Below are 144,179 nucleotides of genomic sequence, written 5' to 3'. Positions count from 1 at the left end.
AAATTCTGACTCTACCATCTGAATATCGCAGCAGAAATTGAGACTCATCAGACCAGGCAACGTTTTTCCAATCTTCTATTGTCCAATTTTGGTGAGCCTGTGTGAATTGTAGCCTCTGTTTCCTGTTCTTAGCTGACATGAGCGGCACCCGGTGTGGTCTTCTGCTGCTGTAGCCCATCTGCTCCAGGGTTTGACGTGTTGTGTGTTCAGAGATGGTATTCTGCATACCTTGGTTGTAACGAGTGGTTATTTGAGTTACTGTTGCCTTTCTATCATCTCTAACCAGTCTGCCCATTCTCCTCTGTCCTCTGACATCAACAAGGCATTTTCGTCACACAACTACCACTCACTGGATATTTTCTCTTTTTCAGACCCTTCTTTGTAAACTCTAGAGATGGTTGTGTGTGTAAATCCCAGTAGATCAGCAGTTTCTGAAATACTCAGACCAGCCCGTCTGGCACCAACAACCATTCCACGTTCAAAGTCACTTAAATCCCCTTTCTTCCCCATTCTGATGCTCGGTTTGAACTTCAGCAAGTCGTCTTCACCACATCTAGATGCCTAAATGCATTGAGTTGCTGCCATGTGATTGGCTGATTAGCAATTTGTGTTACCAAGCAATTGAACAGGTGTCCCTAATAAAGTGTCCGGTGAGTGTGTGTATATATATATATATATATATATATATATATATATAAATAAATAAGAATTAGCTTTATTGCCAGGTATGTTTGCACGTACGAGGAATATACAAAAATACAAAATGGACAACATGCAAAATAGCACAAACACAATATACAAAATAGACAATTCAGTATGTACAGGTATGTTAGGAGCAAATTTGAAATGTAATAAGTATGTGTTAAATAAAAAATAAAAAGTATGATAGTGTTGTGTGTTTCATGTTTATTGTAAAGAGTTGAAATGTTCATGTCAAGTACAGAGAGATTGTTCTTTCGATTTTCACAGGATTTAGACTGAATTTAGTGATTTTCACCTTTGCCGCAATAAACAAGTGAAAAAATCTTTATTGACCGAGACCAGAATATCATAGACTTCAATTTGGGCCAGTAAGGAACACCCTGACAACAACCAATCTACAAAAAGAACACCTTAGAAACTGGATTGCAACACCCTGGTAACCACACTCTTGTGTGAGAAAATTTCTGTGACATAGGTCTGTCTATAAACCCAAACCTGCTGCTCTCACCTCTACCAACCTGCATTTGAAGCGAAAACCTGCCCAAGCATAAAAATATGAATCCATCTCAGACTACATGTGAATCTGAAGAGTCCTCAGGACTGACTGAAGTCACTGACACACACACAAGGAGGAGGCAAAACTCATTTTATTATTGCAGTTTTATATGTATTAATATTCATTATATATGATATATAATAATTTATTATTATTATTCCTGCTGTGCATATATGCATTGAATATTTGAATGACCTGCTACATTTGCCAAAATGTGTACAGTATTTCACCTTTCAAAAACAAGTCCAGGTCATGTTTCAACCCATAATTTAAAAGACAGGAATAAGAAATAATATTTTGCATAAAGGAAATATAAAAATATTTATGTAATAAATATAAAAAATATATATTTTTTTTGTACCAGTAAGCCTGTTTTACCTGCAATGTGACATTATTTGTGTGACTAACAATAAGGTAAAATTATTACTATAAAAAAAGCTAAATAAATAAATGAATAAATAAATAAAATAAAGACAATAATAAATAATAATAATAATAATAATAATTGCAATGTAAAAAATGTTGCTATATTGTTTACATCTTGGTAATCAACCTTTTTTCAAAATGCATTTAATTTATGCTTTTGATTTAAATAAAAAAAAATACAGAATAATGAGAAAATCTTTATATAAATCGTATACCTGATAATCATATAATGGAAAACTGCAATGCAATGGTCCTAAAATGGCTTATTATATATATATATATATATATATATATATATATATATATAAAATTTTATTTTTTTTCCTCTCATTTTTGGGGTGAAATGTGAATTGTAGCCTAAATTGTTAAAAGCAGACTTTTCCACATACTATTTTTCAGAAACAGTAGTCAGTGTCCAGTATATTGTCTGCCTCCGACACACTGGTTTTAGAGAAACTGTAAAGCAAGCAGCAGAGAAAGTGAATGAAGAGGAAGACTGTAACAACGAGCAGTCAGGAATTTATCAGCCATAGATAACGAGCAATTCATTTCTCTCTTAATGGCATAAATTCATAGTCTTTCTCTCCGTCATGAATACACAAACATGCAGCTTCTGCTGAGTTTAATGTGCGCAGATGGCGTGGCAGAGCCTCAAGTAACTAACACACAAAGTGATGTACTTGTCTCGTCCAATGAGAGTGCTCGTTTAGAACTGTCATCCGCTGACAGATGATTTATAGCCTGGTTCTGTGGCTCCACACGGACTCCAGCGCGCTGCTGCGCATGTGCAACAATAACACAACGACAACAATAACCAAACACACATCTGCTGAAACTCATTTTGTCCGTCAGTACAGTTATGATGGTAATCTCAGTGCTGGGGTTTGTTTAGTTCGGTTACACTCTAAAAAATGCTGGGTTAAATACAACCCAGCTGTTGGCTTACTGCCCAGAAGGTTGGGTTAAACATTTAACACAACTGTTGGTTAAAAACAACCCAGCATGTGTTCTGGCCAATATTTACCCAGCACTGGGTTGTATTTAACCCAGCATGTTTTAGAGTGTAGAGTTCTCTAGCCTACTATTAACTGCATTTTTCCAAAATTACTTCTCCGCAGGTACCTGAAAACAAACACTTAAGGTGCATTATTTGCATTAAATTGGTAACCCAGTTCTGAAATATGTTCACAGGATAGTTCATTTGCAATGTTAGCCAAACGGTCTCAGTTAACTTTTGTGTATAAAAACAATATCATTATCGTGTATATTGAATACTAGTTATACTAGTATAATAATATTTAAATAATAATAATATAATATAGTAATATGTTTGTTAGAAGGGCAAATTAAATAAACAGTTGTGAGCAATGCATATTGATGTTTCATCGCTGAATTAACCGGCATGGTTGAACAAATCGGTTTAATGAATGATTCAATGACTCACTCATGAGTTGTTCCTGAATGAACCACTGTTTTGAACGAATCGGTTGAATGAATGACTCAATGACTGACTCATAAAGTCAAAGTCTCATGTTGTCACCTACTAGTGTAACTTGAAAAATCCCCACGATTCATTTCACAGATTGACAGTTTGTCTGGAACAAACACAGACAAGCAGAGTGATCAAATCTGTGAAATATTCCAGTTCTGTTGGATTGTTAATATCAGCGCACAGACGGTGAAATTTGAGGACAGGAACTGTTGTGTAAAATCAGATTTTTTGTTTTAAAACATATTGGCTCCTCGTTGTTTCAGTGTAATTAGTGGCTGCTTTAACTACCCTTCAAAAGAGCTTACTGAATGTAGTTTAACTGCTATAAAGATGTCATGAAATCTACAGTCTGTGGCTTTTCCCATATGTTAAAATATAGATTTTTGAAGAAAAAATTGCCCAAAATATATTTGCTAAAATATGTTTAAAATAAATAAATAATAATAATATTATATATATATATATATATATATATATATATATATATATATATATATATATATATATATATATATATATATATATATATATATATATATATATATATAAATATAAAAGACCTACAAAATGGCGCCGCTGATGGCAGCTATTGTGCGTTGCTCCTCCGTGTTTGTATTGTTTTTCCTGTTTTTTGTTTTTCAAATAAGATCAGCTTTACCAGGGATGATCTGCTCAACATTCGGCAGAACACACCACAAAATCTTCTACCGGTTTTTGATTTTTCGGACGTTTTGCTGGACATTGTAGTTGGCGGAGCCATAGCTCTGGTCAAACGCTACAGGAGGCGCAGACGGGGAAAGCGAGCCGGCGCGCTCGTGAAACTTCGTCAGCGCGGATTTAGAACGGCGTTACCTAGCATCCATCTGGCGAATCTCCGCTCTCTACCCAACAAAACGGACGAACTCCTTCTGCTCTCCCGGACAAACAAGGACTTTTCTAACTCTGCTGCTCTATGTTTCACGGAAACCTGGTTGAATGGCGACATACCGGACAGCGCGATCCATCTGCCTAATTACCAGCTGATAAGAGCAGATCGGGACACAGAATCAACGGGGAAATCGCGCGGCGGCGGGACATGCTTTTACATCAATGAGAGGTGGTGTACAGATGTAACTTTGTTAAAGAAGATGTGCTGTTCAGATCTAGAAACGCTCTTCATTAACTGCAAGCCGTTCTATTCGCCGCGGGAGTTCTGTTCGTTCATTCTCGTGAGTGTTTACATTCCACCGCAAGCGCACGTGAGCACAGCTCTACAGAAACTCGCTGATCTGATCACAGAGAGTGAACAACAACACCTGGACTCTGTTTTAATCATTCTCGGGGACTTTAATAAAGCAAATCTCTCCCGTGAACTGCCAAAATACAGACAGCATGTTACATGTCCCACCAGAGACAGTAATATATTGGATCACTGTTACACAACAATAAAGGACGCATATCACTCGGTTCCATGAGCAGCTTTAGGACTCTCTGATCACTGTTTGGTTCATCTTATTCCATCCTACAGGCAGAAACTTAAGTCTGCAAAGCCTGTATTAAGATCTGTTAAAAGATGGACTAACGAAACAGAGCGGGATTTACAAGCCTGTTTCGACCTGACTGATTGGACTGTTTTTGAAGCTGCGGCAAATGACCTGGACGAGCTCACAGAGACTGTAACATCTTATATCAGTTTCTGTGAGGACATGTGCATTCCTACCAGGACTCATCTATTCTACAACAATGACAAACCATGGTTCACTGCCAAACTCAGACAGCTCCGTCAGGCCAAAGAAGATGCTCACAGAAAGGGGGATAAAGTCTTGTACAAACAGGCCAAATACACACTGGAAAAGGAGATCAGAGTGGCAAAGAGGAATTATTCTGACAAGCTCAGGAACAAATTCTCTTCCAGCGATCCGGCTTCAGTGTGGCTAGGATTAAAGGACATCACCAGCTACAAAACACCACCCCCCAGCACTCTGGAGAATCAACACCTGGCAGACGACTTAAACGAGTTATTTTGTCGTTTTGAACGATCACCCCACACCCGCCCAGAGCACCCCTCCACACAACCATTCACACCTCCAGCAACCCCTCTCTCCCCCACACCTACAATTCAAATCAGCGAAGACGATGTGTGCCAGGTCTTCAGGAAAAACAAAAGAAGGAAAGCACCTGGTCCAGATGGTGTGTCACCAGCCTGCCTAAAAATCTGTGCTGAGCAGCTGGCCCCCATCTTCACACAGATCTTCAATAGATCACTGGAGCTGTGTGAAGTCCCCTCATGCTTCAAACGCTCCACCATCATCCCCGTCCCAAAGAAACACAAAATTACTGGACTTAATGACTACAGACCTGTGGCACTAACGTCTGTAGCCATGAAATCATTCGAAAGACTGGTTCTGGCTCATCTGAAGGACATCACTGGACCCTTACTGGACCCCCTGCAGTTTGCCTACAGAGCAAACAGGTCTGTGGATGATGCAGTCAACATGGGACTGCACTTCATCCTGCAGCATCTGGACAGACCAGGGACTTATGTGAGGATCCTGTTTGTGGACTTCAGCTCTGCTTTTAACACCATTATCCCGGAAACCCTTCAAAATAAACTAACTCAGCTCTCCGTCCCCACCTCCGTCTGCCAGTGGATCAACAGCTTCCTGACAGACAGACAGCAGTTAGTAAAGCTTGGCAAATTCACATCCAGCACTCGAACCATCAGCACTGGAGCTCCTCAGGGCTGCGTACTCTCCCCACTGCTCTTCTCCCTCTACACCAACGACTGCACATCTAAAGACCCCTCTGTCAAGCTCCTGAAGTTCGCAGATGACACCACACTGATCGGCCTCATCCAGGACGGTGACGAGTCTGCTTACAGACAGGAGGTTAAGGAGCTGGCTGTCTGGTGCAGTCTCAACAACCTGGAGCTTAACACACTCAAAACGGTGGAGATGATCGTGGACTTCAGGAGAAACCCCCCTGCTCTCCCCCCACTCACCATCATGAACAGCACCGTGACTGCAGTGGAGTCATTCAGATTCCTGGGCACCACCATCTCTCAGGACCTGAAGTGGGATATTCACATTGACTCCATTGTCAGGAAGGCCCAGCAGAGGTTGTACTTTCTTCGCCAGCTGAGGAAGTTCAACCTGCCACAGGACTTACTGAAACAGTTCTACTCTGCCATCATTGAATCCATCCTCTGCACCTCAATAACTGTCTGGTTCAGCTCAGCTACCAAATCTGACCTCAGAAGACTACGGAGGGTAGTCCGGACTGCTGAGCGAATCATTGGTACAACCCTCCCCACTCTCCAAGAACTGTACTCATCCAGAGTGAGCAAAAAGGCTGGTAAAATCACTCTGGACCCCTCACATCCAGCACACAACCTCTTTGAACTTTTACCATCTGGTCGACGCTACAGAGCTCTGAGCACCAGAACGACCAGACACAGGAACAGTTTCTTCCCTCAGTCAATACATCTCATGAACACTCAATAAATAAACGTAAAACACACAACTAATACATTATCCATTCACCACACTCACTTATTTTATTTTCTCATTTCTAATTTGCACATACTTGACCTGTACATACATAGTCGCCTACATTATATATTATATATTGTGTATTTCTTTTTTTTTTTTTTTGCTGCTTGTACATTGGTCATTGGCTATTTCCTGTTATTTTGTTTCATTACCTGTGTCCTGTCCTGTTACTGTCCTTCTGTTGCACTGTGGAGCTTCTGTCACTACAACAAATTCCTTGTATGTGTAAACATACTTGGCCAATAAAGCTCATTCTGAGATATATATATATATATATATAATATTATTATAATTTATTTTTTTTAAACATTTTAGCAAATATATTTTGGGCATTTATTTTTTATATCCAATATATATATATATATATATATATATATATATATATATATATATATATATATATATATATATATATATATATATATATATATATATATATATATATATATATATATATACATACATATACATATATAATGGTGCGCTACATACCTCCATCTTTAGGAAACCAACTGATCGACAGTGGTGGAAAGAGTAGAGTAAAAGTACTTGTCCAAAAAACTACTTGAGTAAAGGTCATTCCACACAGAGTCCGAAATTTTCGCATGCATTTTTCCGTTTTTCCGTATTCCCCATCCTTTCCTATCAAAATGCATGCTACGGATGTGAAAAGACCGAAAATCTAACCTGATCCGAATTTATTTTGATGGACGAAAGTTTCGGAGGCAGCGTGCAAATGTGATTGACACAACGTGAGGTCATATTTATTTTTTAATGTGCGGAAATTTCGGACTTCAGTGTGCAGTGATCTTAAGAGTAAAAGAGTAGCCTAGTGGAAAGTACTCATGAGTATGGAGTAGTGAGTACTGAGCTGTGGAATCTACCCCATCATAATAAACGCTGTACACTGCAATTTATACAAAACGTTCATTACATTCTGTAATTCACATTATCTTGTTTGTCATAAAGAATGAAGAATATCTATCATCCAGCAGTTTTAATTTTGACTGCCAACTCTTTAAAAAACATCAAAATAGCACGGAAACAGTATTCAGTTGAAGAAAAGATGAAAGTATTCTCAGTACAATCATCCCCATTTAAATCAAAGTTTGAAAAATAGATTTAAAATCATGTGTAAGGTTATGATTCCAGAGTTTTAACTAGGGCTACAGAGAAAGTTGGATCAATACACCATGATGTGAATACTCACATCACAGTGCCAGGACAACTGTCTCTCTCTGAACGTGAGCAAAACTAAAGAGCTGATCATGGACTTTAGGAAGAGACAGCAGCAGCCCTACACTCCTCTTATGATCAGTGGGACCCCTGTGGAGAGGGTGAGTAGCTTCAAGTACCTCGGCGTAAACATCTCTGAGAACCTGACTTGGACTACACGCATCCAATCACAGGTTAAGAAAGCCAGGCAAAGACTGTACCATCTGCGACAGCTGAGGAAATTCAGGGTCTCACCAGCAATCCTGAAAACTTTCTATTCAGGGACCATAGAAAGTGTATTGACTCAGTGCATCTCAGTGTGGTATGGAAACAGCTCCAATCAGGACTGCAAAGCACTACAGAGAGTTGTGCGCTTAGCTGAGCGCATCTCAGGGTCTGCTCTCCCCTCTCTGCAGGACATCTACCTCAAACGCTGCAAAAATAGAGCTGTCAAAATCATCAAGGACTCAAATCACCCTGGTAACCAGCTATTCACTTTGCTTCCATCTGGTAAGCGCTTCCGTAGCCTGATGGCAAAAACTGAGAGACTTAGGAGGAGCTTCTTCCCCCAGGCCATCAGGCTCCTAAACTCTAACTCTGTGTCATAACATCACTTGACTCCATGTTAATATCAATATATCAATAAGCTATTCATAATTTTTTCTACCTCATATTGCTGCTATTTAAATAACCTGGACAACTTTTTTGCACATTCCTCTTATATTACTATTTATGTCAATAACATACTGACCTGCACATTTATATTTATATTTTTTATCTTTTATTTTATTCTTTTATTTTTTTGTACTTTTCTTTTTCTTAATATTTGTATACTTTATAATTGCACTGTCCTTGGAGCGGACCTGACCTACATTTCACTGCTGGTTATACTCTGTATAATTGTGTATGTGACGAATAAAAATCTTGAATCTTGAATAGATAGGAAACAACTATTGTGTAAGACGAAAAAAGTGCAACAAAGCTGATGATTATAATCGGGTTGCTTCATGACGCACAGTCATGAAGCAACACAAATTAACCTAAACTTTTGTATGTGTTTTTTGTTTTGTTTTTTTCTCTCTCTCTCTATTTTTTTATTACTTTTTTCATGCTTTTGTATTTTTTATTTTTTGTTTTATAAAAAAAAAATTATTTATTTTTGTACTAAAGAAGCTAGTCTTAGCCACACCCACATATTAACCAGCTGTTTTTGATGATTCATTAATTAACACCAGTTTAAGAATACCTGTTTGAGCAATTTATGTGTGTCCTGAAGAAGGCTGTTTTTGCCGAAACGCGTGGATCTACTTTTAACCATTTTATAATGATTTAAGCCCAGTATGTTAAAGGCTTTTTATTTTACCACACGAGTGCCTTGAAAGTATTTCGTAAAACTTTTGAAAAATACTTTTAAAAATATATTTTGTAAGAAAATACATACACAAGTCATATTGGAAAAATAACTTATTTTCCTTCTTGTCTTAACCACATGTGAACATTTGAAAAAATCAGCAAGGAAATTAACAATGTAAATACATATACTATTATTAAACATTATTAAATCCTTTTAAATCTAGTTTTGAAGTTCTGATCTAGGCTATTCCATCCATATTTGCATTTAGCCTAAATTTAGACTACTGTTAGACTGGAAATGTATTTTCTTGTCCCTGAAATATATTTTGGCATGTGAAGTTTGAAACCAAATATAATTTCAATTTAAAAAATTCATTGAGCGTCACTGTTTACAACTTATATTTTCTATATATTTTGGCCAGAAAAAAAAAAAAAATAGCTGTATGTGTTTCAGGAGATCTATATGTCTCAGCACATTTCTCTTTTTTAAAAGACAACATGTCTTTTACACAGAAAACAGAAAAGAAAATGCACTGGGTGAACTAAATTACGAGTAGCTTGGTCAGCTACCATTTCACAGAATTTAGCCCACCACAAGAGTTCATTATTGTGGGGAAAACAAGTGTTTAGAAGAGAAAGGTGTTCCTAGAATGAGGAGGCTGTAGTGTTTCAGCCCGTGAAGAATTACTTTCACCCTCATTTCCTCTCAAGAGCCAACCTGTTTCTCCACATCCTCCTGAGATTGGCAGCCGTCCCCGTCAGATTTCCATGCCGTGAGAGTGTGAGACTGACACCGAGCATGAGAGCGATCTTCACTAATCAATGCTTCTGAGCGGAAGAACGTGAGCGAAAGAGAGGCCTGTCAAGTCCCATCACGTACCAAACGCCGGCGTGTGAGAGCAGCCGCGGGAAGGAAGGCTTTGGAGTGTGAGTGCGATCGATTCTGCTTGAGCGACAGCCAAAATATGGTTTAGAGTAGGTTTTGATTGAGGGTATTTAAAGCTTATCTGGACACGGGGCAGGAGCTCCATCATAATCTCTGGAAGCAACAGTCACTGACCACAGCGCAGAACGCCGGCACCTTTCATGTGTTTAAAACCCTGACCCTGATCTGAATCCTGATGCCACCATGTGCATCACATGAATGTCTATGTTCACTTTTTCATCTATAATTTCTTAACAACCTTAATGGATTATATATTCTGCATGATCAGGGGAACATAATGTTAATAGTCAGATAGGACAGATAGGATGGATGGACAGACAGGTAGTCAGATAGACAGAATGATATTCACAGACCAGACAGATCAAAAAAGAAGGACTGACAAACAGACAGGTTAACATTAAACTAATAAACAGTAAGGCACTAATAGGAATCATTTTGAGGGTAAGTCCTACATCGGCAGATTGTTTTCTGTTTGTTGTAAGCATGAACCTCTCTAAATGTATTTTCTAACAGCCATAATAACAGCTAGCTTACTGCCTCAGTCCTTTCTAACAAGAACTTTGATCCCATTGAAGAAACAGCTGCACTGGAGAGATCAGTGATTTTTGCAGTTTTAAAAAAAACCGTCTACAATAGTCATTCATACTTTGTGTCATTTATTTTTAATCTTCTCCATTTATACTGTTCTGACTTCCGAATCCTGTAAACCCACCACATGCAGTGATTTATAGGACTACAGACTTCTCTGAATGAGAAAACCAATAAAGAACTATTACATGCAAAATACAAAAATCTGTTTTCAGTCCAGTCTATGGAAAGCTCACTATAATTTAAATGAGGTCATCTAGCACGATGATGAAGAAGCCACATATTACTCACGAGGTACTCGTGTTTTTTTACACATCAAAATACAACAACTTTTTTACACAAAATATCAAATATAATTTAACCAAATATCAATGTCTTATGATGTTGTGTGCCTGCTGGGTAGGGTCTTTCTTCCTATCTAATTTCATTGGGCAATCTGGGTTGCCAGAGTTCCACTCTGTGCAAACTGTGTAATTGCTTTCAAAAAACCAAGAAAGTATTAATCAAGCAATCATATCTCTACTCTGTTAAAGATCAGATGTGATCTGATCAGAGCTGCTAACCTCAACAGCTCAGCACACTTCTTAACATCAGATATTCACACACACACACACACACACACACACACACAGACAGATAGCGCCTCCCTCATGTTTTGGTGTGTGATGTCATGTAGAGCAGACGTCTCACTGGTGATAATGATTAAATTCACAGCAGCAAAAGAACTGCTGGCCTGCCAAAAAGAAAAAAAAAAGGACATGTTTGTACTCCTAACATTGCATTCATTTTGCATGCAATGATTACACACCTGTCATTGTTTAATTAATTCAATATCATGTGAATACAGAGACAACTAGAAAGCATGGTTGCTAAGTAGTTTGTTAGGTTGCTTCTTATTGGCCCAATTCAAAAGACGCCACCACTCTATGAATCTCATAACATTCTGTATGTTTGCTTCTATGCGGCTGCTGAGGTTTTACATGACTGCTAGAGAATTGCTATGCAGTTGCTAGGGTGTTTTGAGTGGTTGCTAGTGTGATGAGGTGCTTTTAGGTGATTGCTATACAGCTGATAGGTTTTGTTTTTTTGAGTGCTTGTTAGGGCATTGCTATGCAATCATTAACGTTTTGAGGGGGTTGCTAGGTCGTTGCTATGCATCTGCTAGGGTGTTCTGGCTGTTTGCTAGGGTATTATTATGTCATTGCATGAGTGTTTTTTTGTGTGTTTTTTTTTTGGTCGGTTGTAGTTGCTAGTTTTTTGTTTTGTTTTGAGTGCTTGTTAGGGCATTGGTATTTTAGATGGTTGCTAGGATATTGCTATGCATTTTCTAGGGTGTTTTGGGTGACTGCCAGGGTGTTGTTACGTCATTGCTGGAGTGTTTTTTTTTTTTTTTTGGTCGGTTGCTACGTAGTTGCTAGTTGTGTTATTGAGTGCTTGTTAGGCCATTGCTATGCAATCACAATGGTAATATGGGTGGTTGCTAGGGCATTGGTATGCATTTGCTAGGGTCTTTTGGGTGACTACTAGGGTGTTGTTACATCATTGCTGGAGTGTTTTGGCCACATAGTTGCTAGTTGTTTTTTTGAGTGCTTGTACGGGCATTGCTAAACAGCCACTATGATGTTGTGGGTGGTTGCTAAGGCGTTGTTATGTATTTGCTAGGGTGTTTTGGGTGGTTGTTAGGGCATTGGTATGTCATTACTGGAGTGTTTTGGGCCATTGCAGTTGCAAGGTTTTTGTTTGTTTGTTTGTTTTGAGTGCTTGCTAAGCTGTCACTATGATATGTTGGGTGGTTGCTAAGGTGTTGCTAAAACATTGCTGGAGTGCTTTAGATGGAATACTAGGGTGGTTTGAGTGCTTGTTAGGGCATTGCTATGTTGTTCATCTAAGCTGCTTACCAAAAAATTGTGGTATTTTTTTGTACCTCATTTTCAATTTGCATTCAATGACTACATGCCTGTACTTTTGTTCAATTAATTCAATATCATGTGCACACACACAAACCACCAACAGTCTCACTGGCTATCTATTAGCTTAATTAACTAGGTCCAAACTGATTGTTTGGCACAATGCAACTTCCAAGTCGGCACTTCTTATCAGCAATCTGGACCAGGCTTATGGCTTATGGTAGCCAAAGTCTGGCTACATGACATTTTGGGGCCTTATTTTCACTTAAATATTTGCTATATTTTTATCTCAGCAAAGCAACCTAAAAGGATAAAACTCTACAGGAGTGCATTCACACTCAGGTGGAGGTGGCGTTCGGATGGCCCTCTGGAGGGAAGTCGCGGTGAACCTGTTGTGAAAGCCGCACAGGTGTTGATTTATGGAGTGAGCCAGCCAGTGTTAATTACAGCTAGAGGGGAAAAAAGAGCAAATATCCAGCCAGCCTACATTTCCTTCTGTCGCTCGCTCTATCTCTGGCTTCCCTTCCATCTCAATTACTTCCCTTTACAGTGTTTTTGAACGTTCTCGGCCTTCATACCTCTCCATTCCCGGAAAGTCACCTATACGTTTGCTTCACAGCAAAAAAAGTCTTCATTTCTTTCTTCTTCTTTTTTTGATTCATCTCTCTCGTTCTCTCTCCTCAGACCCTGGAATCGTACCCATGGGCCATTAATTTCATTTCCACAATGCTCCGAAGGAGAAGAGGGTCACCAATCTCAAATTTAAATGTAATTTTCCTTTGGGTCCTTGAAGGTGAGATTCCAATCTTGCTCTTTTTCTCTTCAGAGATGAAATGTTGACCAGCCAATGTCACTGCTTCATAGAGAGACGTGGGGCTAGCTGATTCACATCTGAAGGGTACGGAGAGTCCGAGCCCAGAGACTGAAAACTGACTGGCATTTCACTAACCTCTGAATAGACTTATTCCCACGTTAAATGTCCAGAGACTGACACCAACAAAAGAGCTCTGACTGGTCAAGAAGCTTCTTGTGCAAATCTACAGGGAACTGAGCAGCTAAAGCCAGAAAACCTTTGGATTACTTTCTGTTTGTGATGTGTGTGTAAAAAAATATAATTGAAATTAATATTGGTGTTTATAAACAGTGCTGAGGGTAACGCATTAGATGGTAAAGTAACACATTATGTTTCAATTTACAAGAAAGTATCTAAGGTACTTTTTGAAATACGTAACACAAGTTGTTTGCTTTCCCATTTATTCACTGACAAAGTAAAATTTTAAAAGTAAAATCAAACAAGCCCAACCCAGATTTAAAAAAAAAAGCAAAAGTAACATAACGCATTACTTTCCATAAAAGTAACTAAAGGCAATATTGTAATGCATACTTCCCCAACACCGTTTATAAATGTAGCCATTCATACATTTTAGTCAGTCAGGAACTTAGACAACGTGAGACATCAACTACAGCCCAATCCTTTAGAAGTCTCCAGAATATTCTGCATTAGTCCTCTGTTGTGCAGTTGCTAGGGTGTTCTGGGTGGTTGCTAAGGCATTGCTATGCAGTTGCTAGGGTGTTTTGAATTATTGCTAGGATACTAATCTGCAGTTGCTAGAATATTTTGGGTGTTCGTTAGGGTGTTGCTATGCAGTTGTTAGAGTGTTCTGGTTGGTTGCTAAGGTGTTGCTTAACAGTAGTTAGTGCATTTTGGGTTTGCTGTGGCATTGCTGTACACTTGTTAAGGTGTTTTGGGTGGTTTCTAGGGCAATGCTTTGCAGTATCTTGAGTATTATGGGTGGTTGCCAGGGCATTGCTTTACAGTTGCTAGGGTATTTTGAGTGGTTGCTAGGGCATTCCTGTGCAGTTGCTAGGTTGTTTTGAGTGGTTGGTGGGATGTTACTATGCATTTTCTAGGGTGGTCTGGGTGGTTGCTAGGATGTTGCTATGCGGTTTGTAGAGCATGCAGGTGCTAAGATGTTTTGAGTGGTCGCTAGGGCATACTAAATCATTGTTATGTAGTTGCTAGGGTATTTAAGTGGTTGTTAGGATGTTGCTATGCATTTTCTGAGTGGTTTGGGTGGTTGCCATGCCATTTGTAGGGCATTTCATGATGCAGTTGCCATGATCTTTTGAGTGGTTGCTAGGGCATGCTAGATCGTTGCTATGCAGTTACTAGGGCACTGCTATGCAATTTATTGGGTGCTCTGGGCAGTTGTTAAGGTGTTGCTATGCAGTTACTAGGGTGCTTTGGGTGGTTGCTAGGGTGTTGCTATGCAGTTGCCAGTTTGTTTTGGTTGTTGATGGGGTGTAGCTATGCAGTCTCTAAGGCATTTTGCTATGCAGATGCTAAGATGTTTTGAGTAATCGCTAGAGCATACTAGATCATTGATTTGCAGTTGCTAGGGTGTTTTGGGGGGTTGCTGATGTGTTACTATGCAGTCTCTGGGTGTTTTGGATTTTTGTTAGGGCATTGCTAAGCAATTTCTTGGTTTTTCTGGCCAGTTGATAGGGTGTTGCTATGTAGTTTCTGGAGTGTTTTAGGTGGTTGCTGTGGTGTTTTGATTGGTAGCTAAGGCATTGCCATACAGCAGCAAGACACGTGATTGGAGGAATCCTTCATGTCTGGAACATGTTGATGTACACACTGAACTTTAATATTCAAGCCAGAAATACACTTTACGCAAGCATGCAAACATAGGCACGAATGCTTCACCAATTTCACAGTCAACAGATCATTAAAGTTTCCATTCGGTGATATCCTCATGTTTTTTCATACATTTTACCGAATGGAAAAATAACAGTAAAATTGCCAGACCATGAAACGATGTCCCATTTTCCAGGTTTCCCACAGATGATGGTCACAGCATGGAGCCTGTGCCACTTTCCTGGCAGCGCAGAGGAAACCGGCTGCCATGCTGGTACATTAGTCAGTGCTTATCTCTGATCTGAGGACAGTTTTAAAGTTTCTGGTATAAAGGCTTAGGGGAAACTTTGGGATGGGAGAGCAGGTCCTAAATCAGGAGGAGCTGGTACATTACGCTCACAGTTGACAAACTCCATGCACTGAGTACAGTGTTCGGCTCATTAGCTTCAGTGCTGGGAAGATGTGGTGACCGGCCGAGTGACAAACTGAGTGAGTCTGATGGGGTGTGAGACGTCTTCTAGGGTGACTGGACTCAGATGACAAGAAATTCATGAGGTCTAGTGGCCAAGAATCATTCTGAGCAGAAGACAGACAAGATTCTTCAGAAATACTGGTCAACACTAGAAATATCTTCAGGCACTGGACAGTGAAGGTAACTATGGTATGCACACTACACTGTAAAACATTGAGTCAATTAATCTAAAAACAAAAAAATCTGATTAAATCAACTTAAATACATTACTGTTAAAAGGTTTGGGGTTGGTTGGATTTATTAATGCTTTTGAAAGAAGTCTCTTCTGCTCACCAAGACTGCATTTATTTGATCAAAAATATTTCGAAATACTTCAGAAGTTCGAAAGAGCAGCATTTATTTGGAATACAAATCTTTTCTAACATAAATGTCTTTACTGGTGCTTTTGATCAATTTAAATCAATGTGATGCATCCTTGCTGAATGAAAGTATTACTTTATTTCCAAAGGTAAAAGTGTATATTAGGTTACACCACTAATGTTTAAAAAACACAGCTCCTCAACATCCTCCATATTCACTTTTTAGTCTACGTGTGGCTTATAGAAGTGTCAGGAAGAAAAACTCTTTGTTGAGAGGGAAATGAGAAACTCAACAATATGGATGAATATTTTATAGTTGAATCTGATTAAAACTGTAATAATTCCCTCAATAATTAGTGCTACAATAGAAATGTAACTAAAGCGTGATCGTGGTCGTGATGTGCTCCTCTGTGGGTCAAAGAAAGCTCATCAAAACAAATGGAAATATGGCACTAAAGCACAGAAAGGTTCAGGAATATGAGATTCAGTCCTCAAGAACATTCAGTTCGGCTTCAAACAAACCCGTGACGTAAAACGCTCTGCAGAAGTGTGGGCAGGATCCTAAATTAACTCGGTCAGCGCCAAATGTGTGTAAAAACTGCTGTGATGAGTAAATAAAACCAGCAGGAGGAAAGCATTTTTAGAAATGTAATAAATGCTCACAAATGTCTGACGTAAGTGAATCAAATCAAAAAGATGCAAATGGTGTGCTAAAAAAATGAAAAGGCCATGCAAATAAATAAGGAACACAATATTTGTTATGATGCTACCGGTAGTTTGTCGTGATTATGCATAAGGATAAGCAACTAAATAAAAACATATTGATTTTGAAATGAAAATCATGCAAAATACAGTTTCTAGGTGAGTAATAAATATGTATGGCTATATTTCCGCCACTGGCAGTTAATTCTGGAACCCGGGTTTGTAAAAACCAAAAGTTTAATATGGTAAATTGAGTTAGTCAAAGCCTAAACCTAATCCACTCAAGCAGCTGTGCAATGACAGATATTACTATTCATAATGGAGCTTGATGAAGCTTCGGCAGTTTTGCCTGCGAGCGGAACAAAAACACTTTCAAATGCATTAACTCGGGAGGTAAATGTCACTTTGCTTTTGACTTCACGGAGTATTTTCTGTTGATATGAAGCAACAACGCTCAATTAAATACATTATGCTTCCATACAGCAATGAAATATGAAAAAGTGGTCGCGTGCTTTCACTGGCACTGCACACACAGAATAAATCTTTCTGCTGGCTTTGCATTAGTTTATACATTTCCAGCACAATTTGTACCTCTGAGGTCAAATGCACTAATAAATAATGTGTGAAATGTTGCGGTTAATTAGTATTCTACAGACATTTTTTTATTCAAAGCGGCTTATGCTTGGCTAATGAGAGGAAGAGCCTCTCTCGAATGTCTCGGGGTGAAGCGCCGGTCACAAGGCCGTGATGGGGACAGAATGAGATGGTGAGGACAGTTAGCACACAATTAATATGTCCGACTGATTTACCATTGCCCTTAGAAAAATTACCATGGTAACCGTTGTTTCCAACTAAATGTTGCAGTTATTTTATGTAAAATCATCAAGTATTAATTTGGAGAAAGCAGCTTCTGGAATATATCTGTGATTTTGTCGTGCTATTACAAAGGTACAGTAGTTTTATTGAAATATAAATGTTAATCATTTATTAAATATTATAGTAAGGGTGAACCTGGAAATGTTAAAACTAAAGCTAGCAAAATTTGCTTTTGTTAAGTGAAATAAAGCTGAAATATAATATAAATATTACATTAGATTAAAACCCTTAAATTAAATAATAATAACCAAAATAATAATAAAATATAGAAATTAGAAATGTTTTTTGGCAAGTATGTGGAAAACCAGTTTATGCTAAAATTACTCAAAAACAAACAAACAAACAAAAACTATAACCAGAATATAAAAGACTAGAACTATTAAAGATTTTGTTTCTTAATTTAAATTAAGCTCAAATAAAATATTAATATTTGAATACAAAACTAAAAATGAAATATAAGCTAAAAATGTTGCCTTGGAAACTAACTGAAATAAAATCACATTTGAAAACATGAAATCATATTATCATAAGATAAAATCATAAAGATGATTTTAGCAAATTAAAATCATATCTGAGATAAAACAGCTGAGGTACTAAAATTACTAAACCTAAAATTTAATGAACACTAACCCTAATGATCATTTAAAATCAATATAATATTATACATATTATATAAAAAGTGAAAAGTTATAAAACTGGCAAAATCACATAAGAAACTTAGTAAAACTTAAACTGAAATTAAAATGGGAAAAAATATATATATAATTTAAAAGAGTAATAAATACTATTATAGGATGTAAATAATAGGTGATGTGCTATTTGCACCATTTTCACCTGCTGAACCATAAAACAGGCCAGAATAAAATCAGAACACCCTGACAAATCCCTATCAATGTGTTAAAACTACTCAAAACACCTTACTAGCTCCAAAACTTTGGCAAAATGACAGTTGCATTTGCAAGTACCACTTATAAGAAAGAGAAAGAAAGAGCATATGCCAGCTCACTGCACAGATGGAGAAGTTTATAGCCAGAATTCACAAGCTTTCAAACACATTTCCAAAATGTTAATAATGGCGTTTGCTCAGTGGAGTCAATGACGGATGTCAGTAATAATGGAAATGAGCTGGAGTGTGTGTGTGTGTGTGTTTTGTTCTGTCATATAGCATAAGAAACAAACTGAGATCAATGTGCCGGCAGCTCGACCCTGATCGTGTTTAGAATGTAAATCAGTAGAAGCTGCTCAAATCACTTACGTCTCCTGCTCTCAGAGCTCTTGTAATGATGTCTTTAGTCATTCATGGACTAATTTACCAATGCCTAAAAATTCGACTACAATAATTAATCTATACCAACCACCAAGAACGTCTTAGTAACACTTTCAAAACCACCCAAAACACTGTTGCATGATGGGATTGAGTTTTGCAGATGCAAACACCACTCGTATTTTCTTCAGCATCTCAACTTCAATATAAATGTAATAATATTTGTAATATTTCATGACATGTCTGCATTCAGAAACCATTTCACTTCTGATTAAAAGGATATTAAATGAAAAAAAAAATATCAATGATTTGATTGGATGGTTAAAATTGTCTGTATGAAGGAGGTAGGATAAGAGGAACTGATGATTTTGTTCATTAGCGGTGTTTTTCCTTATTTTTCACTTATTTGACTACATATGCTCCACTAGTCTACTCTTTTTCCAGCTCTTTTCAGATGGCCAGCCTCTCAACGCTGTTTCTCGTAGTGAAGCGCTTGTGAATCGACCCAAAGTAACAGAAGTGCATTTCCAACACAGGCAGACGCTTCCTTCATTTCCCCGAGGCGGGAAACATCCCTGCTCACGCCGATGCCAACGAGCCTATCCTCAATTCATCCATCTGTGTTTTGAGGACCTGCTGTCTCACAGCGGGGCGCTTTCAAAGACCTACGACCTTTATCATCACGACTCGGGATACAATCTGAACCGAGGCCTTGCAGGTTCAGTTTGGAGAGAGTCTGAGTTGACTGAGTCAGCCGACCGAATTCCCACTAGATGGGCAAACCTCTCTCTCGTTTTCCCTGAAGCCCTCGCCTCGTAGACTGATATGACCCGACCGGCACTGCATAGAGATAATAGAAATGATTGAATGAATTGTAGGCCAGCGTTTGTGTGCATCTTGTGGGGAATGTTGGGAGAGTGTAAGGAAGGTCAAATGTCTTATCTCATGCATGACTGAAAATAGATTGAGGAAACAGATTTACCCTTTACATGCCTTGGACTTTCCATGTTGATAAATTGGCCCCTTCAAAAAATTACCACGGTTTTTAGATACCATGTGCCATAGCTATGCTTCCATCCAAAGCTGCGAATTTAACTCGTGCACAAAATTGGAATATAGAATAAAACATTAACAAATGATGCACTGTTTCCATCCAGCGAAACGAAATAAAGTCGTCACTTCCTGATAAACTGCAGACAAATAACACTTAGAAAAAGGTAATTTGCTGCAGTAGGAGAAGCCACTGTGGGTCTTTTTCATCTGTAATAAATTACTTGCACCTTAGAGCGTGCAGACGAAATGAAACGTGGTCATGTTATCTTGCTTTTAAGGGGGATGGCTGCTGTTTGGTAAATGCGTATCATATATACGTCAAAGTCCAATTTTGCATATAAGTACCACGAATATTCATTTTTATCCGAAAATCACAAGAGGAACAATATAGTTAGCCTCACTTTCAGAATGTTTTTTCTAATGAATAATTCAAAACAATGACAGCCAATCAGAATCCATTCAAGTGCAAAACATTTCAATTGGCAGATAATAAAACTGCAGCAAGCACTTAGGCTAAGCACAACTTTATTGCCCCTTGGTGTGGACGCAAAAATAGTTATCGTTCTTTATGTGAACGGGCCTTTAGCCCCCAACTGGCCAAAATATAAAATAGTTATGACCTACCACGAGACTGTGTTGATCTGAACTATCCAAAGTTTGGAATCAAAAATCAGAAATCTCAAAGTGTTCTCCAACATTTCTCATATCATATTCTTCCAAGACCAAAATTGCCATGAGCTGACTTATTTTTGGATAATTTAATCTTAAATATTATATACATTTTGTGTGATTCTGAACATTTTCTTTAATTAGAAACCTTTAAGCTCATATTGAGTGACAAACTGATTGCAAAACCCCATTAAAAAGGCTGAAATCTGCTGAAATAACAGCCTGAGGTGGTTAGCTGGTACACCGGCCAGGCCAAGCTGTGACGTCTGGTCTGTTTTGTTGGTTTTAGACGCTTTTGGGACATTTGTGGTCTTTGCCACCTTCTGTTATTTCAACAGGGAGCAAACACTTTCAATGAGCCTCATTCGGGTCTCAAATGCAAATGTGCGAGTTTTACTATGAATACATTTAGAAATAAATTTGGTGGCATCATTTAAGAATTCTTTATAATATGTGGAGTAAATATGGATCACTTTCAGTCATCACAAGCAACCCAACTCATTTCTGGCCATTAATGTGAAACCAAATGCTAAGACTTCCCTCTGCTGGTGAAAACAGCACAAGGTCACACACAAGCCTGTTGAGATGCGCTGCCACAATCTGTCATGAAATGATGGATGCTCTGAGGCTGAATCAGCTGTATTACAAATCTCTACACACTCACACACACACACACACACACAGTCGTAGCGCTCCTGACGAGTCGTCTTATTCTCGCTGTGTGACAGAAGGGTAAGCAGTGTAGATTTAGGCCGGTGAAGGCAGTTTGTGTGGGCCGTCGCCTCAAAAGAGAGAAAATACAGACAGGCTCCAGTTCAGTTTATTCCAGTAAAGGAGTTTAAGTGTTTTCTACATTCAATCCTCACGAGTCAAAGTATGCACACTGTAAACAACAGCTGTTTAAAACACTGTCAAGAGTAAACAATTAGAGATCAGTGTAAAATACACTTACATTTAACAACGATTCTGTGTGTGTGTGTGTGTGTGTGTGTGTGTGTCAAAGGCAAACATGTGCTCTTTCTCTCTCAGTACATCACAACTCGTGTCAAAGTCTGTTGTTCACATTATTCAAGCACGTCTGTCTCTCTGTGTTTGTCTGCTTGTGCGGGTGTGTGACACTTCAGTGCATCGCTACACTCCAAAACAAATGCACAAGAAAGGACTTACGATGTAATACATCACTGAGAACTCATACTTTCATCCTCCATCAACATCTGTTCCTGCACGTCAAACATTCCATACCAGTGTTTATGCCTCCTTTTATCATCTAAAACATTTGTAGATGTGAGGAAACATTTACTGACTAAACTAACTGTATTTAAAAAATTGCCAAACAATACTAAACTCTGTTCATTTAGATATTCTTTGTGTTCAAAACCATATGCAAAGACCAGAATATAAAATACTTGATGGTGGACTCTTCATTTGAACTAGTAAGAAAAACCCTAAAAAACAACATGAATGAATGAATGATGCATTTATATAGCGTTTTATTGTGTATTGCTGTACACCCAAAGCGCTTTACAATTATGTGGGGGGGTCTCTCCTCAAACATGACAGGTATCTGAACAGGAATACACAAACCACATATTCTAAACATTTCCTTATTGCTTAATATCTCTTTATCTCTGCCTGAATCTATTAGAAAGCAAATCCCATTAAATATTTTCTCAAGTCTCAGAATAGACTTGATTTCCTTCAAAACTATACAAAGAACTGTGAAGACAATTTGCACTTCTGGAAAACACATGATAACAATACTGTAATAGTTGTTAATAATAATGCAAGACAATCCATAAATATCCACACAAGAACACTTGGGGGGGGGGGGGGGGGGGGGCTGTCCTAGAAATTAAAAAATTAAATTAAACTGAATTATGTAAAAATCATTTTTCATAGTTGTAAATAAAATAGATTACTATTTTTATGTATTTTTACAAGAAAATACAATTTCAGTTTTTCTACTTTAAATGAAATTTCACTTTTCATTTCACAAAAAAGTTTCCTTGCAATTAAAGGGATAGTTCAGTCAAAAATGAAAAAAAACAAAAAAAAAACAATATATATATTTTTTTTATAGATGGAAGTCACCAGCATGTGTTTGGTTAGTATCTTCTTTTGTGTTCACCAGTATAGTGAGAATCTCATACAGATTTGGAACAAAAGAAAACCCACTTTATTGTGAAATTTACTAGCAATTTCTGAGTGGAAGTTGTTTCTACACAATTTTTTATTTTTTTTTACTCAGTTTAGGAGAGCAAATTTTGACTTGCTGAAGTCTCCTAATCCTGAGATATTTTTCCTGAGAAAAAGACTCACATGTGACTCCTCTACAGTTTCAGATCTTAATAATGTCTCAAACTGTACTCAGATTTGCCAACAAAGTCTGAGATCTCAACTTGAACTCTCCCAAGGAACTGTAAGAGAAACATTAAATTTAAATATATGAGAACTCTATTTCAGTTTTTTTTCCTCTGGTAAATGATATCAGAACATCTCTGAGCAATAAAGTGATTCAGGTCATGAATGTACCGACACTAATATCAGCTGAACTGGGACGTGTGTCAGAGTATCAGGATCAAAGAGCAGATGTTTTATCAGTGTCTAAGAGACAAAGGCAGATGAAAAGATAAAGAGAGAGGATTAAAGGTGTATGTCAACCTCTGAACCAGGTTATTATCTGAGTCTCCGGGTTATTAAAGTCGACTCCAGAGTGCATAAGATCCTTATTGTGTGAGGTGAGTCAAACAGACAGCATAAGTCATTCTCACAGCGCTGAAGAAACTATTGATCTATTTTTCTCAGAACAGAAGTGATATAGCATATAACATTTTTCCATATTTTTCACAGGATGTTCAGGGTCTTGCTGCTCCTGTTGGCCGTGGCTGGTGAGATTTATCTAAGTTTCTCATCTTACTTATAATCACATTTTTTTAATATTCTGGCTGAATATTAAACATGATTCTAGCATGCAACTATTTAAAATATTAAATAGTTTCCATCACTTCCCATGATCATCAGTATTGGCCAAAATAATAATAAATGTGCTACTCTTTTAAAATCATAATTTAATATGAGCTTGAATTCACTTTCAAACAGGTTTCAGAATATATTTCTGTATCTAATTTATTGACATTCTAATAATATGTTTGAATTATCTGTCTGCTTTCTAAAAGCAATTCCCGCATATAATTAAAATTGATATATGATACATGTTAAAAGGAAAAACAATAAACAGCATGGTCATCAGTTTTTCTAAAATAATAGTTTTATAATAAATTAATATGGAATCACTTTCAAACATTCTAAGAAGGTTTCAAAATATTTCTGTTTTTTAATCACATTATAATGGCTTCTTTTGGCAAAATCATTTTCTTAAATATCAAATGCACATTATATATTTTGAACCTTAACACCTTGCAACAAACACCTTTAGCTTAAATAGGGTCTTCTAAGGGTGTTGAAACTTAAGGGGTGTGGTGCAAACCAATCTAAAGGTCTCCACCGAGTTGCATTAGAAAAAGTAAATTTTCATCCCTTTTTATAATAATTTTATGCATCTCCATAGCCTTTCAAAAGCAGAATAATAATAACACTAACTGATGCAATTGGCATACAATAAGAGTATGGAGCTATAAATTAGTTGATTGCATAGCTCATTAGGACTTGGAAGAATATGATTAAAAATGTTTGAGTTCGTATTGAGATTGATTGCAAACTTTGGTATTTTGGTTAATCTGAGCACAGTTTGCAACATTTTTGAGAATCTCGAAGAAAAACACTAGATTAGTCTCTTTTTCTCAGGAAAAGCATTTCAGAATCTTGTTTAGTTTATTGATCAATGGTTCACCTGAGAAAAAGACCCCAATAATTTCACATCTATCTCCTGTTTTGGATCTCAGCAATTTGTGATATGGTCTTTTTTCAAGAGAAACATCCTGGAATCATGAAACCTCAGCAATTTAATCGTACATTGGAACTCTTCTAATGGAGAAACAACTGAAATATAAAAGAGTTTTTTAAATTTGAAAGAAATTTCCATATTACCTGCCAATTGCACATCAATGACTGCATTTGTTGTGGTGTTTCCTCAACAGTGGATGAGTTCAGACAGGGCACTGAGAACCAGCTGCACAAGGAGCTCAGAATGCGTCCCATGATGAGATCGCAGTACAGCACTAAGAGCGAAAAACACGAGCAGAGAGCGATCCCTGCCGAGGTGTACAGAAAAGGCACTGACACTTCCAGAAATGTCCCGATGGACCTGAACACCTGCTCAAAGAACACAGGAACGAGATGGACAGGAGAGTAGCGGGCTGTAAGTCTCACTTTCTAGTGGAGATTGTCCATTGGTCTACCAGCTAGAGTAGCAATAAACCAATCAACATAAACCAGTCTAATTGGTCTTTTTAGCAGGGAATTTGGCTTTCTCAGCAATCCTTTGCTAGTCTGGGCTCATGTTTTCTTTCCTTCATTAGCAGCTAAATGGGCAAGACTCTTCTGAACATATGGAGAACCACAAAGCAGTTCCTGTTGAGATCCACAGCCAGGGAACAGAACCTTCCAGATGCATCCTGATGGACATGAACACTGGGATGCCCAAGGAGGAACTCAGTGAAATGAACAGAAGGGTTTCTGGCTGTGCAAGTCATTTTTTAAGTATCAATGCACCTAGTAGATTTTGGGCATGTTTAACTAGTTTTTTGTTTTCTCCACAGATTACAATCCTCCAGTTTATGAGATGAGGAAGGGAACTGGGAATTCTCGCCACTCTGGTGGATCCCAGAACTGGACAACTGCTGCAGAGGAGCACAGCGCCATGTGAGTGCTTCAAAACATGATGGCTTAAGACTTAATATACAGAGGTCAGCTGGTAAGAGCTGATCTCAAGAGGCATGCTACAGCATGACACAAGAGTGGTCTATGTTAGCTCGCCCACCTCCCATGCCGGAAACACCGGTCCGAATCCCGCTTGGTGCAAAGAAGGCAAATAGAATCAAAGGGGTTGCAATTTTGCACTTCGGAATATTATAGTGACTTTTCCTCAAAAATTAAAATCCTGTCATCATTTCTTACTACACTTTTAAAAACAAAGGTTCCAAAAAGAGGTGAAGAGCCATTTTTAGTGAACAGTTCTCAAATATAACCTTTTTTTTTTCTTAGTATGAAGAACTAAATCAAAATTTTAAATCTTAAGAAGCTTTTGTGCAATGGAAAGATTCCATGGATGTTCTTCAGGAACACTTTATTTTTAGGAGTGCATTTTAAGTTATAAAAGACAGCTATTAGGATTGTTAAAAGGGTTGAGTATTACGAACCAACAAGTAAATTGTTTATTAATCAGTGGTGGAAAGAGTACTGAAAATATATACTCAAGTAAAAGTACCATTACCTTCCAAAAAATGTAGTTTGAGTAGAGTAAAAGTACTTGTCCAAAAAACTACTTGAGTAAGAGTGAAAGAGTAGCCTATTTAAAAGTACTCATGAGTATTGAGTACTGAGTACTGAGCTGTGGATTCTACCCCATCATAATAAACGCTGTACACTGCAATTTATACACGTGTGACCCTGCAGAACAAAAGCAGTCTTAAGTCGCTGGGGTATATTTGTAGCAATAGCCAAAAATACATTGTATGGGTCAAAATTTGATTCTTCTTTTATGCCAAAAATCATTAGGATATTAAGTAAAGATCATGTTCCATGAAGATATTTAGTAAATTTCCTACCGTAAATATATCAAAACTTCATTTTTGATTAGTAATATGCATTGCTTTGAACTTCATTTGAACAACTTTAAAGGAGATTTTCTCAATATTTAGATTTTTTTGCTCCCTCAGATTCCAGATTTTCAAATAGTTGTATCTCAGACAAATATTGTCCGATCATAACAAACCATACATCAATGGAAAGATTATTTATTCAGCTTTGTATAGATCTCAGTTTTGAAAAATTGACACTTATGGTTTTGTGGTCCAGGGTCACCTTTAAAAAACGTTGTACATTCAGTAATTCACATTATCTTGTTTGTCATAAAGAATGAAGAATATCTATAATCCAGCAGTTTTGATTGATTTTGACTGCCAACTCTTTAAAACACATCAAAACAGCACGGAAACAGTATTCAGTTGAAGAAAAGATTAAAGTTATTCTCAGTACAATTATCCCCATAAAAATCATAAAGTTTGAAAAATAGATTTAAAATCATGTGTAAGGCCACTGAGAGCATGCTGTTGTTGCACATAAAATATTAATGTTTAGAACAGTGCAAATACAAACACCATTAGAAACTCATAGTTCAGCATCACACACCATGATATGGGTTAAAATGAGAGCCCATTTCTCTCCAAAACGGTGCCAGTTTTAGCGTTTTGCAATAAAGAAACAAGAAAAACTAAACTTGATCATTTATGTTACAATTTTAACAAATGCACATTGTTTTAGAAGGATGGCATCATGTACATTACATGTACATATACATTACTCGAATTGTTATGTCGATAAAACAATTTGTAAGGAAAAATGCATTAAATAAAGTATTTCTGGGGAAACTTTTTCAAAAGAAAAAGGTGGTCTCGGTGAATCAGCAGCATGCACAACTGAATGCAACAAAAAGTGTTGAACTTGAAATTTGTTTATGCGCGAGTGCACATGCTAAATGAAGGCGGATTGAATAAAATGGATAAAAAAAAAGAAATTAAAAAAAGTTTATTAATGAGCTGCAGTTTTATTACATCACGCGCTGACACAGATGCAGTATTAACGCCACGGGTCATCAATAAGGTGCAGACTGGTCCTCAATTTGAGTACAATATTGCAAACTGTTTTACAGTGTTTCCAACACACTTTTTCACAGCGCGCATCACACACTCAAACTCATCAAAAGTCAACAAGTTCAACAAGCAAAAACGTATCCAAGTGACTGCAGCTGAACGCGCGTGAGAGACGAAGCAGCGCAAATCGCTAAAAAAAAATCCAAAATTTACCTTAACATATTAGAGGAAGATGTGACTGCATTGATGCTTGAGGAATGCAATTCCAGCAGCCGTGATATACAGCAGCTGGCGATTAAAGTTTTCTATGCACAATTTGATTTGACAAAAGTCACGAGACACTATCTCTCTATCCAATCATATTAATGGATAAAAATAAAATTAAAATAAGCATGTAATGACCACAAACGGAGGAAAATAGCGGAGTAAAAGTACCGATACATCACTTAAAATGTACTCAAGTAAAAGTAAAAGTCCACAATTTTTAAACTACTCAAAAAAGTACAATTACTGATAAAAACTACTGTAACGTGAGTATTTGTAATTCGTTACTTCACACCACTGTTATTAATTTACATGCATTCAAATTTGTAGATTTAGTTGATCTATATACTTTACAGTTAATGTACAAAGTTTTTAATAATTTACTTCCAAATTGTATTCAGAGGCTGTTCAAAATAAGAGAAAGTCAGTATAATTTAAGAGGATTGTATATGTTCAAAACAGTAAGGGCAAGAACTAATGCAAAAAGTAGGTTTATCTGTTAAATCTATGGGATAAATGTGATAAGGAACTAAAAGTATGTAATTCACTTTAAGAAAATGTATAATAAACAATTATTTGACTCAGTATAAATAAATTGTGGTTGTATTGTTTAAAAGTTATTTTTTTTAAATTATGTTTTGGGAAATGTTTTTGTTATATTGTTTATTTTGTGTTATTTAACTCCATTCAATTAATTATGAATAAAGGCATAATAAGCAAGACTTCTTTTTCGGTAATTATGTAGGCTATTTTTAATTATTTTGTGAAAAATTGTCTGTGAGGACCGGAATAAAATTATTATTCATTGATTGATTTATATAAACTAAATAGTTTATATAAAACACAGAAAATAATAAAAATGACAAAAACACATTAAAATGACAAAAACTTTAACTAAAATTAAAAATAATAATAGTTTTTCATCATTATTCTTGAGTTTCAGTGATTATTTGAGAGTTGATCGCGTGATGTCGCTCCCTCGATTACAAAAAACACAAAGCGGATAAAAGTTATATTTGTTATTAGTCATTATAATTTTTATATTTTGAATTTGCCGCCTTCGCGCGCATAGTTTCTCGCTGCTGTCATGGTGACCGGAAGAAGACGCTGCTGCTGTCTGAGGCATTCTGGGATACTGCACTTCTACTGTGATGGCGACCAATATCGAGCAGATTTTCAGGGATTTTGTAATGAATAAGATTAAAGAAATCGAAGATGAAACTCAAGAAATCAGGTAAAATGTCTGCTCTTTTACTTGTGCCTTACGACATCGCGTTATAGACACCTGCCCGCCGTTTAAACAAAAGAAGATCGCGTTGTATCAGTATCTGTTTTAGCCGGCTAGCCAAACATTAGCTCTAATGATCTGTGTGTGTGTGTGTGTCTGTGTGTGTGTGTGTCTGTGTGTGTGTGTCTGTGTGTGTGTGTGTCTGTGTGTGTGTGTGTGTGTGTGTGTGTGTGTGTGTGTGTCTGTGTGTGTTAGCTGTCAGTGTTAGTTGCTTCATGTACTACAGTACAGTAACAGTAGAAGATGATAAGACTTTAGTGCCTTACAGTTGTAACGTTATTTTGGTAATTGCATGTTACTCGAGTGTACGTCAAAGAATACTATGGTATTACCATGGTGCAGTTTTGTTAGTTAACGCAGTTGGTATAGAATGTACTAGAAGTAAACATTTCCAAACATACTATTAAAGGTTACCATAGTAAACTCAGGTTTCACCAGAATCATTTCATATGGGTTAGTGACAATTCAGAAAGATAACACGTGGATCAAAATGGTTTATTCTTTATGTATGAAAGCACAATTGTTGACACGTCAATCTGATTTAAAGGAATAGTTCACCCAAAATTAAAGAAAGCAATCATTTACTCAACCTGTATAAGTTTCTTTCTTCTGCTGAACACACAATTATATTTTAAAGAATGTTGATAACCAAGCAGTTGACGGTAGCCATTGACTTCCATAGTAGGGAAAAACACCATGGAATTCAGTGGATACTGTGAATAATTTGTATAGGTTTATATAAATAAATAATGACTTGACTTGGTTAGTATTATGGTTACCACTGTCGATTTTGGCTAAGAGTCTGGACACAAAATATATAATGAACATAAAGAACAATTAAGAATTAAATATATATATTTTTTTTAAGGCCAAAGATCACAAAATGATTTTAAGTAATCGTGTCTGCTGTGAATTCTGTTGAATTGTACATTGTAGATGACAAACACATGATATGAATAATAAAATCATGTTTTATTTGAGAAATGCAATGTGTTTTCATTCAGTGTGACAGATGAGCCACAGTCTGAACCTGTGACGGAGACGATAGAATATGGACCTAAGGAAGAAAAAATAAACACACCAACAGGTTAGTTGTCAGTACATCTACGTCTGGGTGTTTTCTGACATGTATTCTGTCGTTAATAACTTTGTCTTCATGGCAGATAAAGTCACGCATACTGACCTCCAAGATAACCATGATAAAGAGGACACCAGCACTAAACACAGGAAGAGTAAAAAGCACAAAAAACACAAAAGCAAAAAGAAGAAAAAGAAGCGCAAAGAAGGAAAAGACCGCAGCTCAGACACAGAGTCCGACAAAGAGACTCAAGAAAGGTGTGATACAGTATATATTTGTGCTTACAAACGACAAATAATGTTAGTATAATCACCTTGAATTGAAGTTACTTTGTGTTTTGGAAGTTAGGTTTAAAATTAGCGTCAAAAGTTTATTTGATAAAAGTGTTTATTCTTAACTTTTGATTATTTATACCATCGGATCAGGCACCAGTCGAATGGTTGGGAAAAAAAAAATAGGGTCTTTCAAATGAATAAAAAATTAAAGTGATTAATCTCAATGGGTCAGAATTTAATTTTATTTGGACTCTGTGGTTGTTTACAATGTCTTTCTTTCTAATTTGCTGTTTTTTCCCCCTGTGTTTATGTGTAAAGTGGAAAGAAAAAGAAGAGAAAGAAAAAGAAAAAAAGCAAAGATGCAGACAAAGTGAAAAGATCTGGCTCTCAATCCGAAAACTCGTCAGCATCAGGTTCTGAATCTGAGTCCGAATCGAAACCTTCAAGTGAAAATCCAAAGTCCTCTTCAGCAGCTCAGACTTCAAAGTCCGAGCTCAAAGACTCATGTGGTGTTGGTAAGCCTCAGGAGTTGCCTGATATTATTCCCAAGATGGAGAAAAGCACAGAAAATGAAAGGCCCAAGGAGAAGAAAAGAAGTTCTAGCAGGACATCTAAAGGTAAGGAGAGCTCCAGAGGAAGACAAACCAGATCAAGATCACCCAGACGGAAGTCAGAACGCAGATCGAGATCTCCAAAACGACAACGGCGATCAAAGTCAACCTCCCGCTCTAGAAATAGCTCCAAAAAGAAGTCTCATCAACGGAGAGAGAGAAGTAGATCGAGATCTAAGATACGCAACAGTCGGTCCAGGTCTCATTCTGTGAGAAGAGGCAAATGTTCAAGATCCAGGTCACGCTCCAGGCGAACTAGATCAAGGTCTGTTGTAATCTTAAGGAGGAACAGAAGGTCTACATCAAAATCTAAGTCTCGCTCACCACTGCGCGGACGCCGGTCTAGGAGTAAGTCTCAAAGCAGAACGAAACCTTCGAAGTCAAGGTCTGTTTCGAAGTCAAGGTCTGATTTGAAACCAGAAACTGAATCTGTTAAGAATGATACAGATCCAGAGGACAAAAGTAAAAGTTCTGAAATGCAAACAAATGTGCCTCAAGACACAACTGAGAATGGAAAAAGTCCAACAGTGGCTGTGAACTCTGACACCAAGCCATCAGAAACGGCATCCAACATCTCGAATCCTGGTTTCAACGCAGGATCTTGGCGACCGGTTCCCTTCTTGGCAGTGCCATCTGAGACCAAGTCTTCCCAAAAGTGCATTATACCTGAGGTGCCTTTGGAAGTGACCAATGTATTTGAAGAACCTTCAACGTTGTCAACCGCCACTCCAAAAGATTCAGAGTGTGCTGCCAACCCTGAGAAGAAAGAAACCAACGCAACTCCAACTTTAACTTCAGTCGAGACGAACTCAACATCGCCATCCAAATCTCCCAGTCACAAAAGATCCTCAAGATCCAAAGCTGCTGCGCGATCCAGATCAAAGTCTCCATCGAAAAAGAGAAAATCCCTGTCGAAGTCTCGATCGCCCTCTGAAAGGAAATCGCGCAAGTCTAGAACGAGGAGCAAACGCTCGAAATCGAAGTCGCCTAAAAAGAAAAGGTCGAGATCTCGTTCGCAAGGCCGTCGGAGGAAATCTCGAACTCCGGACAGAAGCAGACGGTCGAAATCGAGAAAGAGGTCACGCTCTCGTTCGAGGAGGAGATCCCGATCCGGCTCGCGCTGGGGAAGAGGTTTCGGAAGCCGGACGCTAAATCAGCGGGACCGATGGAAACGAGAACCCAGTCGATCTCCGGTCCTCATTCTCCGTAAGAAAAGATCGGCATCCAGAACTCGCCGTAGCACCAGCAAGACGCCTCCACGTCTTACAGAACTTGGTATGAAGAAACTTCGATATTCTTTTCTTTTACACTAATTATGATTGTTTTTTTTTATGTTTTTAGAAAGATGTCTCTTCTGCTCACCAAGACTGCATTTATTGAATATCATAAATAAAATTGTGAAATATTACAGTTTAAAATAACTGTTTTCTGTGTGAATATTTTGTAAAATGTAATTTATTCCTATTATGCTAAGATGTATTTTCAGCATCATTACTCCAGTCTTCAGTGTCACATGATCTTCAGAAATCATTCTAATATACTGATTTACTGCTCAAGAAACATTTCTGATTATTATCAATGTTGAAATCAGTTGTGTTGTTGAGTATTTTTGTGGAAACAGTCATGCATTTTATTTTTCAGGATTATTTGATGAATAGAAAGTTTAAAAGAACAGAATTTATTTGTAATAGAAATCTTTTGTAACATTATAAATGTCTTTACTGTCACTTTTGATCAGTTTAATGCATCCTAATTGAATAAAAGTATTTATTTCTTAAATAAAAAGGTAATATGCTGATTTTCAGCTCTTAAAAGATTACTTATTATTATTATTATTATTATTAGTGTTGAAAACATATTATTGTCAATGTGTTGCTGCTTAGTATAAACTGACACAAAGTAAAATTTGAAAACAACAAAAAATAATCAAATTAACACTTTTAGCTGCATTAAATTAGGATGCATTAACTTGATCAAAAGTCACAGTAAATACAATTATAAAATATTTCTATTCCAAATAAATGCTGTTGTTTTGAACTTTCTATTCATCAAAAAAATTATTTCTGAAGGATCATATGACCCCAAAGACTGGAGTAATTATGCAGAAAACTCGCAAGAATAAATTACATTTTACTATATATTCACATAGAAAAGAGTTTATTTAAATTGTAATAATATTTCACAATTTTTACTGCATTTTTGATCAAATAAAAGCAGCCTTGGTGAGCAGAAGAAACATCTTTCAAAAACATAAAAAAACTCTTAATTATTCCATCTTTTGCACAGTACTGTATATTGCATTGGTCTTCTCTTAATCTTGTTTTTTATTTTCTTTTCCCAGATAAGGAGCAGTTGCTGGAAATAGCTAAGGCTAATGCTGCAGCTATGTGTGCCAAGGCCGGCGTGCCGATCCCAGAGAGTCTCAGGCCCAGATCTATTCTTCAGCTGTCCTTGCCAACTCAAAACCCCACATCCTTGTCTTTAACATTGCCAGTGATGTCAAGCATGACTATGAACGCTGCTATGGCTAGTATGACTGCCGCCACCATGACCGCTGCTTTGTCCAGCATGGGTGCCTTGGCTTCCTTCCCACAACTGGCCCCTTTACCGACAATCGTCAACAAGCCACCATCTTCAGCCGCAACCAATCTCGCCAATATTGAAGAAGCCAAAAAGAAAGTCACGAAACAGGCGAACAGCTTCAGCATTAAAGAGCTAACAGAGGTAAGCATTGTGCAGGTTCTTGCACTTTGGTGTTTCTTGACCCGCATTGAATCGACACTTTATTTAATCCTTCAGAGATGCAAGAAGATCACCGAGAGTAAGGAAGAGATGGCCATCGCAAAACCACACGTGTCAGACGATGAAGAGGATGAAAGGCTATTTGGAGCTTCCCTTAAGGATAATAAGGGAATTGCATTCAGTCTTGGTGTAAGTGTATCAGTTTAAGACATGAGTTTAGGTGTTTGCTTCAATCATATTACAATTCAGAACGTATTCATCTTGGCATACGCTGTTTGTTATAAACATGAATTTTACATTGAATTATGCACCTTGCTGAGGCGGGGTTTTACTTTTCTAAGCTTCAATTCTGCATCATTAACTGTACATGCTCTTTAAATTTAGATTACCTTTTGTCGTCATCTTTTTTTTATCAAATCATAAAATATTTATTTACACTCACCGGCCACTTTATTAGGTACATCTGTTCAATTGCTTGGTAACACAAATTGCTAATCAGCCAATCACATGGCAGCAACTCAATGCATTTAGGCATCTAGATGTGGTGAAGACGACTTGCTGAAGTTCAAACCAAGCATCAGAATGGGGAAGAAAGGGGATTTAAGTGACTTTGAACGTGGAATGGTTGTTGGTGCCAGACGGGCTGGTCTGAGTATTTCAAAAACTGCTGATCTACTGGGATTTTCACACACAACCATCTCTAGAGTTTACAGAGAATGGTCCGAAAAAGAGAAAATATCCAGTGAGCAGCAGTTGTGTGATGAAAATGCCTTGTTGATGTCAGAGGTCAGAGGAGAATGGGCAGACTGGTTAGAGATGATAGAAAGGCAACAGTAACTCAAATAACCACTCGTTACAACCAAGGTATGCAGAATACCATCTCTGAACACACAACACGTCGAACCCTGAAGCAGATGGGCTACAGCAGCAGAAGACCACACCGGGTGCCGCTCCTGTCAGCTAAGAACAGGAAACAGAGGCTACAATTCACACAGGCTCACCAAAATTGGACAATAGAAGATTGGAAAAACGTTGCCTGGTCTGATGAGTCTTGATTTCTGCTGCGATATTCAAGATTCAAGATTTGTATTTGTCACATACACAATTATACAGAGTATAACCAGCAGTGAAATGTAGGTAAAGATGGTAGGGTCAGAATTTGGCGTAAAGAACATGAAAGCCTGGATCCATCCTGCCTTGTCTCAACGGTTCAGGCTGGTGGTGATGGTGTAATGGTGCGGGGGATATTTACTTGGCACACTTTTGGCCAATTGAGCATCGTTTAAACGCCACAGCCTACCTGAGTATTGTTGCTGACCATGTCCATCCCTTTATGACTACAGTGTACCCATCTTCTGATGGCTACTTCCAGCAGGATAATGCACCATGTCACAAAGCTCAAATCATCTCAGACTGGTTTCTTGAACATGACAATGAGTTCACTTTACTCAAATGGCCTCCACAGTCACCAGATCTCAATCCAATAGAGCACCTTTGGGATGTGGTGGAACGGGAGATTCACATCATGGATGTGCAGCCGACAAATCTGCAGCAACTGCGATGCTATCATGTCAATATGGACCAAAATCTCTGAGGAATGTTTCCAACACCTTGTTGAATCTATGCCACGAAGAATTAAGGCAGATCTGAAGGCAAAAGGGGGTCCAACCCAGTACTAGCAAGGTGTACCTAATAAAGTGGCCGGTGAGTGTATATGCTGTGATGCCTAAATGAACTTGTAGCATTTAAAACAATTTAATTTCATGAACATTTCACACACACAAAAAAAACACAAATTGTATTTTATGTTTGTTTTACCGCTTATTTGTTTAGACAAAATAGTATAGATTTGTAATATATTTCTTTAGAGCTCAATTTTGTCAAATTATGCAGCTTTGTGGGGTGGACTCTTACTTTTGTAAGGTTTTTTTATTTTAATTTTTTTATTAGCATTTGTCGGCTTGCGGTCCTTTCCCAATCCTGCCCCCCCCCCCCCCCCCCCCTCTCTCTCTTAAGTCAAAAACGCGCCCCAAAAAATAGCATTTATATCTTATTTGATTTAATTTTTTTGTGGTTTTTATTTTATATTTGATTATTTTAGTTGGTAAATTGTGTTTTAATTTTTACTTATTTAGACAGAATGATATAACATTTTTATGGATCACATTAAACATTAATTTTATCTCAGTTTTTTAAAAATGTATTGTTATTGGTCGATATTGGACATTTAATTGCGCTTGCCAATAATTTTATGTTTAGATTACTTTTGCCATAATCTGATGCACATTTAAATTAAATCTTTAAATACTCTAATAACACCAGCTGATTAAAAAAAGTATATTTTTGCAAACTGTATATTATAATTCTGTGATGCCTAAATTCAGTTTTAGTGATTTTAGTTTTTGGTTTCAAAAAGTGTTTTATCTGTACTGCTTAATATTGTATATTTGATTGTGCATACTTTCTTTTCTTTTTTTTTTTTTATATAGCTTATCTTTGCTCATCTAAGTTAATTAATAATTTTATTAAAATTATTAAATGGTTTAATTTAATTTTTTATTTAGACAATATAGTACAGAATTTTGATATTGGCCAGAAGTTTTATATTGCTGTGTCCCTACTTTGTTTCCCATATGGCCTCTTTTCCTTCAGAACACCTCCATAAAGCCGGGCGTCCGAACCGAAGCGGTCTTTGCAAAGGAGTTCCCGGTGTCCTCCGGCTCCCAGCACAGGAAGAAGGAGGCTGATGGTGCGTATGGAGAATGGGTGCCAGTCGAAAAGAAAGTAGAAAAGCCATCTGTATCGACGACTTCTGGGACTGAGGAAACCAGCAAGGACAATGAAAGTGTCTTTCCTGAAGCACCTTCTCAGGTAAGTGTTCAGCTTCTGAAATGCATCAGATTGGTCTCAAATAAGCATGTTGTTCAGCTTGTCTGGGTCCTTGTCTTGTGTTTATAGCCTGTGGACATCACTTTGGCCGTCAGTGAGAGAGCGGTCGCCCAGAAGAGACTGGCGGAAAACCCTTTCGACATCAATGCCATGTGTATGCTGAATCGGGCTCAGGAGCAAGTACGTTTCGTCTCTAGGACATTGGGTTTAAGAAGCTTATGTGCTATAATTTTACTTTATTTATTTTTTTGCCCAGTAGTAGCAAAATATAAATCAGAAAACATAAAAATAAAGGCTTTTTCTAAATATTCATAAATATAATATAAAATGTAAATATTAGATAAACCTTATATTAAATATTAGAAATGTTGCCTAAATATGATTGTTGAAGTACTACATTTACATTTACACTTATCCAAAGTGACATAAAAATTCTAAAAACTGAAATCTAAATAAAAAAAATGACAAAAGCACATAACAAAATGATTAACTTAACCTAAAATTAAAATGAAAACTGCAAATTTAAAACTAAAGGCATTCAAAAATATTCATGAATATCATAAGTGTTTAAATAATAATAAACAAATATTAGATGACTTAAGTGTTGACATACTAAAATGACTAAACATTTAATTAAAATAAAGCTATATAGAAATATAAAAAAAATTAATGAATAGCAAAAGCACATAACAAAATTACTAAAACCTGATATGAAAATGGAAGATATAAAAATAAAACCTCATTTAATAATACTAAAATAACACTGGAGTGCAGTGCCCTCAGCACCATTAAATATCTTTTGGCACATTTTCAAAGATTTCCATCACAATCAGCGCAGAAAATGTGAAGGTTTGAGACATTGTTTCCATATTTAGTGATTTTATATTTATTAATTGTCGCTCACAGGTTGATGCATGGGCCCAGTCCAACACGATCCCCGGCCTCTTCACAGGCTCCACCGGCGCTCAAGTGCTCTCATCCGATGAGCTCTCTAACAGCGGCCCGCAGGCCTGGATTAAGAAGGTACAGCCATGAGTCGACGGCACCACTCGTACTATGATGTTGGACATATATTGTGCTTGACAGTTTGTGTTTTGCATCATATTTGTGTGTTAAATTCCCAAGAATCATGCAAGTTGGCATAGCACAGTCAGACCCTTTTGACTTCTTGTGCTTAAATGAGATTTACACTCTTCTGATATACGCTCACGTCACACATGGAGGGTAAAATAGTTCCTGAAACGCTCAAAATACCCGTTATCCTCTCTTATAAAGTCATATAAGAATTGTCATCTGTAATTGCTTTGCCAATTGGTGTACCCATCCGAGTCGTTGATCAGAGCGCAGTCCGGTCAGTCGCACAATGAAAGTCCGCTTCTCATGTAATAAGCATTGATTTTGCACTGAAGATGACGTCAGGGTATCCTTGGAAACGGTCTTGCCAAAAGACAGCGCAGAGCTGTGTTTACTGACGTCAGCTGAAAGAAAGGGAAACGGCTAATAAAAGTACAAATATTTGATCTTTTGAGTCTCTCTGGGCGAGGTTGTGGTTGAACAGGTACACCACTTGTGCACGGTCATGCAGATGTTTTATATCTGTAATTCTGTCGTGGCAGATGCAATGATGGATGGGCAGCGCAACTCACTGTACTCCTCTAAAAGTGTCTTTTGAGAGAGGGGAGGAAGGAAGAGGATGTCTCTCCGCCCCCTCCTCTGATTGACCAATGAGGAGAGACGTACGCATCAGGATCCGAAATCTGATTGGATGAGCCAGTGTTTGCACACCTGTGACCACACGTTTACAGCCTACAGTTAGATTAATGATCTGTATTAATGTACACTATTGTTTAAAAATATGGGGTCAGTAAGGTTTTTTTTTTGTTTTTGAAAAGTCACTTCTGCTCACCAAGGCTATTTATTTTATCAAAAATACAGTAAAAATTGAATCAAGAAGCTGTTTTTATGTGAATATATTCTAAAACAATTTATTGCTGTGATCTGCAGCTGTATTTTCAGCATCATTACTCCAGTCTTCAGTGTCACATGATCTTCAGAAATCATAATAATATACTGATTTGCTGCTCAAGAAACATTTCTGATTATTATCAATATTGAAAACAGTTTTTGTGCTTTTGTCGAAACCTTTGTGATACATTTTATTTATTTTTTTTATATTTTATTCTTTGAATAGAAAGTTGAAAAGAGCAGCATTTAAGTTTGCTGTTTGTAAAATTTCTCAAATTGAAATAAAAATAGTTATATAGATATAATAAAAAATGAATAAATATGATAGCAGATAGAATTACAAAAATTTAACAAATTAAAATGAAAACCCAAAATAGAAAAATAAAAGGTCATTCAAAATATTAATAAATATTATAATAGGATTTAAATAATTTAAAATATAAATTAGATTTTTATTTTATTTATTTTTATATGCCGTGACAGCTAAATTTGTTGACGTGCAACATTTTCTAAAACTGAAATAGAATAAAGATATAGAAATATTTAAAAATGAATAAAAATGACAAAAGCAGATACTAAAACTTGACTAAATATATAAAAATAAAGGCTCATTCAAAATATTAATAAATACTATGATAGTATTTAAATAATGTAAAACTAATATTAAATTAACTAAAGTGTTGACATACTAAAGGTACTTGAACTGAAATAAAAAAGTTATATTGAAATAAAATAATAAAAGAAATAATAAAAATGACAAAGTTACTAAAACTTTAAATGAAAATAGAAAATATTTGTAACATTCTAAATGTCTTTGCTGTCAATTTTGATCAATTTCACGCATTCTTGCTAATTAAAAGTAATAGTTACTGACCCCAGATATTGAACAGCAGTGTAGTTATTCATTGAAAATGAGTGTTTTATCATATAGATGTTCCTGTCATTATTATTAAAGCAATAAATCACTTGAAGTTGTATGTTATAGTTATTCTCAGAGTTTTTAGACACTTCTAAAAACCCTTAACCGTAGTAAAATCACTTAATGTGTTAAACGTATTAAATGTACACAACACAACCCATTTTAATTTAGCAGAGAGAGACGTATTGTCCTGAAGGCTTTGGATGCTGACCGCTGTATAACGCAGACCTTTACATTAAGACACGATAATCCCAGTTTTTATTTAGACTCGAGAGGCTAAATAAACGCTTGCAAGATACCATGGTCTCTATACAGAGACACCAAACCAAATACAGCTCAGGGAGTGTTACGGAAATGGCCAAGTTTGCCTAGATACGACAGTCTCAGCGAATCCTGGGATATGTTTGGAGCTCACTCTTGACTTGAGAGCGGGATCCAAACTTTTCAGATGCATTTGATTCCCGGTTTTTAGTCTAAATGTGATCGGCGTGTCAAAAGGGCCTGGTCATGCACTAACTGCAGTCATAAGAATGTGTGGGATTTGGCATCCAGTGGGTGCGAGGTTCAAGCTCATTGCTCGGGTTGGTGGGTTGGGGACACGGATGGACGAGGGGTGGGGGCTCACAGTTTGACCTGTGAACTCTCACCCCTCTGTATGGAAACTTGTTGCAGGGTCAGTCCTTGTAGCTGCCTCTTTGCCATGGTCACAGTCAGGCCCCTTCTATTCACGTCAGATGCTCGGCCGATGATGGGGGCCTAGGTACGTACGTCCTCCAGCACCCTTCCTTCTATTCATGTGGATTTGTGTGTGAACTGATGCATTTCTGCCTTGTCCTCCTGTTTGTTTGCACTGAACCGACTCAGAGCCTGAGATCTGTTCAGGACGGTGTTCATGCTTCGCCTGCTGAAGGCTTGCACCTTATTACTCCTGAGTTACGGAAAATATACACTACCACTCAAAAGATCAGAATTTTGTTGGATGTTTTTGAATAAAGTCTCTTCTGCTCATCAAGGCTGTGTTGATTTGATTGAAAATATGGGGAAAATTGTGAAATATTATTACGGTTTAAAACAGCTGTTTTCTATGTGAGTATCAGTTAAAATATAATTTATTTCTGTGATGCGTAGCTGTATTTTCAGCATCATTACTCCAGTCTTCAGTGTCACATGATCTTCAGAAATCATTCTAATATGCTGAATTGCTGCTCAAAGAAACATTTCTGATTATTATCAATGTTAAAAAGAGAATATTTTTGTGGAAATCGTGATTAACAGAAAGTTTAACTGAACAGCATTTATTTCAAATGGAAGTCTTTTGTAACATTATAAATGTCTTTAATGCCACTTTTGATCAGTTTAATGCATCCTTACTGAATTAAAGAAATTTACATTTTTCTTTACATAAACATACTAAAAATGTGTTTCCACATAAATATTAAGCAGCAAAAACTTTTTAGCAAATCAGTATATTAGTATGATTTCTGAAGATCATGTGACACTGAAGACTGGAGTAATAATGCTGAAAATACAGATGCGCATCACAGAAATAAATAATTTTAACAGATATTCACATAAAAACTATCGATTTTAAATTGTAATAATATTTCACAAATATTGCCGTTTTTAGTGCATTTTTGATCAAATAAATGAAGCCTTGGTGAGCAGAAGAGACTTCATTTAAAAACATGACACATCTTAATTATTCCAAACTTTTGGCCGGTAGTGTGTGTGTGTGTATATATACATACATTATTTATATTTATTTATTTATATTTGTAATTTAGACATGCAGCAGGTGAGAAATAAAGGACTCTGCATTTAAACATTTAGCATATTCTTAAAATAGTTCAAACAGAAATTCACAAGGCTTTTGTATCTAATATCTAATATTAATTTAAACAGATCCAGTTGAAGTGACGTGACCTGACTTCACCGAATGAGCCATTCTCTCACTGCTTCCCGTTTCTCTTGGTTTGCCTCTCTTTCTCTCTGTCTGGATCTGTCCCGTTCCACTCAGGACCAGTTCCTGCGGGCGGCACCGGTCTCGGGCGGGATGGGGGAGCTACTGATGAGGAAGATGGGATGGAGGTCAGGGGAGGGTTTGGGGAAGCACAGGGAAGGAACGGTGGAGCCCATCGTTATCGACTTCAAAACCGACCGCAAGGGTACGAAAAGACCTGCAGGAATCATCAAATCATATTATCATCACTGAGATCACGATGCTGATGTGTCTGTCCACACAGGCCTTGTAGCAGAAGGAGAAAAAACCCAGAAATCTGGCAACATTGTCGTGATGAAGGATCTTCTAGGTGAGTGTTTGATCACAAGACGTGTGTTTCTGGATGAACAATGTTACTAGATGATCCAAATCTGTTGTTTTGGGACCTTTACATTAAATCCTACAGTATTAATATATTTAATAAGAAAGGCCTCTCTCAATGATCAAAATAATCAAAACTTTGCTGTAAAACCTGTTTCACACAATCTCCTCCATGTCTTCTGTCGTCTGATTGATAGTTTAGAGCGTTTTAATCCAGTAAAAGCTCTTTTAGTGTAATTGTAGAAACGTCCAGTTTCAGCTGCTGCTTCAGTGTCTTTTTTTCGGTCAAATCTTGACTGATTTTGATCAAGTAAAGGTCAGAATAACTGCAGTCATATCTCCAGATGAACACTTACTGGACTGAAGCAGCTCAGCTTTACTTGATTCTCCAATCAATCATTTTCTAGAAAAAAATCAGTGTGTCTCAAATCTGATCATCAGGATCTTTTGAGGAGCGTTTGTTTCCAGAAGCTTTACTTTCACTGTTCCTCAGCGGAGGAATGATCTTCATCTCACATCTTCTGAGGAGCGTTTATTTCTTCATCTCTCAATCAGCATTGGATTGCATTGCATTATATGTTTGGATCATTTCAATCTCAGCTTACTGAGACATATTACTGGAGATATAGAGTGATATTTAGATCATTTTATGTCAGTATCTGCTGAACTGTTATAAAGATCTCATTGATTTACATTACAAGCATCAGATCTGATCTGCAGCAAATTGCATAGTTCAAAAAGTTTCTTTAGATTTTGGTTCATTAAACTGTTCCATTAAATATATATATATATATATATATGTATGTTGGGTTCACAATCCTAACCCTACCCAAGTCTACACTCCAGCGGGTTTATGGGAATTTGTATCTGATGTTTATTGTGCAGGGAAGCATCCGGTGTCTGCTCTGATGGAGATGTGCAATAAGAAGAAGTGGCCACAGCCTGAGTTTGTGATGGTGCACCACAGCGGACCAGACCACCGCAAGAACTTCCTCTTCAAGGTTAGTGATTGGTTTTAGAGTGATTATTTTAAATATCAATTTATACTGTTTGGCATTAAAAATGATGTAATACACACTAAAATAAAACCAGTAGTTTCAAATGAATTGGAATATTATAATTGAAACTACAGCTGCACAATATTTGGGGAAAAAACTGACACTGATATTTAGTTTTTCTGCCATATGGAAAAACTACAATAATGTTCACTATATGACTTTGAATATTTGGAAATAATTCATCATTCTAGAGTGGTTATGGTGATTTTGTAGGGGAGTGCATCTACATAGAAAATAATAAAAAATCTGAATTTTTTTCTTTTTAATCTGAATAGTTTTTTGAGTGTGGATCATCCTTTCAGGGCTAAACTATTTAGTGTATTTGGGTGTTCACACTTGGATTTACTCTTTACAACAACAACTCTCAGTAACAATAAAATGAGTTTAAAATCTCTGAGAAATCATAGGTGACATTCCCATTGTTCCTATTGTGTTTAATAATCCCGTATTTCAATATGATTTTTATCATTAAATGTATTAAATAATTTTATTACATTATTATTATTATTAGAAATAAAATTATTCAATAATATTTTTTAAATAAAATTGCTATTATTAAAGTGTTTGTCTCTCAATCATCATTGTACTGCATTTTTAATATTTATTAAAAATTAACAATTGTTATTATTAAAATAAGTATATTTATAATATATGACCACTGTAATAATACTATTGGATTGTAAAATAAAAAAAATACTAATTTCTATAACTGCAAATTACAATCATGTTTACCAAATATAATTTTTTTATTTTGGCGAAAAACCACAGGGAGCACTTAAAGCTCATCTTTTATTGACTACAGCTGCTTTATAAACGCTTCCATCACAGGTTTGGTAAGATGTTTGGCACATGCTTACTGGGTGAATACATTATGCAGCCCTTATAATAAGACTGATTTTCATTTTGTGATCTATTACTGCTAAAGAATGTTTTTGACATTATGGATTTGGAGCTGAATGCACAGATGTGTTGTTTGCTGTCAATCAGGTGTGTGTGTGTGTGTGTGTGTTTATCAGGTGGTGGTGAACGGATGTGATTATCAGCCTCAGACGGCCAGTCCGAATAAGAAACATGCGAAGGCGATGGCAGCAACGGTGGCTCTGCAGGCGATGGGAGAGGTGGCTGGAGACGGCGTTCACACGGGCCCCGTCTTCACTGCGGCCACCAGCACATGACACGCTCCATTCATTTCACTTCTCGTGTTTCCGTTAAAGCAATACCATCTCCATAATGCATATCTAGTAGTGCTTTTGTAATTTTAGTTCATTTTCTTCAACCATGTCGCCCTTGATTTGGTAAAGCGATGGCGTCTGCACGACAGTGAAATGAAAGCATGTACACTAATCTTTGTATTTGACTAGGTTTGAACCGTGAAGGTTTGTTTGATGCATTTGACTGACCGGCATTATCGTTTTAAACTTGCATCTGCTCTTGTAAATGTTTCATGCATGCTGTAACATAATTTTATCTTTATAAATGGGTTTTTTTCTTTACTTTTAATGTTTTACCAGCCCCAGTCCGTTACATCTTTTATTTCTGAAGGTTTGTGTTCTGTTGCTGGCAGAGAACATGTTTTTGTGATGAAACTGAATAAATGGGAAAATATTGTCACTGGAAAATTATGCTCTTTATTGTGTCCGGTCAGCTTCACATGTATGGTTTAGAAAAATGACATCCGTTACAAGGTAATTTACGTTTACGGTCATCAGTTTCAGTGTTAAATTCATACAAACTGCAAAAAAAACTAAAAATACTGTACGTGTTCTTAATTTTCAATTTTAGCAATGATGTTTAGCAAATATTTAGTTTATAATCAGGATTTGTGGGGGTCTTAAAAAGTCTGAATTCACCCATCCACAAATTAAGGCCTTAAATTAGAGCAGAAAGACTTAAAGTAATGGCATTACATGTTGCATGCGCTGCAAAATATATCTTCCTCTGTATTTTTATTTTCTAATATAAATATATAAATCAAGATAATTCACTAGTTTTTCCTTGATTTTTGAGCCCAAAAAAACGTAATTTTCTGTCAAAAAACAAAGAAAACCTCAAAGAATTTTACGTCATATGTATCTGAAAGAAGTTACTTAAAAAAAAAAGCTTCACATTAGATCTACACAGGCTTTGAGCTCTATTTTGCCTTATGCGTTAATGATCAGGTACAAAAGAACAATTTTAAGAACATACAGAAAGATGAACAGCACCATTTACAGCTATAGAAATGAATAGCACCATATTTAAAGGTTCAAGAGGTTTATATAAAACTAATTATAAACTGTCCCCATTTCAGTCTGTTTTTCAGAGAAAATATGGGCTTATTAAAATCATGACAGCTCTTTCTGAAAAAACAACAAAAATCTGAAATTTTTTCTCAAGTTTTAAAGCTATATGAATAGATGAAGATATAGTATATATATATATATATATATATATATTTATATTAGTGCTGTCAAACGATTAATCGCATCCAAAATAAGTTTTTGTTTACATAACATGAGAGTGTACTGTGTATATTTATGTATATATAAATACACACGTATATAAGAAAATGTTTATATATTAAATATATTTATATATATAAAATATAATAATATAAATGTATATACATGTAAATATTTTCGAAATATATACTGTATGTGTGTGTATTTATAGGCACATAATACACAGTACGCATACATATATTATGTAAACAAAAATTTATTTTGGATGCGATTAATCGTTTGACAGCACATATATATATATATATATACTATATCTTCATATATATATATATATATATATGTTTTTATCAAGATTAAGCATCAAATAGTATTAAGTACTGTAAATAAACAGTAGTGCTCTACAGATAAAACAAAGTATATATAAAAATACATCATATTTTGTTGAACTACCTGTAGATTTTCACAGCTCACAAAATCAGCTGTTTGCCTGGAAATGTCTGACACCTGAATCCTTTCAATGTTTTTCTCTCGACGACTCAGATTCTTCCAAATACCAGCAATAAACCCAGAACGACAGCAGTAACGAGCAGAACTCCGCTGATGAGACCGATGCGGATCCAGGGAATCTCATCCGAGAGGAGCTCCAGAGGATCTCGCTGACCTGAGAGGAACATCTCACATTAAACACACAGCACTCAAACTGGGGAAGATGTTCACGCTGAAGCTTCGTCTCAAACTGATGTTTTCATATACTGTACATCAGATGAGCGCATCAGACTGAGCTGTTCTTTACAGTTTAGAGAGTTTGTTCAACGAAAACTCGATACTTACCAGAAACAGTGCCTGTCTCTGGGACTGACGGATCTGTCATCACTAGAATAGTGTTAAAAGAGACAAACACAGACTAAAATGAATAATAATAATATTAATAATAAATTAACTCATTAAAATAAGTTGAACAATTTTATTTAAAGTAAAAACATAAGCTGCCATGACTATTGATCATATTCTTTTATGCATTGCATATATACTCACCAGCCACTTTATCAGGGACACCTGTTCAATTGCTTGGTAACACAAATTGCTAATCAGCCAATCACATGGCAGCAACTCAATGCATTTAGGCATCTAGATGTGGTGAAGACGACTTGCTGAAGTTCAAACCGAGCATCAGAATGGGGAGGAAAGGGGATTTAAGTGACTTTGAACGTGGAATGGTTGTTGGTGCCAGACGGGCTGGTCTGAGTATTTCAGAAACTGCTGATCTACTGGGATTTACACGCACAAAAATATCCAGTGAGCAGCAGTTGTGTGACGAAAATGCCTTGTTGATGTCAGAGGTCAGAGGAGAATGGGCAGACTGGTTAGAGATGATAGAAAGGCAACAGTAACTCAAATAACCACTCGTTACAACCAAGGTATGCAGAATACCATCTCTGAACGCACAACACATCAAACCCTGAAGCAGATGGGCTACAGCAGCAGAAGACCACACCGGGTGTCGCTCCTGTCAGCTAAGAACAGGAAACAGAGGCTACAATTCACACAGGCTCACCGAAATTGGACAATAGAAGATTGGAAAAACGTTGCCTGGTCTGATGAGTCTCGATTTCTGCTGCAACATTCAGATGGCAGAGTCAGAATTTGGCATAAAGAACATGAAAGCATGGATCCATCCTGCCTTGTCTCAACGGTTCAGGCTGGTGGTGGTGGTATAATGGTGTGGGGGATATTTTCTTGGCACACTTTGGGCCCCTTAGTACCAATTGAGCATCGTTTAAACGCCACAGGCTACCTGAGTATTGTTGCTGACCATGTCCATCCCTTTATGACTACACTGTACCCAACTTCTGATGGCTACTTCCAGCAGGATAATGCAGCATGCCACAAAGCTCAAATCATCTCAGACTGGTTTCTTGAACATGACAATGAGTTCACTTTACTCAAATGGCCTCCACAGTCACCAGATCTCAATCCAATAGAGCACCTTTGGGATGTGGTGGAACGGGAGATTCGCATCATGGATGTGCAGCCGACAAATCTACAGCAACTGTGATGCTATCATGTCAATATGGACCAAAATCTCTGAGGAATGTGTCCAACACCTTGTTGAATCTATGCCACGAAGAATTAAGGCAGATCTGAAGGCAAAAGGGGGTCCAACCCAGTACTAGCAAGGTGTACCTACACTCTAAAAAAATGCTGGGTTATGTCTGTTGGGTCATTATGTTGGGTTATTTTTCCAGTCTTGGGTAGTTTTGTGTGTAACCCAGCTATTGGGTTAGTTGCTGGGTCAATTTCACTGACCGCTGAAACTATACACCCCTCCCCCTCCCTCCGATGAAATAACCCAGCTGTAACCCCGCGGGCTTTTCATTCTCTTCAGGAGAGAACACCGCAGATTTAGTGGACTTCCTCAGTTAAATTAAGGTTTGTATACGTTTTATTCCATTTATAAAGTCTTTATTGTGCTGTAAATTATTTTATTTTACTCAACGCAACATAGAGACGAGATGTCAGTCAGCTAACTGTCAGCAACGGTCGTTTCGCGTGATGGAAACGCCTGGCCTTGCATAACATAAACTGATTTTATTCGTTACTGCTTCTAATTACTTTGGATGATAAAATACGTTCTCAAAACTCTGTACTATTTATTTATGAGTGTGTGTGTGTGTGTATGTGTGTGTGTGTGTGTATATATATGTATATATATATATATATATATGTATGTATGTATGTTTTTTTTTTAAGTAAAGCTGAAATTAGATGAACTAGACAAAAAAAACTTGAATGAAAATTATATTATAATTATTATATTATGTTGCCTTGGCAACTAAACTAATATAAAAAAGTACTAAAATGACTAAAACTACAAAACAGTAATAATAATAGTTATAATAATAAAACAATATCCAGATAGCACACACACACAAATTTAAATGGTCTGTTTACTAAATGATGATATGTCTTTAGACATGGAATGTAGTGTGCAGTATGCATGGACTAATTCATAAACTACATTTATAATTTAAAACCCCTTAAAATGCATAAATGTGTCTTGGTGTTTATTATCATTACAGTCAAACAGAAACAAACTCAGTTCTTACCAGAATCAGGGTCTGTATCTGGAACTGATATATCTGTCGTTACTAAAATTAGAGAAAAAAAGTAGAAAATGAATAAAACTAACCAGAATTGATGCTAATAAAAGTAAATATAGAAATGCTACCCAAATAACATGCATATACTTACCAGAATCAGTGCTTGCCTCAGTGACTGATGCATCTTTCACTGGAAGTAGAGCTAAAAGAGAAAAACACAGACTATAATTAATAAAACTGCTAAATAATAATATATATTAATAGATTAATAAATTTAACTATTTAAAAAAAAATCACAACAAATTTACTAAAACTTTAACTAAAATGAAAATAAAAATGTAATATATATATACTACCCGAATTCTGGAAATGTTGGGATGTTTTTTTAAATTTGAATAAAATGAAAGCTAAAAGACTTTCAAATCACATGAGCCAATATTTTATTCACAATAGAACATAGAGAACATAACAAATGTTTAAACTGAGAAATTTTACACTTTTATCCATTAAATTGGCACGGGGACAACAAAGGGCTAAAAAAGCAAGACATTTTTAAAAGATTCAGCTGGGAGAACATCTAGCAGCTAATTAAGTTAATTGACATCAGGTCTGTAACATGATTAGCTATAAAAGGGATGTCTTAGAGAGGCATAGTCTCTCAGAAGTAAAGATGGGCAGAGGCTCTCCAATCTGTGAAAGAGTGTGTAAAAAGATTGTGGAACACTTTAAAAACTACGTTCCTCAATGTCAAATTGCAAAGGCTTTGCAAATCTCATCATCTACAGTGCATAACATCATCAAAATATTCAGAGAAACTAGAGAAATCTCTGTGCGTATGGGACAAGGCCGAAGACCTTTGTTGGATGCCCGTGGTCTTCGGGCCCTCAGACGACACTGCGTCACTCATCAGCATGATTCTGTCATTGACATTACTAAATGGGCCCAGGAATACTTCCAGAAACCACTGTCGGTAAACACAATCCGCCGTGCCATCTGAAGATGCCAACTAAAACTCATGCAGAAAGGAAGCCATATGTGAACATGATCCAGAAGCACCGCCGTGTCCTGTGGGCCAAGGCTCATTTAAAATGAACTGTTTCAAAGTGGAAAAGTGTTCTGTGGTCAGACGAGTCTAAATTTGACATTCTTGTTGGAAATCACGGACGCCGTGTCCTCCAGGCTAAAGAGGAGCGAGACCTTCCAGCTTGTCATCAGCATTCAGTTCAAAATCCAGCATCTCTGATGGTATGGGGGTGCATAAGTGCATACAGTATGGACAGCTTGCATGTTTTGGAAGGTACTATGAATGCTGAAAGGTATATAAAGGTTTTATAGCAACATATGCTTCCCTCGAGATGATGTGTATTTCAGCAGGACAATGTAAAACCACATACTGCAGCTATTACAACAGCATGGCTTTGTAGTAGAAGAGTCCGGGTGCTGAATTGGCCTGCCTGCAGTCTAGATCTTTCACCTATAGAGAACATTTGGTCCATCATTTAATGAAAAATACATCAAAGATGACCACAAACTCTTTAGCAGCTGGAAACCTATATCAGGCAAGAATGGGACCAAATTCCCACACCAAAACTCCAGAAAGTCATAACCTCGATGCCCAGACGTCTTCAAACTGTTCTGAAAAGAAGAGGAGATGCTACACCATGGTAAACATGCCCCCGTCCCAACTATTTTGAGACCTGTAGCAGGCATATATATATATATATATATTCATTAAAATTGTCCTAAAACAAGAACGCATTTGGTTTTAAGTTTTAGGACAACTTTGATGAAAGGTTTTGATCCACTTCAAATGTTGACTACTATATACTACTATATATAGGCCTATATAATATTCAAAATATTAATAAATATAATAACATGACAGTGATACTAAGCATTTCTAAACTGCATTCATAAATGACTCTCTGAACGCATAAATGTGTCTCAGTGTTTATTATTATTACTACAGTCAAGAAACAAACTCGGTTCTTACAAGAATCGGTGCCTGTCTCTGTGACTGATGCATCCGTCGTCACTAGAAATTAAATTGAATAAAGAAATTAAAATGAATAAAACTACTAAATAATATTTATGATAATAAATGAAAGATAGAAACAATACCTGTATAACACACACATGCATATACTCACCAGAATGAGTGGCTGTCTCAGTGACTGACGTATCTGTCGTCACTAGAAATAGAGCTGACAGAGAAACACAGATACAACCAAGATTTGATTAGACAGCAGCAGCAGTGTGACATTAAAACAATCAGTCTGGACAGGTGAGGAGGTGTGTGTGTGTGTGTGTGTGTGTGTACCTCGTATTTATCACATTATGGGGATCAAATGTTCCCAGCAGGATAATAATACCAGTAAATTTTGACCTTGTGGGGACATTTTTTATGTCCCCATGAGGAAACAAGCTTATAAACCATACAGAATGAAGTTTTTTGAAAATCTAAAAATGCAGAAGGTTTTCTGTAAGGAGTAGGTTTAGGGTTAGGGGATAGAAAATTGGTCAGTATAAAAGTAATAGAAGTCTATGGAAAGTCCCCACAATTCACAGAAACAAATGTGTGTGTGTGTGTGTGTGTGGCCCTGAGGAGCATCAGTAGTACAGTACCTCCATCCCTCTCAGCATATGTCAGTGTTGGCACAGAGCTGCTGCTGTTTTGAGTCTGAGAGCTGCCAGTATGTGTGTGCGCTGACACAGAGCTGCTGCTTTCAGTCTGAGCCCAAACGGGCACACTAGCGCTCCTGTGAGAGAGAGAGAGAGCGCTGGAGCTGGAGAGAGACGTCGGGCTGCTCCACAACTCTGAAGACACAGCTGACAATATGAGAGAGAGAGAGAGAGAGAGAGAGAGAGAGAGAGAGAGGTTAGATGACAACATTGACATCCAGATCTCAAAAATAAAAAAAGACAAATTTTAGTTATTATTTTTATGACAATTAAACACTTTTACCTCCAAATTATCATTAACATGATGCGAAAATAAATAAACAAATAAAATACAAAATATATGTGACCCTGCAGCACAAAAGCAGTCATGAGTAGCACAGGTATATTTGTAGCAATAACCAACAATACATTGTATGGATCACAATTATACATTTTACTTTTATGACAAAAATCATTAGGATATTAAATAAAGATCATGTTCCATGAAGATATTTTGCATATTTTATATTTTTTAAAAGTAAATTTTTGATTAGTAATATGCATTGCTAAGAACTTCATTTGAACAACTTTAAAGGAGATTTTCTCAATATTTAGATTTTTTTGCTCCCTCAGATTCTAGATTTTCAAATAGTTGTATCTCAGACAAATATTGTCCTATCATAACAAACCATACATCAATGGAAAGATTATTTATTCAAATTTAAAATTGTCTATCGTGCAGTATTTATATATGAAGTGTATTGTAATACCTTAATGCTATTTCATGCTGAAATGATCATATATATATATATATATATATATATATATATATATACTGTATACACACACACACACACATATATATATATATAAATAAATAATAGTATAAAATTTCAGTTGCACTAAAGAGAATTATTGTAAAAAAAAAAAAAAAAAAAAAAGATAATTATATAAATGACTCTCTGAATGCATAAATCTGTCTCATTGTTTATTAGTCACACAGAAACATAATACTTACCAGAAGCAGAGCCTGTCTCTGTGACTGACGTATCCATCACTAGAAGGGGAGTTGAATGAGAGAAACAGAATAAAATGACAAAAAACAATAAATAATAATATGTAATATATAATACAAATATAATATTATATAAAATACAGTAGAGGAGAGAGTGATAGAGCCAATCAAGTGAATGGGGATTATATTATGTAATAGTATTATAAAAAATGAGTTACAATTGAGACATATAATTATTTTAAATAATTCTATACTTTCTACACTGACTTGTGAATAGAATTAGAATTCAGAGGGAAACGCACTTTTGTTTTAAGCGACCCGCCTTATTCTACACAACAACTGGCTCAACCAATAGCGTGAGTTGGGGGCGTGGCTATCAATTTTGCCCAATGGCTAATGAGCAGCGGAAAGCGTTTTGGCTAGAAATTAAGTATTTTATCTTTAAATATTTTGGCTGCAATAGCAGAAATGACACACATCAGACATAAATATTTTTAATTTCAAGAGAATTATCAAAACAGATAAATAATAATACTAATAAAAGTAAATAAAAATAATTATTTGTTAGTAGTGGTGTCAAACGATTAATCGCGATTAATCCAAAATAAAAGTTTTTGTTTACATAATACATATATGTGTGTACTTTGTATATTTATTATGTAGGCCTATGTGTAAATATACACACATACAGTATATATTTTGAAAATATGTACATGTATTTATATTCATATCAATTTATATTATATTTATAATATATTAACATAACATATTTTTCTGAAATATATATACATGCATGTGAGTGTATTTATATATGCATAGTAAATATACACAGTACACACACATATGTGTCCCTGGAGCACAAAAGCAGTCATAAGTAGCACAGGAATATTTGTAGCAATAAAATTATTGATTTTTCTTTAATGCCAAAAATCATTAGGATATTAAGATCATGTTCCATGAAGATATTTTGTAAATTTCCTACCATAAATATATTAAAACTTCATTTTTGATTAGTAATATGCATTGCTATGAACTTCATTTGAACAACTTTAAAGGTGATTTTCTCAATATTTAGATTTTTTTGCTCCCTCAGATTCCAGATTTTCAAATAGTTGTATCTCAGCCAAATATTGTCCTATCATAACAAACCATACATCAATGGAAAGATTATTTATTCAGCTTTCAGAATCTGACACTTATGACTGTTTTTGTGGTCCATGGTCACATATGTACACAAAAGCTTTTATTTTGTATGCGATTAATCGCGATTAATCGCGATTAATCGTTTGAGGACGTTACCCCAAACTGTGAGCATGTGTGTCTCCGGGAATCCGCTCCGCGGCGCCTCGTAGTCGGTGCTCTTGTAACGGCACTGATAAACGCCCCGGTCGAAAACACTGACTGACGGGATGCTCAGAGAGAAGATACCGCGACTGATGTCGTGTTCGGCCGGTAACCTCAGGGCGCTGTAATCGATACTGACGTCCATCTTTCCAGAGCTCAAGCGCAGGATTTCTCTGTCATCCTTCAGCCACTGGATGTAAATGTCTTCCCAAGGTTTGTTTTTAGGGATATTTCCAAAGCACTCCAAAGTGACATCGTCGCCCTCAAACACTTTAACATGATTGTCGAAAACCCCCGGTGCTGCAGAAACACACGAGAGAGTTTTATATTTCACTTGTTCTACCTGTTGAAGCTTTTATTACAGGAAGACTGATATTATGGATTCATCAAGACTCCTTATTTTCTTAAAAATAAAGGTTCCAAAACAGGTTCTGATTTCAAAAGAGAACCTTTGGTGAAATCTTTATATTTCTTAACAAGTGAGACACATTTACTATTTTCCCCAGAACTTTTAATTCAATTCAGTTTTTGTTTTAGTGCTGTCAAATGATTTACAGTTTACATAATATATGAGTGTGTGCTGTGTATATTTATTATGTATATATAAATACAAACACATGTATGTATATATTTGACCCCACAGATTTGTACTGATGTAACGAACAGGATACTGACACGTTTATTAATAAACTGAAGTCTACTGGTGTGTAATGAAAAAAAAACATGAGAATATTAAAAGTATCTGTACTGTATAATAGTTTACAGAATTAAAGTCAATTCTGAAATAATATCCTTATTTTAGTATCATTTAAATAATATTATTTATATTTTGAATTAGTTTTTACTTTGTTACATTTAAATAAAAATTAATTTTGTTAAATTTATAGATAAAGTTTTAGTAATTTTGTTGTGTTTTTGTCAGTTTGTCATAGTGTTGTCACGATACTGGAATTTCTAACTTCGATACGATACCTTGAAAAATATCGATATTCGATACCATTTTCGATACCACGGTGAAAAAAACTGCCACAATATTAAGGGGGTATTTTTTTTTAATTTAAAGATAAATATAACAAGTCGAGAACATGCGGTATATTTTACATGAAAAAAATGTCTTGAGGTACTGCATTTGTTGATTTATTTATTAATCTTTTATTAATCTTAGTTAAATGTTAATTGAAACTAACGTTTGCTAATACATGTACTAATTAAAATCCATTTATTTGAAATATTTGTTGATATTCTCATTTGCTTCATAACCAAAATATTTCCAGATATAGGGCCCTATGAAATCCGTTTTATTTTTCCCTAAATTCCGTTAAAATCTTTTCTACATTCAATTTTTTCCATTTTAATTTTTCTGGATTCCGTTTTTTTCCGTTTGAATTTTTCTGGACTCTTTTTTTTTTTTTTTAATGGTCAAATTAAATGCTATTAATCTAAAAGCATGTCTAATTCATTAAAATCATGAAAATTATACAATTTAACATTTAATTTATTAAAAGTGTAACAAAAATGACACGTTTAGGGCCGTATGAAATGTTTGAACCTTATGTTTTATTGTTACCAAATTCTGTGTTTTAGCATGTCTATTAGGCTATTTTGAATGCATACAAACTATTTTTATTTATTCTTACAGTAGCCTTATGAAATGTGTTTTCCCCCTCAGAAATTCTGTGTTGTGTATTTAAATTTTACTGGATATCAGATGAAGGCATAAAACAATTTTAATTAATTTATATTTGAATGAATGAAAATTAAACATTTACATTTTTGGCAAATTAAGGGGATTTACTATTAAAATTAAAATATTTTGTGATTATTTCTTTAAAAAAAATGAACAGTAGTAGTAAGTAGTAGTATTATGTACATTCTACTAAATAATAGTAATATAGCCTATTTCTGGCACACGGTCTTTAATAGGCTAAGTTAAACCGAACTTTTATTTTGACGGGTTGCCGTGAATACTTCTAAAGTTCTGTGTGTGTATGATATGATGCTAGTTTTACTCAAATTAAATGGTAAAATGCTGGTAAAGTGCTTTCAGATCAGTTCTGGAGATATTGTTGATGTATTTATGTCCTCATTGAGACGGCAGACGCTGAAATCACCGCGAGCGCCACATTAGTAAACACAACCGCAGGTGCAGCACATTCACACAGAGACGCGCAGAACATGCTGGATTCATATTTAAATCCACTTTTGCAGCTTAATATTTACAGATACTAGTCCATATCGCGATTTGATTTAAGTGTAATGACCTACTTTTGATTAATTCATCCAAACTTTGACAAATTCCGTGACATTCCGCGTTAAACTGTAAATTCCGTGTTTATGACTGGATTCCGTGGCGTTCTCTGCATCGCGGAGATCATAGATCCCTACAGATAGCGCTCCTGCTGTGTTCTTTAACAACCAGAGCAGTCATCTTTCTATTTAATTCACTTCACTTGTGCTATTTAACCAGAGCGAAGGAGACGAGTGCGGTCACGTGTGGTGCTTGCCTTGTCCACGCGCCTTTGGAGAGAAGTGAAAGTGACTCGGCTAGTATCCGTGTATCCATATACTTCGGGAAATTAATATTGGTACCGTTCAGATATTTCAGTATCGATATTTATCGAAATATCGATATTTTTGACAACACTAGAACTTTGTCAATTTCATTAGTTTTCTCCATATAGTTTTTATTCATTTTTATTTCGATATTTTAGTACATCAAGTTAAATGAGAAATGTAGTTTTGGCAACCAAATTAATTAAAAAATATATATATATTAAATTTATATTTTAAACATTTATGTCATTTCAACATTTGTTTTAGCTTATTTGAAAAATAATAATAATAATATATATATTTTTTTAGTTTGATTAATAACCCTAGTGCAGGGTTAAACATATGATTAGTAACGATAAATAATTATTGATATATGAACCACATGTGTTGGATGGCAATTATTGTAATAGGAAGAATCAGCCAATGAAACATGTGTTAACCACTAATCTATAATAATGATGGTTCCTCAGTGTCTACAGCAGTTATACTTTAAGCCTGACAGTTCAAAAGTGCAAATGAAACAATAAAATATAATTAAGGCACTGTTTCCTGAGGTGTTTTTACATTTATAACTATTTCTCACCTAGTAATTGTAAGTTACTACTTACTCGACACTTGTAGTAACACAGAGCAGATGGGTTTTGTTCCCTCCCAGAGACATTCGTATATCTCTCCATCGTTCAGCATCACATCTGACAGAATGAGGGAAAAGTCCTCAGACTCTGCAGGATCACTGAGGAAGTTCACCCGATCTTCAAAGCCTCTCCCGACCGTGACGACGTCTCCTCGCAGAGAGATCACGTCTTTGCCCATCGCCTCCCAGTGAACGTGCAGCTCTTCCGCAGGGAATCCTGAACCACTGCAGGCCAAGATCACGCTTTCTCCAACAGACGCCTGGACCTCCGACGTCTGAAGGTAGAAACCTAGACAGACTGGAGAAGAAAACTGTTAAAAGCAAGAGTTCACCCAAAAATAAATAACTCACTCTCAGGCCATCAAAGATTCTTCATCAGATTTGGAGAAATGTAGCATTGCATCAGTGTCTCAGCAATGGATGCTCTGCAGTGAATGGGTGCCGTCAGAATGAGAGTCTGATAAATACATGACAATAATCCACATCACTCCAGTCCATCAGTTAACATCTGGAGAAGACTAAAGCTGAAACAAATCCAGCATTAAGACGTTTTTAACTGAAATCCATAGAGTTCATAATCCATAATACCGCTTCCTCCAGTGAAAAAGTGTCTGGTCTGAATCAGGAGAGAAATCTGCACAGATCAAGCACCGTTTACAAACCAAAACAGCTCTAAACAAATGGATTATGGACTCGGATTTCAGTTAAAAAAGTCTTGATGGATTTGTTTCAGCTTTTGTCTTCTTCAAGACATTAACTGATGGACTGGAGTGGTGTGGATTATTGTGATGTATTTATCAGACTCTCATTCTGACGGCACCCATTCACTGCAGAGCATCCATTGCTGAGACACTGATGCAATGCTACATTTCTCCAAATCTGATGAAGAAACAAACTCATCTACATCTTGGATGGCAAAAATCAGCAAATTTTCATTTTTGGGTGACACTAATTTACACAGACACAAACAGAAGAAATGTATTACTTACCCTTGAGGGTCAGAATAAAAATGAATGTAGTCCCAAGTATATGCATTTCCTCTCAGTAAACCTGCTAAATAATAATAAAAGAACTGCTTAAATATGAGTAATCCGGTATATTGTTGAGGTGGAGCAGGAGTGCACGTGGTGAGCGGTGTTTTGAGCAGCTGGAGCCGCCGCCTCCGTGACTCCCACAAACACTTGGAAAGCTTTATTTAATCGTGCTGACATGTGTTACCCTGAGCCTGAAACCAGAGCCACACAGACACTGCAGTCCAAATATCTCATGCAGCACGGCCTGGGGTTAACTAGCTTCTTAATTATATAAAAAAAAATGTTTTTTTTTTTTACTATCTATATGTAGTTTTTCTAAATCTCAAGGGATTTGAGCCATTATTGGATATTAAATGTATATTAAATTAAATTGGGATTTATATTAGTATTTATCATTTTGAGTTAGCTTATTTTATTATTTGTATTTTTACAAATATATTTAGCTTTCATTTTCGTTTTAGCAATTTTAGTACTTCAGCTTAATTTAATTTATAATTAAAAATTTAATTTATATTTAATTTATTTTACTTATTTTATTATTAAATTTATATAAGTTTTTTGCCAAGGTAGGATTTTTATTTATTTATTTATTTTTATTTTAATTAACAATTACAACACTGGTTATGAACTTTAGCCAAATACAGATTGAATCTCTAATTTCAATGACTATTTATATTTATATTGACTGATATTGTATGCATCTGATATATTTTATATTAGTACATCATGTTTGATGGAAAGGCAAACAAAATTGAGGAAAGAAAAACTAAACCTGAAAACAAAATGCATTAATAGACTGTATTACATAAGACATTTCATATAAGACATATTTCAGACTGTATTACCTAAGATATATTCAATTCAAGTTTATTTGTATAGCGCTTTTCACGTCACAAATAGTTGCAAAGCAGCTTTACAGACATTTGAAGTTTCTACATTATATTTAGGAGGTTATTAGTGGTGACTATGGCAGGAATGTACAGTAAGAATCATGCAGTTAGTTACAAATTACACATAATCATACAGACACTATTAACTGCAATGATTATATGTTGCAATTAAACTTGATATATATTAACATCTTAATTTCACCTTTCAATTTCTTTGCTTAATTTTGTGTATTTCTTTTGAGTAATTTCACTTCATCATAAGTAAAATGAGCATTCAGCAGTGAAATGAGATGTTTGTACAGTATTGTTACCGCAGTAAAGCCACAGTACTGTTCGTAAGAGCTGATAAAGAGGAAATTAAGCAGCACTTACCAAGTCTTCAGTTGTTCAGTTGGTGCTGTAGATTCATTCATTCAGTGTTTTTAAGCCACTCTCGCCTCGTCTTGAGTTCAATCACAATGAAGTTCAGTGCGCTCGAGGGCCGAGTAACATGCTGAACAGAGAGAACATGAATCTGTCCGTGAGTGTCATGCTGCACAGATGCTGCTTTATGTTTAGGGCTCGAGGTGACATGGGTGCTGAATTATGACCCGATACATCATCACAGTTAATAACATTATACTGCAGTAATGCCATTACCTTTACAATACTGCAGTGCATTCGCATGGATTTAACAGCTTGGTGACGTGAAGGCTTGATTCTGTCCTTCATGCATGTTTTGTCCACCTCTGACTTTGAGTATTTTTAATGTATAAGTCGAGGCTGTGAAACGTTAGACGAGGAGGCACACGGGCTCCAGGATCATCTTCTGAATGATGGCATCTCTTGGCTTGACTTCAAGTATTTACACTCTTCAACACTTCTGGCTCTATTTTAAGACAAGCAAGACTGATCTGATTCACACGAGGACAATGACACAAAGATCGAGCGGTTTGTAAAAACCTAGTTGCTTAAATAGTTTTATCCAAACTTACTTATATAAGAACAAAAACCTGCACCAATTAATGTTTATTTTGCCTGGTACTAGATAAAAAAGTTTAAGTCATAATTTAAGTTGGCTTGAGAAAGCCGGACCAGAAAGTTTGAAAAAGTTTTAAAAGTTTAAGAAGTTAAAAATCTTTTTAAGTTTCAGTCTGAAACAGTTTTAAGGTTAAAATAGTTTTAAAAGCTTAAAGTTTGAATGTTTTGAAGTCTGTCAGAGATAGATAGATAGACAGACATATATAAATGCTAAGGACCGGTTGCTAGGGTATTTTAGGTGGTTGCTAAGGCACGCGGGTTGATTGCTATGTTGTTGCTAGGGTACATGGGGTGGTTGCTAAGCATGTTGTGAGCATGATTAGCAAGTTGCTACAAAACAGATAGAATACAAAGAGATTAGAGAAGATCGTTTTTTTTAAGAAAACAAGCAGTTAGTAAATGAATAGAGTGCAAGTCTAAAAGAGGCAAGTTTTTTTGCACTCATCCTTGACAATATTACGAGAAATACAAAAGCAGAAAATATTTCAACTTATTCATTTAATAAATTCATACAAGTGTGATAAATACACGGGCAAAAAGGATTTCAAGTCAAAAATATAATCATGAAAGCTTTTAACACACGTCACTTCCCAAGGAAGTCATTAGCTGTTTCTCATCAAGAGATGCGGATTAAAAAGTTCACTTTAAATCACACACACAGTCTAAAACATTATTACAGCCCATAAAAATAAAACTGATTTAAAACAACAAGTTAGACCGTCCAAACTCCTAATGCTTTCAGACAACACTAAAAGCTACACACAAGCCCAGTGTCTATAAAGATGAAGAGAGTGTGTGAGCGTCACTGGAAGCCTGATACGCCACAGATATTAATAGGCAGGGTCTGTCAGCTCTCTATTAATGTTCTCCCAGAGCTGGATCTCAGGACTTCCAGCTGTACGAATAGTCTCTCATGTGCAGCTGTCTGAGCGCGCTCTTTCCCAGCATGCTCGGCGTGGCCAGCTGCTGAATGGAGCTCTGCTGGAGGCCACACCTGCCCAGATCCTGTACCACAGACTCCTGGAAACCAAAGACCAAATCAGAGCATGAGCGCTTCTGACCACACAGACATAAGACACATTAAAAACAATAAATAACGTGCAATACTGACGAAATGAACTGCTTAACCGGTGTTTGGGAATGCAATGGGCACTAGGTTTACTTTATTTACACATCTGCATTATTTCCAACAGTTTTGTGGACAGATGTTTACAGCATTTCACCGGTATTCCGCCAAAATAAAAGCTTTGTTATTAGGGTCTGAACGCTTGAAAGTGTAGAATTTATGACAGAAATATTACTATTAGTATAACTTGGTGTAAAATAAATGATCATTTTCATATACAGTGAAAAACAAAAATACATTTCAATCATTTTTCATAATTGGTTATAACCAGCAATATTAATAAAATAATATATCAACTACAAATATGTATTTATATATTACTTTAAAATTATAATTTATTTAGAAGTAAACAAACTATATAAAACAAATACAAAAATTATTTACAATGTTAAATTATGTTCTTTAAACAATTTTAAATTTAAAAAAACTACTACTAAAATAATGGTTCAAATCAAAATATGTAACAATAATCAAATTCATTTTCTGGCAGTCATGCAGCCCTAAATAAGAATAATAAATAAAACAACCTACTATGAAAAAAAAAGTAATATTTTATCTGTTTACTAGTATGTCATGTGACTGATAGCCAACATCAGAGAAGCATGAATATGAAAATGTTTAGCTTTTTTCAAATATCTTAATTTCAGGGGTATTTCAAGAAAATAAGAGGTTTGCCTGACAATAAACGTTCGGGAATCCCTGGACTAGAATTTGAATGCATGTGCACACTGAAAGAAAATGAAAAAAACATTGGTCGTATGTTTTACAAGAAAATATTTCAGTTTTTCTACTTCAAAATGCCATTTAATTCAATGTGTGACTTACCGTTTTCTTTGAATTTGCTATTAAATTTCCCAAGTAATTACAGAGTAAAAAATAGTTTTAAAGTAAATCCTACATCTTTTTTCTCCAGTGTAAATGTAACTAATTCCACCCGGTCACAGAGCTAAAACAGTGCATGAGTTTGAACGCACCAGCTGCTGAGGGTCAGAGGTCTGGCTGAGGGGCACGTTCAGGATGGCCGTGGGCTCGTGGGTGTACAGACCCACAGAAAACTCTCCTTTCTGAGCGGGTTTGAGGAGCTGCGTCAGCGCGTGGAGCGTGTGGGGCATGATGGGTCCCGTTACCTCCAGACTGCACACGTCCTGATAGCCCGCTCTCACCCGAGTCTTCACATTCACAGTCCGGGCCTGAAGCGTTTTCAATCGCAGCAGGAGAGACAAACAGACAAATCGCTTTCATTAGAAAAAACACATGATATAATACTGATGATGGCGTAAAAAATTATAAATTAAAATACTAAATATAAATACAACATAAAATGAAATTAAGTGATAAAAAAGTATAATACAATGCAATAAATGTAAATAAATCTAGAATACAATAAAATGTTAAAAGTGAAATAATAAAAAAAAAATATATATATATACACACACACACAATATAAAAGTAAAATACAACAAATAAAATAAAAACGAAAAAAAAATACAATGCAACAAAATATAAAGTAAATTTTAATATAATAAATAGTGTAAAAGTGAAAAATGAAAAGCAATAAAATATTACAATTTAAATAAAATAAAATGACAAAATGCAAAAAACAAATACAATTAAAATACAATACAATAAACAAATAAAAAATGGAAAAATTTATGTAATAAAACAAAAGGTATAAAACAATAAATCAAAATAAAAATACAGCAATTTTAGTAAACGTGTGTGAAAACATCAGTCTAAATCAGTGATAAAAGGAAAAATAAAAACGCTTGAATGCTAAGAATATGACAACACAAATCTAGAGGGTGAAAGACGAGGTCTCGTACCTTGAGCGTGTGCAGTGTGGCCCCTCTGAAGGCTGTAGGGGCCAGTAGAGTTGGAGGAAGCCCCGCCTGAGAACCGGCTCCTGCCACCAAACTCTTACAGTTAATGAGGAAGTTAAGCAGCGTGAAGGTGTTCGAACCCTCCACCAACACCACGGACTCCGGTCTGTGGTCCAAACACACCTCTCTGTGCTCCTTACGACTGCGGTGCGAGTTAAGGAACGAGATCAGGTGAACTGAGCTTTGGGCTAATAAACTACAGGGTGCTTCTCATAAAATGTAGGGTTATAATACTTCACTAAAACTAAAACAAACACAACAACAAAAAAAACAAAAACATGTTTGTTTCTTGAAATAAAATAAATGTTATTTATGCACTTTTTAATGCCATGCCAGCATGAAGGCCATTTTCATGGTGATCTCATAACTTTAATTGCATACCTTGTGTAATTTATTCTATTATAGACATTTCAAATCAACACTAGACAGAAGTTCTAAAATAAATTCAGGTGATACATTTTTAAACAAAGCAGTTAAACACACCTCTCAATAAAAACGATGTCTATTTACATTAAAAACCAATCAAATAAAACAATCCAATAAAATATAAAATAAATGTTAACTAAAATAATTTATTTAAACATTAACTTAATTGAATTCAGCTTTAAATGTAAATTTTTTGTTCAACTTAACTAAGTACTAAAATGTCAAACCAAAATTAAATTAATAAATAAAAATGAATAAAAACTATTTTTATGACTATGAATGTAAGTATGAAAACATACATATATATATATATATATATATATTTTTTTTCTTTTTTTTTTAAATCGAATTAAAAATATAAACAATTAGATAATCACCAGATTTCGTAACTAAAGAAAGCACTGCATAAACACATGATTGTAAAGGATACAGTTTGATAGAAATGGCATCTGGTTTCTTGATCTTGTCTTGGACGCCCATCTCCTTCAGCCAGGAAAATCCACCGTCATCGTCATCATCCTCCTCCTCGTTTTCACTGTGCTCACTTAGTCTGTCAGATCAGAGATGATGAATGCATTGATGAGCTGAAAGCAGATCAGCATCCCATCAGCAGAGAGCGGTCCTGTACTCACCCCGCGCCGCTGGCTGACGACTCGTCTTCAGTCTGACCGCTCTCACTCCGCTCTCTGCTCTTCCTCTTCTCCTCCAGCAGAGGGAGAGAGAACTCTATCCCTGAACACAAACACACTTCAGAAAGCAATAACAACACTCCAGGATGTGCATTACAGTGACTGACTCTTCTGTGCTAAAACTGTGCTAAAATCACTGCAACTCAAAAACTAATTCATGTTTTATTAATACCACTTCAAGGGTGTAATGAAAATTTTCAAATAAGGTTCAAGGTATTTTATGGTCATTCTGTACAAACAATGAAGAATTATTTGGGGAATGATTTCTCAAAAAAAAATAAGTGGATACAAAGAGACATTTACAAGCAAAACAATTAAATTTATTAGAAAACAATGTACACTAGTTTTTAAATATTTCTGCTTCAAATTGTAATTATGTATAGGCCTACTTATACTGTATATATATATATATACACAGTATATGTGTGTATGGGTAGTTGATAGGGGTGGAACGGTTCACTTTTCGGTTTGTATCGTGCTTTTAGAGTCAGTTTCAGAACGGTTCAGTATGTTTAGGGAAAAACTATACTGTCAAATAAAAATAAAGAAAATAAGTATAATCTAACTACAAGTAACACAAATAAAAATACAATAGAGTAAAGATACAAATAAAATAATCAGTGATTTTCAGTAGGTAGGTCTATAGCATTAGTTTTTAGGTACAGAAATTGAATAAAGTAATCAAATGTAAAACAGCATTGCATATTTGACTGTATAAATTGAAATTAATGAATTAAAGTGATTTCTTTGTTGTTGCTGTATGATTAATATTAAGAAAGTGCGGTCACTTTAAGAGAATGCACTGATACAGTACGTTCAGCCGGCTATGTCTGCTATAGGAAACTTACCAAGACACATGCGTGTGTGAATTTGTCCATTCAAACACAATATTTCAGAGAGAGCTTGATATTTGCTTGCGTTCTGAGGCATATTACACATGCGTTGTCAGATTTAAGTTGAACCGCGGTCCTAGTGCGTGTCGAACCGTGTGTGGAGAACAGTTCGGTTCGTTTTTTCTGCGAACCGTGCCACCCCTAGTAGTTGACGGATTGTTTTGTCCTGTGGTGTGACGAAAAAAAAAAAAAAAAAAAAAAAAAAACTAACATTGAAGATAAACCTCTCTCATGCTATTTGAAACTCTAAGAATGAAAATAAGTTTCTCATTGTTATGTGTTTTTTTTTTTCTAAATTTTTGCTATGTCACACCATAGGACACTGTCCAATTTTTATTTGTCAACTACCCAGATATATATATATATATAGAGAGATTAATGTTCTGCATTTCTGCTTTGGGCCGTGCGCTGAAGATGACCAGTAGAATGGAGCATTTGATAGCATGTTTTTAATCAAAGGGAACGTTTGACGTATCATTTATCTCATATAGAATACGCTTCGTTATTTATACAACATAACGTTAATATTACGACTTATGCATTCGGGGGATTTTGTCTAGATAAAGCCTATAAGTGAACGTGTCTGCGGCTCTGAATGAACTCTTGTTGTGGGCGCGTTCTTCTCACAACAACATGCAGAAACAAGCAACTAAACTCGAAAAATTAGCAGCGTTTTATTATAATAGTGTTCTCATTATAATGTTATATGACAGTCCCAGTTATTAACATTATGCATTGTTATTTGTAGTGCTCGTGCTGAAGAGATCACGCACGTTAAAATATTTAAAGCTTCCTTTTCAGATTCTTATTTACAGCATTATCTTAATAGACTGTATATTAATTTATTGGGAGAAAACCGGTAGTTCTGTGAAATCAGACATTTGAGCACCCTCCATACAGCCAAAATATCACGATCATAACACCCTGCGAATATTCGACTGAGATTGGGAGTCGAATCAGGCTCCTCCTATCGAAGCATCGAATTGTTGACTATTTTGGGTCACCCCTAATATATACTGTATATATACACAGAATTTTTTTTATAGCGCAAAATGCCACGGAAATGGTCAATTTTTGGATGAATAAATCAAAAGTAGGTCTGTCACTCGCGATATGGATTAATGTCTGTGAATATTAAAATGAAAATATGAATCCTGCATGTTCCACCTCTGTATGTATGAATGGCGGAGATGCGGTTTTGAAGCATAATACTGAAACGTGACGCTCGCGGTGATTTTGGGGCTGTAGTGTCACTATATGACGACATGAACTCAATCTCCAGAGCTGCTCTGAGAGTCACTTCATGAGAATTTTACCGTTTCATTTGAGAAAACTAGCATCATATCATACTGTATACACAAACTTCATGGCAACCTGTCAAAATAAAAGTGCGACATGCAACAGAAATATATTACTACTGTAATCCTTTTGTACAGTATAATGTACGTCTTTATATATTCTGACAAATTTAAATAAAACAATTGAATGATAAAATAAATATTACAACCAGATTAACCACTTAATTGTAGAAAAAACTACAATTATTATTAAAACTTTTTAAAATGTTCACAATTTTTCCTCCATGTATTAATTTTAACAATAAACCTGTTTGTTTGCCAAAAAATAAAAGGCTTTAATTTATTTGATTAAAAAATAAATAAATGATTAATGCCTTCATTTGATTATCAGAAAGATTAAAACATACAAGAGAAAAAAAAAAAAAAAAAAAAAAAAAGAAAGAAAGAAATTATCGTGACCTATTGTTCAAAATGTTGAAATTGTTGAGAGTTTTGGACTTTTTTTTTCTTTTGTTATTAATACACAGAGAGTGAAGTACCGAAAAAGGTAGTGTTGGGAATTTCAGGTATAGATACCGGTACTGTAGCAGTTAAAATGTGAACGGTACCCAAGCCTAGATCTTACCCTCCGCTTTCATGGCCTCGCGCAGCCCTCTAGTGGTGGGGGACAGCAGTGCGCTGATGCCTTTAGCACCGCTCAGACCGGCCGCTCTGAACAGCACCGTGAACTGATACGAGCACAGATAGAAATACGGACAGAGTCGAGCCTTCAGCAGATTGTAGAGAGACGTCAGACTCACAGACCTACAACACACACAAAACCTCAGTCAGAAACAAAAACACAGGCCAGCATTAAAGGGATAGTTCACCCAAAAATGAAAATTCACTCTCATGTTATTCCAAACCCGGAAGACCTTCGTACGTCTTCGGAACACAAATTTAACAATTTATTCAACAATTCTTGTTTTTGTTTTCTTTGCACACAAAGTATTCTCGTAGCGTCGTAAAATTACGGTTGAACCGCTGATGTCACATGGATTATTTTACTGATGTCCTTACTGTTTCTGAACCTGGGAACATTTCAGTAGTGTTGCTGTCTATGGAGGGTCAGAGAGCTCTTAGAATGCATCAAAAATATCTTAATTTGTATTGCGAAGATGAACGAAGGTCTTCCGGGTTTGGAACGACATGACAGTGAGTAATTAATGACAGAATTTTCATTTTTGGGTGAACTAATCCTTTAATATTCATGCATGTGATGTAGGGATCATCTTATCGGTAAGACATATCTGCATAATTTATCATATCGGGCCGATGCCGATATTTACATTTCAAGCCATTAGCGGCCGATTCCAATATCGGTCTGTAAATATCATGCATCCCTGTCGCAAACGATAAGATATCGTCCGTCCCTACATGCATGCGACAGAAACTTCACAAACTCATTCCTCTCTCGTACCAGTCGCTCATCAGACTCTGCTGCAGCGCTGTGTCCTGCGCCCACGGCATGCACTTGCCAGAGAACTTGCGCTCTGCAGCGATCCGCGGGAAGAGCGAGAGCCAGGGCAGCGACGGGTGCTGCCAGTACTGAAGACACTGATGAAACCCCCAGCGCAGCTCCGTACAGCCCCGCGGCTCCTGAAACACATCAGAATTACTTCATACAATTGGAATGCATTAACTGTGTACTTCTGAAATACTCTTCACACAGAACGCATATGATCACATTTTCTATAGGGACGTCTATCACCTTTGCACTCGCGTCTCGCACAAGAGAGCCACGTTTAGAAAGCCATGTAAAATTAACACAAGTTCAACTTTTGAAAAACATGTCTTGAGAATTTATAGCAGATTTTCTGCATCCCACTGCATCTCATGTTTTTAAATTAAAAAAGTAGGCTACTCTTTGTGATTGAGTTTCGGTGATTATAGTATTAAACTATACATACTTACACGATGCTTGTTGTTTCTAATTTTTGAGCAACGCAATTAATTATATATGGTTTATAAACATCATTTTAAACTGTTTTCAAAGATAGGCTTGTTTTTTTATTTCTTTGAAGAAAAGTGCATTAGTACGGTAATATTTTGCTCGATACGCGCTCAGAAGAGAAGCCAAAAGAAATGATGCCTTTTAAAATATAATTCGAATATTGATAATATTTTAGTACAAAATTCAAATTTAGTTTTTCAGCCAATTTGACAGCCCTAGCAGACATATAATAATCCATGCTTTTTCCAGTATGCACATTTTTTGTTTTATAAATTTGTTTCAAAAAACACGCTGACGTGCCAAGCCATCAGAACCGAACCGAAAACCGTAGTTAAAAACCGAGGTACGTATTGAACCGTGGACTAACTGTATTGTTGCATCCCTAGTATAAACCTTGTTTTATAAATAAGTCATAAAATACAATATTTTTAAATGTAATATAAAAATAGAAGTGTAAATCATTTATTAGTAGGCTGACTTCTACTAGTAGTTTGAGATAGTCTACAGAACATATCCTTCCCTATAACTGTGTCCTGACCTGTATTTGAGCAGGTAAGCTGGAGAACTCGGCCCTGCAGTGAGAGCTCAAGCCCTGCGCCTCCTCCTGCGCCTTCAGATGCTCGGCCCACGAGAACGACTGAGGAGACGTGAACAACAGACGCGTTTTCAGAGACCAATCGGCCGGGAACTCCAGACACACTTCAGCTGGAGCCGCGTCACAAACCGCCTCTGGACTCTAGAGACAAACACACGTCAGTGAACCTCATCAACACAGATCAACCACAACAGAAGTCATGAGGAACTGTGACAGACACCTTCAGCACTGGAGCGGATCTCTCCGGCTCAAACAGGTCCTCCTCAAACAAACCAGCATCTTCAGGGAGACAAGCAGGCATCTGCAGACAGATCACAACACAATTACCACATGTACATCCGTCCTGTAAACATGCCAAAACAATTATAAGAAAAATTAGACCAATATTCGTTTTTTATGACAATGCCGATAACCAATATGATATTATATAGCAGCTTTCAGAGTAAATGTCTGATTTAGAAATGCGTGCTTATGATCTTAAACAAAATCAAACATCAAAACTTTTTATTGTAAGAAATTATAAATAACCGAGTTAAAGATAACATTATTATTATTATGAGTAAATATTATTTCCCGACCCCAATGAGCCCACTACATAACTATAAATAAATATTAAACTAATAAACTACAAATACTAACTTTATATATACATAAAAAAAAACTGAATAAAAAATATGAAAATAAAAACATTTGTAATCTAATATATAAATTAAAAAATGTAAAAAAATAATATTATAAAAAGTAACTTACACCTTATAAAATTATCAAAATGACAAAAATACTAAAATTATTATTATTTTCAAAAAATCTAAACTTTATGTACAAAATCAATTATGAATAATATGACTAGGTCTAGCTAAAGAAAAAATATTTTAACCAAAAAAATGCTAATATTCTTTTATATTATAATATAATAAAATTAGCTGTAATAACATTATATAATAAAAATAATAGTATTAAATTAAGAATAATATTTTAGTTGAATCTAAAAATAAATTACATTTTACATTTACAAATAATAAAACTATATGGATTAACATATATTTTTAATATATTTTATATATTAAAAAATATAAAAGTACACACTATATTAAAAAAATATTAATATTTTATATCAAACATAATAAAAATAACATTCTATTTATATACATGTTTAAAGTTATGTGGTATTTACATGTATATTGAATGTCATGTTAATATCATGGTAAATTAATATCACACAGTCTCACACACACACACACGCACGCACGCACGCGCACACACACACACACAGTACAGTTGAGTGTAATGTACCGTTCTCTCGTGTTGTTTCTGTAGCTCGGTGTTGATCAGTTCCTCTCTCAGTAATGTTCCGGTGTTCGGGGGTTTCTCGTCCAGGGCACCGCTGTGTGATGGCGGTCTCTTCTTGGGGCTGTTGACCGTGTTCTCGATGCTGGCGAACGGATTCCTGCGCTTCCCGCCGCCGCTCGCTCGTTCCGGTGCGTTCAGAAGCGGTCCCGGTGAGAACCGACGAACCCCGTCCACCGTCCTCCGCGCGCGCTTCCGTCTCATCCGCAGGACATCGGACGGTTTTTTAAAGCTGGGAGAGTAGCAGCTCAACTCCGCCATTCTGAGCGTCCCGTTCGATTATTCTTGAGTGAAGCGGGAACTGCTCTGTTTTGTTTGGACCGCAGCGCTCAAAATTTCGCGCGTAGCGGCATTGCGTCAGCGCATTGCGTGATGACGCAAATAAGCGGAACGAGCGAAACGCCCGACAAATGTAAAGTCTCTACTGTCTCATGTTTGTTTTTCCACAGTAACACAATTAAAGAAAGTAAAATATGCATACATTGTCTTTAACAAATAAATAGTCCATAAAATACTCCATGCATTCTGGCAGATGGCCTACAGTGTATAAGTTTATGATCGTAGCTGAAGCAGTTTACAAATGTAAAGTCACTGCTGTTTCATATTTGTTTTTCTAATATTAACAGTTAATATCTACATTTATATTTAAATATTAAATATATACTTACCACATAATTAGTTTTGCACTTAAATTGTCCAGAAAGATTGTATAGGTCTACTAAGATTGTTTAGATTTTGTGGACTATAATCATTTAACTTCACTAATATAATATAATGGTTTATTTTGGTTAATATATTAGTTATGGTTGCTATGGTTAATATATTATTTAATAATATAATATAATATAATATAGTGCTGTCAAACGATTAATCACATCCATTGTTTATATAATATATTTATGTGTACTGTGTTTATTTATTATGTATATATAAATACAAACACAAGCATGTATATATTTAAGAAAAAAGTTGTTTATATATTAAATATATTTAGAATATAAAATATAATATATTTCATTTGTAAGTCGCTTTGGATAAAAGCGTCTGCTAAATGACTAAATAAATAATAATATAAATATATAAATGTATATGCATGTAAATATTTTCTAAATATATACTGAATGTGTGTGTATTTATATATACATAATAAATAAACACAGTACACATACATATATTATATTTATTTATTTATTTATTTATTTAGTCATTTAGCAGACGCTTTTATCCAAAGCGACTTACAAATGAACAAAAACTTTTATTTGGGATGCGATTAATCATTTGACAGCACTAAATATAATATAATATAATATAATATACAGAGGTGGACAGTATTGAAGTACATTTACTTGAGTTTCTTTACATCTTTCACTTGTAATAGAGTAATATTTGACCTGCAGTATCTGTACTTTCACTCAAGTTCTGGAGTCGTGTGCTTTGTCCGCCTCTGATAATATAATATAATATTATATGTTTATTTATTTAATCAGTAGAGATTTGAAGTATTTTCCAGTGTTGTTTTTGTTTTTAATGCTAGCCTCTGTCACCCTTGTCTTTCAATACATCAGCATCTAGATTAATGAGAGGATGTCAGGATTAATTGGCTGCTATTCATCATCTGCATCAGTGATTAATGAGGATGTGAGGTGTCAGAGCTGAATATGGTGGGTATGGATGATTGTTGCAGGTTCTGGCTCTTCAGATCGATCCTGATGACACGCGTGATGGATGACCGCCTGACCCTGAGCTAAACTTGGACATTTTTATAATAATATAGAGATGAGACTTGGTTTTTGAAGAATATATTTACATGGAAACACAAAATTAGCTTTGCAAAAAGAAAAAAGCTTCTATTTGAAGTGAAAGACCCCAGTAAAACTGGCCTCAGATTTGCTCGAGAAGCCAAAACCTGTGATCAAAAGAACTCGATCATTTCTGATATAATCATCTGGATTCATTTTAAAGCTCTATATGTAAATAAATATGTATTTCAAAACAAAACTGTAACTTGTTTGATGTTTATTTCAACTGTTTCAAAGTAAAGGGACAGTCGGTAAAATAAATATTTTTTATTTAATTTTTCAACTGAAAATAGTTCATATTTATTATTTATTACTTTCTTTTAATTAAGATGCTCTTTCCTAATTTTTTGTGCTTTTGTAAGTTGAATTTATTGTGTTTCCCAAAACGTACATTTAGAAAACAAATAAATAAATATAGTTAAATGATTGTCAAAAACATAAATAACATATAATAATAATAATCATCATAAAATGCAATATACATGTTTTTGTAATTATTTTAATGTATATGGCCTATAGGTTTGCAAAGTTATTATGTTTCTATCGGCTACCTGAATGGAATAATAGACAGAAATGAACTGATATTGTTTTCTGATTGTTTTAAGCATCTGATAACTGAAGCAACATTAATTATATATTTTTTAAATTGTTAAAATATACCACATGTAACTGTAATCATTAGAGTACAATTACTATGGATATTAAGAATATTTGTTATTAATTTATTGAATTATAGTGTGTCTGCAAAGTCGTTTTGTGATCTAGAGGGTTGTTTTTGTTCGTTGGACTTTCTTTCCAAAGTAATCGAGTAGAAGCCAAGCAAAGAAAGCATCAGGCAGACTCTGATTACTAGAAATAAGCCCACTTTCCAGCATTCAGCCCAGTATTTCTCTCTCTGTCAGACAGACGGCCGGCGGTGTGTGTTTCTGTCATGTTGCTCTCTCACCCTCAGCTCTTTTTAAGACGGCGATTTGATTTTATAGGCCTTGGCCCGACTCCTAGACCACAATTATAGCTGAGGGCCAGCCGGCAGTGTCCTGGGACAGGTCTGCCTTTATTTAGCCCCTGCGTCTCCTGCAGGTCTGTGTGTGTTTAATTCTGGACAGAAAGAGGGAAGTACAAATAGAGGTTGTAAACGAGAGCAGTTTATCAGTTGTATCTGCAGGCCGCGGGCAGGTCGAGGCTCGTCTCTGTGTAAATTCTTCCTGGGTTGAGAATAGTACACAGACGTATGAGCGTTAAACACGGGCACATGCTCACTAGACCAACAGATCCTGTCAGATCAGCACCGGTCGACACCGTTGGGAAAACCAGACGCTCAAGTTAACATCAAAAGCCACTTTACTGTCAGTCACCAAAATTCATTTCGACGCCAGATATCGTTTTTGATATTGTTTTTTAACAAGTGGGTGCAGGACAAGTTCATGTAAGTGAGGGTACAGTAAACTGTGACATATTATACCCAAAAATTCCTACTACCAGTAAAATTGGACCAAAAATTATGCAACCTTTTTCCACCACAGACTGAACACACTGTAAACAAAGAAAGTGGAGCCAACTTCCAATTTTAAGGCAACCAGCTTCAGCAGATTTTTGAGTTTTCTCAACTTGTTGTTTTAAGTTTATACAACAAAAAGTTGAGAATCTCCTACAAAAATAAGTTGCGTGAACTCAAAAATCTGCTGAAGCTGGTTGCCTTAAAATTTGAAGTTGGCTCAACTTTTTTATTTTTTACAGTGCAAAATGAAGCATTGCTTGATAATTGTTTGACCTAAAGTGTTATTATCTAATTGTGTACTTTAAATTTTTAACAGCTGACAGCTATTCAACCCAATTCATTACATACCTTTCTATCAAAATGATCTGAAGATGAATTTATTCTGATACAGTTCATGAGTTCTTCTCATATTTTATTACCATTTTCTAAACTATAGCGAATAAACTGTGATGATAATGTGACAAATGTTGAAGGTGTCGGAATAAATTTTGGTTTGACTGTATTTCTAGTGTTATATGTGAATTAATGTAGGAAAGGGCTTGATTTCGTCCATCAGGAACTAGCGTTCTCTGAATGTTCTGGCGAGGTTCTTTTAAAGTTATAAACAAACAATGTTATCAGAACTTTCATTTGAAGCTATCTGGTCGAATGTTCATAAAGCATTATTTATTGTTCATGGAATGCTCCTCTAAATGTTTTTTAAATGTTACTTGTTTCAGGGAACATTCTAAAAAAGTAACTTTCACATAATATTTGCAAAGTGATCAAATGGAATGTTCCCTTAACGTTTGTATAAAGTTTTTAAAACGTTACAAACTGCATGTTTTGAACGTTCCGAGAATATTCAGAACTTAACTGTTCAATAACTTAATTGGAGCAAAATATTTGTAAATAGTTTTTTATTATAAATAGGGTTATTATAATTAACCTAACCTAACCTAAAACTGAACATAAAACCACAAAATATTTTTTGTTACTTGCAATAAACTTTTACTAAAATAAAATATAAAAAATTTAAAATTTCTCAAACATTTCTAATTTTCATTTAGTTTAGTTTAGTAATTGTGATGTACTAAAATTACTAAAACTACAATAAAAAAATGAACATTAAAAAAGCTACTAAAAATGAAACAATTTCTAAAATTGTAACTAAAATTAAAATATAAAAATTTAAACAAAATGAAAATAAGAATAAAAACTAATAGTATCTCGATACTAAAATAACTTGATTTATTACCATATTGCTGCTGTACTTTGCTATTATTATTACTTTTCATTATATTTCTTATGTTCTTCTTATTTGAACATTTTTACCTATTTATACTTAATGCACAATCGAAGCCGCTGACCAGGTGACAAATGAAAATTTTGACTCTTGATGCGTGGTCAAAACTCCAAAGGATAATGTGCATCGATCAGTCATTCACAGTAAGGTGTATATAATTTGAGCCAGTTTTGATTTCATGTTGGCCTTATAACAATAGTTTTGAGTGCTTCAGAGTGTTGCTCGCCTGTGTCTGTTTCATCTCTTTAAGATGAAAAAAGTACTATGGTATTACATTTTTTGGACCAGGTGCTATGGTAACTAGTACATGCACTTTGGAGCGTGTATTTGAGGTCCATGTTATGTGAATGTAATAATGATACCATCAGGGTAGATTACTGCAAACGCTGAACACACCACTAATAAGAAAGAAACACAGCACACATGATATAGAAATAAGCAGTTTCTTCACAACAAAGTGTTATATTCTCCAAAGAAATGTCGAAAAAGGACAAAAGGAAAAAATGAAGCTGCATTTCAAAAGGCTTTGCTCGTTTCACAATTGTGGAAGTTGAGAACCGTGTCGAGTGTGTGAGTCTTTTACAATCTATTTACACAAAAATCAGGTCCATGATTCTCCCATCTCCCATGCATCCAGCAAACCGTGAGTCGGAAAGCTTGAATTCACTGAACGAGCGTGAAAGGCAGTGACCGGTGCGAAGTCTCGTAAACCTGGAAATGTAAAGAGTCTGAAGTCTGCTGAAGCTCTTAAGAGCGAGGCTTTGCTTTCTTCACTTCCAACGCAAGGAACCACAATGAAACTTACTGAGCATCTGTCGACCCATTCACACCATTCAATCGTGAACGGATCGCATTTGGATTCTTCATTGCGGATCAGTTTAAAAGTATTAGACCTGAAACAGACTCTACACAAGTTCAACACAAACAAGATCCATTTCATGCATCGTTACACTCATGTGTCTGAATGCAATGCACGATATTGTAGACGGAGTAAATCATCTTCTTCTATGGTCAACTGAGCAACTTAAAGTTAGCTGACATGTTTATATCATATTCTGAATGGAATACTAAATAGAGATCAACTCATATTGTTTTGTAATTTTATTTATCTTTCATGTCTGATAACTCAATAAGCCAATATTTGAATTTTTTTTTTATATTTTATTTAATAAATATTTATTGCTTATTATCAAAAAGCAGCAAAAAGAACAAAAAGTAATCATTAGACTACTAAATGCATTGTGATTTTTTTAAATAATTTTTTGCATATAGCATTATATTTTTGCAAAGGTATTTTACATGCATTTATTAACACCAAAATTGTCTTAATTTTCTTGCATCATGTCAGCTAAGCGTTTGTGTAGAGTCTGTTTCCGGCCTTGAGGTTTTGTTTGACATTAAACATATTTGGCACTGATGAACAAAGTTGTACAGTGATGACGAGACAAACAACAGTAATAATAATAACAATAATATTAATAATAACAATACAAACTATCTACAACTTTAAAAAACAAACGAGTCTCATGCTGCGCTGTGAAAAACAAAAATCCGTCCGTCAAGTCCAATCAGAATCCACCTCGTTCAGCTGCCCTCCTCCCAAGGCCGGATTTACCTCTCACCGTGACATAGGCAAAACAGGTTTTTTTTATATTATATTATCACCCCAGTGAATAAAAATATTTTGTAATCAGTGGAAACCTTTACAGGGTTTTCTTTATTGCAATAAGCGTTTGCATTGAGTCAATAAAGATCGAATGTAGTTCTTAATTTGTTTGAGAACGGAGAAAAGCCATTTCATTAGGCTCCAGCGTCGTGGCTACATTACCACTTAGGAAGTGCATTATTTCTCTAATTTCTCTTTTAACGGCCCAACCCTGTTCCTGGCGATCGACTGTCCGGCAAAGTTCAGCTCCAACTCTAATCAAACACACCTGAAGCAACTAATTAAGGTCTTCAGGATCGCGTGGAAATTGCAGTCAGGTGTGTTTGATTAGAGTTGGAGCTAAACTTTGCAGGACAGTCGATCGCCAGGAACAGTGTTGGGCACCCCTGGCCTAGAGTCACAACCACACCTCAAGACATTGTTCAGATGATTTGTTTCAAGACATTTGTCATGTTTCCATCCTGAACTCATTTCCTACGCACCTCATCCCAAATCTTACATTTTAAATTCCAAAATGTAATTTTAGAGCTAATAACAGAGGCTTGAGCCATTGATATGCCGTCTAATGCAGTTATTAGAGAGAGATTAAGCGCGTGTGAATACCTGCGTCTGTGCGTCTCTCAGCGGTGTTCAGCAGCAATCTTTACTAACAGCGAATCTGTAAATTGAACTGCTTCAAGAACCTCACTACTGAGAAATGTCATGTAGCTTTTCAGCTGCTAAACTATTCATAAAATCACGGGCATCGCTGGGAAGTTTCTGCTCACGTATCTGCGTGTGAGTGCGAGTGTGTGTCTGTACTGTGACAGCGAAAAGGTGGAAAACATGGAAATAGTTTGCCATTTTTTACCCTATTATTTGTTATAGGTGACCCTGGAGCACAAAAGCAGTCATCAGTAGCACAGGTATATTTGTAGCAATAACCAACAATACATTGTATGGATCAAAATTATTGATTTTTCTTTTATGACAAAAATCATTAGGATATTAAGTAAAAATCACGTTCCATGAAGATATTTTGTACATTCCCTACTGTAAATATATCAAAACTTAATTCTGATTAGTAATATGCATTGCTAAGAACTTCATTTGAACAACTTTAAAGGTGATTTTCTCAATATTTAGATTTTTTTACACCCTCAGATTCCAGATTTTCAAATAGTTGTATCTCAGACAAATATTGTCCTATCATAACAAACCATACATCAATGGAAAGCGCATTTATATAGCTTTCAGATGCATAAATATAAATTTTAAAAATTGACCCTTATGACTGGTTTTGTGGTCCAGGGTCACATTCGTTTTCTGGGGTTTTGGTTCTTTTACTGTTGTAGATAGCCCATCGTATAATAAAAATATTATATATCTCTTCATTGTGTTTTGGCCCCCCTGGACAAGTGAGCATAGGCCCATGCCTAGACTGCCTATGTGTAAATCCGGCCCTGCCTCCTCCTATTGGTCAAGCGAGCATCAATACGGCCTCCAGACGGCTTCCACCGATAGGCTGGTTGGCGAACTGCTGTGGCTTCCCTCGGCCTCCACCAGCACCTCGCTCTGATTGGGCAGCGAGGGGTGCAGGAGGGCGGAGCCTGTGGAGGCGTTGGTGCAGGGCGGTAAGATTCGCGGGGGCGAACGCTCTCCTCCTCCTCCTCCAGCCGGCATCATGGAGAACTGGTAGGATCCGGCGGCGCTGCTGTAGTACAGGTGATACGGGGACGAGCCGGGCTGGAAGGGGCCGGCCTGAGCCTGCGAGGAGCCCGCGGGGTACGCCGGGGGTAAGTATGCATGATAGCGGCCTGCCGGGCTGCTCATGGCCGACATGCCAATGCCGATGGCGCTGGTGACGGGAGTGTGTGTGTACGTGAACGCTCCGGAGGGGTATGGCACACGTGGGTCCGAGAAACGGCTGTCTGGGAGCGAGGGCAGCGACGGGAAGGAACGCTCCAGACCCACGCGAGGGTCAGTGAACGCCGTCAGATCTGGACCTGCAGGAACACAAAACACTCGATTGGTTATATAGATAAAAAACTCCTATCAACAATTAAAAGGTTAGTTCACCCAAAAATTCTAATTTAGTCATTTACGCACCCTCATGTCGTTCCATGTCATTAATTACTCACTCAGTTATATGTAATTATTAATTATGTTAATTTATGGCATATACTGTTCTTTTGCATGTTTCTATCAGCTACCTGGATGGGATACTAATGAGAGATCAACTAATGTTGTTTTCTAATATTAATAATTTCACAATTTATTAATCAGACACTTAATTTTATTACGAGTTTGATAACTGAAGCAATATTTATTTAATTATTTAAATACTTATTTAATGTAAAAAGGAAGAAATAAAACAACTAATCATTGGAGTACAAGAAAAACAAAACAAAACAATAAATGATTATTTTTAAGTATTATTTTGATTTAACAAACCCCTCACAAAAAGTACCGAGTAAGTGTCCCTGCAGCACGGTTTAACTCACAGTGAATGGCGCTGCGGCTGGGGGAGATGGGTGTGGTGGGGTGAACCGCTGGGGTGGAGATGGGACCCAGGTAAGGGTACGACTGCTCATACGACCAGGACGGAGACGTCTGCATCTGCCTTGAATCTGAAACCAAACATTCATATTCAATAAATGACTTTATGACCGTTCCATTTCACTAGCAAATCCAAGAAATACACTCTCAAAAATACAGAAATATTATTAATGGCTACTGAGAACACAGACACACACACACACACACACACACACACACGTTTTATGCATTACAGTTTTTCCGTCCAGTAACCTCACATGTTCACATCCCTTAAAAACAGTGCAGTGATTGTATCAGATGATAATATAATAAATGATTGCCATATTAATTACGCTATTGTTCAAAAGTCCCTTCTGCAATAATATTATTCTGCAGTAATATTATTACTAATTAAAATAGCTGTTTTCTAAGAGAATATATGTTACAAAATAATTTATTTCTGTGATCAAAGCTGTATTTTCAGCATCATTACTGCAGTCTTCAGTGTCACATGATCTTCAGAAATCATAATAATATACTGATTTACTGCTCAACAAACATTTCTGATTATTATCAATGTTGAAAACAGTTGTGCTGCTCAATATTTTTGTGAAAACCATGATGCATTTATTTTTCAGGATTCACAGATGAATAGAAAGCTCAAAAGAACAGCGTTTGTTTGAAATAGACATCTTTTGTAACATAATGAATGTCTTTACTGTCACTTTTGATCAATTTAATGCATCCTTACTGAATAAAAGTATTAATTTCTTTAAAAAGCTTTTGAATGACAGGGTACAGACCAATCAAAATCAGTAGAGTGTTAAAAAAGGATCTATAATAAAGACAAACACGAGGACACTGAATAATGGAGTGAGAGGAGCAGGAGGAGGAGAAGACATTCTCTCAGAATGAGTTTCTCTCTCTCTCTCCCTGCGGTCTAATAAACGCTCGCCGCTCGTCTGCAGACTTCCAGACAGAAGGGGAGGGAGAGCCATCAGAGAGGAAGCAAATTATGCACAGCGGCCAAAGAGTGTTCAAAGAGTGCCCGTTTCAAGTGCAGCCAGAGCACGGCCGCTGCCAGGCCCCCCAGAAACCCCCTCTTTTCCTGCCTCCCTCCCCAGGCTCAGGGCTTGTGATCTGGAGCAGGAGTCACACATGGCTGGGTGGGTGGCTGGAGGCGGATTCGGCATCCGGTGCGAGCGGGACTCATTTTTTACAGGGCTCAAACACACACACACACACACACACACACACACACATGGCTACTAAAAATACGGGGATATAAAAGACGGGGAAATACACACCAAATATAAGCTACATACAAATCAGTGCTGTTAATGTAACTACTGCTAAAACTACTAAAAATAAAAAAATTGACGTTTAAATAAAGCTTAAATGAAGCATGAATAAAGTATATATATTTAGTATAGTATATAAATATATATATATATTTTTTAAAACAAACAAAAATTGGAAATATTGTCTTGGCAACTGAAATAAAATAGGTTTAAGTTGAAGTGCTAAAATTACTAAAACTAAATAAATATGTAAAAGTAAATAAATATACAGTTATAAAAATAAATATAGATTAATCGCATCAAAAATAAGTTTTTGTGTACATAATATATGTGTGTGTACTGTGTATATTTATTATGTATATTACACACACATGCATTTATATATATTTAAGACAAATATGTTATGCTTATATATTAAATATATCTATATATAATATAAATTATATGAATATAAATATATACATGTAAATATTTTCTAAATATATATACTATACGTGTGTGTCTTTATATATACGTACATAATAAATATACACAGTACACCCACATATATTATATAAACAAAAACTTTATTTTTGGATGCGATTAATCATTGCCCAGCACTAATACATATAAATATATATAAAACATAAAAATGATCAAACGTTAAATCAAAACGTTAATAAAGTAAAAAAAAATTAATATTAAAATAAAAATATTAGATGACATAGCAACTGGAAATATTAATATATATATATATATATATATATATATATATATATATATATATATATATATATATATTAAATTAATTAAATAACATTAAAACAACAACAAACTAATATTCAAATGAAAACTGAAAATATAAAATTTAAATCTAGATTAAAATATTAATAAATAATACAAAAGGTGTGTAAATAGTGCTAAAATAAAAGGAACCAGTCCGTATGAATCTATATATGCTATATTCCAGTTTTACAATAGGTTTGTGTGAAAAACAGACTGATATTTAAATCTCCCTAACATTTTTATTATATATTTAAATTGGTTTCTTTGAAGATGCATTAAGCAGATTTGATCATTAAACTGATCATTGCCAATCGGAGCAGCTCTACTAAACGCTTTCTGTCATCCATGGAAAAATGAATAGCATACGGGTTAAGAAAATAATAATTTCTAGGTGGGAAGTGAGAAGAGTTGACTTGGGAAAGTGTTCCTGTAATGACTGGAAACATCTTTTAGAAGTGGCTTTGAAATCATTTTCCTGAGAAGAATTCATTGCGATCCTCAGAGGTTCGATTTGTGGGAACGATCAAAGTTGTGACTGTTGTTACCAAAGTCTCAGTTATCAGACAGCAGACTTTCCAGCTTCCAAAAACCCCTTCAGCCAGTTCCAGTCGCTCCGATCCATCTACTTTTGGAAAACTACTGGGAAAAATCAAAGCATCTGAGGACATTTGAGAAGTTTGGCTGTGAGTTTGTTAATCTGAGACCAAAAAAATAATAAAAAAATACAGCAGTGGCCGTTACACCAAAAGTTTCCAAATAGATAGTTTTAAAAACATATTTGTTAATTGAAATAAAGCTGATATACATTAGCTTTATTTCAATTCACGAAAATGTTTCTTAATGCTAAAATTGGTATATATATATATATATATATATATATATATATACACATACACACACATAAGAATAAAAGCTTAAACTAAAATTAAATTAGAAATGTAACAAAAAAATAAATAAACTACAGCTAAAACTGAAATGAATATAAAATTAAATACTTATTTATTTTACATTACATGGGTCAAAATTATCCATTTTTCTTTTATGCCAAAAATCATTAGGATATTAATTAAAGATCATGTTCCATGAAGATATTTAGTAAATTTCCTACTGTAAATATATCAAAACTTCATTTTTGATTAGTAATATGCATTGCTAAGAACTTCATTTGAACAACTTTAAAGGAGATTTTCTCAATATTTAGATTTTTTTGCACCCTCAGATTCCAGATTTACAAATAGTTGTATCTCAGCCTAATATTGTCCGATCATAACAAACCATACATCAATGGAAAGATTATTTATTCAGCTTTCAGATGAGGTATTAATCTCAATTTCAAAAAATGTACCCTTATGACTGGTTTTATGACCCAGGGGGCGTATTACAGAACGTTTCTTATCTTAGGTCTTAACTTAAGATATGATGTGTTAAATTAGGTTTTTTCACAAATTCGTATTACAGAAGCAAATCTTAACTTGATTTGGGATTCTCATCCTATCTTACAAAATAGTATCTTATCTCTAGTTAGGAAATCTTAAATGGCATCATCAAGCTGGACAATCCACTCTCAGGTCTGTTACCAAGCAACCAACACTGTCCGAGCTGCTGATGAGGGAAACTAAATAATAGAAGCTACTTCACTTTGAAATGCAAAAAAACATAAGGCATTATTCACTTGCACTACAACCAGTAATGCTCCGTGATACTCTTGCTGGTCTCTATAATGCTGGTTGCAGTTCCTGTGCTAACTGTAATATGTTGTGTGGCAGTCTGTAATTACTTATCAGTGTTTTGTCATCAAAATATAACATCTTCAGGGTCCTCCAAGAGTCTTTCTACCATTAAACATCTTCGTTCTTCATTTTCAACTATTAATAAATGTAATACCATTGTCGGACAGCACAGTTGTAAGCTTTTTGTTTCCGTTAGCTTTCAAATAATTTTGAAGTTAGGACAGCTGTGGGGTTGTCCTGAAGTTAAGACAGTTTTTAGGTTTTTTTGTCAAGTTAGAAGGTTTCTGTAATAACCCTTTCCTATCTGTAGTTAAGATAAGATACACTTAGGAAATTCTGTTCTGTAATAGCTTTTGTCCTAAATGTGGTCCTAACTGAAATTACCATGGTTACCAAACAGATAAGATACAATTTTAAAGTTAGGATCTTTCTGTAATACACCCCCAGGGTCATATAAGCAGTGACTAAAATTAGAAATTAGAAGCACTAAAATAAAAACTACAACTAAAACCGAAAAAAAGACAAACAAACACAACAAAAGCACATACAAATACTAAAAATTCAACTAAAATATAAGAAAAATATCAACTACAAAAGTAGACATTTAAGTAAATGCACATCCTCAAATCTGCACGCTGCAGATCTCGTCGGAAAACACATTCAGCACACTAACAAACACGGACACATCGGGCCCATGCGAGCAGCTGCTTCTGATTTTCATGGCATGAAAAGAGAAGTAGCAAAGAAGGAGAGAGAAAGAGAGCTCTTGAATGACTTAATAACGGTTTCCGCTGGCCATAATCCCGCTGCTATTTCTGGCCGGCGGATCAGAGGGAAGCACGAGGCAGGAAACATGCAGTCCGGCCCGGTTCAGGCCTTTCATCACTCCATCATCAGTTCGTCTGACGTTTCTTAGAAAATTCCTTTGCGGAAATCAAAACGGTCTCCAATGAGTCACTAGTTGTCATGCAGAACTGTAAAATAATTTTTTAAACGACTTCTAAATGCAGACGTTGGTGCTTTAGGAAGACTGGTAACAGTCCAGTTTCATTTAATGGCCTTATTTCCATGAATAAAATCAAACAGCGCTAGATTTGGTTGCGCTTTGAATGAGGGATTTTCACACGAGCCTGCTTCCTGTCAAACACGTCTCACTTCCTCTTTTCTGCGTTCTGCTTCCTCCTCGTTACGCATTTGCAAGGTGCTCGTCTTTCTGTCTTTCTCTCTCACACACACACCTTTCTCCCATCTGCACCCATGAAGGGGAAGAGAAACTGAGAGGATCCGAGTGTTTCAGAGCGGGAGGTCTGTGTTTACAGATTGGGAAATGTTTTAAACAACGCATGAAAAGCAGAAGTGCTGCTGAGGCCAAACTTAGAGCTGTAATCAGTCGATTTCTCAGAAGATGGCTCTGAATATATACACTACTGTTCTGAAGACTGAAAGGAATTATTGCTTTTATTCAACGAGGATGCATTAAACTGATCAAAAGTTATAGTAAAGACATTTATAATGTTACAAAAGATTTCTGTTTCAAATAATTCTATTCATCTGTGAATCCTGAGAAATACATTGTATCATGCTTTCCACAAAAATATTGTGCTTGTTTTCAACATTGATAATAATCAGAAATGTTTCTTGAGCAGCTAATCAGTATATTAGACTGATTTCTGAAGGATCATGCGACACTGAAGACTGGAGTAATGATGCTGGAAATACAGATTTGATCACAGAAATAAATTACATTTTAACACATATTCACATAGAAAACAGCTGGTTGAAATCACAATAATATTTACTATTTATCCTGTGTTTTTGATCAAATAAAATGCAGCCTTAGTGAGCCGAAGTAACTTCTTTCAAAAACGCTGCACTCCTTCTAGCTGTTTTCAATGCAAAATACTCATTCTGTTTGAATGCTGCTTATTCACAACTGAAAGCATAATCAAATTACCCCAAATATTTAATAAATGAATATGCTTCACACAAGGCATCACACTTTTGAATGGCATAAATCTGCAGGAATAATGCGTATGCTGTAATACTCCAGTGTTCAGACTGTGTGAAATATCACTGCACTGCTTTAATGGAAGCAAATGTGTCATTCAAACATGTTTAAGTCTGGCTTCTCTGTAGTATGAAACAAAAGAAACGATGAAAGAGCAAAGAAACATTTGTGGCCCCCACGAGGCTTTTGCTGATTGTAAACGTTCCCTTCCACTGCATGTGTGTGTGTGCATGTGTGTGTGTGTGTGTGTGTGTGTGTGCATGTGTGTGTGGTGGCATGCTCTGGCATGCTTGTCTAAGCTCCAATCAAAGGAGGCCTTGTTCACTGTATTTGTTATGTCTGAACGTCCGATGATGTGTGATGTGTCCCCACTTCCCCCCGTCACCTGCCAGGAACAAGCAGAACCAAAAACAACGTGCCGCACACACACACACACACACACACACACTTCCGTTCACTATCCCTGAACTGTTACACACTAATGCAAAAGCACAACACGAGAATTTGCAGGAAAATCTGATTGATTTTATGAAATGTTCCTATTCCAGCAAAGCAATTAATATGATTTTACTACCGACTCTAATGAGGTCAGTGATGCCTAGAATTATCTGTAGAGGGATTATGAGGGGTAAAGGACTATGAAATGAAATGAATAGAATAGAATAGAATAGAATAGAATAGAATAGAATAGAATAGAATAGAATAGAATAGAATAGAATAGTTTGGTTTCCCAAACTGGGGTTTGTGAGGGAACTATAGAAAGTGTTCTATTTTCTATTAGTTTTTTCTATTTTTGATTTATGATAATTTCTAATTTATATTCTAACTTATGTAAAATGTTCTTAAAATAAAACAAAATAAAACTTAAAAATTTTTAAAAAAAAGTTTGGGAATCCCTGGAATAGAAATAAATGGAACTGAAGAACCCAATCGAACAGAAAATAATGGACTGTATCTTTAATAATGATTCTAATGAGTCTTTAGTGAAATCATCTAGAATAGAATAGAATAAAATAGAACAGAATGGAGTAGAGTAGTCTGCCTTCAGTAGAAGAGTAGAACACAGAATAGAGTAGCACAGAAAAGCAAAAAAACAAACAAAAAACAACAGATTGGAATTTAATAGAACTAAAAAACAGTTCTGCCCACAGGAGAACAGTAGAATATAGAACAGAATAAGAAGAAACAGAAGAATGGAATTGAACAGAACTGAATAGAATTGACAAACATGTCTGCCCTCATTAGAAGAGTAGAACAGAGTAGAAGACAGGCAGAACAGAATTGAATAGAATGGAATGGAACTAACAAACGGCTCTGCTCACAGCAGAAGAGTAGAATATAGAATAGAACAGAACAGAACTACAAAACAGAATGGAATTGAATTCAATTAACAATCAGCTCTGCCCTCAGTAGAAAAGTAGAATCTAGAATAGGACAGAACAGAAGGGAACTGAATAGAATAGAATAGAACTGAACAGAATCGAGTTGCTCTATGATGTAAATGTGCGTGAGGTACAGAGTTTTTGCCGTCTAACTCACCGGAAATCTGGCTGTGGGCGGGGCTGCTGAAGGGGTGTGTGTTGAGGGCGGGGCGGGGGTTGGGGGCGGGGCCATGGTGTGGACTGCACCGCATGGCACTTCGCCGCAACTGTTCAGAGAAAGCTAACGTGCCTGGCTTTACTGCTTCATCCGGCTTCTGTCGGTGGCCTGGACACACACACACACACACACACACACACACACGTTGGTTTTTGTGGTTTACAGGGACTCTCCATAGGCGTAATGGTTTTTATACTGAACAAACTGTGTGTGCTATTGCCCTACACCAACCCTACACCTAAACTTAGCCTCACAGGAGACTTTGTGCATTTTTAGATTTTCAAAAAAACACCATTTAGTATGTTTTTTTAAGCCTTTTGAATTACGGGGACATAGGCAGTGTCCTCATAAACCACCTTCATATTGTAATACCTCTGTCATATCCATGTCATTATACACATTTGTGTCCTCATAAACCACATAAACATGCACACACACACACAGAACGGAGATGAGAGAGAACGATTTAGTTACTGTCTGTCCATTAACACAATCAAAGCCACTTAAACACACACCATGATCTGACCACACACACACACACACACACACACATTTCTGTACATCTCACATGCTACTAATGATGCTGATTGAGCGCGTCATTGCTCCAGTAAGGGGCTCTGTGGTGTCTGATGTGTGTGTGTGTGTCGCTCTGACCTCACACATAGAGCACGGTGGGATTAATGATCACAGGCGATGAGAGACAAAGGCAAACGGAAAAGACACGGCCACAGCTGTGTGAAACCATCAGCCGCACTCATCCGCGCAGTCGTCTGCGCACGCGAGGAGAGGAAGTCCTGCTGAAATCAGAGAGCGCGTCTGAGCGCTTTGAAGATGAGGCCAGAGCAGACAGACCCAGAATATGTGGGGTGGCGCCGTCCGATGGATTCCCGACCGGAATAACGGACCAACGGGGAATAGAGCCGCCACGGCCACCAACACGAGAACACAGCGTGATACGCACTCATATAAAGACATGCTATTAAAACACACACACACACACACACACACACACGCACACACACACACACACACACACACACACACACACAGAGACACACAGTACACTAATCTGACCAATATGATTCAGAGACATACCAATACAAATAGTGTGGTATACCAATACAAATAATTTGTGGAAAGATAACTCAGTACTTAAAAAAAAATACACTTAATGATAATGATAATAATGATAATAATAATAATAATAATATTGCCAAATTTAATGCATATAAATTTTTTGTTACGTTATAATTAAATTATTATTATTAAAAATTATATTACTAATAAAACAATGAAAAATTAAGTACTACTATTACTACTAATGTAATATACTAAAGTCAAGTTAAAATAAATTATAAATAATAATAATAATAAAAATTATTCTAACAATGAACATCCTAAGACACAATACATATTATAAATTATCATTATTATTATCAAAACTTAAAAATAATATAATTAAAAGATAAATTATGCAATAACATTTTTCACTGTTTTCAATATTAAAACCATTCATGTTTTTTTCCTTTTTGTCATTTTTAAAGTATTATTTTAAATAAAAACATTCCACTAACAAAAATTAACACAGGTTTTCTTTACCATACCTTAAATTCCATCTAATACATTTGGTAAAAACATTCAGTACCATAGTATTTACATCATACCATCACTATACTATGTACTGGCTTGCAAGTGGCATAAAAAGTTTCCTGTGAGCAGCATACTAACCATACTCAAATCTCACCCGTTACTTGTCAAATTGACTGAAATCACAGAAGAGACAAAACGAAACCCATTCGGTCACCAACAGCCAAACCACATCAAACTCAAACACAGCTTTAATTCGCTGTTTTACACCCATCAAATGATGATGATAACGAACATAACAATAAAAACACAAATTGGCAGTACATATATTACATGTATCACCTCAAAAAGAGTGTGTGTGTGTGTGTATGTATACATAGTACATTTTTTAAATTAGATTTCATATCTTTATATTTGCATGTGTGGTCACTCACGTCGTGGTTCTCGGGGTCCGTCCACAGTGATCTTTATGGCTCTCTGATACGTGGCCACCTGAGGAGGGTTTGTGAAGACGGTGATGGTAAGAGTGAAACTCTTGCCTGAAAAACACAGACAAACTGATCAGAAATTTGGCATTTGTAGAATATATTTAGCATGTATTCACAGGATATATTTTTTAGTAGCTACATGTGAGATGTACATATTTAAAGGAGTGTGACACTGTAAAACACAGTAAGTGAGCGCGTGTGTATTTCTGGATGAAGACATTATGGCTGATCTATCTGATGGACGGCTGTCATCATAAGTGCTCGTGTCACAATAAAAACCCCACGATCAGATACAGAAGGGAATTTAAAGTTGCCTTTGTTGTGTGCTTAAACAGAGACAGAGTTCAGACAGTAAAGCAGAGACACGGGCCAAACAGCGCGTCATGTGACCGTGTCCCCAAATAAACAGAGGACACATGGACGATCTCGAAGAGAGAGAGAGTCAGAAATAATACAGTGAGATATCAAGAGGAGCTGCGGGACAAAGATGAACCGATTTCACATGCACTGAGACAACAATATACATGCTTACAAATAAAAACAACCACAAAAAAGGTGAAAGTCATCAAATCAGCCAAGATTGCATTTCACCCCAAAGTCAAATGGAAAAAGATATGCAAGTAATTTTTTTAGGACTTTTAGGATTGTTTGCAATTGACATTATTTTCATGACAGTTAACACCTTAATGCAAAAAGTCTTAAAGCGTATACTTTAATGCCAAAAAACATGCCAAACAAATTCAAAATAAAATAAAATAACCAAGCATACTGTCAGTCCTCTGTCGTGTGTCACGTGTTCCCGCCTCTTGTGTCCATATTTGGTTTGTTTCCTGTCCTTGTTATATGTAATCATTAGTTAATTCTTGCCCAGCCGTGTTCGTCTCGTTATCTATGATTATCCCTTGTATAATAGTCCTGTCTGTCGAGTTTGGTTTCGGCTGGTCTACTCGTTACTGTCTGTAAGCCTTGCCTTGTCCTGCCATCTCTTGTCCTGCCCTGCCTTGATGTTAAGTAAAGGCTATTATTTGAAGTTACATCCTCGTCTGCGTGTTCCTGTGTCCTCCTTGTGTGTGCACCGTGACACATACACTTTATTGGGTGTCATTTTTAAGTACTACTTTGATTTATAATAATTTTATTTAAATCATTGTATTTGAGTAATGAAATTACAAGCATAATGAAAATGACATATATTCTAATATGCGGATTTGCTGCTCAAGAAACATTTCTGATTATTGGCATTGTTGAAAACAGTTGTGCTGCGCAATATTTTTGTGGAAACCGTGATGCATTTTATTTTTTCAGGATTCTTTGAATAGAAAGTTCTTTTGTAACATTATAAATGTCTTTACTGTCACTTTTGATCAATTTAATGCATCTTTGCAGAATAAAGGTATTAATTTCCTAAAAAAACAAAAAAGGGTGTGTCTCACAAACACATTTGAGTTGAGTTTTTAACGTTTCTGGATAATTATCATTTGGTTGTCACTGTTGCCAAATTAGGTGAAACAAATCCTCAACATTCTGCTACAAAAGCATTCTTGAAAAATAAAATTGCTTTAAAAACACTGACTCCCTAAATGTCAGTGTTTGTATTAATTCATTCTGGCTGCTCTTGCTATGACTCAAACTCATTCAAACGGTAATGAGATGCATGATTTTAGTTTCATAATGAGCTGTTTCTCATGTTTTGACTGACATTATGAGGCGAGACGTGCACATGTGCCAAACGACACAAACCGGATTTGACTATGAGGATTATGGGAGCTGGGGTCTGTACCCACAATTCCTGATGCCTTCACCTGTCACTCATCGCTATGACGATGAGATGGACCCCAGGGAGGCGAACGCTTGCGTGCCAACAGCAGGTTTGAGTTACACGGCGCTAAACGGGCCCAAGCTCGCCAGCCAAAGCAAGGTACGGTTACACGCACACGCGCTACTCGCTATTCAGCCAGAAAAATAGAGCTGGGAAAAACTCCAAGCTGTTCCCCAAAATCTGACAAACTACGAGGCCTGACCACACACATATGCACAGATGTGCGGCACACACACAAACATGGGCCACGCCAAAGATCAGCACTGAAGCCAGGTGCTATTCTGAGCGCAGTCGCTGTGACAACACTGATTCACTTCTGTCTGCCATGATCTCACACACAAACATCACATCACATCCAGGAAAACACACTTATAATGCTGTAATATGGAGCTGCCTTTTACAACTAAACATTTGGAATAATCAGTTTATAGAAAAGTACCATGATATTTTGCATGTAAAAACTATGTGGTCATTCAGTACCATGTTATGTGTCAAATTATGGCATAACTATGCATTTGGACACAGTAATATGATAATTACAGTAATATGTTTTTGGACATACAGTATGGTATTCTTTGAGGTACCTTCGAGAATCGCATGAATACCATAGTAAACAGCCACTGCTGTAGGTGTACCATGGTAGGTGGTAATATTATTTACACAGTACTTAATGGTACTTTACCATGGCATTTCTATGGAACTCCAAAGTACTAACATGGACACATCCAAAAAAATCATGGTAGTACCATGGCACTTTTTTGTAAGTGTAAGAGTATAGCCTAATACAGTATATCATCAGTACCATGATATGTGTGTTAAAGTACCATGGTTTTACCTTGATTTTAAAAACATGGCACCACATTAATAACTCACTTACTGCAAAAAAAAAAGCACCATGATAATACCATGCTTTTGGATATGGTAAATATCACATCGTGATATATGAATATGGTAATCATTTAGTACCATGGTATGTGTTAAATAACAGCTATACTGTTTTTTGAAGTACGAAATATAGTGAATTATGCTAAAATTCATGAACCATGGTACTTGTTCAAAAACATGGCATTACCGTGGTACTTTTTTTTTGCAAGTGAACGTGGAAACACATTAATACCTCACGCACAAAACATACTAACATGTTTTTCTGGACATGATGCCATGGTATTTACCAACAAAGTACCAACTATCTGATACCATGGTACTGCCACAAAGTTCCTGGGAGAATCATTTACCATAGTACCATATGTACCACCATCAAATACCATAGTAATCGCTTAAAAAAACGTACTAATGTTTTTTGTAAATGGTGCCATGGTACTACTTTGAAGTTTATTTGAGTCCCATGAAAATACCATGGTATTTGGACCCAGTACCATGATAATACCATGTTTTTGGACATGCAGCATGGAATTAGCATGGTTTTATTTTAAGTACCATGTAAATACCATAGTACATGTCAATATCATCTGGTACCATGGTACTGCCACATGTATATGACTGGTTTTTAAACATTTACATTACCCTGGTATACAGTATACGGCAATAATGCGATAGTACTATTTTGTACATGAATTCTCAAGAAATATAAATGCAAAACACTGACTCATCTATTCCTGTATAACACACTCATTACAAAACCTTCTGCACTAACACACACACACACACGGACTGTGGTTCAGTGGTTTAGCGTCTGGATGGGAGACGTTCTGTCTGAGGCTCAATGCTCAAACAGGGAGGAAATGCAGAGCGTTTCTCAAGGGGATGTCCCTACATAGTGTGTGTGCGCATGTGTGATGTGGGGAAATTTGTTTATCATTTGTTTACTTGTGTCTATTTTGTAGAGCACTGTACGGTGTGTTAGTGTGCATGGGCAAGTCAAACTCACAAAGCAAGAAATGTGTGCATATAAATGTTCCTGAAGACATCAAGTGACTCACGATGCTGCGAAAACAAAGATGGATGGACAAAAAGCCACACAGATACAGTCTTTGTTGTCTTATCTACTCGTCTGCATAATACAGAATAGCAAGAGTGTGTGTAGATATGCATAGTTTACATTTCACCCTTACTTAATACGTTCTTGCTGTTTTTACTCGACCTGCACTCTTTTCCGGCATTAAACCTAATCACTTCCATCGCAGCAGAGAGCAGCTGCTCTTGGTGCTCTCAAACATTGCGTTGTTCAGATAAACAACAGTCTGTGAGGATGTGCATGTCTGAAATGCACTGAAAAGCAAGACTTTCATGCAGTAAAATGGACAAATATGTTTTGTTTAACAATCCTGACTAAACATTTATGCTTTTCTTTGTACACAAAATCAGTTTCCATTTTCAATGCATGCATTTTGTGCTCAAACCACGCAAGCACACCTGCTGCAAACATTGACTTTGTTGCCTCTATTATGCTGTGTTCAAATGATGATGCAGACAAAAGAGAGCAGGACAAAGGAGTATATTTATCGCAGGCCCAGACATGTAGGCTAAAAGCAGTGGTGTTAGCGTTGAGGGCTATATCAGCGAAATCACATCGGGCCTTGAATAGAACCCTGCGGGACCCCTTGTTTTCTCAGAAGCCAGTCATTCTGTTGACTAACTACTCTGTCATTACGGAAGCTGGACAATTCATACATCACAAATACAGTAAGAAGTCACTCCTCATTTTTCCACAAGTCACATTTTGACTGCTTTAAATATCTAAAATACAAGCCACAAAAACCGCTCTGCCCCACAGCAGTTCAACAATCAGACGGTGGTACAAAGGGCTGGATGACTAGCAAGTGTACATAAAGCGTTGTGATTTAAATAGATAAGATCTGCAGTATTTGACTGCACTAGCCACATACCACAGGAAGTGAAAGCGACAGGTAACAGTCTGTGCAGACGTGTGTGAGTTATATATCAAAACACACAGGAACACACACATTTAACCAAGCATGTACACATGTAGACACTGGCATTAAAATATCTCCGTCACGGCTCAGTGGTGAGTCTACATCAACTGTTTCCTTCTCAAACATGTGTATGTCTAGGTGAGGAGCAAATCTGTTATTTTTTAAAGCGTTATATGCATTTTACCTCGTCCGCTGCGGCCAACGAAACGCAGGTCATTAAAACGAGCCACTTGATTCTTGATGGCGGCTGTGGCATTGCGGAGTTCGGCAGAGTAATTCTCATCATTGCCGGCCATCACTGTGACCAAAGTGCCATCAGGGATGTCACCAAGGGCAACCACCTGTCAACCAATGCATAAAGATGATATGTTAGATACATTTAAACCTTTGTAACACCGCATTTTAAAAACAAATAAATTATCACACTACGCCACAATGATAAAAGTTGGATGAATAATGAAGACAAAAACAAAAGAAACATAATATTAACAATATGATAAAACCATTGATTTAATATATATATAAGATTTTTTAAATAAGTTTTTATACTCACTTCATTTATTTGGTCAATTATACAAAGGTTTTAAAAAAGTTTTAAACTGTTTTCTATGTGACTATATTGTAAAATGTAATTTATTGCTGTGATCAAAGCTAAATTTTCAGCATCATTACTTGTATCTATGTATCTATGTGTTTATTTTTAACAATCTTACTGACCCCAAACTTTCGAACACTAGTGTGCATATACTATTATTAGGCTTAACAAAAGATCTTATTTAAGTACTTTATTACTAAGGAAAAACATTGGGCAGAGGGAGAAAACGAAAACCAAACAACATTCAAATCCTCTTTACTGTCCTGCGTCACGTCTACTTGTGCAATATCTCCACATCTAAACTAAATGAGCAGGTTATTTGCATATTAACTGTAAATGTCAGCACATTCTTCAGCTCTTTGTTATAGAGCACACACATGCCTTACAGCACTACGTTCCGGTTTTGGCAAGACAGAGTGGTTCGCATTTTTACCGTCATTTGCCAAATGCGGAAGATGATGATGATGAAAGTTGTTGCGGTCACCCGTGACAACAGGAGATTAACAACAATTACTGACACTTCCCGCCAAATCATTAGCTTAATTAAGGATGTGCATTAAAAAAAGGGCAATGTGAGATTGTCAGATTTTAAAACATCCTCAAGCCTGAGAAAAAAAAAATGCATGCATAGTACTTCATATTGCACAATATTATTAAACCATAAGATGTCATTCACAGATATCAGCGGTCTGCGGTTAGGTACCTTGAAGGCGATGGGCAGCGTCTTGTTGCAGCGCCAATGTGTTGGCAGGACAGAGCAGAGGAAGTTGGGGCTGTCGGTGCGCACCAGCTCTCCTGGGTGGTCAGAAAGTACCTCCACCATGCTCCGGTCAGCCATGCGCAGTTTGCCCACCAGGGCGGCACCGCTGCTCTCCTGAGCCCCCAGGGGCAACCCCTCATTCATCTTCCCCGAGCTCAGAATGGTCGAGGGAGGCGTGAAGCGTCGCCCAGGCGCAGGTTCTGAAACACAAACGTGCATTAGGCCTTTCACTCAACTCAACAGAAAATGTAAAAAGTTTACAATTTTGCAAAAAGTAAATCTGAGATATTTCAAAAAGGTCTAAAATGAGATTAAATAAGCAACATTTGACACTATTGATCATAGGGCCTACCTATGCACACCTGTGACCAAACATCTATATTAAGTGTTGCTTTGCTTGACACTCTATTACTATGCAAAATAATTTCTAGTAAAATTCATAATTATTTATTAAACATCACTGTAATGCACTGTACAAATCACTGTAATGCATGCTCACAAATATAAAAGTGCAAAAAAGTGTAAAAAAAACCCATAACTTTTGCAAAAAAGTAAATCTCAAATGTTGCATTGCTCAGCAGAATAATAATTTCTAGTAAAATCAATTATTTACATTGGTAAATAATCTTAAAAAGTAATAAGACACTTTTGGACTTCTATTATAGTCATTTTACTTTGAGTTGGGCCACTAAAACACTACTTAAACATAGTAAAATCGCCATAATGCATGGCTTCCCTTATTTACATCCTTTCACTCCATTGTTACTTTACTGTACAATATGTCATCTTCTGCAGCTGTGCTCAGTGTACTGTAAGCTTCTGTCTTTTAGTTTTTGTCATTTTTAAAAACGATTTTAAGCAACTTCTGGTGCCGTCACCCCGGTTGACTTCTGTGCCGGAGCCCGTGCAGCAGCAGCAGTGCCTTGCAGGCGTATGAAAGCATTAAAACCGTCAGACAGCGTCACGGCCCGCGGTCATTCGGCCAACCACAGTCGATGCCACATGAGTGCAGTTACACACGTTACAGCGCTGCGCACAGAGAGCCACTGCGCTCTCTCCAAACCCACCGCCCAATATAAACACAGACTCAGCCGCTACATCAGGCTAAAACTGGAGTTTGATGATGGGTGTTTGGGGTGAGTGAGATGAGGTGTAGAAAACACAGATTTGCATTTGCAGCCAGAATGGACAAAACAGCACACATTCCGGAAGCCATACACTTACACACATAGTCCAGACAGGAGAATTTAAAAACAATGACAAAGCAAAGACTTATTCTTACGGCACAGTACGTGGGGCGAAAACTAGACATTTAAATAATTTCTTCTTTTGTTCTAAAAACACATCATGCTCTTAAAAATATAAACTTTATATTCAAATTGGTTTCATACATTTTCTACACCCTTTCTGAATTTATGAAATTTTCATAATCTAATGTAAGAATTGTTCAATCATATTTTTCATATTTTAATATCACACATGAATATCAAGATGACTCCATTTGACCTGATTATGAATATACAAAGGTCAATATATATATATATATATATAAAAAAGAGACATTGACAGTCATGAGGGTCTATGCAGGTCATCTCTGTTTTTTGTTTTTTTGCCTCACACTGGACAACATAATAATTCCCATCACTCCATCTGATTCACTTGGCATTTTTATTAAATATTGATAACATATTTTCTTCATTTTGGGACAGTTAACACTCCTTAATATCTTACAAATATCAAAATGGCATTTAAAAACAAGTTGATCATGAAAAACGTAGCCTACTTCTGTTACAGTGAAGTCATTTTAATATAGTTTTTTAATGCATTTCTAGATCAGCTACTTTGATTTGCCTCTCATATTTAGTCTTATTTTGAATCTCTTTCCTTTTTATAACTCATACTTAATAAATTATTCATCAACGTATTGCTTTTTGTTCATTTTGCAGATTGACTTCTAATTTTAATGCAATGCTATTTTGTTTGAAAATACTACTTGCTTAATCCTTTTGCATTCTTATATTATTTTACACTGCTTTGGCGATATAACTATAGTTTCAGTCGTGCCAAATAAAGCAAAGTGAACTGAAGTTGAGAGAGAGGGAATCTGCAGTGTTTTTGAACGGGAATGTCACATTAACTTCACTATTTCGCTTAAGGTTAAAGGTTTCGGTGATTATTAACAGCTATGAACATTCAGACACGATGAAACGAGACGCGTAAAAATAGACTCGCGAAACCGCCGTTACGCAGAGCTGAGAAACGCTCTTACCGTATTTGGCGTCCCAAAGAAAAACCATTTGGTATCTTTTGAACACCCTCTCAGTCAGGATCAGGATCCAGGGCTCCAGACGAGCAGCTGATCAGACGGATCAAGAGTGGAAAGTTTGCGCGTCTTACTATCCGTTTGGTGAGGTGCAAACCGTGCCGTTCAGTCTGAACCGACCTCAAGTCAGTTTATGGAGACGTTGTTGCTCTTTCAGCAGGTGCCATCAGAGAGGATGATCTCGCGCTCGCGTATCCTTTAGAAAGTGTGCGTAAAGTTGCGCACCTTGCAAACCGCGCACCTGACGCCAGCGCTTTCGCTTTCAGTCTTTAACTGTATAAAGGTACATGCACTCAATTCTATAACACGGTATAAAACTGTATAAAGATAAATTGTTCTTCCAAAATCCAGGACGCCGCTCGCAGTGGAAAGGATGATGCGTCGTGAATGAATCTCTCTGCAGCGACGCGCTTTAACTGGCAATGGGCAGCGCAGGAAAGCCAGACACAAGACCTCATTTGCATAGGCCTCCCCTCCGAACGTTCTCATTGGTCAGCGATGACAGACCTCGACAGGCTCGACCAATCAGAAGACGGTCCGAACCCGGGGGAAAAAGTGGATCTGAGCAGTCAATGGAATTCCTCGCGCGCTCGCGTCAAATGGTTCACTGTTGAATTGCTTGGGTTTAAGTTTCTTATCAAATGGCAGCTAAAATGTAGCCTAAACTAAAGCAAAAACAGTTTGTTTAATTTGATTATAATCTAATCTATTATTTTAAGAAATCATATAAACAATTAAAAAGAGGTATAAGGAACACATTTAATAGATGTTTAAAAAAGTTTGTTTTGTTTTTATTTTATCAGAAGGAACATGATATCAGCAGAACACCACGAAAACTCCAAAGTAGGAAACTAATGTGATGCTAGTAAATCATGCAAACAAAAATTCTATTATAGGAACATCAAAAAATTTGCTGACACAAATTCAGTAAAAAAAAACAAAACAAAAAAACCCTGGTCCAAACAAATTCAATAACAAAAAGCAAGAAATATGAATTCCAGTCAAAATACTCGGGGAAAAAAACAAACAAATGGAAAATGTAGAGTTTTTTTTTTCTAAAGAGAATGAAAACACTCACAAAAGAGAGTAAGTAAAAGAAATAATGTCTGCCTGATCGAAACCGAGTAACTTGGTAATGATCTAATCTGTGTTTTGTAGCCAAAAGGGGGCAGCAGACGATCTGCATGCGCCATATGGAGTCTGTTAGATCCTCGTGCTGAATGCATGAACTGGAAATGGCAAGAAACACAGAAATGTTTCGTCATCTTTCAGTAAAATGAACAGAATGTGAATTCATCTGAAAGCGCATGCCTTCACAAAACACTGCCAATACTTTAAAGAATGCGCAGTACTGAAATGAGCATAATATTTCATTATAAATAATAATAGCTTGACACCTTGTTTTAAGAAATGCACTTTTCCAGTTCAGAATAGTTCATGCTCAGCGTAAACACTGGATGGGAAGTCTGGCTGGATGTAAATACTGCAGTCAATACGGCATCGTCAAGAATCACGTTTGAGGCCAAATCCTCTTTTACATCTATCTTTTTTCAGATGTGCTTTATGAAAGAACATGTTGAATTTAAATAGAAGAGCAACATCTGATGCACTCTTCAAAAGTTATTATTTAACCATGTTTGAGATTCATTTGGATGAGGACTGTAAAGCTGCAAATGTTGCAAATTCCCAAGATAATGTTGCATTAGTCATATCAAACTGTGCAGAGTCATTCATAACAATATCACAGGGAACTAAGAGATCTTGTTCTGCTCCGGTTACAGGGCCTGATTCATTTGTTAAAATGAAAAGAGCTGCATTATGAGATGCGTGTTATTCACGTCTCATCTTCCTTGTTGCCTTTACTGAACATGAAACACAAAACATAATGCAAATCCTGATATCGGTCACACTAATGAAAACACAGCCTCTGTACAAATCATCCTGTTTATTACACAAAGTATACTTGAGTCAGTCTTTTTATTTCAGCTCTGAAATTGATCTTATTGTAAACAAATATGAAGCATTTCAGTTCATCTGAAAATAAAGCGGCTTCTTGTGTTTAAATGTCAAAACATCTACGTAGATTGATTTTTAGTTAAGAACAAGAAAGATGCGTTCATAAAACATTCATTTTCAGTTAAACTCTTCAATATAATCATGTTTGGAACTAAGTAATATGATATAAAAAACTAGTAGTCATTTTATATATATATATATATATATATATATATATATATATATATATATATATATATATAGGAAGAGATCATTTGCAAAAACAGATTTTTAACAAATTTGGCCAAAAAATATAGCTAACTAACACAAAAACATGATAACATCATAAAAAACATGATTTTAGAACATTTAAAAAAATGTTTTTGCAAATAAACTCTTCATATATATATATATATATATGCTGAACCGTCTGAATACAATTATTATAAATAATAATTTTGGCTCAGTATGGTCAGAAGATATAACGGTTGAATCTGAAAGCAAAGATCAATTCCAGGGAAAATAATATATCATGCACGCCAATCATAAATTATTTTTTAGCACAAAGGCACCGCAGGTCTTGGATGTGCAGGATCTCGGTCTTGTGTTTTACTGATTTGGAGTAATCTGATCTCTGAAAGTTGAGCAATCAATAGCGCTTGTAGTCGGCTATAAAATATATTGACAAGCGTTGCAGGGTTACAAACATCTGATCATGTTCGGTCGAGCCATGGAGGAAGCAGACGCGGAATAAAATAGAATTTTACACAAACAGCAAACAGTTTGATACACGTAGTTTCTTCCCTCACAAATATTTCCTCTAAACTTAATACAGTTATTATAATAAAAAAAACATTTAATACACGCTAAACATGCTATTTCAGGTGTCAAATAATATAAGTATGACTGGCATCAGCATCAATGTCAGCATATTGTCACTAGTATTTGGTTAACACTAATAATAAGCGTTAACCAAATGAAAGAATATAAAATTATCTTGAAAAACAAAGGCCTGATGGTGCGTGCACACACACACACACACACACACACACACACACAATGAAGGTACATGAAGTTGTTGTTCCCTATTTCAACAGTTCCTCTTTCACATTCTAAAGCGATAAAACAAGAGAAACTACAGAGCAGAAAAAAAAAACCACGGATGATGTGATTCATGGAGAATGAAAGTGTGACAAATACGACAGGAGAACGACGAACCACAACAGTTTTGTCTTTACCAAACAGTGCGTTGCTGTTTCGGCCCTTCCTCATGAAGTACATGGCCCACGAGAGCGGTCCGGACGCTTTGAAGGGGCCCGGATTCATTTCGAGCCGTTCTGATTCAATCCAGGATTGGAAATACAGATTCCCTCCTTCACATCACTGCATTTATAGCCTCACGTCTCCTCCTGCTCCATATTACACAAAACACAGATTGAGAGAAGAGGCGACGGAGGAAAAGTTGACATGTAGTCATGACTAATGTATCCCATCAGTAAGCATGGCCTCAGGAGACAGGCCCGTCTCACTGCCCCGGGGCACTTCTAACCTGCTAATTTCATTTAGCCACTGATTTCCTCCGTCTCTTGCTTTCTCCATCTCCATGCAGTGAAAACGGTGAAATCACGCATGAGGGAGCAGGTGAAGTGTGCAAAGAAGAGCTCGGGAAAAATGGAGGTATAACTTAAAAAATTAAGGCAAAACAGATACATTTTTGACTTTCATTACTGAATGTTGAGTTGTAGATGTTACATTATAGGTTCTTCTGATCAGTATTGTGGTTTCTGGGTTCTTTAAACCATGTACATGGTTTTTTATACAACTAGAGAACTCAAAAAACAAAACAAAATAAATTAATTAATAATTGTATTCAGTAAATATGCGTTAAATTGATCAAAAGTGACAATAAAGACAATGATAATGTTACAAAATATGTCGAATGAGTAACACTTTAGAATACTGATCCTTTGTTAATGAATAACTACACAGGAACAAGTCACTAATGCACTATTAACATTGTAGTAACTACTATTACCTAACAAGAAACTAATTGTTGATTTAGTAAGTAATAGCGCTCAGTTGAAACTGGTAGTTCACTATTAGCTATTTTTTTTATATATCCCGGAGAACTACTAAGAACTACTGTATACAGGTTCATAATTAATGTGAAATAAATCTAAAATGAAGATGATGGTAACCCACAAGTAATGACTCAAGAATGATCAAATACTACTAACTAGTATTAGTAGTAGTAGTAAGATCAGTATTCTTAACTGAAAAGCATCATAACTCACTAATATTGACTGACGTCATTTTAAGCTTTTGAGATGTATGTAAGGTTTTGGATGGTAATGACTCAACTGTTATACATCCTTCTGAAGAAACTATTCAGTATTCTAAAGTGAAGATCACGGTAAAACCACTAGTAATGATTTAAGTGTTACCAAATCTAGCAAAATGAATTACTAACCAGGACCCTACAAGAACCTTAAAAGTTTACACTGACTTCAGTAATTAGTAGGGAGTTATCATGATCTTCACTTTAGAATACTGATCCAAACAATTAGTAGTTCCTTCTGAACAATTGAATAATACTTGAGTCATTACTAGTGGGTTACCATGACCTTTACTTTAGAATTAATTATACATTATGTATTATTCATATTAATTATGAACCTGTATACAGTAGTTCTTATGAAAAAATAACAGTTACTGATTAGCTAATAGTGAACTACCACATTCAACTAAGCACTATTACTTTCTAATTCATTAATCAGAGTTTCTTGTTAGTTACTAGTAGTTACTAGAGTGCTAATATTGCGTTACTCTTGTGTAGTTATTCATTAACGATGGAACAGTATTCGAAAGTGTTACCGTCAGATGAATGCTGTTCTTTTTAACTTTCTAATTATCAAAAAATACTGAAAGATAAAATGCATAACGGTTTCCGCAAAAATATTGTGCAGCACAACTGTTTTCAACATTGATAATAATCAGAAATGTTTGTTGAGCAGTAAATCAGTATATTAGAATGATTTCTGAAGATCATGTGACACTGAAGAGTAATGATGCTGGAAATACAGCTGCAGATCACAGACATAAATTACATTTTAACAGATATTCACATAGAAAACACATTTTTAAATTGTAATAATGTTCCACAATTTGTACTGTTTTAAATGTATTTTTGATCAAAAAAATGCAGCCTTGGTGAGCAAAAAATTGATCTTTTAAGAACATTAAAAAAATCTTACCAACCCCAAACTTTTGAACGGTTGAATACAGAAATAAAGTCATAAAAATAATTCTATCTAATTGACTATTTTATCCAATATCTGTTGTGTATCTTATGCTTATTGGAGTATCATGCCATTAGCTTATAATTATCAAATAAAAAAGTATTTTCAAAGCAGTCACAAAGTTCTATTTACATTTACAGTATGCATTTACATTTATGCACAATGCTAAAGTCATGGGTTTTTGATTCCCAGTGATTTCATGAACTGTATATCCGGAATGCATTATAAGTCTGTCAAATGCATTGTTGTGAATGCAAAATGCATTTGGCTCTTGCATATCACTGAAGGTGCACATTTTTTCAGTTTATGCATTACCTGTGAATAAATGTAAATGTCTGACCCCTAACCTTGCTGCCTATGTAGTGAACGGTGGATCTGCCAGTGACCGTAGCGGTTGTTGATTGGTGTCTATGTCTATTTTGGTCTCCACATGAAAGCTGGCATCAGAGATTTCAAACTCACACTGGCAAAGACTCAATTCAGACCACAGATCGAGTTTCAAAGGGTTCGGAGGACTTCGGCTGTCTGGGTGGGGAGCAGGAAAAGGTTGGTAAGCCACAGTAAGTCGTGCTGGTCGTAACATCAGAACTGGGGTGTGTTTGACAGGCTGTCACTGCCGATACCACATAGATGTGGAAAGACACAACAGATTCAACAGACCACATCGAAAAATACACATCTCTACAGTCTTAGCCTTTTAATTTGTACATGCACACTAATGGCACAGATTTAGATGTTGTTTTCCCTACTGCCCGCAGGCAGTCTGTCCCCTACGGGCCCCCAGAGACGGGCCACCCTGGGGCCAGCACTGCTGGGCACACAGGATCAATAATCGCTTCCTGGGGCCCACAATCAATGCTGACAAATCTACTGAGCAAACCCATCAGAAGCTGAATACACTGCAATGCATGATTTACTGAAGGCTATTTCATTTAAGAGGAAAAACAAAAACAAACAAAAAGGGTTTGTACAGTAAATTCACTGGAAAAAATAGCAAATTATCTTCAAAATTTCAACATATACTGTAAGCCATGTTAATAGTAACATAGTTAATAGCTAATAATAACATAGATTTAAATCATATTATTCAGTGAATAAAATGAGACATTAAACCAAATTCTTATTATATACAAACATATCAAAGAGTATAAAGTGTTTGATAAAAACATAAAATTATTCGGTTTAATGTGTCATTTTCCCCCAAATTTGATACAATCATAATAATGATATAGATTTCATATTATTCATTTAGTGAATAAAATGTGGCGTTAATCAAAATTATGATTATATACAAGTATAGCAAACTGAAATTGTTTGATAAAAACAGATAAAATCATCTGGATTAATGTTTCATTTTTTTTATAAATGTGGGATTGATAATAATAATAACAATAATATTGATTTATATAATAATATTGACTTTAAATCAAATTAGGGTTATATATAAACACTGCAAATAGTACAAGGTGTATGATGAAAACAAATAATAAAATAATTAGGTTTAATGTCTTTTTAAAAATAAATTTGATATAATAATTGTTATTATTCAAATATTAACTTATATCATATTATTCACTGAATAAAATGAGTCATCAATTCTATAAATATTATCTAGTGTTTGATAAAAACATATAATGTAATAATAATAATAATGCATATATTGCCATATTAAGATGAAAATTGCTCATAAGTTTCTCTTTCATTGTTTAGAGGAATTAATGGAGCTCTCAGGAGTTTCTCCTTAAATTCCTTTGGAAAAATAAAAACACTTATGAGTCACTAGTTGTCACCCAGAGCTCATATTGAGATCGCTCACATTAATTGCAAACCTCTTAACCACATAGAAATGTTCTAAGAACTACTCAGAATACCTTAGCAACTGCATAGCAACATCAGAACGTGTTCTACATTCTTCAAATGTAACAATCTGTTTCTTCTTTTGCCCTCCCGCCTGTTTAATCAACCATTCTCACTATAACCTCCTTTCATTCTGTCTGTCTGTCTCTGTCATTTCTCTTCTGTACTGTACGGGAGGTTAGTTAAGAGAGAGAGAGGGGAAAATAACTCAGCTTTCGTGCTCTTTAATAATTCATGTGGCTGTATTGTGTGGATGCCGTAAACTGCTGCTTAAAAGTAATTAATTGATTTTCTGACATATCGTTTAGCAGCACAGCCAAGTGACAGAGCAAAGCACTTTGCCCTCGCACACACACACACTCACACACACACACACACACACACACACACACACACACACAACCTAGTGAGCTGCCTAACTAGACAACATTATAGGGCATCATAAGTAACACTCACGACACAAAAGCTGTTCCTAAAAGTACAGCAGCAACAACATGCTGCCTTTTAAGATAAATTGTTTTGGCAAAAGGTAGCTGTGCAAGAAGTATGGATAAAGCATTCCACTGTAAAAGTTCATCCATTCATTCAAATCTCAATATATAGTAATTAAATTAAATTGAATTAATATCACTATGTATTACAAATACTTATTTATGTTATACATTACAACAAATAATTTGATGATACAAATGCACACACACAAATAAATTTGATATATAAAATATATTATTATATGATAATTGTCAGAGGGTCACCACAGTCACCGCAGTCACCACCAACGACACTCACCAGATCCCAATCCCCTGATTTCTGATCACCGCCACCTGTCAACACTAATCAGCAGCACTATATCCCTGCACTCCTCCCGTTCACTCACTGTCTGGTCTCAAACTTTCCATGTCGACTAACCTGACCCATTTACCTTTTGTCTACCTACCAGATGCTCCTGTGTTCCTATCCCCGTTCTCCGTCGCTCCACGAGCCTCCCCGACTCCACTCTTGCGCTTACTTCTCCTCGAAGCTTTCCCCAGCGGAGCAGAACTACGATATTGGAAATCAGGAGCTGCTCACCATTAAACTGGCGCTGGAGGAATGGAGACACTGGCTGGAGGGAGCTCAACACCCCTTTACGGTCATCACAGACCACAAAAACCTGGAATATCTCCGAAGTGCTAAGAGTTTAAACCCCTGGCAGGCTTGCTGGGTCCTCTTCTTCACCCAATTCCAGTTTCCACCTATGTGCCCACCTCCTTGAGGACATCCCTTCTGGGCTCCCTGTATGCTTCCCCGGGCTCTGGACACCCAGGCAGCCAGCGTACTCTCGCGCTCCTCCAAGCTCGGTACTGGTGGCCCAGTATGGCCCAGAATGTTTCCCAGTACATTCGTGGATGCTCAGCCTGCGCCATCTCCAAGACTCCACATTACTAACCCGCCGGAAAATTTGTCCCATTACCCATTCCACATTGCCCCTGGTTCTACGTCGGAGTCGACTTCGTCACAGATCTCCCCAAGTCAGAAGGTTATCCCTGCATACTCGTTGCAGTTGACAGATTCTCCAAAGCCTGCAAGTTCATTTGTCCAAATTTCATCAATGTGGTCACTTTCCGTCTCCAACTCCCCGTACAGTATCGTATCCATCCAGCATTCCATGTCTCACTCCTCAAGCCTGTCTCTCTCTCTGTCACAGAACCCGACGAGCCTGCAGTACCTCCTCCTCCCGAGATCATCGAGGAGCCCTAGTCTACAGGGTGCAGGACATCTTGGACTCTCGGCGACAAGGTGGTCGCCTGGAATATCTTATTGACTGGGAGGGATATGGGCCGGAGGAAAGATCCTGGGTGGCCCGGGATGATGTGCTGGATATCTCTCTCCTGGCTGAGTTTCACCAGAACTACCCTGACCGTCCCGCACCCAGAGGCCGTGGCCTACCCCGTCGCTGTAATAGGGCGTCAGGAGCTGCCCCTGGAGGAGGGAGTACTGTCAGAGAGTCACCACAGTCACCGCAGTCTCCACCAACGACACTCACCAGATCCCAATCCCCTGAATTCCGATCACCGCCACCTGTCAGCACTAATCAGCAGCATGGGGGCAGTCGTGGCCTAATGGCTAGAGAGTTGGACTTGTAACCTGAAGGTCGTGGGTTTGAGTCTCAGGTCCAGCAGGGATTGTAGGTGGGGGATATATGGGGAGGAATGGGGGAGTGAATAACCAGCACTCTCTCCACCCTCAGTACAACGACTGAAGTGAGACCCTTGAGCAAGGCACAGAACCCCCAACTGCTCCCCGGGTGTATGTTCACTACTATGTGCACACTTGGATGGGTTAAATGCAGAGCACAAATTCTGTGTATGGGTCACCATACTTGGCCACACACCACTTCCCTTTCCCTCTCCCTTCCCTATATCCCTGCACTCCTCCTGTTCACTCACGGGCTGGTCTCAAACATTCCATGTTGACTAACGTGACCCACTTACCTTTTGTCTACCTACCAGATGCTCCTGTGTTCCTATCCCCGTTCTCCGTCGCTCCACCGTCTCCACGCTCCGCTGTTCCCTCTGGATCCCCTGGATAAAGAAACAAGGACATTAACACTCAGATAAGCCCCAAGAGACTTTCCCATTCTCCGCCTGCTTACCCGGACTTACTGCTCATCTCATTCCCCTCTGCTGCTTTTCAATAAACCTGTTGTTTGTATTGCACTTACCTCTGTGTCCCATGTCTATCTGCTGACAATAATAGTATGTATTTTTAGTATTTATGATGTGATATATACAGTGCTATCAGGACCACTATCGTCAATGATAAACACTTAGCATACAGTTTAGTTTGGCGGTATGGTTCTGTTCTGGCCAAAAACTCCCTGCCAATCCATGCAGCCTGTCATGAATGAGCAGGGAGAGCAGCAATAATAATAACCCCCCCAAGGATTAACAGAACAGAACCAAGCAGTTATCATTAATGTACTTATTTACATTTAGTCTAACACATTATTCAAGATTAGAGAATCTGATTCAACAGGAATGCCAGAAGCCAAGTCCTGACTGTGGCGAAAGGAGGAGTTGGGGATGGAGGAGGGTAATTTGCTCCCGAGCAGGCAAGCTGCTGAATAATACTGAATAGCGCTTATATAGGAATGCCGCGATAGGTGTCATATCCCTATAGGTAGATGTGATCAGCTGAGAGTCAGCTGATGCAAGCTTGACTCACGTGACCTGCCAGAACTAACGCTACGCTTAATTACAGTGTTTTCAAGATTTTTTTTATTTGTCACATACACAATTATACAGAGTATAACCAGCAGTGAAATGTAGGTCAGGTCCGCTCCAAGGACAGTGCAATTATAAAGTATACAAATATTAAGAAAAAGAAAAAGTAGAAAAAAATGTGTATATATAAATATGAGTTATTTTATTAAATAAATATCAATTGAATTAATTGGTCAACATTTTTGAAATCTCTATACTGAAAGCAACAGTCAAAGTTGAAAATAACTTTTACCTCATATTTGTGTGCTATGTACAGTATATTTACTGTATTAGAGTTATAGCCTTTTATTGCATTATTTGAATTTAATAAGTCAAACTCTGTTGGACTCCAATGTGATTTGCCATGTGATTTGCTATTTATGTGAAGTGAGTAGTGTGTTCTACTTACAAGGTTCCATGACAGTCAGAATGTTGCCTTACAAGGCCGCTGCCTATGTAGACAGCAGACAGGTCACTGTGTTTTGGAACAGGCATACCAAACTCAAAGTACAGAGACTAACACGGGAGTATTGAACATTGTGATGCACTTACACTATAACACTATATGTGTGTGTGGATGTGGACGGGACAGGCACAGATGTCCTCTGCTCAGGGCCACACACACACTGGCTTCATCCAGCTGTATTGACATTGCTGCCGATCAGAGCGTTCCTGTATGGAGACGCGCTCGGTCTGACGTCACTGCAGTCGAAGGAGGGTAATTTGCTGCTTTTCCCATGGTCCTCTAGTCTGGTCCATGAGCACTACTGAGTTGATTCTTTGCCAGTGAACACCTGCCTCAGAACAGTTGTGTTTGCAGCATAGCTTTAAGCTAAAGGGCTGTAAGTGCTCACAGAGGGGCTGTCTCACCCCTTTAGAGGAAACAACAGCACATGGAACGATCCCGCTGTGAGTTTCAATCTACCTCCATAACGGCTCCCACAGGCCTCATATACTGTAATGAGAGATCCTACTGCTTCACATTCTAATGGGCTACACACAAGAACCTGCACACAATCAACTATATTAATATCAAACAAATGAATGAAACATTTACAGTAGATTAAAGCAGAATTTAACAGATTTCAAATCGTATAATGCCAATGTGACTGAATGAATTCTGTATTAATGCACTAAACTGTGATGTGCATTTACTTTTAAAACACAATATTTTTAAACCCCTCTAACGCTAATAACTGCTTAATATAGAATAAATCCTCCAAATGTATAGGCACACATAATATTTCAACTCAGCTTGTTGAAAAGTGTGCTTTTAGAAAGCAATATAACAGTGAAGGTAGGATCAGTGACTCATTTTATTTGAGACAGTAAGAAAATACCTAGCAACCAGCCAGAACAGCCCAGTAAACACCTGGCAACCACCTAGCCAGAACACCATAGCAACCACCCAGGACACCCTAGTAACACCCAAGCATCCAGCCACAACACCCTAGCAACCGCCCAGAATACCATAATTAACACCTAGCAACCAGCAAGGACACCGTATTTAGCACCTACCAACTATGCAGAACACGCTGGCAACCACCTAGAAACCAGCCAGAACACTCTACCAAAAAAAAAAAAAAAACTTTTGGCCACAAAAGTGGTGTGTGGCCAAGTATGGTGACCCATACTCGGAATTTGTGTTCTGCATTTAACCCATCCAAGTGTACACACAGTAGTGAACATACACCCAGAGCAGTGGGCAGCCAATTATGCTGCGGCGCCCGGGGATCAGTTGGGGGTTCGGTGCCTTGCTCAAGGGTCTCACCTCAGTCGTGGTATTGAGGGTGGAAAGAGTGTTGGTTATTCACTCCCCCACCTACAATCCCTGCCAGACCTGAGACTTGAACCCACGACCTTCAGGTTACAAGTCCAACTCTCTATCCATTAGGCCTCGACTGCCCAGAACAACAGAACACCCTAGCAACCAGTTAGAATATCCTAACACCCTGTGGTCTGTGGCGTTTTAGTCTGGAACAGGACATGTCAGTGCACTTCGGCCCGGGCTGGAGGGTCACAAGTTAAAGTGAATTATTCAGAAGCCCCTTAGTTCAGGAATGACGTACGACAAGCACTTCCTCTGAAACATGCTGATTGATTTTCTGACACGCGGGATGAGGGTGTGGCAGCAGAAAGCGCTAGAAGATGAAGAGAAAAACTCTGAATATTTCAGTCTTTTGACTCTAAAGCGCAGATTTATGCTCTCAGTTCAGACATATACTAGACTAGACAGCTACAGCAGATATTAGCCAAGGAAAATATCACACAAGATAACCAGAAGAGGCTTCAAACTTCACCTTGAAGCTCCTCTGAAGGCAGACGTTCAGACTCTGGCCTCTGGTGGTTTCGAGTGTCCTGCAAGAGTCTCATGTATAGGTGTGCATTCGGCCCGGTTAGGCCTGCTGCTGCCTGGAGCGCTGTGTGTGGGAGGAGACGACTAGAAATCTGCCTCGGGCACTATTTAGTGCAGTTTGAATGGATGAGTAGATATAGTGCAGCTGAAGATGAAACACACACACTATCGCACATAAATGTCGCTGCGAGTTATGCTGACTTGCACACGTTTGATAGAAACTTCTACAGCTGAGAATCTATTCATCTCATGCAGCGAAAAATTCTTGTTAGCTGCAGATCATCTATTACAAAGAAATTTCAAAGTTTCTGTCATACATAAAGCAGTAAAGTGATACATATATTCAGTTGGAATGAGTTAAATGGAATGCTTTCAGAATAATGATTAATTTAAAATAAAATATATTAATATTCCCTAAAATGACCTCAATTCCAGAAATACATGTACATCACAGCAATTTTGATGTTTAATAATTCTGAGGTACCCAGAACACCCTAGTAACCACTGAGCAACCACCCAGCAACCACTAAGAACACCCTAATATACACCCAGCAACAAGAAAAAACCACCCTACCAAAAACCACCCAGCAACCACCAGAACACCTTAACAATTACCTATCTAGAACACCCTAGCAACTACCCAGAACACCCTATTAACTACCTAGCAACCACCCAGAACATCTCAATATACACATAGCAACAAAAAAGAACACCCCACCAAAAAACACCCAGCAACCATCAGAACACCTTAACCAATCACCCATTCAGAACACCCTAGTAAGTAGCTAGCAACCACCCAGAACACCATAATAAACACCTAGCAACCAGCAAGAACACCCAACCAAAAACCACCCAGCAACCACCCTAATGACCACCCAGAACACCCTGGTAACCACCTAGCAACCACACAGAACATTCTAATAAACACCTATACACCAAGAAAGAACGCTCTACCAAAAACCAACTAGCAAACACCAGAACACCCTAACAATCACCCAGAACCACCGACTTAGAACACCCTAGCAAATACCTAGCAACCACCCAGAAAACCCTAATAAACACCTAGCAACCAGAATGAACAACCTAGCAAAACACCCAGCAACCATCAGAACACTCTAGCAACCACCCAGAACATCCCAATAAACAGCAACCAGAAAGAACACCCTACTAAAAAACACACAGCAACCATCAGAAGACCCTAGCAACTACCTATCAACCACCCAGAACACCCTAATAAACACCTAGCAGCCAGAAAGAACGCCCAACCAAAAAACACCCAGCAACCAACAGAACACCCTAGCAAGCACCCAGAACACCCTAATAAACAACTAGCAGCCAGATAAAACACCCTACCAAAAACACCCAGCAACCATTAGAACACCCTAGCAACCACCCCAAACACCCTAATAAACACCCAGCAACCATCAGAACACCCTAGCAAGCACCCAGAGCACCCTAATAAACACCTAGCAGCCAGAAAGAACACCCAACCAAAAACCACCCAGCAACCATCAGAACACCCTAGCAACAACCTAGCAACCACCCAGAAGAACACCCTAATAAATATCCTACCAAAAATCACCTAGCAACAGAACAGCTTTGCAATCACCTATCCAGAACACCCTAGCAACTACCTAGCAAACAGCCAGGTCACTTTAGTAATGACCTAGCAACAACACAACCGAAAAGTCTTGTTAGCAGCAGATCATCTATCATAAATACATTTCTGTCATGTATAAATCTACAGTAAAGTGATAAATCTATTCAGTTGGAATCAGTTATATGCTATGATTTCAGAATAATGCCATTATTGGTCATTAATGATTATATTTACCACAAAGCAAGAGAGAAGATTAGATTAATTTATTTCCCCCAAAATTACCTTGATTAAAGGATTCCAGTAAAACACGTATATCCCAGCAATATTGATGTTCATAATTCTGAGGTTTCCTGTAAAACTACTCCAAAAATGGATTTCACATGCACACGCTGACTTAATGTTTCAATATCTGAGAAACGCATCATGCAATGATGTTCAGATACAGCGTTATTAACCATGAATTCAATCCAATCCACAGACAGACGGTTTGGCTCGACCGACTGCTTTATGCTCAATCAGAAGGACATATAACAACATTTACAAGACACTGTTGAAGTAAATATGCAAGGAAACTGAATTAACAGAGCTCCTTGGAGGAAGGTTTTGGACTGGATCTTCCAGCAGAGCGTATCTGTGACGAGCCGCTGCCTTTGGTGCAGGAACGTGAGGATGTGGCAGGACTGAGAGCCGGAGATGCGTAAGGAAATGAGAAACAGGAGTTTGATAACAGAGACGGACACTCAAAGACTGCTTACCATCCCGTTACAGCCTAAAGAGAAACGAAAACACGCTTCTTAAGAGATACTTTTTATAGAAATGTATACAATGTGTATTTTTAGAATCACATATTATAAAATATAATAATATATTTAATTTTATAATAATAAACAGTATATAATTTATATATTTTAAAAATGCTTAAAATATATTTTTAATAAAAGCAAAACGTAATATAATATATTATATTGTATTATATATTTGTTGTCAATTTTGGGTTCAGTAAGAAAAAATTAATACTTTTATTCATCAAGGATGCATTAAATTGCTCAAAATTGACAGTAAAGACATTTATAACATTACAAAAGATTTCTATTTCAAATAAACGTTTCTTGAGCAGTAAATCAGTATATTAGAATGATTTCTGAAGATCATGTGACACTGAAGACTGGAGTAATGATGCTGAAAATACAGCTGCGCATCACAGAAATAAATTACATTTTAACAGATATTCACATAGAAGACAGCTATTTGAAATAACAATAATATTTCACAATTTTTACTGTATTTCAGCCTTGGTGAGCAGAACACACTACTTTCAAAAACATAAAATTCTTACCACTCCCAAACTTTTGGATGGTAGTATGTATTTAATGACAGGGCAATTAAATGTGGTGTAATAAAAGCTTTGAATAAATAACAGACAATATTCACTGATGCTACGCTCACATTCTTACTCATAGTTGAGAAATGCATGTAATGATGTGACATCTGTCTCTATATGAATCATGCAGACACAACTTTAGCTTTGTAAAAACTGCTATTGTTCAGCACAACACAGCCTCTAATTAAACCCGACTGATTCAGACTCAAAGTGCCTCATTCATTCATGCATCAGTCTATCCATCGAGTGTTTCACTGCAGACATTTCCTTGTTTACTCTCTTAAACCATAGTCTGAATCCAAGCCCTGGGATTCACCAACAATTTGTGAGCTCAGAGACAGACAGCCGTGTCACTCAGTGTTGTTGTGAGCCGGTGATTGTGTAGCGTGGACCGCAGAGCCGCAGCCACAAACAAAACAACTTTGTGTGAGCAGATGGGTGGCCGGACCAGCGCTGGCGGTTAATGCTGGATGAGCTGTGGTCAGCAGAGGCAGATGGGCTCTTTCAGAGCTCAGACCTCAAACACTCGCCGGCCACCAGCAGCACTCAAACACACACGACACTGGACAGAAGACACGACACAGAGCTCCTGTTAACCTGATTGAATGGTAATATGATACATATTTAGCTCAAATTCACCAGCTAAACAACTCACTAAACTTTGCATGCTTGAAGCGGGAGTGGCTAATTGTAATTGTGTAAATTTGGGATGGATTGAATGTATGGTAGCAATTAATTTGTGATAAAATTTTCATGCAACAAAAGATAAACTATAAGCAACCAAAAAAAACCTGTAAAAAAAGAAATGAGAATCCTGCATTTATTTGATTTCTGTGATCAAATCTGAATTTTTAACATCATTACTCCAGTCTCATTGTCATTGTCTCAGTGTCACATGATCTTCAGAAATTAAAAATGTTGCAGACGTTCCCTTTTGATTAACAATGAGCCTTTTAAATTCTCCATTAACCTTTTAGACACTACAAATGAAAAAAATCTGTTTAATATTTTTGAAATGTTCATTCAGAGTGTCTCCCTGTCGCGTGTGGGACGGTAACCAGCGCTCTGTTCAGAAAGCCGTCCTCCATATCTAGGCCACAGAGTTTGGTGCGGTCAGTTCGGCTTTTCTCCCTCCAGGAGCGCGAGGAAACTGCTCAATAAAAAAGTCATTAGTCACCCACAAAATCAATTAATAACTCAGAAAGTCCTGGGACAAAAGTCACTTCCAGCCCTCCTCCGGCAGCCCCGTCCATCGCTCTCTCCTCCACTCAGACTATTATGCGGATGAGGGCCTACCAAATTAGCCAGAAGAAGATTCCAGCAAATGGGATCGTCGAGAAGAAATCCACAGATTAATAAATTAGCAACGGACACACAGAAAGCTCCTAAACGAGGAGGACGAAGTCGTTAACCACATGGCAGAAGTACGGTGGAGGTCCACTCGGGGACGGATCCCATCGGGCCCGGCGGAGCTGCAGATGGTCCATTATCAAAGTCTAGGAGGCTTTCTGTGGTTTGGAGAAGCGGCTCTGACCATGTGCTGCTCCATGCCAGTATCGACCGTTATATTGGCATTTCCTGTTACGGTCTCACAGCTTTGGGACAGCGGTGACGGGACGGCGTGGCATGAAGCGGCCGGGTGCATTTCGAGCGACCGCATGCTTCTGAAACGTCGTTCAGCATCACCGTCAGCACTTAATTGCTGCAAAAGTAATCAAACGGAGTAGGCCAGATGTGACAGATGATTTCTTACTAGCGTACACACTTAAATCAGACAGGACAGATGAGAAAGCGCCTCGGAAAATACTGTTGTTAGGCCACATCTTCAGCATGACAGAAACTAGATTAATATACATGTTTTCACTATACTGTTTGGGAAAGCATGGATTAGCAATGAGACATGGCACTGAAAACCTATTCTTATTGAGGTTGTTAATATTGATTTTTTTTTACTATAATTGATATACTATTCTAGTATGTATTATTTTGAATTGGATATTTATTTGAATTTTATCTTACGTTTTAGTGATTTTGGACGGTTCTGTGCTTTGTTCTTTTATATAAATTTATATTTATTTTATGTGAATTTTAGTTTTAGTGATTTTAGAACTTCAAGTTAAACTTATTTCCATTAGTTTCCAAGGGAACATTTCTAATTTTCATTTAAACATTATATCTAATATTTATATTTTATTTCAATTTATTAACTAAACTATTTTTAATACAATAACAACACCGCTGCAGTGCAGTAAGACAGAATCCTCTAATATTGAAGATACTATAGAAGCTGAATTCCACCACAGAATAAAAAATAAAGAAGGTGACTGTGACCTTTTTACTTCACAATTCTGACTTTCTGTCTCACCATTGTGTTTATATTTCACAATTTAAGAACGTTTTCTCAATTCATTGCAATTCTGACATTTTCTATGCAAATTCTGACTTTATATATTTATTTTCATAATTCTGCTTTTTTGTTTCCACCACTAAATAAAAAATAAAAATGGCAACTTTTTATCTAACAATTCTGACTTTTCTGAGTTTATTATTCTGAGTTTATATCTCAAAGTTCAGCTTTTTATTGGAATTAGTATAAATGTCAAAATAGTAATCCCCATCCACTTGATTGGCTCTATGACTCTCCTCTCCACCTGTATCTGGTGTGTGGTGAGCGCACTGGCACCGTTGTACTGTGGCTGCCGTCGCATCATCCAAGTGGATGCTGCACACTGGTGGTGGTTGAGGAGAGACCCCCACATGATTGTAAAGTGCTTTGGGTGTACAGCAATACACAATAAAGCGCTATATAAATGCATCATTCATTCAAAATTCTGACTTTTTTTTCTCAGAATTCTAAATGTAAATCTTGCAATTCTGATAAAAATAATTGTGATTCTTTTAAAAAAAATTCTGTTCCGTGGCAGAAATACGCTTCCACAATATACACTGTTGCTTCTTGAATAAATGTATTTTGCATGGATTTTCACTGGAGAACAAGTAGAAATATACTCATTAAAACATCCAAAAAATTTTTTTTTGCATTCTTTAACCATTTAACATTCTGGAGATGCATTCTGTTGTTAATAAAGGACATTTCTCCATGAAGAGGGCTGCAGTTTCCCTCAGTGAAGCTTGTGGCATTGGATCAGGGGATTGTGGGAAGTCGGTACACCACCATGCCGTGTTTGCATGTGGCCTCACCGCCGGACGTCCATCAGAAACCAGCAGATGCTGCGACAGGAAAAAGCGCTGACTTTCGTGTTGACTTCAGGCAAAGACGCAGGTGGAGAGACAGGTTTAGAAAGAGAAAGAAACGTGGAGAAAGTGCTACTTCCTCCTGAGCGTTTGGCCTCGGGCTGCTGATGTCAAAGACTGATGACAGCGAACAGTCGACTATTGTCCTCGCACATCCAGCCTAAACATCTCAGCAGCCAGTCAGATCATTTGTGTCTATAAAACATCAGACAAAGCGCTCGTCAAGGAGCGATAAGCGCTCTCAGTTACAGTCTTCAAAGGAACAAAGAGGCTCCTGTCAAGAGCCATGTTGCAATCAATGGCAACACCCTCCGATCCTCAGCCAGTCTATTCATGCTTTATGGGACACTGATCAATATTTCTAAGCTGCCGCTTCCAGTTTCTGGCCCGGCGTCTCTGCTGGATCACTGAGGAGTGTATCAGTGCACCGGCCGCATGCATCTACAGCCCGACTGATTCATTATTGACTGCTCTGGTGAAGGTGAGGCCTTGTACATACAAACATACGACACAGCTCAGGTCACATGTCACACATGAAGTCAACATGAAAGCATTTTACTTATGCAACCTGGTGGATTTTAGAATTAAACTGGATATTAAATGGGGGGTAGAGTGGGACTCGATTTTGTGATAGTGAGAAGTGACGTTACATTTCAGAATGGAGCCTGATGGACAGAAAATGGATTCGAAACGTCAGGCAAAATGGAAAAAGAAACTAAAATTTATATAGGGCCTATAAAAAATAATATAAGCACATTTTTTCCATCTGAATTTTTTTTTAAGAGTATATTATTAAAATAAAATATATATTTCAAATTATTTATTAATAAATAAATCATTTTATAATAGAAAATCATTTTTATTCAATATTTTAAAACTTTATTTCACATTTTTAAAGAAGTGAGGAGAGATGCTGGGAAGTCTTAACAGGCTGAGAAAGAACATTTATAAAAATGTATAAAAGGTTACAAAGAAACACTTTTCCTTTGGAATAATGATCATCGCATACATTTCAACATTTAATGCCTTTTCTTGGTCTTACTGTATACAATTCATCAGTGCATATGTTTTCACCTGAATTTTTTTTCTTAAACTAAAAATTGTAAATTATTAAATAAAAAAATATATTTTTAATCAAATGTATTATTTTATAAAAATACTACATTTATAAATTTATGAAAAATATTTGTACATTTTAAAATGATTTATATTTGATTGAAAATGGAAAAACAAGAGATATTGAGAAGTCTGGTAAGGAAAAAATTGTGTACTGTATTGAGTATTGAGGTATGACATGTAGGCATGTGATCATGGACATCCAGGTTTGAGTTTGGTAGGCGATGTGCCCTAAACTTATTCCCTAGTTTCCCATATATCTCATAAAATAAAAATACAAAGCCACTTTAACTGGTTTTAGATGGGCAATGCTGGTCTGTAAATGGTTATTGTTACAGTTTAACAAGCATAGCAATGCTAAAACCAGTATGAAAGTGTCCAAAACGAGCAAGTCTCAAGAAAACCGTGTCCAGGTTCAATTGGACACCAGCTGATCCAGTATAGCAGGTCTAGGCTGGGTTTTTTTTTTCAGCAAGGAAGGAGACTGTAGAGAAATGAAAATAAAAGGAAATTAAGAGGCTTTATTAGAGAGCCTCTTCCTGTGCTGCGGATGTTGTGTGGAGCGGTGCAGAGCGCAGATCAAACGGGCCGGCGGGACTCTCAGATACTGGGCCAGTTCGCCACATGGTCCAGGCTCCCCCGGGGCGTGGGCGGGGTCAAGAGGAGGTGGGGGCGGGGCCTCAGAAGCCAGTCTGTAGTTCACTCCCATAGATTACAGAGACTGCGAGGACAGCGTGGGATCATACAGACAATCTGCATTACTGTCTGAAGACTACTGGAACGAACAAGCACAAAGGACATTTATTTATTCTACACATGCATGAGATTAAATGGGGAACAAATGGAAAGTCTCCTGCATCTCAGACATTTCTCTAAAATACCCCAAGATCACCTTTCATTAGAAATCTCAGTAATGTCTAAAACTGTGCTCAGATTTACCAAGATACCAAAAACTACAATAAAAAATGTCTCCGATTTCAAAATTTATTATCAGCTTTTTTTTCTCATCAGTTTTTTTCTCCCAAGACAAAACGCATGCTGTCAAATTAAGAAAAATATAGAAAATTAGTAAAATAATAATACGTAGTAGTAGTAGTAGTAGAATAAAAAATACAATTAATAAAAAAAATTATGGCTATAATTTTTACAGCATCAAATAATATCAAAACATGCATTGTTGCCACTTCATCAGAGGAATAATTAGTCTGGAAGTCTTAGTTCATTGAATTAATTAAATACATGCAACAGTTTATTGAATCCCACATAAACTATCTGTCAGAAGCACATTTAAAACTGGAATATAATCTAATTTCAGTCGCTTGTGGTTCATAAACGCATAAACATTTTTGGATTACAATCCACCATCAAAATGATACATTTAATTATTCCAACTGTTGTGAGAAAAGGCTATAAACGATCCGCCACCTGCAGGATCTTCACATGGAGTATAGCCTACAAGCCAGGACAACTTCTTTATGCTTACAGACGTGACGTAATGACACAGCAGCATGCTCAAATTTCCCACAAATTCCTACCAGTACCACTCAAATTAGAAAACATTATTATAAGATTACCGTTGTGAATTGGGGCTAAGGTCAGGAGATTTGAACACTGGATCATTTTTAACCAAAAAAGTGACAGACTGCACTGTTAACAGATGTGAGTTAGGTAAGAAAATTATTCAAATGAAAAATAATTTATATAAAATACATTTTATATTTGTAGTCATTTATCTTTTTAGGCTGTATCTCTATTTTCTCTGTCCTTTCTTATGTTCCTCTCAGTGCTCACGTCTACAGACACACAGAAACACACACAGAGTTCATGTTAGTCCATTTCATCGCAGCCGTGTTTAAGCATTAGTGCTAAACGGAGCGAGACATGGTGGCTAGACATGACTACGGCTTTCTTCCTCGGCCAGACGGCGACCAGAGGAGAGTCTGACCGGCTGTGTGCTGTATCACTGATGCTGCTGTGACTAAACATAGACAACTGTTCAGCCGCTCGCTGCTTCTCCTCTGACTAAGCATAGCTCACCATGAGCACACACACACACACACACACACACACGGGCGCCTGGGTGACTGCACTGGAAACAGGTGATGCGAACTGCGCCAAGAGCCACTGAGTCACACGGACATAATTACTGCAGCAGACGCGCATCGTAAAGTTGGTGCATGGCATTCTCGCAGCAGCACACGCAGACGGACGCATGTGAACTTTAAAAGGAGATGCGAAAGATGGAACTATTTGTGTATGTGTGATGAGAGTGAGTCGTCTGTCTGAAGAAGAGATTTCATCGGTGCAAAAGAAAGACAGATGGACGCAGACGAGAGAGAATATGCAAGGCGCCCGTGTCCGTTTTTGTCATTGCGCATATAAGTAGTGGCGCCCCCCCCCCCCCCCCAGTTATAACATACTGGCCCAATGTTTCCCATACATTGAGTTATTTGTGGCGGCCCATCACAATATCAGATTTTATAAAAAAAATAGATTTTCCAAAAGGCTTATACTTTGTTGAATAAACTGAGCTCTGCACATTTCAAAATAAAAATGCAGCGAGGGTGTTTTTATATGAATGTATCTTTGAAAAGAACCGTCCGTCTTCAGAAAAGCTTCGATGACATTTTCATTTAGTTTTTCTTGTAATGCAGGATAAAGTAGAGTTCGAGCGCCGCACTTATTTGATTACAGTCGTTACCGAGGAAACCGCTATATCTCCTGCTCCAGCAGCGCCTCCTGCTGGCAGAGAATCAATTTGCATTTGCAAGTCTGTGGGAAACAAACAAAAATAATGCTTCAGGGGGCATGTTCATTAAACACGTTTGCCAAACAACCCAGGCTTATTTCAGTTAGTCGGACTTATTTTGAACCACATCAATTGCCAATAATTGGTAAATCTCTTTAATGAAACAGGCCCCAAAACTGTTTTGAGAAGGTGCTTAAGTTTTTAGCCATACATTTTTACTACGAATTAGGCTACTACTACTACTATTACCATCTTGTGCCCTGCAATAATCATTTACTCAAACTCTCTTTTATGAGATAAAGGGGGGGAAAAAAGAGAAAGAAAATCGGCCCAAAAATCAGCATCATATCTCGACCATCAGCTGCCCTGATTTCTAAATATCAGCATCGGCCAGAGAAAAACCCTTGTCGGTCAACCTCTATTGCTGACACTTAAATTAATTGTTTTCCACTTTTGCACTTGTTATTAATGTATTTTGAATGCAAAGGGCACTTTATTTTTTTCAAAAATGTAGTGTTTATTTGTTATGCATTAAACTAGTTTTGTAATAACCAATTGTCCGGACCTTTGACACGGACGAAAATTCAGATTTGGACCTTTGAATATAGACTTGTGTATTACAAACATACAATGTAATAAAAACATTCGCAATAGTGTGAAATAAAAAATGAATACCATGCATTATATGGTTTACATTATATAACATTATATATTTACATGGTAAAGTTATGGTATCAGATGGTAATACAATGGTTTTATACAGTACTCCAAGGTACTTTCAAGAACCCCATAGTCATACCATGTCACATGTCCAAAAACCATAGTAGTACCATGGTAAGTAAAAAAAAAAAAAAAACAAACAAACAAAAAAACACAGTAGTATGATATTACATGTAGAAAAAGCACAGTATTATCCAGGAGCATGTCCATAAACGAAAGTGACACCATGGTATTTGCCAAAAACAAAGCAATATCATGGTCCATGTCCAAAAACCATAGTAGAACCATGGTATTTGCCAAAAAAAAATAACAGTACCATGGTCCTTTTTTTTGACAAAACAGTGTTACATGTCCAAAAGCCATAGTATTACCATGCTACATGTCCAAGAACCACAGTAGAACCATGATACGTCCAAAAACCATAGCAGTAGAACAATGAAGTAGAACCACAACATCTGTCCAAAAACCATAGTATTACCATGGTACATGTCCAAGAACCATAGTAGAGCCATGATACATGTCCAAAAACCATAGTATTACCATGCTACATGTCCAAGAACCACAGTAGAACCATGATACGTCCAAAAACCATAGTATTACCATGCTACATGTCCAAGAACCACAGTAGAACCATGATACGTCCAAAAACCATAGCAGTAGAACAATGAAGTAGAACCACAACATCTGTCCAAAAACCATAGTATTACCATGGTACATGTCCAAGAACCACAGTAGAACCATGATACGTCCAAAAACCATAGCAGTAGAACAATGAAGTAGAACCACAACATCTGTCCAAAAACCATAGTAGAACCATAGTACATGTCCAAAAAAACCATAGTAGTACCATATTATATGTCCAAAAAATGAAGTAGAACCACAACATCTGTCCAGAAACCATAGTATTACCATGGTACATGTCCAAGAACCATAGTAAAACCATGATACATCTCCAAAAATGATAGTATTACCATAATACATATAAAAACCGGTGTGTGTTCTCAGTGTGTACTCACTGCTGTATGTGTGCACTTAAATTCAGAGTATGGGACACCATACTTGGCCACACATCACGTTCTTTCCCTTTTTTCCCTTTAGTACATGTCTAAAAACCATAGTAGTACCATGGTACACATCCAAAAACCATGTTAAAACCATATTACATGCCCTAAAACCATAACAGAACCACATTACATATCAAAAACAATATTAGCACCACAGTACATATAAAAGTTGAATTTTACAGCAATCTGACACCATCACTATACCATGCTACCGCCACAGGTTGGTTTCTATAGTTTTTGTTTAATATTTAGACTTAATATTGCGACTGTGAAAACTCTGAATAACAGCTTCCTGTGAAGCAGATACTGCAGAGGAAGGAAGCTGCAGCTGTGAGGCCACCGTTAGGAACTCTCAGCTTGTCTAACTTAAAGGGTCTTTGTGACATCTAATGACACACACACACACACACACACACGCCCAATAACTGATGCTGCAAAGGATGTGCCATCAGGAAGTCACCCCCATCCAATGACTAGCCTGTCAATCATTTAACAGAAAAAGAGAAGCGTGCATGTGAACCCTGTCGTTTCAGATTCAGAATGTCACTAGTTGCTACAACTTTAACCACTGAAATGAGTTTTGAGGTCTGTGTTTATTTGGGTCATGTCTTGATTGAGATCAACTAGTCTTGCAGTTAGACTTGGGAAGATTGTCATCAAGCTAGATACAGAAATGATTGCTCTTTCGGAAGATTTTAGTAAGAGTCTAAAAATCTAAAAACTACCGGTAATTCAAAATAGACCACATGACCGGATGTTTGTGTGTGAATATTTTTTAAATTGCATTTCAGTTCCTGAATTTGAATTGAAGTAACATATAGGATGCATCATTTCTACACTCTGACAAATGCTGGGTTAAATACAAGCCAGCGCTGGCAGGGTCCCCACTCTTTCATGAACACCAGATTCAAGGACTTTTTAAAGCACCATTTATTTTATATCAAGCACCTGTCAAATTCACACCCCAGCATATGTAGCGTCATAAAAGACCTCTTGCAGTACTTAACATTTCACTTTTACATTTACATTAAAAATGTCAGAATAATGAGGTTTTGAATGTGTAGGTTTTATACATTTATACCATTTTAAGCAGTTGTGTTCAAAGGAGTTTTGAATTTCTCAAATATTGATAAAAATATATATATTCTTGCATCAAACTGGCTTTTGCTGTAATTCTTGTAAAAGATTTAAATTTGAAAGCATTTCTCAATTTTTAAATTAATAAAAAGTGGTTAAACAGGGCTTTACGCTTACTTTTCTTTTTAGGAGTACTTGTGCTCCTAATTTAAAAACAATTTAGCACAGTCAAAAATTTAGGAGAACCTTCTAATCAAGAATCAACAATTCTGATCAAAACACATGAGATAATATTTGACTTGTTAAAGTGGTTTACAGGGAATTTAGTTTTTACCTTTGTATTGGTAAATCATCTTTTGTCAAATTAAAAATATATATATTTATAAGCTTTTTTTTAATTTCTAATTAAAAAACAAAATAAAAACAAGTAGAATAAGAATAAGCTACCAATCAAATTAAATCAGTATTAAAAAAAATTATTTGTACTACAGAGGTGGCACAGAAGAACACAAAAGTGGATTGGAGGTGTATTTTCAGACGTTTAATGATTTGTATGGCTGATTTTTGTTTTGTGCTGCTGTTCCACAAAATGAAACTCAGTGGACAGTTGTTAACAAAAAAATGCCAATTCATACAGAAACGAAACAACGCTGTGTTTGAATGGAGATGCGCAGCGGCTCGGCTGTGACTTTGTTTGAAAATATTTTCGTTGACTAAATAGAGCAAAATCAGGCAATGGTGTTCAGACAATGCAAGTAACTTAATACTAACTTATTGCATTAAATCAATATGAATCATTAAAAGCTGTCACTCTCCTTTGGAAAGTTATAATCAACGCAGCTCTCTACACTGCACAATGCATCTCTTATTTACACCCTTTGCACTTTGTTATAGTGAGAGGATTCGTGAACTCAACGGCGTTTTGAGCAGTGAGTGGATTCTGATTAACATTATGTTCAAGGAATCAACAGATATATCTGTGATACATTACTCACTGCTGCAAAAACACGTTGTAAGTACGTTAGAAACCTTTGAAGCTCCCCTCAGCGCAAACACAAATATGCTGATCGGGTCAGTCGGTCCCGGTGTAAATTTAACATTCGTGTTTGTCATCCCTGAAACTTTATACGTGGACGTTTGGTCCTCTTAGACAAACAAAACTTTTCTCCAAATTGTGAATAGATTATGTAGAGAAACCGAGCAAAGGGCTCTCCCTTATGGCACAGTACAGTTGACCAGAAATGACTGAGCTGGCTTATCCAAAATCAGGAAGTAACCGTGCATATGGTCAATTGCATGGTAAGTTTTCAAGAACTGTGTGAGCGGTATGGAATTGAACCCTCTTCTCTATTTTTATGTTTGTGCCTAAGGTCAGCCATGAAGGCCTACGGGTTCCCTGCTGGGGGGAAAGCCATTTCCCTTCATGGATGGCCGCTTAGCTATACAGTGCATTTGGGAAAGAGACTGTCAACAGGAGGAGGGTGTCACAGACTGGGGAAGAGTATGGCAGAACATTTTTACTACATCTAAAAATCCCATTCACCAACTGATTCATTATCATTTTTGTCACAGAACTTATTGCACCCCACTCAACCCTTCTGTGATAAATGTCCTGACCAACAACTCGGATGCTTTTTTCACATTATGTGGGAATGTGAAAAAGTGAGAAAATGTGAAATTTGAATTGATATGTGATATTATGTTGTTACTCCGGTTGTTGTTAATAAAAAAAAAAAAAAAAGACAACATCAAGGGGAAAGTTCCATTTTATTATGTTACAAACTGTGGGAATGTTACTTTTAAATGTTCTCTAAATCATCTTTAACAAACATTCCATAAACAATGTATCAATGTTTTGTGCTAACGGTTTGAAAACATGAAGTTTGAATGAAAGCTCTATTAACGTTACTGGAAGACCGTTTGCTCATAACCCTGAAAGAATCTCGCAAGAACGTTAGCCAACGTTCTGAGACTGTTCTCTGTTAGCTGGGTCTGTAGGCAGTAGATGGTGAGCCCATGACTAGTGTAGTTCTGTTTTTACTGACTGTCTTTGCCTGAATGAGATCTCTGGTTAGGCTACTTTGCATGTGGGTACGGAAGTGCGGCTAGCCAGGTAGCCACAGTCACCGCTGCGTTACCACAGACAGGCTTCTGTTATTGATTCCACACACATACAAACGCTCAAAGAAACTTCAGGAACAAACAAGCCCACGACGCTTCTAATGAAATGAACAGTTGCTACTAAAAGTGGTGACGCTACAGATTGAACCAGTTTTTCAGTAGCATGAGAGTCACAAATTGTTTTTCACATCACACATTTGCATGCAGCTGAACATGCTCCCCTAAAATGTTCTTCATCTTCTATGAATATTTGCATAAGACGTTAATTTATCATAAATAAATTGCATTTTTGAATTACAAGGTTCAATGTGAATAAATACATTTTATTTTTAACCTGTTGTTTTATTTGATCACTCTAAATGAAAATGATTAGTTCAATTAAATTAACAAGTTCAATTAAAATGAATACAATTATTTTTAAAGTTAAATTAACAGGTTCAATAAATAAAAAATAAATAATATGAATGAAAATTCTTTTAATTTTAACCTGTTTATTTTATTAGTCTGTCTACATGAAAGTTAAAATTATTTTACAAGTTCTACAAGTAAGTAAATAAATAATTGTTTTTGGGAATATTTTAACTCACTGAATGAAAATTTTAATTTCAGTTTAAGTTAACAAGTTCAGTTAAAATAAATAAATATTTTAATTGAACTGTTGGAATGAAAATATTTTGGTTAAATTAGTAAGTAAAATATATAAAAATGTTAAGATTTTGTTAATGTTAATTTTATTAAACCGTCTGAAAAATATTCAGTTCAACCAAATTAACAGGTTCTGTAAATAAAATAGTGAATAAGTGACAAGGATTCTTTATATTAGCAGCTTGTTATCTTGACTGCAGTTCAACTACTTTCAATTACGAGCAGCTTGAAGCTTCACAAGCTCTGGATATTAAAGCCACACGATGAGGATATTTGCAGTTCAGAGTTGCACTAGGCCTTTGCACATATCCTGTGCACACCAAACAGACGGAGAGAGAGGGACGCGCACCTTGCAAAAGCTGCTTCTTCCTGTCAGAGCCCTGAACGGAGCCTTATTCCGCTTTCTCAAACGCAGGGCTTTAGGTGCTAAAACAGAGACTGGGGCTCTCAGCGATACGGTTATTTTCAACAGAACGTCTCCCTCGTAGCGAGAAGCTGTCGACTGACAGGAAAAGTGGGTGAGGGGAGGCCAATAGTGAAGGAGAAGTGAAGAACGCAAAGTTCCCGACCTCTTATCTGCGCTCACAAAACCTCTTTGTGGTTTCTGAACCTACACAGTGAGGCCGAGGACGCTGCTTTCTTTTCCCTTCACATGTGTGTTATGAAACATCGGGCCCTCTCGTATTATTTGACATGTGTTTGGGCTCCAAAAGTGATTCTGATCATGAAATCTTCATTATGACAAACAGGACGGCTGCGATTCAATATGAGGCTCCAGCAGATCGATGGCTGACCAATCAGCGGTTGATTTAATATGATGTGGTCAGCGAATCAATGTCTGCACTCAAAATAATTATTGAAATGAAGCTGGTGTGTGTTCGCAGCAAAACAAACCTCCCTTTGAATTTTTTGCAAGCATCATCCTGTGCAGCAGTGAAACGAACATTGCTCTCGCTTCACAGAGACACTACAGGCAAACTGACCCATCAAATCTCAATTTACAGTCAATTTTTACAGCCTCTTTGACAAAAATGCCCAATTTGCCTTTAATCACCATTTTCTCAAAATCAAAATAGACAGATTCTTTTACAATCAACATACATGAACCAAACTTTGCATGTTTTTAACTGACATGAAAAACATTACAGAAAAAATTGTCTATACAGTATTTACCCCTGCTTTCCCTCATAATTAGTGTAATCATTTACAATTAATTTTACTGTTCAGTAAAAGAAATAACTTGAACTGAAATTTAATTGAAAACAGAAAATATAAGAACTAAATCTAATTCAAAATATTAACAAAATATATATTAGTATATCAATGATATTAAAATAACAATGATATACATACAGACAGATAGATCAATAAAATGAAAAATCAATAAAAAATGAAAAATGTAAAATAGAGAAAAATTTCTATAAAAATAAAATAAATTTGTTTACTATTTTCACAGTTTTTCTAACATTAATGCAAATGCAAAATTAACATATAATTAATCATGACGTGTATAATTTGTCTTGGGTGGTAAGATTGTTTTTGTCTAATATTACGGAAAATATATGTTATAAAAATAGCAACTTTCATTAAAATATTAATATTTAATAAACTTAACTAATAATATTTTTCTTATTTAACACAAATTAAAATGGAAATACTTTTATTTTTTTTTAATTATTAAAAAAAAAAAATTTGTTTGCAATATTCACAATTTTTCAACAGCATTTCCCACAGACTTTCAGGAAATAAAGTGCACCAGTGGCTTGGCTGTGTTCATTTCATTCCCCCATCTCAAACAGCACCATTGGCTCAGTCCCTCCACCGGTTTCAAGCATCTTTATCTCCTTTCCTGGAGCTGCGCATTGACGACGCCACTCAATACATTCCCATCGTGGTTCTGTCCGACGCTGGGCTCAATAGCGGCCGGCCGGCCTGCCTGTCTAGCAGACACTGGGCTCAATATTACCAGGGCCAAACTCTCCAGCAGCTGCTCCATGTAAAGAGAGCAGGGTCAGAAAATCCATTTCAGCACAGCGACACACCGGGGGGACGAAACTCAATATAAGCCAATGAGAGACGACTCCTCACGCGAGATACTCCGTTATTGAGACATCAGCATTTCATATCGGAGCAGGGCTCTTTAATACGTATCAGGTATTATGGAGAGTAAGAATCTCCACCGAAAAAAAGTCATAAATTAAAAAAAATTACCAAGGCACCACTTTTATTTTTGTTTAAGACAACTGATGTACTAAATAATTAAAACTAACTAAATAAAAATGAATAAATAATATAGAAATATAAAAATAATAAAAAAATGAAAAAACAACACGTAACAATTACTTGAACAAAACATATTATACTAGTATCAATAATACTAAAAGAAGTGAAAAATACACAGACTAAAATATTTTTCTTGACTATATTCAGTTTTTCAACATTAATGCAAATGACAAATGAGCGCAAAATTAATGATGAAGTGTCTAATTTGCACATATTGCATATAATAATAACTTATTAAAATATTTAAGGATTAAAAATGTATTAATAAATAATTATAATATAATTAATACAAAATAATAAAAGTATTTTTAATTTCACAAATTAAATATATGGAAATATGTCTAATAAATAAATAAATGTAGTAAACATTGTTTACTATATTTATAATTTTAAACAACATTTTCTAGAGACAGAATTTCATTAAATTTCCAACAGTGACTAAGTTCTGTTAACAATTTCATCCAACAGGAAAAAGGCCCATAAAAAGCCTTTGGGAAGGTGCAGGGAAAGGGCCGCGCTTCTCCAATCGGATGCCGTGCCGATGCACTGTTCCCTTCCGCCTGGTATTGCAGAGGTAAAACATGAGTTTACTTTGTGGTGGTTGGTGTGGTAAAGCAGCTAATTTATTGCAGGTGACCACATTCCCACAGCTCTGATACGGCCATCGCTCACATCCACACCTTCTAGTTCCGCTAAACTCTTGAAATTCACCCCAGTGACCAAAGGGCCACATGGGAGCGGCCAGCAGGAATTTATGACCCTATGCATGTCCCTCTGTGAATCTGCATGGACCAGGCGAAGCGGCTTCCTTCTCAGGTGCCTGTGGATGTAGATAACCAGAATCAGCGGAGGCCAGGCAGGAGGCCGCTGGAACGGCTGTAGGTCCACAGGACCGCGACGAGCCCCGAGAACCACCATAAATCCATCTCTGTCCACACTCTCACCCCAGGAGGACAAAAGCAACCTTGTAAAACTTTCAGCTACTGTTAAACACCCGAGAGATATATGGAAAGAAACGGTGCCCAGTGTGCCAGACGGCATGGAGCGCGATCGGGAGAAGGAAACAGGCAGCAAGGATGAAAGTGACTTGATTTGAAGATAAAGAAGTGAGGAAACATGCAGTTTTATTAATTCAAACAGTTCCTCATCACCCTCCATACAGACGTGCCATGGCCTATTATAGTTAACCATACAACCTCCGTGCAGTTATTCAGATACAAGGCATCAGTTTTCAAAGCCAAGCACCAATGCACTAACAATGCACTAAGGTGCATCAATATATAACTTAAAACATACATTGTCTACCAAAGCAAGACAAGCTTCAATCAAATTGCTATAACTTGATCTGTCTCTAAGCATGACTTTTCTGTTGACGTCACCTGTTAAAAAAAGAAAAAAGTAAATAAAATAAACATTATTGGAGCATTTTTCAAAAAGAATAAAAAAATAAATCTATTTCAGTATTTCTACTTTAAAAGTGTATGTTCACTCCAATTTGTTATTTGTCATTTGTTGTAATATTTAGGTATTTAAATTTATTGTATTTAATATTTAAATATTTAGGTATAAATATTTAATATTTAACATTTACTGTCAATTTCTGAGTGAAAATAAAAAAGTAAACTCTACACCCTTTTGTTTTGTCATAAATAAAAGTACAAAATAAAAGTACCTTCAAGTAATGGTATAACAAAAATGATAGCATTTTTTATACTTTTATTTCTTAAAAAAAATAATCTTATATTTAATTGCACTTGTAGCTTTACACATTCTTTTATAACGGGCCACAATAAGACAATCCTTGAACAAAATCTTCTAAATTATCTTCATTTTTTCATTAGAAGTCTGATTTATTTAAAAAAAATATTTAATTTTAATGAACTAGTTAAAATAAGAAAATAAATAAAACAATAAAATAAAATATAAATAAATAAATATTTCATTAATCAAATACTGCTCTGATAGCAAAAATAAATTATATAATACTTAGAAACGTACTGGTCCTGTTAAGTAGCTAAACGTTTTGTTAGTAGCTTGTAATAACATATTGTATAAATATTGTTTATTAAACAGGTAATTTGACTGAAGCTTCAAATGATGCTTTAACTTTAAATCGAGTATCTTGACAAGTTGCAGTTTCAAAGCAGCTTCCCCAACACTGCTAATGACGTCAAGCCAGCGTCTCAAAGCAAACTTCCCTTATTATTTACAAAAAAAAATCTTTCTGCGCCGACTTAAAGAAAAAGCTTAAAGAAGGAGCTTTCTTTGAGAACCGTGAGCATGTGCATGAATAGCGATTCCAAGAGAGGGTGTGTGCATTAGATTTACACACAAACCAGCTGATAGACCGATACCACAGAGAGATACGGGGTAAATCCTCACACGCGTCTGTCAGTTTGTGCGTCGATAGTAAAGAAGAGAAATGTGACTGCTAGATGAGAAAGATGAGAAAGGTAAAAAAGCCTGCATATGTGATTGCATGTGCATGCTTACAAATGCTGGCATGCACTTCAGTTTTGCATATGCATAGTTTTTCCTTGATAAAGGGAAATGCAAACAAGCTGTATGCAACAAACATTCTCATTTGATATATAAATGTATATGCAAATGTACATCAGCAAACATGACACGTGCACAAAGACATGCCAACAATGTGACTGTCCGGTTTAGATAATCAGGGAAAATTACATGTGGGGCATCGGAGGAAATGTGATTTTTGCTTTACATTGATGTAAAGTTGACTACCAATGATATTGTAGTGAGAACTACTAAAATACAGTGCAGGATGTGTTCAAAATAAGTCAAGATGAGAAAGAACTTGTTACTATGGGGTAAAAGCAGAGTTTATATGCATAGTTGCCAAGCAACAGCGCAACTTGCTACATTCCAAACAATTTCTAAATAAAAAGAGAAAATACATTTCATTGGTAAAACAGAGTGAAAACAGTTAATATGTTTCTTCATCAGAACAGATTTGGAGAAATGTAGCATTGCATCAGTGTCTCAGCAATGGATGCTCTGCAGTGAATGGGTGCCGTCAGAATGAGAGTTCAAACATCTGATAAAAACATCACAATAATCCACACCACTCCATTCCATCAACTGAGGTGAAACAAACTTTTTAGAAGAAACAAATCCATAATTAAGATGTTTTTACAATCCATAATAACGCTTCCTCCAGTGAAAAAGTCCCTCTCCTGTTGTCTCTCGCATCAAAATCCAGCCACATATTGGTTTAGAGCTGTTTTGGCTTGTAAATGGTGCTTGATCTGTGCAGATTTCACTCCTGATTCAGACCTTTTTTACTGGAGGAAGCATTATTATGGATTATGGACTCGTATTTTAGTTAAAAACGTTTTAATGGTGGATTTGTTTCAGCTTTTGTCTTCTCCAGATGTTAACTGATGGACTGGAGTGGTGTGGATTATTGTGGTGTTTTTATCAGCTGTTTTCTGACGGCACCCATTCACTGCAGAGCATCCATTGGTGAGCAAGTGATGCAATGCTACATTTCTTCAAGAAACAAACTCATCTACATCTTGGATGGCCTGAGGGTGAGAACATTTTCTGCCAATTTTCATTTTTGGGTGAACTATTCCTTTAAAATGAGCTAAAACGACTGGTATCACATTTAAAAACAACTTACACATTGAGCGGCACAAACAGACACCTTCAGTTCAGCAACCCTGCATCATTAATAGAATAAAGGTGGTTTATTTCGTTTCATGTGGTCTTCGAGATCTGTTCACATGTGCTCAAGAACAAACATGCGTCGGGTGCGACTGATAAACTTCCTGTGTTAACTGAAAGCGCTCGCATGCATGTAGACGTATGTGTGCATGAGAAAGAAACAGTCAGGAAACTGAAATGAGACTTTCTCAAGAAGCAACTGAGAAAAAAAGCAACCAGAACTCATAACCTCATTAACATCACCTTTAGAAACGATTCCACGGCATGATCCACAATAACAATGAGCATTTAAACAGTTAGAAGTGACTTATAAAGAGCCAATTACCTCAGCAGAATGTATGTGTGATGATCCACTCAGAGCTGCTAAATGAGTCAGTTTAACCATTACAGGGTGATTTCCATTCACCCTTCACTCACAGTCATTTCAGCATGAGAAAGAAACTAAAGCATCATCTTTGGGCCTCAGCTGTGAACTTGAGAAACTACACAGGCTTTAATGAGGAGGGAAAGTCCAGAAATGTAAGGACGTGTCACTGCTGCTTAAAAATGAAGCCGTTTCTCCTTAGCTGTGTCATAAAAAAAAAAAATAATAATAATAAAAATAAGAAACAGAACTGAGATTTAGGTCAAAAGTTGACTTCTTTATCATAGAATGAAGAAGCTCTAAATTTGTTTACACAAATTATTTTATTACACTTATGTTTTATTTTACATTAAAGAAATTATGTAATGCAACATCAAACTATTAAAGCCTTATTCTGGAGTTTAGCAACAGGTTCGTTTCACTGTATGGGACTCGCAGAAACAAACAAACAAACTCTAATACTCAAAAAAGGTTTCAAACGCACAAACTCTCATGCAGTTTCGTTTCTAGCTTTTTCAAAAAGGAAACATCCAAAAAGTCATTCAAAACGACCTCTTAAACTATTGAAGCCTTATTATGCAGGTCAAGCAACAGGTTTGTTTCACTAGGCAGCAAACGAACGAAGTTTGGCACAATGCAAGAACCAAAAATGTTTTCAAACTCACACCGCATGCGATACAATTCATGCAGTTTCCTTTCTCTAGCTTTTTTTTCAAACAAGGAAACGTCCAAAAAGACCATTAAAACTTATTATGCAAGTTAAGCAACAGGTTCATTTCACTGTGCAACAAACTATAAAACCTCAATTTTGGCACAATGCAAGAACCGAAAGGTAGCTTTCTGGAGCTTCGTCAATATGGTAACGTCCAAAACAGCATGTTGGAGTCCACCATGCATCGACTGGTTGAATGAGGTTAACCAGTGAAGTACTCACTAACCCACAGACCTGTGGTTTTCAGATTCAGCCACAAGATTTCAGTACTCCACTGACACTGCAAACCAGCACCTCGGTGTCGTCACTTTGCTCAAACACCACATCGATGCGCGTTGGAAGGAGATGAGAGATGGGTTGCATGAAAACGCAGACAATCGCCTCGGAAACTCACCCCTGGAGAAGCACGACTGGTAGGACGGGAAGCTTTCGAAGATGCTGTTGGAGGCCATGGCGAGTGACGGCGGCGGCTGCTTCTCCTCGTCTTCGTCCGAATCCAGCTCTTCCAACTTGATCTGCTCCCGAATTTTGAAGGGCTCCTGGCTCGGCCCTGCAAAGAGCAAAAAAATATGCCCATGACGACATTCCAGAGGCTTCGCTCAAATGCCCTCCACGTTCCAGCCCCTAAACCGGACCCCAAAAACACACCCTGAAACCCATGGTCGCCCTGCGCCGGTCCAGCGAGGCGGTTCTGTCCTTGGATTCTGTGCATGGTTCACAGACACGGCAGATTGCGATCGGCGGTCAGCCTGTGGTTGACTGATGCTTACCCTTGTGCAAAAGAGCCGGAGCGCAAACGCAGCGCTGTGGTTTTTTTCGGCGATTCACACGCTGACATCAACGCGTATTCTCCCTCCCCCTCTCACTCTCGAGTCCCTCTTGTCTATCTTTATGTCACTGTTTTCTAGTGCCTAGAGAGCCGTGACCAGTCGCAGACTTGGTTTGTGGTTGTGGCGGCCCACAGAAAGCTTCTCCCTTAGTCAGACAACAAGTTTAACCGTTCCCCACAATTGGAAAAAAAATGCATCCAAGCACCATTGGGCCGTTCAGGTCACATGTTCTAGCAAATTTAATTCTTGTGCTTTTTTTCTGCACAGGTTATCTGGCATTCAGGCTGGTCTATCAAACCTCCACCTGCCCACATTTGCTTGAAAAGGAGGAAATAGATGTGGTATGTTTCAATTGTTAAGAGCGTGCGAGTGGAACAGAGGGGGGTTGAGAGTGAGTAGGTGAGAACGCAGCAGCGTTTAACAGTCGATGTGTGTGTGTGTGTCAGAGTTCGTGTACGAGAGCGATGCAAGTCATGCTGCATAAGTTAAAGCATGCAAATCCGTCTCAACAGAGGACACAATTACTCCTGTGTTTCAGACGCCATAGAGGCGCTGCAGATCGTCAAAATTTACATGGTGCCTTTCGTATCGGTCTCATCCGCTGATTCTGCAAGACAAATAGAAAATAAAATACAGTATTTACTGACAATAAACTTGCACATTCTGATCATGTCTGGTGTAAAAAATTCAGTATCCAATCAGATTTAAGTCATCATAAATGGCATTGCATTAAAAAAGCTAAATATTTTGAGAAAATATCAATAACATTTCTATACTTTTAAGTGTAATTCCAGTGCCAAATCATTTTAGGGGTTAAATATTCATTTTAGCATCTGACTTGAAAAAGTGGAAATCAAGTATCATATTTGATGTTTCATATTTGACACAATAGATGTCAATGCAACAAAATATTCAGGGAAAACACCTAATGTGTTTTTTTATGTATTTATTTATTTTTTGTAGAGTCCACTTTGTTTGATTTATTTGTTGTCTATTGCAATGACATTGATATATTTTTAAGCATAACTCAAGTCTCCAAATAATTATAAGGGCTAAATATTTAGACTTTTAGCATCTGACATGAAAATGAAGTAAAAAAAATTAAAATAGCATATTAGATTTTTTTCATGTTACTTGGTGCCTTATAGATCATCTCAACCTGTTGATTCCGCAAGATAAACAGAAAATAAAATACAGTGTATTTACTGACAACACATTCACACTTGTTAGGTGTAAAAAATTCAGGATCCAATCTGAATATCGTTTAAAGAAATCCCAATGCAAAGTGCAAAGACATCTATATTTTAAGTGTAACTCAAGTGTCACTTTTAGCAACTGACATACAATTAAAGTGAAAACTAAATATATTTGATACATATTGACAAATACTTCTCATATTTTCCATTAGTAAAACAAGATGCCTTATCAAGCTATGAATGATTATGATTTAATGATCGCACCTGCTTCAATATTAGACTTAGTTATGTGTTTTTCATTCAGTGGAAACACATAAAAGCCAAAAATACACAAAAAACACTGCTTTATAAAACAAAATATCAAACCATATGGCTCCGAAAATATCTACTTTGCAGATGTATTCCGCTTTGTTGATATTCTAATGCAACGACATTTCTATATTTTTAAGTGGAACTCAAGTAATTACTTTTAGAAACAGTGTAACTTCAATGGCATATGTAATGATACATACATTATTTTAAAAGTGAATTGCATAAACATTTTCCCTTCGATGCATCATCAGGCTGTGAATGATTGCATTACCTGCTTCAAATTGTAGACTTCATTATGCGTTTTGCACGTTGCACGGTACCTTTCGTGACATTTTAATTCTGCATGAGCGACAATACAGGAGTGTTTATCAACAATTAACTGCATAATATCAAAAATAACACCAAAATATTGTCCTTATGCAAACTCTCTGAATGAAATCGTCATACCGGGTGTTGACATAATTGCAGGCCTCATTACCGTCTCACCTGCCCTTAATGAAGGCATTGCATTACACGTCCAAGTGCATCATGATATCACACAAGCCTCCTGCCCATCACGCACCTGATTAGGACGTTTCATTTTGTCTAAAGAACACCAAGCTCACATGACTCAAAATGCCCCCTGCATCCCCTCAAGCTCCTATTATCTGCTCGCCACACACCTGCGTCCACCTCCAGCTTAGGCGGCCCCAAATTGGCACATGTGCACCTGCAACACGCCTCCAGCACAAGCCAAACACACCCACACCTGTGTCCTGGCTCTCCGCTCGACCGTTTGGACGGGAGGTTTGGGAGCGGTCGGTGGAGTGCTTTAGGTGGTGTCGGCGTTTCGCAAGCAGATGCTGTCTCTCCTGACCCGGAGTCAGATTTCAGAACGGCACGCAGACACGCTTCCACAGACGTCAGTGTTGTAGAATGCCTGCTTGATAATGCTGACACCGTCGAGGGATTTCAGTTTGAATTCTAAATTTTGGAAGACAAAAACGAAAGGTTACAAAAAAGCTTTGAATTGCAGTGTCAATGGTTTTTGCAGGTGCAATTTGGCGCAATATTTGCTATATAATGCAATGGCAAGAGTGGATTCCATTTGGGAACATTTTAAGTTCCATGATTCCAGACCTTGAACCAATGCAATGGTCTGAAGAACCTGTTCAAGGTTAATCAGCTAATAGATACGACCATACTTAGTTAATTAATTACATATAAAAGTTTTCCGGAAAGTTATTTAAATGTGCAATATGCAAATGACTAAATGTAAAACAAAGAGTACTGGAGTGTTTTACAATAAAATAATATTTTAGTCAATCTAACGTTATTTAAATGTGCAATATGCAAATTATGCATTATCAAAAAAAATATGCATTGTAATGCATACATTTTCAGAACAAAATTACAACAATTCTTGTTTCATTTTGTTGACATATTAAAGGTTTTTACAGGAGTTTTGGATTTCTCTTTTCATCACTTCATGAATCAGAAAATACGGTCAACAGTCAGAAAACAAACCCACTTTCACCATGATTTTAGGAATAACATGTATAAAATTAAAACAAAGCCCTCAGTAAAAACCTTCATAATAGGGCAAAACTGTGAAGTTTGTAAAGTGGTGCATGTAAGTTCTGCTGAAGAGGAAAAAAATGAGAAAACTGCTTTTCAAAATATGAATTGTAATTGAAATCTAAAAAAGTGCAATAAAATAAACACTTGCACAAAAGTGCATTTTGGATGACTACTTTCCACTAGTCTGAAATAACACATTATGAAAGCTAATAGGCCAAAATCTCAAAAACAGAAAATGAGCAGAAAATGAAACATCGTCACTTAAATTTCAAATTTAACAAAAAGATTAATAACCAATCACAGTGTACATTAAAGATCACTGGTGTGCACATACCTTGCAGTAGTACTATATACTACGTGTTATGCTGAAATAATTTTATTCTTAAATTCACAACTATTTTAAGCAATGTAAACTTAACTCAGAGCCCCAACTATTATCAAAGTACAGTAGTGACAACTGCAACCATGCATGAAAGCAGAAAAAGTTGATAGGTTTAGTATGTAATGTACAATTTCAAACTCAGATTCTCTCTTTCTGTGTTTTGGGGACTCCACTGATGGACATCCAGTCGATGGAGCGAGGAGTGTTTTTCTCAGGGATGAGGATATGCGCTTCCAGGATGCTGCACGATGTGTTGCCGTGGGAACACAGCAGGAGACGTGTGTGTGGGACATCTGTGCATCCCAGACATCAAATACAATAAACAAATATCATATACAGCCCTCCTACTCACCGCTCACAGTTCTGCTAGACATCGTCAAGACACAAATGTTTCTACCACCATATTTAAATAGCAGAACCCTGGACTCTAGCTTCCATGATGAACCATTTCAGGTTGATATGGTTTTAAATTGAACAATTAAGAATGTTTAGAAACCGCTTCTCTTATTTTCTCTTCTAGAGTTCTAAAATGCAGCCCGCAACTTACTGCGTCAAAATCTAGCTGAGGAAATCCAACACATACATCCCATGATTTAAGAGTTCGGGTACAAACATTCATTTCTAAACTTTTACAGTAACTCTGATACACAGCTGGTTTACACATCACTCTTCAAAATAAAGGTTCTTCTGAGGTTTAGACTGAACAAAGAATCCTCCTCTGGGGCCAGATTCATGAAACGTACTTAAGCTGAGATTGTTATAGCACTTGCATATCATTGCTCTTTTGTTGGTTTTGATTGCTTTCATTGTCCTCATTTGTAAGTCGCTTTGGATAAAAGTGTCTGCTAAATGACTAAATGTAAAGAGTACTGGAGTGTTTTACAATAAAATATTTTAGTCAGTCTACTTCAAAAAATGTTGTTTAGATAAATGTGTTACTTGTCATTCTTTGTATTTAATTCTGAAATTTACTAACAATTTCTGAGTGAAAATTGTTTGTTTAAAACTAAAGTGAATTTGACTCATTTTTACTAAATCAAACCACTTTTTGGGCACATTACAGTAAAGAGAAAATCATGCATTTTAATAGTTCTTTGTAATTTCTCTACAAAAACATTTTTCCTACAGATTTTCTTCACAGCTACGTTTTTACCTGTGGTTAAAGTTAAGAGATAAAAACAGGGACTTTCCTTGCATATTTCGTTCTGTGGATCGCCTCTGTGGATAAAGACTGTAGTCATGATGAATATACAGTAATTATTAAACCCTGAGTCACTGCATGCCGAGAGTTCAGCAGCTGGAGGAGTGGCGTTTGCATGTGTGAAAGTGCTATGGAGGGCAGATAAACATGTCCATTTGCTCTCCAGTTCATCTCAGTGCCATCTAGGAGAAACAAGTGAAATATTAAAGAGATTTGTCTGTGCTGCGGGGGAGGGAACGAGGCAGTGAGGGAAGCGGAGAGCTATGCATGTATGGAGAGATCCTCCAAACACCTGCTGACATTCCCACTGCTGAAGGAGGATGAGTCAGGACTCAAGCAGCATCCCAGACAGACAGAACAGCAAACTGTGAGAATTCCCCTCCCAGACGACCTCTGTTCCTGTCAGTCCAACACCCTCTGCTCTTTCACATGACGGCGACTAACAATCTGCCTCTTGTACAGAACTGACAATAAACCACTGATCACTATCCAGGCTGGATAATTCACCAGAATTAGAAAACAATCGGCTGCGCAACAATTACACTGAAAAAAAATATATTAGAAAAAAAGATTTATAATTTCAGAGGAAATATTCTCACTGTCATCATTTTAAGCCCTACCTCTCCTCAACTCATCATAATTATGTTTAATACTTAATGTTAGAGGTTTGATTTAATCACTAACTGCAAATACGTAATACATTTGCGATCAAAAGTTTGGAGTTGGAAGATATTTGGAAGATAGTGCAAAGGAGAAACTCTGGCCTCAACCCTCATGTGTCCTCCTTCATTAAGGAGTTTGTGGATTTCAGCTGGCAGCTGATATAGTCCATGCTTCTTGTGTGTAATGCTTCCATGCTTCTTTGAGTTCTCTTTGAAGATTCACTTTTGTCACTATTCACTATTATCATAGTAAGTTGTGCTTAGGATAAATTAGAATAGGGTTTAATATATATATATATAATACTTTGTAACAATGTTTTGTTTGAGTCTTTACTGAATCTGTGAAAATATGAAAATGTTATTGCAAGGATTACAACTGAACAATGAAAAGAAATTAAAGTTACACAGTTGTCATTGCTTATTTTCATTTAAATAATTTAAATTATATATATTTTTCTTGTATTGCAATACGTTACTGGGGAAAAGACCATATAATTACTCTATATTTTACAGTAAAAATGGTAAAAGTACAGTATGCATACTGTAAATACATTTACAGCAACTTAAATGGTACTGTAAATATTAATACAGTATTTTTTACTGTAAATTTAATTTACAATAAGTTACTGTAATTTCTTTTTTACACTGTAAAAGCTGTGTAATTTTTAACAGTACACACACACACACACACACACAGAGTGTGAGTGTTAAACGTAATGGGGAAAACATCCCAGCACTGCTTTGGCAGACAGTAACTGACTGTGATGCAGTTTAACAGAGCATGACAGGAATCTTCAGTTAATAAACATGAAGCCTTAAAATGTATTTGAACACTTAAGTCACACTTAAAAGCATTTTAATGTCATTTTTTCTCATTATCTTTGAATCAGCTGGTGTTTTAGTGATTTTAAGTGGATGTATGAACTTAGTTCTCCTCAAGTTCACACACGTGTCCTTGCAGAGGAGCCACAGGTGGAGAAAATCATTATAACATGCTCCATTAACCACAAACAAACATGATACTATCTTCATCCTCAACGCATCTATAGCATTTAAACCCAACAAACTTTGTGAATTGTTTTGATAGTAAAGTGTGTTTGTTAATCTTTCTGTACAATAAATTACATTTGATTTGATCATTTATATCTAATAAAATGACATTCAGAGATAAATAAATATGACTTAAGTGTTTAATACTCTTTTATATGGAAGCTTGATTCTGCCACAGGATGGAAAAAAATTAAAAGGGTATAAATGCATAATTTTGAGATAATACACTTGCAATTCAGAGAAGAAAAAGCCTGAATTCTGAGGGTAAAAGTAAAAATTTCCTTTTTATTTTTCATTTCATTGTGTAAAAAAGAAAGAAAATAAAAGAACCTGAAATGCGACATATAAACTCAGGATTCAGAGAAAAAAACTGCACATTTTGCAAGATATAAATGCAGATTTTTGAACTTGCAATTCTGAGAAGAAAAGTCTGATTTGTGAGATAAAAAGATTCAATTTTACATTTTGTGGTGCAAAAAAAAGTGAGATAAAAAGTTGAAATTAATTCATGACAGAAACAACAAAAAAGGAATTGTTCAGAACAACTTCAGAGAAAAAAAAAGTCTGATTTCTGAGAAAAAAAAATTGGGAAGTGTAAACTTGAAATTGCGAGAAAAACAGGCTGAATTATGCGATAAAAAGTCACAAAGACCTTTTTTATTCCGTGGCAGAAATGGCTTCCATACTTTCGGGCCGCTGTAATTCTGTAGAGCAGCAGGAGGTCAATTCTGTGACGTGTGTGTGTGTGTGTGTGTGTGTGTGTGTGTGTGTGTGTGTGTGCGAGCAAACATGACAATGAAAGAATGAAAGATTAAAGCCAGAAAGAAACAGTGCATATCTTTCTGTATGTAAGTACTACGGTAATGTTCATAACTGTCATTGTTTGGCATTCGGCCCAGCAGCCAGTGAAACATGACACCAGGTGAAGCAACACGAGGAGAAAGCAGAAAGCCTACGCTTTGTGTTCGTAACAAAGACAACGGCAGCGCTTTGATCCTCTAACACCCATGAGTCACTGAGACCCCCGGGACACGACAGCATTTCTGACCACTGACCCATCAACATATAATCACCAAACACACACACACACATACACACGTGTCTCTCACCCACACAGTGCGCTTCATTCCTGAAAGGAAGAATGATATGATTACATGTGAGGCGTTTAACCCAGACAGGCTGGTGAAGTCAGGTATTCTCTGCTACAAAAACACAATACATCAAAACACTCAGAATGAATGAAGTGTTCTTTTGTTTCAGACAGAGCATGTGAGTGAATCATTAAACCTGTCGAGAACATGTCCAGGCCATCTTTCAAACTAAATTAATAACTTAATTTTTTATATTTACAGTGATTTAAAGCAGCTGCAAAGCAATTCAGTTGAACCATATATGCATGCACAGAAATGATAAACTGGCATGAAAAAATGCCATAATGCAAACAAATTATTATGGAAAACAATCACTCGATACTGTAAAGCAAAATAAACTGGACGGAAAATATAATAATTACTAATTTAAAAACATATGATCAAATATCAAACCAAATATCAAATAGTGCCAAATATCAGCCATCAAAAGTGGAACAAAATGGTAAGACAGCAAATTTATTGCAGTTCTACTGTTGGCATTTCTTTAGATTTTGTTAATTTAATAGTTATTTACCAACTGCAAATTAATCATTGATTGTGAAAAAGTTCATTTCAATGATTCAACTGAACTGCTTTGCTGTAAAGGGGTACTTACAAGAAAATGAAATATATATATAAATATATATATATATATATATATATATATATATATATATATATATATATATATAGACACACACACACACATTTATGTTACAGTAATTGCAATAAAATAAAATATTTTGTGAAAAAGTTTTTTCATATTTTATTTTAATTCAGTTTCATTTGAAGATGAAGTTTAAAAAATACTAAGACCAAAACTGAAATAAAATGTAATGAAATAAACTAAACTAAACTAAAACTAAACAGACACATTAAAAAAGCTAATGAAAAGCACAACAAAATAATTTTTAAATTAAGATGAAAATAGAAAATTTAAAAAAATCACGGTGAAACTTTAGAATAGGGAACACTTATTCAATATTAACTACGACTTTTCCCTCAATAAACTCCTAATTTGCTGCTCATTAATAGTTAGTAAGGTAGTTGTTAAGTTTAGGTATTGGTAGGCATTAATATGTGCTTAATTACTACTAATAAATGGCTAATATTCTAGTAATATGCATGCTAATAAGCGACTATTTAAGAGACCCTCAAATAAATCACATTCAAAATATGAATAAATACTGTAATATTATATTAATGATAGTAAAATAGCATTGCTTTAAACGGATTAATTCTAACAAATCTTCTGGATGAATCGATTCAGAAATTAATCAGATTTCCCAAAACTGTAATTCAGTATCTGAGATGTGCACAGATGGAAATGTGCAAACATCAGTCGACACAGAGGACCTATTTAACCTATGTTCAATTCATATTTGACTGTATTTACTTGTTCTGGAATTATTTAACTGTATTTCATTCTGAATGATTCATCAGTGAATGTTGTTCTAAAGAAAAATGTTTGGCTTCATCATGTTTCCTCAAAATGAAACTTCCTCCATGTCTGAAACAACTTTCAGAAACATCAGCAATCACACTTATATATTAAGTCCAATTGTCACTATATTTTCTTTTCTAATGCGCAGTTTCTGTCAAAAACACGTCACGTTGTTCTGTGCAAAACACCTCACATTTCATCATAATAGAGCTTTTAATGACAGAAGGTCACCCTGAAATGACACACACACACACACACACACACACACAGACAAATACCTCGTCTGCTCTGTCATGCTTGCAGACGCTGTGTGAGTGTGATATGCATTTTATCTGTCTAACTGCTGCTGGATGATGTGGGGATGAGCGATCACTGAGCCACGCTGGAGCAGATGTGTGTGATGAGACACCGGCTGACAAGACTGGCTTCTGGCTTACAGAGAGACGAAACTCTGAAACATTCACTGGTGCTTTGAAACAGAATCAAGACCTTGAAAACACAGATGATTGTGCTGTGTGTCGCAGAGGGTGTTTTGACTGTAAGAATGTTGTTTAACGTCTGTTTGATGGTGTCTGTGTGTGTGTGTGTTAGAGCAGCAGTTGAGCGTGCACTCGAGTTTCCCTGAGTGTACGTGAGGGACGACACTAAATCGAGACGCTCGCAGACAGATGTGAATGTTTTCACACACATTTCTCATCGTTCCAGTAAATGTATTTAGCAGAAGAGTCACCACACAGTCCCAACAACACACACACATACTGGAAACATTCACTCAGCCTTCAGTATGGGAGAGACTGGAACACCTGGTCTGATTTAGTCCAAAAAAGTACCAAAGAGTACCGTGGAATTACCATGATTTTATGAACAAACAGCACGTTAACACAAGGATGCAAGTACAATTTTTAGAATAATTAAACCTCTTTTGATTAAATTAAAGATTGGGGTCAGTAACATTTGAAAGAAGTCTCATCTGCATTTATCTGATCAAAAATACAGTGAAATACTTTTACAATTGAAAATAACTAACTGTGTAATATTTGAATATACAGTATTTACTTTTCTGTCACTTTTGATCAATTTAATGCATCCTTGCTGAATAAAAGCATCATTATTTTTTTGTTAAATTTTTGTACTGTAGTGTATATTAAAAACTATATTTTCCAAAGTTCTTGTGATTCATATTTATAGATTTATAAAAACACATTTGGTTGTTATGGAAGCTTGTTTCCTCCATGGGATGAAAAAACTATATAAATATGTAATTATGACTTTTTTCTCACTTGTGAGGTATAAACTCAGAATTGCGAGATGTAAATTCAGATAAAATAAATGGAATTCTGACGTTTTTTCTCGGACTTCTGTTTAAATCTTGTAGTTCTGTTTTTTTTTTATTGTGACTTTTTAAGTAATTGATTTTAACATTCCTAAAAAAAAAAAAAAAAAAGGAAATATGCTAAACTCGCTAATGATGCTACAATGCTTTGTGTGGAAAGGTTGCAAAGGTTTTCTGAGGTGTTTTTAATGCGTTACTATGTGGTTGCTAGGGTGTTCTGGGTTGTTTCTTACCTGAGACAATAGAGGCAAGTCTCGAAGACATCAGGCATGAGGTGCGGAGGGACACCTCGTCCTATTCACTCTCTTTCAACCCTCTATTCCCATCTTCATTCCCCCCAAAAAATAAATGCAAATAATTCACTCACAACCTACAGCTAATAAGCCCAACAATCTCTGATCACCACACAGGCCTTTGAGAAACGCATTGTGCTCCTATCTCAATTAAACTGAATCTATCTTCATGATCAATTCACCCCCACCCCATCCTCTGCTCATCGCTGCATACAGCTCCACAACAGCCGGCAGTAATTAATGGACTGAGTGTTATCGATGGCGTTTAATCTGCTATTTAGTCGAGTATACGAGGCAAATGGTGTGACAGAGGGTTCTGACCCCTCTTCTGTATGTCAGCCCATCAGAGCCTTAAAATCACACAACCATGCATGAACTACTGCAAGAGCACACAGCGCTGACACACGGCGTCCGCTTCGGTAATTAAAAGATGCTAACAAGTTACAAAAAATAACAAGTCAGGTTAACAAGTTCACTTTTTATTGCTCAAAAGTTGCTCATTTAACCATCATGCTGTGTTCGCATTTCATTTTGGTCCATTTTTCCTGAAAATGCTATTTATTTCATGAAGATTAAACCTCTTGCTAAAATAAAAAAATTGATCAACTTGTATTCTTTCAATTAGCACAAGTTTTGTGTTTCTTTTTGGAACCGACTGCTCGTCGGCCTCATTGATCTGAGCTTACACACTTCAGTTTTTGAGTGAACATCGCCAAAATTATAAAACAAATAATGCTTTTTTCACTTTGTTGT

General features: G+C 36.6%; 3 protein-coding genes across 9 annotated transcripts; 1 reads left to right on the top strand and 2 right to left on the bottom strand.

Annotated features, from left to right (window-relative positions):
- Positions 1-28,891: 28,891 nt before the first annotated feature.
- On the top strand, positions 28,892-44,545 carry LOC306873383 (uncharacterized protein). Of its 5 annotated transcripts, none has more exons than XR_013784486.1 (14): positions 28,892-29,019; positions 30,078-30,160; positions 30,237-30,408; positions 30,745-32,312; positions 33,379-33,761; positions 33,837-33,968; positions 36,432-36,650; positions 36,738-36,848; positions 37,575-37,691; positions 40,225-40,312; positions 41,570-41,717; positions 41,796-41,861; positions 42,758-42,873; positions 43,947-44,545. XR_013784486.1 is itself a non-coding variant. In XM_079422638.1 (13 exons), the coding sequence occupies exons 1-13, from the start codon at positions 28,937-28,939 to the stop codon at positions 44,103-44,105; spliced, it is 3,357 nt and encodes a 1,118-aa protein (XP_079278764.1). In that variant the 5' UTR covers positions 28,892-28,936; the 3' UTR covers positions 44,106-44,545. The 5 variants fall into 5 exon arrangements, 3 of the variants coding, with proteins under 3 accessions (XP_079278764.1, XP_079278765.1, XP_079278766.1); XR_013784487.1 differs by having other exon boundaries at positions 41,455-41,717; XM_079422638.1 differs by lacking the exon at positions 40,225-40,312.
- A 15,438-nt stretch (positions 44,546-59,983) lies between these two features.
- Positions 59,984-70,244, bottom strand: LOC306874012 (protein downstream neighbor of son homolog). Its single transcript, XM_079423670.1, has 10 exons — positions 69,817-70,244; positions 68,744-68,824; positions 68,467-68,664; positions 67,395-67,573; positions 66,561-66,739; positions 63,688-63,787; positions 63,486-63,605; positions 62,573-62,771; positions 61,724-61,939; positions 59,984-60,643 (listed from the first exon to the last, which is right to left on the bottom strand). Exons 1-10 carry the CDS (start codon positions 70,129-70,131, stop codon positions 60,506-60,508), a joined length of 1,725 nt encoding a protein of 574 aa, XP_079279796.1. The 5' UTR covers positions 70,132-70,244; the 3' UTR covers positions 59,984-60,505.
- A 4,637-nt stretch (positions 70,245-74,881) lies between these two features.
- On the bottom strand, positions 74,882-132,872 carry LOC306873574 (runt-related transcription factor 1-like). 3 transcript variants are annotated; one of them, XM_079422972.1, is made up of 8 exons: positions 132,682-132,872; positions 132,428-132,583; positions 94,125-94,381; positions 93,011-93,167; positions 88,060-88,164; positions 85,979-86,146; positions 78,602-78,727; positions 74,882-78,103 (listed from the first exon to the last, which is right to left on the bottom strand). In XM_079422972.1, the coding sequence occupies exons 1-8, from the start codon at positions 132,743-132,745 to the stop codon at positions 77,589-77,591; spliced, it is 1,548 nt and encodes a 515-aa protein (XP_079279098.1). In that variant the 5' UTR covers positions 132,746-132,872; the 3' UTR covers positions 74,882-77,588. The 3 variants fall into 3 exon arrangements, with proteins under 3 accessions (XP_079279098.1, XP_079279099.1, XP_079279100.1); XM_079422973.1 differs by lacking the exon at positions 85,979-86,146; XM_079422974.1 differs by lacking the exons at positions 132,428-132,583; positions 132,682-132,872 and adding an exon at positions 96,451-96,570.
- Between the last annotated feature and the right edge of the window lie 11,307 nt (positions 132,873-144,179).

Source organism: Barbus barbus (genome assembly GCF_936440315.1).
Source record: "Barbus barbus genome assembly, chromosome: 8".
NCBI classification, from domain to species: Eukaryota; Metazoa; Chordata; class Actinopteri; order Cypriniformes; family Cyprinidae; genus Barbus; species Barbus barbus.
The sequence above is the reverse complement of the archived record's forward strand: the minus strand, read 5'-3'. Positions and strand labels throughout refer to the sequence as shown.

Coding starts and splice junctions, on each gene's coding strand:
- LOC306873383 (XM_079422638.1), top strand. CDS start 28,937: ATGGCGACCAATATCGAGCAGATTTTCAGGGATTTTGTAATGAATAAG. Junction 29,020..30,077: donor GATGAAACTCAAGAAATCAG/GTAAAATGTCTG, acceptor GTTTTCATTCAG/TGTGACAGATGAGCCACAGT. Junction 33,762..33,836: donor GCATTAAAGAGCTAACAGAG/GTAAGCATTGTG, acceptor TTAATCCTTCAG/AGATGCAAGAAGATCACCGA.
- LOC306874012 (XM_079423670.1), bottom strand. CDS start 70,131: ATGGCGGAGTTGAGCTGCTACTCTCCCAGCTTTAAAAAACCGTCCGAT. Junction 62,772..63,485: donor GATGCCATTTCTATCAAACT/GTATCCTTTACA, acceptor CTCGCACCGCAG/TCGTAAGGAGCACAGAGAGG. Junction 60,644..61,723: donor CCTCTGACCCTCAGCAGCTG/GTGCGTTCAAAC, acceptor TTTGGTTTCCAG/GAGTCTGTGGTACAGGATCT.
- LOC306873574 (XM_079422972.1), bottom strand. CDS start 132,745: ATGCACAGAATCCAAGGACAGAACCGCCTCGCTGGACCGGCGCAGGGC. Junction 132,584..132,681: donor GGGCGACCATGGGTTTCAGG/GTGTGTTTTTGG, acceptor TGCTCTTTGCAG/GGCCGAGCCAGGAGCCCTTC. Junction 86,147..88,059: donor CGGACCCCGAGAACCACGAC/GTGAGTGACCAC, acceptor GTGTGTGTCCAG/GCCACCGACAGAAGCCGGAT.